The sequence below is a fragment of the Hyperolius riggenbachi genome, chromosome 10 (assembly GCF_040937935.1).
Source record: "Hyperolius riggenbachi isolate aHypRig1 chromosome 10, aHypRig1.pri, whole genome shotgun sequence".
Lineage (NCBI taxonomy): Eukaryota > Metazoa > Chordata > Amphibia > Anura > Hyperoliidae > Hyperolius > Hyperolius riggenbachi.
In genome coordinates, this window is record NC_090655.1 from 292,947,905 (window position 1) to 293,074,160 (window position 126,256).

The window sequence follows — 126,256 nt, forward strand, 5'->3', positions numbered from 1 at the left end:
GTAGGGGGGAGTTTGTGTTACTGGCCTGTAATAAGCTGATAATGGTCACTGTACATTACTGTACACAGATAGGTCACAGTAGGTGGTGACTTAGTGTTACCGGCCTGTAATAAGCTGATAATGGTCACTGTACATTACTGTACACAGATTGGTCACAGTAGGGGTGACTTAGTGTTACCAGCCTCTAATAAGCTGATAATGGTCACTGTACATTACTGTACACAGATTGGTCACAGTAGGGGTGACTTAGTGTTACCAGCCTCTAATAAGCTGATAATGGTCACTGTACATTACTGTACACAGATTGGTCACAGTAGGGGTGACTTAGTGTTACTGGCCTGTAATAAGCTGATAATGGTCACTGTACATTACTGTACACAGATTGGTCACAGTAGGGGTGACTTAGTGTTACCGGCCTGCAATAAGCTGATAATGGTCACTGTACATTACTGTACACAGATTGGTCACAGTAGGGGTGACTTAGTGTTACTGGCCTGTAATAAGCTGATAATGGTCACTGTACATTACTGTACACAGATTGGTCACAGTAGGGGTGACTTAGTGTTACTGTCCTGTAATAAGCTGATAATGGTCACTGTACATTACTGTACACAGATTGGTCACTGTAGGGCTTAGTGTTACTGGCCTGTAATAAGCTGATAATGGTCACTGTACATTACTGTACACAGATTGGCCACAGTAGGGGGTGACTTAGTGTTACTGGCCTGTAATAAGCTGATAATGGTCACTGTACATTACTGTACACAGATTGGTCACAGTAGGGGTGACTTAGTGTTACCGGCCTGCAATAAGCTGATAATGGTCACTGTACATTACTGTACACGGATTGGTCACAGTAGGAATTACTTAGTGTTACTGCCATGTAATAAGCTGATAATGGTCATCGTACATTATTGTACACAGATTGGTCACAGTAGGGGTGACTTAGTGTTACCGGCCTGTAATAAGCTGATAATGATTACTGTACACAGATTGGTCACAGTAGGGGGTGACTTATTGTTACCGGCCTGTAATCAACTGATAATGGTCACTGTACATTACTGTACACGGATTGGTCACAGTAGGAGTTACTTAGTGTTACTGGCCTGTAATAAGCTGATTAATGGTCAATGTACATTACTGTACACAGATTGGTCACAGTAGGAGCTACTTAGTGTTACTGGCATGTAATAAGCTGATAATGGTCACTGTACATTACTGTACACGGATTGGTCACAGTAGGAGTTACTTAGTGTTACTGGCCTGTAATAAGCTGATTAATGGTCAATGTACATTACTGTACACAGATTGGTCACAGTAGGAGCTACTTAGTGTTACTGGCATGTAATAAGCTGATAATGGTCATTGTACATTACTGTACACAGATTGGTCACAGTAGGAGTTACTTAGTGTTACTGGCATGTAATAAGCTGATAATGGTCACTGTACATTACTGTACACAGATTGGTCACAGTAGGGGTGACTTAGTGTTACTGGCCTGTAATAAGCTGATAATGGTCACTTTACATTACTGTACACAGATTGGTCACAGTAGATGATAATTGCATCTCTAGGAGGACTTATCAAGTTATCTTCCTATATAAGACTTCATAACAGAGTATAATCTTATTTCTCAGCATCAACATGGGTTTACTAAAGACAGGTCCTGTTTGACTAACATGCTCAGCTTTTATGAGGTAGTGAATGCTAATATGGATATTGGGAATGCTGTAGATGTGATATACTTGAACTTTGCAAAGGCCTTCGACACTGTTCCCCACAAAAGTCTGGTGCAAAAGTTGAGGATGCAAGGACTGGGGAAGAGTCTGTGTTCATGGATAGGGAACTGGCTAATGGACAGAAAACAAAGAGTTGTGGTCAATGGATCGTACTCAAAATGGGAGACTGTTAGCAGTGGGGTACCACAGGGGTCTGTACTGGGTCCAGTGCTCTTCAATTTATTTATTAATGACCTAGTAGATGCAGTAGTGAGCAATGTTGCTATTTTTGCAGATGATACAAAATTGTGCAGAATAATCAACTCTCAGGAAGATAGTGTCATATTGCAACAGGATCTGGATAGGATGGCTATATGGGCACATAAATGGCAGATGAAATTCAATGTTGACAAATGTAAAGTCATGCATTTTGGTCGTACCAATGGTCTAGCACCATACAAAATAAATGGGAGACAGTTGGGGACATCAAACTTGGAGAAGGACTTAGGAGTACTCATCGACAACAAGATATGGGTCAGTAGTGCTAGTATGTGATTGTTTACAATATTATAGATAAAATGTATGGATTTTAGAAGAGGAAATTAGGAATGTTGGATGGAGAAAGTCCAGTTGGATAGATTCAGGCTGGTTTCACACTGCCGAGCTGTGGTTGTAGTGCAGTGCGATCAAATGCACGCAACGCACTGCAACACCAAGAACAAATCCTATGGCGATCCCAGTGCGCGGTAATCTCTATCCTGGCTGCAGGCCAAGGAAGAAGTCAGAATTTGAATTGCGCAGAAGTGTATACACATCCGAGCATGCGCACTGTAACGAGAACGGGAAAATGATTAAAAAAAAACTGCACCGCCATACATGACTTCCAGTCGCTGCGCAGGCTGCACACCAACCAACGTGTGGATGTTCTAAGATTCCCTGAGCGGCACATTGAGGACTTCCGGTGCGTTGCACAACCCAAGTATGAAATACCCCATAGACTTACATTGGTGTAGCATTACCATGACCAGACAAGAGAAGCAGATTGCACATAGACTCCTCCTTGCAGGGAGGACACGCCCCTCCGTTTCCCTACTAGCAGAGAACACTAGACTGGACTTCTCTCGCTTTCTTTGCTAGAATAAAAAAGAGGAGAAATCCGGGCACCAGATATGTTGCAATTGCTCAATTCACTTTATTTCATCCCGCAGAGCAAACAGACACAGCAATAGTGTGGCGGTCTAACAAGAGTTTCGCGAGCCCCGGTTGCTTCCTCAGAGGCCAACAACACACTAAAAAATGGTACAATACATACAAATGCAGATAATGATTCATTGAAAGCAGGAGGAGGGACTTACAGCTCCCGCCCCCGGCCCATTACCGAGCGTGCGTTCCATTCACACCGCTCCAAGCTACACATAGGAGAAAAGGGAGACGCCCCTTCCAGGGCTGGTCCTAACGGAGTTACCTCCAATCGCCATCGCGGCCGATTTGGCCAGTGATGTCAGCCCATTCTCATGGGCTTCCTGTTGGGCTATGTGAGTGGGGCGGGACTTGTGCTTCAGCCTGGTTAATCGCCATGGCAATATAGCGCTTTTGCGGAAATCCTTTCCTCCTGTAAGAGTAAAAAGGAAAAACACAATTAAAAGCAATAATTTACAAAATAAACACTATAAAAACAAAGAGCGAAACATATCCTAGCCCGAGTATACGGTTACTGTCCTAGCCTGAGTATACGGTTACTGTCCTAGCCCGAGTGTACGGTTACTATACTAGCCCGAGTGTACAGTTACTATCCTAGCCCGAGTGTACGGTTACTATCCTAGCCCGAGTGTACGGTTACTATCCTAGCCCTAGTATACGGTTATTATCCTAGCCTGAGTATACGGTTACTATCCTAGCCCGAGTATACGGTTACTATCCTAGCCCGAGTGTACGGTTACTATCCTAGCCCGAGTGTACGGTTACTATCCTAGCCCGAGTGTACGGTTACTATCCTAGCCCGAGTGTACGGTTACTATCCTAGCCCGAGTGTACGGTTACTGTCCTAGCCCGAGTACACGGTTACTATCCCAGCCCGAGTATACGGTTACTATCCTAGCCCGAGTATACGGTTACTATCCTAGCCCGAGTGTACGGTTACTATCCTAGCCCGAGTGTACGGTTACTATCCTAGCCCGAGTGTACGGTTACTATTCTAGCCCGAGTATACGGTTACTGTCCTAGCCCGAGTATACGGTTACTGTCCTAGCCCGAGTGTACGGTTACTATCCTAGCCCGAGTGTACGGTTACTATCCTAGCCCGAGTATACGGTTACTGTCCTAGCCCGAGTGTACGGTTACTGTCCTAGCCCGAGTGTACGGTTACTATCCTAGCCCGAGTGTACGGTTACTATTCTAGCCCGAGTATACGGTTACTATCCTAGCCCGAGTGTACAACTATCCTAGCCCGAGTATATGATTACTATCCTAGCCCGAGTGTACGGTTACTATCCTAGCCTGAGTGTACGGTTACTATCCTAGCCCGAGTGTACGGTTACTATCCTAGCCCGAGTGTACGGTTACTATCCTAGCCCGAGTGTACGGTTACTATCCTAGCCTGAGTGTACGGCTACTATCCTAGCCCGAGTATACGGTTACTATCCTAGCCTGAGTGTACGGTTACTGTCCTAGCCCGAGTATACGGCTACTGTCCTAGCCCGAGTATACGGTTACTATCCTAGCCCGAGTGTACGGTTACTATCCTAGCCCGAGTGTACGGTTACTATCCTAGCCCGAGTGTACGGTTACTGTCCTAGCCCGAGTATACGGTTACTGTCCTAGCCTGAGTGTACGGTTACTGTCCTAGCCCGAGTGTACGGTTACTATCCTAGCCCGAGTGTACGGTTACTATCCTAGCCCGAGTGTACGGTTACTATCCTAGCCCGAGTGTACGGTTACTATCCTAGCCCGAGTGTACGGCTACTATCCTAGCCCGAGTGTACGGTTACTATCCTAGCCTGAGTGTACGGTTACTATCCTAGCCCGAGTGTACGGTTACTATCCTAGCCCGAGTATACGGTTACTATCCTAGCCCGAGTGTACGGTTACTATCCTAGCCCGAGTGTACGGTTACTATCCTAGCCCGAGTGTACAGTTACTATCCTAGCCCGAGTATACGGTTACTATCCCAGCCCGAGTGTACGGTTACTATCCTAGCCCGAGTGTACGGTTACTATCCTAGCCCGAGTGTACGGTTACTGTCCTATCCCGAGTGTACGGTTACTATCCTAGCCCGAGTGTACGGTTACTATCCTAGCCCGAGTATACGGTTACTATCCTAGCCTGAGTATACGGTTACTATCCTACCCCGAGTATACGGTTACTATCCTAGCCCGAGTATACGGTTACTATCCTAGCCCGAGTATACGGTTACTATCCTAGCCCGAGTGTACGGTTACTATCCTAGCTCGAGTGTACGGTTACTATCCTAGCCCGAGTGTACGGTTACTATCCTAGCCCGAGTGTACGGTTACTATCCTAGCCCGAGTGTACGGTTACTATCCTAGCCCGAGTGTACGGTTACTATCCTAGCCCGAGTGTACGGTTACTATCCTAGCCCGAGTGTACGGTTACTATCCTAGCCCGAGTGTACGGTTACTATCCTAGCCCGAGTGTACGGTTACTATCCTAGCCCGAGTGTCCGGTACTATCCTAGCCCGAGTGTACGGTCACTATCCTAGCCCGAGTATACGGTTACTATCCTAGCCCGAGTATACGGTTACTATCCTACCCCGAGTATACGGTTACTATCCTAGCCCGAGGTATACGGTTACTATCCTAGCCCGAGTATACGGTTACTATCCTAGCCCGAGTGTACGGTTACTATCCTAGCCCGAGTGTACGGTTACTATCCTAGCCCGAGTGTACAGTTACTATCCTAGCCCGAGTGTACGGTTACTATCCTAGCCCGAGTGTACGGTTACTATCCTAGCCCGAGTGTACGGTTACTATCCTAGCCCGAGTGTACGGTTACTATCCTAGCCCGAGTATACGGTTACTATCCTAGCCCGAGTGTACGGTTACTATCCTAGCCCGAGTGCACGGTTACTATCCTAGCCCGAGTGCACGGTTACTATCCTAGCCCGAGTGCACGGTTACTATCCTAGCCCGAGTGTACGGTTACTATCCTAGCCCGAGTGCACGGTTACTATCCTAGCCCGAGTGCACGGTTACTATCCTAGCCCGAGTATACGGTTACTATCCTACCCCGAGTGTACGGTTACTATCCTAGCCCGAGTATACGGTTACTATCCTAGCCCGAGTGTACGGTTACTATCCTAGCCCGAGTGTACGGTTACTATCCTAGCCCGAGTGTACGGTTACTATCCTAGCCCGAGTGTACGGTTACTATCCTAGCCCGAGTGTACGGTTACTATCCTAGCCCGAGTGTACGGTTACTATCCTAGCCCGAGTGTACGGTTACTATCCTAGCCCGAGTGTACGGTTACTATCCTAGCCCGAGTGTACGGTTACTATCCTAGCCCGAGTGTACGGTTACTATCCTAGCCCGAGTGTACGGTTACTATCCTAGCCCGAGTGTACGGTTACTATCCTAGCCCGAGTGTACGGTTCCTATCCTAGCCCGAGTGTACGGTTACTATCCTAGCCCGAGTGTACGGTTACTATCCTAGCCCGAGTATACGGTTACTATCCTAGCCCGAGTTTACGGTTACTATCCTAGCCTGAGTATATGGTTACTATCCTAGCCCAAGTTTATGGTTACTATCCTAGCCCGAGTATACGGTTACTGTCCTAGCCCGAGTGTACGGTTACTATCCTAGCCCGAGTTTACGGTTACTATCCTAGCCTGAGTATATGGTTACTATCCTAGCCCAAGTTTATGGTTACTATCCTAATCTATAGACCCTGAAAGGTCCATAGAGGGAAAGCACTGGCCATACTGGCGTAGGCATAAATACAAAAAATGGAAGGAGGAACACAGTACCTGGCACCAAATGCAGCAGGGCAGACACACCAGAGTTGGGAATCAGAGCGTGCATGTCCCAAATGCAGTCGTAATCCAATGTAGTAGAGGACAAAAGAGGAGGCACCGCTTCCTTAAAATCCCTTTTTTCCGGTGGGGAAAATAGCAGGTACATAGCAGTGGGGGTATCAGATGCCTGACAGCTGTTTCGCTGGCTTAAACCAGCTTCTTCAGAGGCAGATTGTACAAAAGACATTGTTACAAACACTCCTTAAGTACATAGGTACAGGTTGTTGCCAACTCCCACTTCCCTTCCACAGGTAAAGAACCTTATTGGATAGTGGACGACGTAGATCACCTCCCTGCCTCTCTATAGGTAGTCTTCCGGCATACAGCCAATAGCTGTTAACAGCCGTGACTTACCCAGAGGGCTTTTAGTCATTGGCAATCATGTCGACCAATAGAACAGGAGTGGGAGGAAGCCTCAACCTGTCGTCTGTCCGGAAGGCAGCGAGTCTGTGCACCGCACGCTGGAGCGCATCCATTGCGGAAGAACTTCCGCATTGGGCGGCAGCAGCCTACCTCATAGAGTCACATGGGAGGCTCTAGCCAATAGGCGAGCAGCGGGTCTCCCCGCATCCAAGTCCCACAGCTCTAACTGGTCATTGGCTCAGCCTACCCTGCCTGGGGCACGCCTCCTGCAAAAAGTAAACACTACTCGCCGTCTTCATGCCGGACAGTACTAAATGTATTAAAAACAATAAAGACAATTAAAAATAGCTCCCGGATGGATACTCAATAGGAATAGCTAGTTAGGAAGCAGTAACAAAAGAACACGACTTAGTAAACATCTCTGGTTGTCTGTCCTATGTAGAAAGAACCACATCTACACAGGATACAGTACACTACATGATTAGATCTACAGTGTAGAAAATCTTTAATAGTGAGTATTGTTCCACCTAACTGTACACTGGGTCCCGATTTAAACTGGTGACAATGATTACAGTTACCACATCTGTGGTTCCCAATAGGAACGCATCTCTGCAGCCAACTTGAAGACTTTGCTCTCCTAAATTCACTTCTGGTAACCGTGTCGCCAATCGTTTTCGCCCGTCGAAACGAAATTAGGGGTTTGGTTTGGGCATAAGTCCCAAGGAGAGAATCTCCCTGAAGAATATGTCAATGTCTCAGAATGGCCGATCTGATTTGGTCGGCCATCGGAGTAAAGTCGAACACGCATGTAAGGGGTTGAATGGTATCACGTTCTTTTTGGGTGTTTTTTCGGGGCTTACGTTGTAACAAATTTGTTCTTTCCAACTTATCGGCCCGGCGAAAAGCTCTGTTAAGCTCAATCATGCTATACCCCCGATTGGCCATACGTGCCGTTAATTCCCGACTCTGTTGGAGGAAGTCCTCCCTCCTGGAGTTGTTCCTCTTGAGTCTCACGTATTGGCCATAGGGGATAGCCTTGATTGTATGCGTTGGATGATAGCTGGTATTAGAGAGCAAAGTGTTGGTCGCAGTCGATTTCCTATGGCCTTTTTTACAAAATTTGGCCCTCCTTCACAAAGAGTTACAGATCCTAAAACTGTAGTTTATCACCTCCCAACACTCCTGTAAATTGCATATTGAATTCATTGTTATTAAGGAACACTAAAAATTGGTCAAACTCGGAATCACTACCGTTCCAAATCAACAGAACATCATCCACGTAACGATACCAGCATCCTATGAGGGCTTTATAGGGGTTTTTTTCTGTCAAAACCACTTTGCTCTCCCACCCCCAGAGGAATAAATCAGAAAATGTTGGTGCTACTGGGGTTCCCATGGCAACTCCCGAGTTTTGTTGATGCCAGGTATCGTTGAATAGGAAGGCATTGTGAGAAATCACAAAATATAAGCACTCGCAAATAAATTTGACCCAGATTTGGTCTTTACCTTTTTTCTTCCAAAAATTCACCAACGATCCTGGTACCCAAACGTTGTGGGATCCTTGTATAAAGATTGACTACATCAATTGATGCCAGCCTGGCATGCTCCCCAAGGTTCACGTCCCCCAGCCTGTTCAGGACGTCCAAGGTGTCAGCCAGGTGGGTGGTGACGTGTTTCAGGAATGGCCTGAGTTTGAAGTCCAAAAATTTGGACAAAGGTTCTGTGAGTGACCCCCTGGCTGACACAATCGGACGACCGGTGGACAGACCGGATCCTTGTGAACCTTGGGGAGGAAATACCAGACAGGCTTAGTTGGAAACTCTGGCAACAACCCCTCTGTGACGCCGTCGATATGACATATCGAATGCGTCATGGAGTTACCAACGCTAGTTCTTCGCAAACCACCCAAACTGACAGTTTTTTGGGTTTAAATACACTTTTTTTTTTTCCCTTCACCAAAGGGCTGGAGAAATCTTTTCATGGCCAGTTAATTAGCCTGCTGTTGAAAAGATTCTCTGCCAGCACAGGGGACCCCCTGAGGTGTTTATGACCTCATCCATCAGGTGAAGGGTAGATATGAGTTGACAGAAGCTCATAAATGTTAGCTCCTCCAGACTGCTAGGAACCGATCACAGCAGGGGGTTCTCTCAGGATTACCTCAGCTGAAGGATCAAGGAGATTCCATCTCCCAGCTGACCTTTCTGTGATCTCACAAATATGAAATCCATCTTTTGCCATAAAGATGGCTTTCCAAATAGGCAACGGCCTTAAGAACCCGCTTATTCTGAAATTCGGAACCAACCACACGATTGGATGTTTCTGAATTCAAGGTAAGCCCTGCCAAAGCAGAGATATACATTTTGGGGTCACCGTTAACTCTAAACCCCCCAAGTTTGGTATCAACGTTCTTGATAAATTCTGACAAACCTAAAAATGTTATTAGATTTAACACAACTTGTACGGTTTGCAGATGAGCACACTTATCATGATTCAGGTAAAATTTTGTCTCTCTGAGAGGGGCAGAGATCTCCTATTCCAAAGAGGTGTGTGATCCACGCCCCCTAACCCCTCCTTGCTGGAGTAGGGGCTATAACCAGACAGAGCCCAGAAAGCTCTGTGTCCTTTACCTTCAATCTGATGCCAAGTAACATCCTGGCAGCCCGCAAGGACGCGGGCAAACCCTCCCTCTTGGAACTTCCTAACAAAGGCCTGTTGGCCGCATGGCAACCGCCATTTTGGACATTACGCCAAAGACTTGCGATTGCCGCATGGACTACCAATAACGGTATTTGAACTGTATATTAAGACATTCTGTTCTCTTTTCCTCTCTTCTCTCTGTCAATCAATCTGTTCTAAAATAAGCTGTGTATATGTAGTTTAGAAATAAACTAACGATTTTATCGTTCAGTTGTGTGCCTTTTCTGGTCACCTGATTGCTGCTATAACGAATCTGCCCTCTGAAGAGTCAGTCATACTACCGCATTGTTTTATGATTTGCTTATAAATTGTTGATTTGCTAGCTAGGTTGTAAATAACCGTTTCTTCCTTCTAGGATTAGCTAGTACCAGATTTCCTGTGCGAAATCGATAACTTCGTTTCTCGATTATAAATACAATTCGAGATTGCATCATATAGGGACCCAGTAACCTTTCTTTAACGTCACATTGCTCACAGTCTTTAAGCCGTCGGAAGTGACTATTCCCCGAACGGTGACTTGAGCGTGTTGAACGTGATTGGGCTGGCTACCGTATTATGATAGCGGGAGTCTCTTTCCTCCCTGAACTTGAGAGAGTGGTGGCAGTTTACTTTATTTACCCGATTTCCAGCGCGAAATCGATATTTTTTTGTTTACCGATTGTACATACAATCAGAATTGTACATGTATGGGCACCTCCAACCAATCTTAACCGTTTACTACGCACACAGTGAAGTTGCCTCCAGCAGTCTCTAGTGCATGAGACCTGCATGGCAACAGTGGCCTAGTAATACGGGATTGGTGGAGGCTTGTCCCATTACATATTGTCGGCAGCTGCGCGACCAATCTTTATTGTCAGTCTGTTCACCGTACTTCCTGTGTATGCTAACGGGAGCAGATTAGACGGGATTGGCACGCTCTGTCGCCTTTTCTTCTTACCTCTGACGATCCAACAACCGGTCTCGTTGTCCGTCTGCTCACCGTACTTCCTGCGTACGCTAACGGGAGCAGATCTCGACGGGATCGCGGGGCTGGATTGTCACATTGGTTGGCAGTGGTGGTGATAGCACACCCCAAAACCAGGCATAGCCAGCTTTTGGGAAATCAGAGCGCAAAGATCTGACAAACTCAGTCTTTGCAACCAGAACAATAAGACAGTGGTCGCTAAGTATCCTGTCTTGCAGAACCGAAGTTCTGGGCACAAAACGGTACACATTGATAGCGAATAGATTGGTCTACATTTCCTAACTTTTTCTTTGCTATATCCTACTCTTTCTTGTACTCTTCTCTTCTGAATGTCTGATTCAGTTCAGTTTCACCAGAATTGGTCAGTTCCTGACTTGCAAGCCCTCTGCAAATTGCACGGCATTGCTGCTTGCAGCACAAACAAGGCTGAGCTGGTGGCATAACCCCAGAGATGGAATCCTTGTCGCCACCTTGCTTAATGCCTCCATACACCGCAGTCCTGATACCCCCGGAGTGGTTGGCAAACCTGACCGGCGAGGATCTGCGCATGTACCAGGAGTTCCGAGAACGGATGCTCCAGCGTGAAGCAGAGCACCAAGAGCGACTGCGCCAGTGGGATCTCCAGGACAAAGAGCTACGGCTCCAGCGTGAATTGGAGTTGGCCCAGCTAACCCAATCAAATCAGCACTCTTCACTATGTGTTACGGTGGAGAGATGCGAACCTCTACCCGTGACCCCCACAGCTAAACTTCCTGCCATGGAAGAGGGCACGGAACGAGACTTTCCTGTGCGCACCTCTGAGAGGGCGTACCATCAGGTTCCTGTACCTGACAGCCAGAGAACCCTGGTGCTGGACAGTCACAGAACACTGTCCCAAGACTTGGAAGGAGGTAAGCCTACTGCATTCGCTCCTCCTGGTCCGGCGAGCTTTGTGCCACCGAGACCTGCAGCTGCTGCTATTGCTGCACCCCAGTCTGACACACCTGCCATTCGCACGTGTAATATTTGTGGCTCGACCGGCCACATAAAGTTCTTCTGTCCCAAGAGGAAGAGAACGACCGTCCCTAGCCCGAAGATGGCTAGCAACCCTGATCCGTCACCTGCATCACCCTCTGCACAGCCTGTCAGCATGTCAGAGATGCTCTACGGTTCCGGAAATCGTCACAGTGCTCCAGTGGACGACCAGATCATCTTTTGCTCCAGTGCTCCAGAAGCAGATGTTTCCTTGGTCTGTTCCGACCTTGCCACAGAGGAAGATATTCTCCCACAAAAGCTCCTCACCCTGACTGAAGTCAGGCCCAACCACCACAACCCTGTTATCCCAGGTCCCGAGAAGGCCGGATGGGGGGTGGGTTTTCCAGAGCGGGCTGTTGCTGAGTTTTCCTCTCCTCCTGTGCTTGGCACTGATCTAGGCACGCTTGTGTGCCCTTCGGAATTTTCTGCTGATATGCAGGAGTTCCCAGCAGGACTCCCTGACCACCAGGTACTGTACAAGCCTATGGGAAAACAGGGAGATGTCAACCCCTTACCTGCTATTGCTACTGTACCTAACGCCACTGGGCGGGAGGTACCCTCAGATTTATATGTACAAGCAACTGACTGTCTTTTATCTTTTTCTGCACCTGTTATTACTAATGAAATTGCATGTGTCAGTGATAATTGTGATAGAAACGCTGTACATTCTTTGGCCATTACATGCTCTATGGCCAGCCGCATGAACTCAGAGCTGACAGCAGGGATCCCCTCTGACAATTCTGACTTTCAGGCGGGTGACACTCATGCTAAAAATGACATATCATGTTATGCAAATGCTTTTGATAATGTTGTGCATGGTTGTGAGAGTACGCTGGGTGACGCCTTCAGTGTCACCGGTAGTCCGGACTCAGGACTATCTGGAGGAGTCTTGACTTCCCCTGATATCTCTGACCCCCGGACCAATGTCGATATTGACGTGATTTTGATTTACCCAAAAGGTGATGTTTACTGTGGTGGGCCTGTGCAGACAGACACACACAGTACTGTTGGTAACCTGAGCTCAGAGCCTGCAGGCATTCCTGTCAGCTCTGACCCCAGAGAGTTTGATTTTCAGCAGCTGACCTCAGATCACACTAGGCAGCTGGCTGAGACTTGTAGTCCCACATCCGTGAGGATACTACAGAGCGACTCCAACCTGCGTGCGCTTAGTGGCCAGACCGCTAAGCCGCCAGCAGTGGAAGCTCCACTACAGGTGTACAGGGAGAATGGTAACTACTCCAGTGAACCCATTCCCCATGTAACTGACACCCCAGGTGAAAGCACGGTCCATGTGGATCTGTTAGAAGCCCAGTCAGATAGAACGCAGTTAGTTCTGGGAGAGCACGGCCAATTAGAACAGGAAGACACAGGTCCCCTGCCAGGCTTGATAGCTCCCACACGAGAATTGGCGGATGATGTGAAAGTCACCCCCCACCGCTCGTACTCCCCGAAGGCCTCGCTGAAGCGCACTGCGCCCCCCCAGCGAAATCTTCGCAGCAACCCTGGGCAGGATACAGCAGTTCACAGAAGGGACCCGGGGACTCACGAGCCCTTATGGCAGATCCCCTACAGCGCCTCTCCGGAGGTGCAAGCCAAAGTAAAGATGAAGTATGAGGAGATGTTACAGATGGCTGTCCTCCGCAAATCCTCTAGCTCACAGACCACTAGGTTCTGTGAGGCCTATAGGATGCCGGACGACATCCCAAGAACCGTTGCGTATCCCATGACTCCCCTCGGTGATCTGTTGGATTGGCTGGCATCCGCCAACTACCTAACGATCATCGATCGGAGCTACGGATACTGGCAGATTCCAACCGTGCCCGAGGCACGCCTGGAATCCACATTCGCCCTGGCCTTGGACTTAAACGCCTTGATGCGGATGTCTTTTGGTAGGAGGAATGCCCCAGCCACCTTCCAACAGGCCTGGAACGACCTGTTGAAGGGCAAGCCCGGTTGTACAGTCACATACCCGGATGACATCCCTGTGTTCCCCCCGACTTGGGAGCAACACTGCGATCACTCGTCCCTGGTACTAGGACAGCTGTCAGCTGACAATCTGACCGTTGAACCAGACGCATATCAGATTGTCATGACAGAGGTACAGGCCTCTCTGGGAACAGCGGGATACTACAGGACGTTTGCGAAGCCCTGTAGCCTCCTGGCTAAACCACTGACCAACACAAAAAGGGCAACCCCCAAGGTCATGTGGAACCCAGGCTTCCCCGCTGTACTGAGCCCAAGTAACAAGTTGGTATTGCTTCAGTCAAGGTCCTGCTAACCGCTCCTTCCCCAATCTTGAAAAGGGGGGAGATGTGACGCAGTCGATATGACATATCGAATGCGTCATGGAGTTACCAACGCTAGTTCTTCGCAAACCACCGAAACTGACAGATTTTTGGGTTTAAATACACTTTTTTTTTTCCCCTTCACCAAAGGGCTGGAGAAATCTTTTCATGGCCAGTTAATTAGCCTGCTGTTGAAAAGATTCTCTGCCAGCAAAGGGGACCCCCTGAGGTGTTTATGACCTCATCCATCAGGTGAAGGGTAGATATCAGTTGACAGAAGCTCATAAATGTTAGCTCCTCCAGACTGCTAGGAACCGATCACAGCAGGGGGTTCTCTCAGGATTACCTCAGCTGAAGGATCAAGGAGATTCCATCTCCCAGCTGACCTTTCTGTGATCTCACAAATATGAAATCCATCTTTTGCCATAAAGATGGCTTTCCAAATAGGCAACGGCCTTAAGAACCCGCTTATTCTGAAATTCGGAACCAACCACACGATTGGATGTTTCTGAATTCAAGGTAAGCCCTGCCAAAGCAGAGATATACATTTTGGGGTCACCGTTCACTCTAAACCCCCCAAGTTTGGTATCAACGTTCTTGATAAATTCTGACAAACCTAAAAATGTTATTAGATTTAACACAACTTGTACGGTTTGCAGATGAGCACACTTATCATGATTCAGGTAAAATTTTGTCTCTCTGAGAGGGGCAGAGATCTCCTATTCCAAAGAGGTGTGTGATCCACGCCCCCTAACCCCTCCTTGCTGGAGTGGGGGCTATAACCAGACAGAGCCCAGAAAGCTCTGTGTCCTTTACCTTCAATCTGATGCCTAGTAACATCCTGGCAGCCCGCAAGGATGCGGGCAAACCCTCCCTCTTGGAACTTCCTAACAAAGGCCTGTTGGCCGCATGGCAACCGCCATTTTGGGACTTTCGCCAAAGACTTGCGATTGCCGCATGGACTACCAATAACGGTATTTGAACTGTATATTAAGACATTCTGTTCTCTTTTCCTCTCTTCTCTCTGTCAATCAATCTGTTCTAAAATAAGCTGTGTGTATGTAGTTTAGAAATAAACTAACGATTTTATCGTTCAGTCTTGTGCCTGTTCTGGTCATCTGATTGCTGCTATAACGAATCTGCCCTCTGAAGAGTCAGTCATACTACCGCATTGTTTTATGATTTGCTTATAAATTGTTGATTTGCTAGCTAGGTTGTAAATAACCGTTTCTTCCTTCTAGGATTAGCTAGTACCAGATTTCCTGTGCGAAATCGATAACTTCGTTTCTCGATTATAAATACAATTCGAGATTGCATCATATAGGGACCCAGTAACCTTTCTTTAACGTCACATTGCTCACAGTCTTTAAGCCTTCGGAAGTGACTATTCCCCGAACGGTGACTTGAGCGTGTTGAACGTGATTGGGCTGGCTACCGTATTATGATAGCGGGAGTCTCTTTCCTCCCTGAACTTGAGAGAGTGGTGGCAGTTTACTTTATTTACCCGATTTCCAGCGCGAAATCGATATTTTTTTTGTTTACCGATTGTACATACAATCAGAATTGTACATGTATGGGCACCTCCAACCAATCTTAACCGTTTACTACGCACACAGTGAATTTGCCTCCAGCTGTCTCTAGTGCATGAGACCTGCATGGCAACAGTGGCCTAGTAATACGGGATTGGTGAATGTTTGTCCCATTACATATTGTCGGCAGCTGCGCGACCAATCTTTATTGTCAGTCTGTTCACCGTACTTCCTGCGTATGCTAACGGGAGCAGATTAGACGGGATTGGCACGCTCTGTCGCCCTTTTCTTCTTACCTCTGACGATCCAGCAACCGGTCTCGTTGTCCGTCTGCACCCGTACTTCCTGCGTACGCTAACGGGAGCAGATCTCGACGGGATCGCGGGGCTGGATTGTCACACCCTCCCCCGTTTTTTTGCTGATGAAACCACTTTCCACCCCTCTCCTAAGTAGGGACTGCAGGGCGGTACTGAAACGAGAGGTGGGATCCTGCTTCAATCTTATATAAAAATGATCGGGACCCTCCAACTGTCTCAATGCTTCTTTAAGATAGTATTCGGTTGACATGATAACAAGGTTGCCCCCCTTATCTGCTTTTTTCAAAACGATATGTTCGTTGTTTTTCAGCCAATCTAAAGCTTACCTTTCACTTTCAGTAATATTAGGTGTGCCTTTGGGATAAATGAGTGCTTGCATGTCTGCCAGAACTCGATGGTTGAAAATGTCTACTGCTGAACCTGGCGTGGTAGCAAAATCTTTCACTGATTTGCATGGACGGAAGTCCTCTTTATTAACTTCAGAAGTGACTCCTGAGTTCAGACCAGTTTCGCTCTCTTCCAATAATGCTTGTAAATTAAACAGAGCCTCCATATCTGTGGCGGTATTGAGACTAGGGGCTATGTAACCCAAATTACTAATGGTGTTGAATTTGTTCACCTTCCTCTCAATAGGGTCTTGTATAGACTCCTTTAACCGCCACATCGTGATATTCAACTTGCGTATAGTCTTGTACCAATCGACCTCAAATCTGAAAAAAATCAAACTTGGCAGTGACTGAAAAATTGAAACCTTTCTGCAGGACTGTCATACAACCTTCAGGCAACTCAACAGCGGCCAGATTTATCAACTGTAGTTCACTTTCAGCATTAAAGGATAATTGATCCTCTATCTCCTTTTGCGATAGCCCCTCCCATGTGTCCCCCTCCCCCATGACACTCTCCTTGTCCTGACTCGTTTGGGAGGGGGTTCGTCGCCGTCCTCCCCTGCGGATTCTGTGTCTAAAGGGACCTCGGCACATTCTTGTTTTTTAATTATCGGCTTGGGGCTGGGTTTAGGTTTTGGCTTTCTTTTTGGGCTACCCTCGTCTGGGCTTGAATTGGAACCAGAGTCGGTGGTCCAGTAATCTTTAGGCTCTTTAGGATTTCTCCGTTTATTTCTAGATCGCCTTACTGGTTGGCCCCAATCAAAGATCTTTCCCTCTTTAAAATCCTGCTGGTCTCTCCTGAATTTGCGAAGCTTGCGTTCCTTAATTTCGTCCTGAATAGGGGTCAAGCGATTCTCAATTTTATCTTCCAATTTCTGCAATTGGGCTCCAGATGACAATTTCAAATATTCCTCCTTTTTAGTAGTAAGATCTTTCACTGTATTATGATACTCAAGCTCAGTGCGTTTCAGAACGATCGCCTGAAGACGTAAGGAATGGCCTAGATGTTCCTCCTCCCACTTTTTAACAAACTCTTTGTCGGTTCTGTACTCGCTGGCTTCTCTAAAATTCCTAAAACCACGGGAAGCTATGTTTTCATCATCATACCTCTTTAAGGAAGCTACTGTCCAAAAAAGTTTAGTTTCCTTTTCTGACAGCCGATTAATGTCTTGTTCAAGTACCTTTACCCCCACTGCTTTACTGGCTTCTGTACCACTTGCTGGATCTGTGAAAAAGGTTACCCAGTCTGATCTTCCTGCTTTAAACTTTGTGATGCTGTAGCCAGCTTCCGCTTCAACTTCCCCAATCACTTGATGGGCCTCAGCATCTAGTTCAAGCATTTGTGCACAGTCAATAAACATCAATCATAAAATGGAAGGAGGAACACAGTACCTGGCACCAAATGCAGCAGGGCAGACACACCAGAGATTTGAAAAAAGCAGATAAGGGGGGCAACCTTGTTATCATGTCAACCGAATACTATCTCAAAGAAGCATTGAGACAGTTGGAGGGTCCCGATCATTTTTATATAAGATTGAAGCAGGATCCCACCTCTCGTTTCAGTACCGCCCTGCAGTCCCTACTTAGGAGAGGGGTGGAAAGTGGTTTCATCAGCAAAAAAACGGGGGAGGGGTTGTTGCCAGAGTTTCCAACTAAGCCTGTCTGGTATTTCCTCCCCAAGGTTCACAAGGATCCGGTCTGTCCACCGGTCGTCCGATTGTGTCAGCCAGGGGGTCACTCACAGAACCTGTGTCCAAATTTTTGGACTTCAAACTCAGGCCATTCCTGAAACACGTCACCACCCACCTGGCTGACACCTTGGACGTCCTGAACAGGCTGGGGGACGTGAACCTTGGGGAGCATGCCAGGCTGGCATCAATTGATGTAGTCAATCTTTATACAAGGATCCCACAACGTTTGGGTACCAGGATCGTTGGTGAATTTTTGGAAGAAAAAGGTAAAGACCAAATCTGGGTCAAATTTATTTGCGAGTGCTTATATTTTGTGATTTCTCACTATGCCTTCCTATTCAACGATACCTGGTATCAACAAAACTCGGGAGTTGCCATGGGAACCCCAGTAGCACCAACATTTTCTGATTTATTCCTCTGGGGGTGGGAGAGCAAAGTGGTTTTGACAGAAAAAACCCCTATAAAGCCCTCATAGGATGCTGGTATCGTTACGTGGATGATGTTCTGTTGATTTGGAACGGTAGTGATTCCGAGTTTGACCAATTTTTAGTGTTCCTTAATAACAATGAATTCAATATGCAATTTACAGGAGTGTTGGGAGGTGATAAACTACAGTTTTAGGATCTGTAACTCTTTGTGAAGGAGGGCCAGATTTTGTCAAAAGGCCATAGGAAATCGACTGCGACCAACACTTTGCTCTCTAATACCAGCTATCATCCAACGCATACAATCAAGGCTATCCCCTATGGCCAATACGTGAGACTCAAGAGGAACAACTCCAGGAGGGAGGACTTCCTGGAACAGAGTCGGGAATTAACGGCACGTATGGCCAATCGGGGGTATAGCATGATTGAGCTTAACAGAGCTTTTCGCCGGGCCGATAAGTTGGAAAGAACAAATTTGTTACAACGTAAGCCCCGAAAAAACACCCAAAAAGAACGTGATACCATTCAACCCCTTACATGCGTGTTCGACTTTACTCCGATGGCCGACCAAATCAGATCGGCCATTCTGAGACATTGACATATTCTTCAGAGAGATTCTCTCCTTGGGACTTATGCCCAAACCAAACCCCTAATTTCGTTTCGACGGGCGAAAACGATTGGCGACACGGTTACCAGAAGTGAATTTAGGAGAGCAAAGTCTTCAAGTTGGCTGCAGAGATGCGTTCCTATTGGGAACCACAGATGTGGTAACTGTAATCATTGTCACCAGTTTAAATCGGGACGCAGTGTACAGTTAGGTGGAACAATACTCACTATTAAAGATTTTCTACACTGTAGATCTAATCATGTAGTGTACTGTATCCTGTGTAGATGTGGTTCTTTCTACATAGGACAGACAACCAGAGCACTGTGTATCCGATTCCAGGAACATGTTAATTCCATAAAAACAGGGGTAGGTGCGGGCAGATTGATCAAACATGTAAGAGAATGTCATGATGGCAATGCAACTTGTCTGCAATTTTTGGGCATCTGGACAGTTCCTCCACCTCGTAGAGGAGATAATCGTGAAATTATGCTTTTACAGCAAGAAGCTAGAATTATCTCATTGACAAAAGCCTGTGGTCCTTTAGGTCTAAATGATAGAAATGAGTTGCATTGTTTCCTAAGTCCATATTGAATTCCCCTCGCTGTATCCAGTTATGACCCATGCAAAGGTGTTAACTCTATAGTGAAAAACAATGAGATGTTTACTAAGTCGTGTTCTTTTGTTACTGCTTCCTAACTAGCTATTCCTATTGAGTATCCATCCGGGAGCTATTTTTAATTGTCTTTATTGTTTTTAATACATTTAGTACTGTCCGGCATGAAGACGGCGAGTAGTGTTTACTTTTTGCAGGAGGCGTGCCCCAGGCAGGGTAGGCTGAGCCAATGACCAGTTAGAGCTGTGGGACTTGGATGCGGGGAGACCCGCTGCTCGCCTATTGGCTAGAGCCTCCCATGTGACTCTATGAGGTAGGCTGCTGCCGCCCAATGCGGAAGTTCTTCCGCAATGGATGCGCTCCAGCGTGCGGTGCACAGACTCGCTGCCTTCCGGACAGACGACAGGTTGAGGCTTCCTCCCACTCCTGTTCTATTGGTCGACATGATTGCCAATGACTAAAAGCCCTCTGGGTAAGTCACGGCTGTTAACAGCTATTGGCTGTATGCCGGAAGACTACCTATAGAGAGGCAGGGAGGTGATCTACGTCGTCCACTATCCAATAAGGTTCTTTACCTGTGGAAGGGAAGTGGGAGTTGGCAACAACCTGTACCTATGTACTTAAGGAGTGTTTGTAACAATGTCTTTTGTACAATCTGCCTCTGAAGAAGCTGGTTTAAGCCAGCGAAACAGCTGTCAGGCATCTGATACCCCCACTGCTATGTACCTGCTATTTTCCCCACCGGAAAAAAGGGATTTTAAGGAAGCGGTGCCTCCTCTTTTGTCCTCTACTACATTGGAGTAGGCATAAATACATAGGAAGGAACACATAAATGAGCATAAATGATTCTTGGCTAGGATGTTGGTAGCTCTGGGATTTAAAGATGACCTTATATTTTCCTTGTCCGATCTGTGTGACATATTACATGTATAGAGAGAAATACTAACCTGACGTCTCTCTGCTTGCAGTGCACAATGACGACCTCCTCTCTGGCACGCATCTCAGATCACCCGCAGACTGTACAATGGGGATTCGTGTCATCGTGTGGGACTTCTCAGGAGGGGATCCTGTTACTCCAGATTCTGACCCGGACTCCCCGCATTCCTCCGATCCAGAGAAGAATCGCCATGCCAAGCCCCCCTCCGGGCTTCCACGGAATAAAGTGTTATCCTGTGCCGAGTGTGGGAAATGCTTCAATTCCCCATCAAGTCTTTGCCGACATAGAGTGTTCCACACCGGCAGGAAGCCCCATTCCTGTCCCGAGTGTGGGAAATGCTTTATACATAAGTCAGAAGTTGCCACCCATCTACGGTATCACACGGGGGACAAACCCCACTGCTGCCCCGAGTGTAGCAGACGTTTTGTGCATCGATCTGAACTTGTGGCCCATCAGAGATCTCACACAGGTGATAAACCATATTGCTGTCCCCAGTGTGGGAAATTGTTTGTCTACAAATCACAACTCATCATACATCACAGATCCCACACGGGGGAGAAGCCGTTCTCCTGTCCCGAGTGTGGGAAATGTTTTGGACGTAAATCCTACCTTGTCGAGCATCAGCGATCGCACACTGGGGAGAAGCCGTATTTGTGCCCTGAGTGTGGGAAATGTTTCACGTGTAAATCGCAGCTGGCTGTACACCAGCGATCTCACACCGGAGAGAAGCCGTATTCCTGTCCTGAGTGCAGGATGTCATTCGTCTACAAGTTTCAGCTCGCCAGACATCAGAGCTCTCACACCGGAGAGAATCCCTATTCCTGCTCAGAGTGTGGGAAATGCTTCGGAGCTAAATCCCAGCTTGTCCTCCATCAAAGATCTCACAATGTGGAGAAGCCGTATTCCTGTGCTGAGTGTGGGAAATGCTTCATGTATCAGTCACAGCTCGCCGTCCATCAGAGAATTCACTCAGACAACAAACCATATTCCTGTGCTGAGTGTGGGAAGAGTTTTGGGCAGAAAGCCCAGCTTGCTGTCCATCAGAGAATCCACACAGGAGAGAAGCCATTTTCCTGTCCAGAGTGTGGGAAATGTTTCAGACAGATTTCACACCTCACTGTACATCAGGTCTCTCACAAGGACGGGAAGATATATTAGCTTTCTGAGGTTGAGACATGTTTAAAGGTGAAGCCTCTGCTTGATCCAGCATTTACCGATCTACGTAGAAGTTTGGACTTGGTCATTAGTGAAAAATAAAATTCTGGAAACACATAGATGCTAATGATGTGATCAGAGGGTGGGAATCACTGCTCCGAGGAGTCCAGATAGAAATGCTGCACTGTGCACTCAGAGGGCGGGAAATGCTGCACTGTGGAGTCAGAGGGTGGGAAATGCTTCACTGCGGATTCAGAATCGATTGTCGAGTAGAAACATCAGTGGTTAGCTGGATTATTGTCCTGAATGAAGAGCTCTAATTTACTAGGCTGTCACCTGACTCATCACATGCATTTGCTCCTCCCCTTTCAGACTGTCCCAGGAGGTAGCACATTATACCTGGTGTGTAATAAGGGTTCTAATCAGAGGCTAGATAAGATGTTACACCTGTGTGGTTGGAATTGATTCTGCAATAAATCTATCTATTTTAACCCTGAGAAGCATCTTTAGTACTGTTACCCCAACAAGTTTCACAGTTGGTACAATCCCCACATTATCAACACTGTATCAGTCTTGGCAATATCCATTTATGTACAGCGATTTATATTGTACTATTTAGAAGATCTGTTATTTTGCGCTCCAATAACGCTCATTCCATACTTCTACCAATTGTTTTTCAGCACCGCTTATCTTCCACAAGGCTAATCCTTCACACCACAGCCCCAATACAGGCAATTCCCTTACTTGGTCTGTCACTCTAACAGTGACTGGGGCATCTGTTTCTGTATTGCCACTACAACACACACCATACAATCATTTTCCTTTATTTTTTGAGCTACAAATGTAATTACATTTTGGGATTATTTTTCGATGGTATCATCCTGATTCAAAAATGTCTTGCTTTTACTGATGGCTTGCACAGTACAATACTCTACAGCTTCGATTGGGAGTATCAAAGAACTCTCATCAGTCTTACAGAAAATGGAATGGTCTAGGAAAGATTGTTAGTTTCTTGATTTATAGACCCTGGTAATTTTTATTTTTTTTTTTGGGGGGGGGGGGGGGGGGGTTGGGGGGCGTCAATAATTTTTTTTTTTTAATTGGGAGAATAGATTGTTATCCTTAAATCAGACAAAATTAATAATAATAATAATAATTATATAGTCACCTTTATGCTGGGATTGGGTTCCATCCTGCCTTATCCTTCCCTTCAGCATACATAGGTGCATGCGTTCCTTACATAGGAGCGTGCCTTCCTTACATAGGAGCGTGCCTTCCTTACATAGGAGCGTGCCTTCCTTACATAGGAGAGTGCCTTCCTTAGATAGGAGCGTGCCTTCCTTACATAGGAGCGAGCCTTCCTTACATAGGAGCGTGCCTTCCTTAGATAGGAGCGTGCCTTCCTTACATAGGAGCGAGCCTTCCTTACATAGGAGCGTGCCTTCCTTAGATAGGAGCGTGCCTTCCTTAGATAGGAGCGTGCCTTCCTTACATAGGAGCGTGCCTTCCTTACATAGGAGCGTGCCTTCCTTACATAGGAGCGTGCCTTCCTTACATAGGAGCCTGCCTTCCTTACATAGGAGCGGGCCTTCCTTACACTCCTATGTAAGGAAGGCACGCTCCTATCTAGGGAAGGCACGCTCCTTTGTAAGGAAGGCACGCTCCTATGTAAGGAAGGCACACTCCCATGTAAGGAAAGCATGCTCTTATGTAAGGAAGGCAGGCTACTAAGGAAGGCAGGCTCCTATGTAAGGAAGGCAGGCTCCTATGTAAGGAAGGCACGCTCCTATGTAAGGAAAGCACGCTCCTATGTAAGGAAGACACATCCCTTAGGAAGACAGGCTCCTATGTAAGGAAGGCACGTTCCTGAGGAAGGCAGGCTCCTATGTAAGGAAGGCACGCTCCTATGTAAGGAAGGCACACTCCTAAGGAAGGCACGCTCCTATCTAAGAAAGGCATGCTCCTATGTAAGGAAGCTAGGCTCCTATGTAAGGAAGCTAGGCTCCTATGTAAGGAAGCTAGGCTCCTATGTAAGGAAGGCAGGCTCCTATGTAAGGAAGGCAGGCTCCTATGTAAGGAAGGCAGGCTCCTATGTAAGGAAAGCACGCTCCTAAGGAAGGCACGCTCGTATGTAAGGAAGGCACGCTCCTATGTAAGGAAGGCACGCTCCTATATAAGTAAGGCAGGCTCCTATCTAAGGAAGGCAGGCTCCTATGTAAGGAAGGCAGGCTCCTGTGTAAGGAAGGCACGCTCCTATGTAAGGAAAGCAGGCTCCTATGTAAGGAAGGCAGGCTCCTATGTAAGGAAGGCAGGCTCCTATGTAAGGAAGGCAGGCTCCTATGTAAGGAAGGCACGCTCCTGTGTAAGGAAGGCAGGCTCCTGTGTAAGGAAAGCTCGCTCCTATGTAAGGAAGGCACGCTCCTATGTAAGGAAGGCACGCTCCTATGTAAGGAAGACACGCTCCTGTGTAAGGAAGGCTCGCTCCTATGTAAGGAAGGCACGCTCCTATGTAAGGAAGACACGCTCCTGTGTAAGGAAGGCTCGCTCCTATGTAAGGAAGGCACGCTCCTATGTAAGGAAGGCAGGCTCCTATGTAAGGAAGTCACGCTCCTATGTAAGGAAGGCACGCTCCTATGTAAGGAAGGCACGCTCCTATGTAAGGAAGGCTCGCTCCTATGTAAGGAAGGCACGCTCCTATGTAAGGAAGGCACGCTCCTATGTAAGGAAGCTAGGCTCCTATGTAAGGAAGCTAGGCTCCTATGTAAGGAAGGCATGCTCCTATGTAAGGAAGGCAGGCTCCTATGTAAGGAAGGCACGCTACTATGTAAGGAAAGCACGCTCCTAAGGAAGGCACACTCGTATGTAAGGAAGGCAGGCTCCTATGTAAGGAAGACAGGCTCCTATGTAAAGAAGGCACGCTCCTATGTAAGGAAGGCACGCTCCTATATAAGTAAGGCAGGCTCCTATCTAAGGAAGGCAGGCTCCTATGTAAGGAAGGCAGGCTCCTGTGTAAGGAATGCACGCTCCTATGTAAGGAAGGCACGCTCCTATGTAAGGAAGGCAGGCTCCTATGTAAGGAAGGCACGCTCCTATATAAGTAAGGCAGGCTCCTATCTAAGGAAGGCAGGCTCCTATGTAAGGAAGGCACGCTCCTATGTAAGGAAGGCACGCTCCTATGTAAGGAAGGCACGCTCCTATGTAAGGAAGGCAGGCTCCTATGTAAGGAAGGCACGCTACTATGTAAGGAAAGCACGCTCCTAAGGAAGGCACACTCGTATGTAAGGAAGGCAGGCTCGTATGTAAGGAAGGCAGGCTCCTATGTAAGGAAGGCAGGCTCCTATGTAAAGAAGGCACGCTCCTATGTAAGGAAGGCACGCTCCTATATAAGTAAGGCACGCTCCTATGTAAGGAAGGCAGGCTCCTATGTAAGGAAGGCACGCTCCTATGTAAGGAAGGCACGCTCCTATGTAAGGAAGGCACGCTCCTATATAAGTAAGGCAGGCTCCTATCTAAGGAAGGCAGGCTCCTATGTAAGGAAGGCAGGCTCCTGTGTAAGGAAGGCACGCTCCTATGTAAGGAAGGCACGCTCCTGTGTAAGGAAGGCACGCTCCTATTAAAGGAAGGCAGGCTCCTATGTAAGGAAGGCACGCTCCTATGTAAGGAAGGCACGCTCCTATGTAAGGAAGGCACGCTCCTATGTAAGGAAGGCAGGCACGCTCCTATGTAAGGAAGGCACGCTCCTATGTAAGGAAGGCTCGCTCCTATGTAAGGAAGGCACGCTCCTATGTAAGGAAGGCTTGCTCCTATGTAAGGAAGGCACGCTCCTATGTAAGGAAGGCAGGCTCCTATGTAAGGAAGGCAGGCTCCTATGTAAGGAAGGCACGCTCCTATGTAAGGTGTGAGAAAACGTGGAAAAGCCGCCGCATGTGCTCAGAACAAGGCGGCTGATTCCGCGTCCAACGCGGCGGTTTGCACGCATAGGCCTACATCTGTCAGTATGGCCGAACGCGGAGAAACCGCCGCATGCCCTGATAGCGGTGCGGCTGGTTCCGCGTGCAGCGCGGCGGGTGGTACACAACATATGTCTGGTGTGGCTGGGACTGATAGTCCACACAGGTTCAGAAGGACGCGCGCGCGCGCGCTGAGGCAGAACTTTTATGACAACCAGAAGGGAATCAGCTGACAATCCAACCAGTTCCCATTGGTCCAGCACTTAGGGGAGGCGCTGGAGAGCGCTGTGCTATATATACTGGGTGCTGGTCATTCTCTGGTTGTCTGCCGTTGCGATCACTACGTGGAAGCACTCAGACCTTTTGTCAGAATCTGTATTTACCATTCTGTTATACTTCAGACTAGTTCCAGGGTGTTGATGATCACGGAGCTCATACCCAAGACTAGGGATTTGTGTTACCATTCTGTTATACTTCAGACTAGTTCCAGGGTGTTGATGATCACGGAGCTCATACCCAAGACTAGGGATTTGTGTTACCATCCTGTTATATGTCAGACTAGTTCCAGGGTGTTGATGATCACGGAGCTCACACCCAAGACTAGGGATTTGTGTTACCATCCTGTTATATGTCAGACTAGTTCCAGGGTGTTGATGATCACGGAACTCACACCCAAGACTAGGGATTTGTGTTACCATCCTGTTATATATCAGACTAGTTCCAGGGTGTTGCTGATCACGGAGCTCACACCCAAGACTAGGCATTGTATATTATCTGTTATGACCTTCTGCTTTCCTGACCAATCTTCTGATCACTGATTTGGTACTTCGCTAATCTGATACTCTGTTGCCAAACCCTGCGTGTTTTAGGATTACCGAATCAGCCTCCTGTCTTTGTACTTTATCTAACTGTGTGTTGCCGACCTGGCTTGCCCGACCTCGAGAGCTATCTCCCCAGTTTAGAGATAGTTCCCAGTTCAGTCAGTGACATCCACCCATTGGTGTCACTCACTCTCTGGTCCTTCCTACTCCCAGCCTGACTCCTCCCCCCGGGAGATTCTCCAGTGTTCTCCCCAGAAATATTTTCCATCCGGGTGGGGAAGTAAGGTTACGCAGGGTGCTGCTGGGTCAGAAAGTAAGGAAACGCTGAAAGGAGAGTGAGGATCACACTGGCTGGGGAGAGGTCAGCATCACACTGAGTGCTACTGGGTGGGACGATAACTTGTTCAAGAAACAAAAATCGCATTGCGAATGCTCACAAAATGCTGTATGCAGTGCATTTGTGATTTTCATACAAATCGCAACTGTAGTGTGAATGCCACCATAGGGCAACTTTGTCATAGCGATTCTCTGTTCGCTGGCATTCAGCAAAGCTCTAAGATTTCCCTGAAAAGCACCTGTGTGAATGGGGCCTTAGTGCCATAGCCCCATCATCACATATATGACCTGACATTCACCACTCCCTGCATGCAATGTATGTTACTCCTGCTGCTGCACACACTAGTTGCAGAGGAGTGCTGACTTAAAGCTGATCACACTGGCAGGCGACATGAGTGGTGAGAACTCCAGCGAAGACTTTGCAAAAGCCATGCTAGTTTAAAGGGGAACTGAAGTGAGAATATGGAGGCTGCCATATTTATTTCCTTTTAAACAATACACATTGCATGGCAGCCCTGCTGATCTACTTGGCTGCAGTAGTGTCTCAATCAGACAAGAAACAGGCATGCAGCTAATCTTGTCAGATCTAACAAAAATGTCAAACACCTGATCTGCTACATGCTTGTTCAGGGGCTATGGCTAAATGTATTATAGGCAGAGGCTCAGCGAGGCTGCCAGGTAAATAAAGATGGCAGGCTCCTTATACCTCTCACTACAGTTGTTCTGTACAGCACAGTAATTTGTGAACATACAAGTATTCTGTCTGAACTCAATGGATGTATGTCTTTCTCAACCTAAATAACTAACTGCTGAGACAAAAAAAAAGGCTAAACTTGATGTAAAACGCTGAACTAAACTTTGTGCCATTAATTTGCCCATACTGAAAGCTGGATATCACAGTGATGGAACTGAACAATTTGGGGTTAATAGCTAGAAAACCACGTGTCAGTTTGTGATAAAGTGCAGAGACAGGAGGCAGAGTGAAGGCTGTACCAGGTTCTTTTAATTTACAGCCCCTGTAAACCACTTATCTCTCTAGCTGAATGCTCAGACTAATAGAAACATGTTGATATGTTAATATGCTGTTGCCACACTTCTTTAATGTCTCCAGACATTCTTGCGAACTGAAGGACCTGGGGAAGGGGGCATTGTACATGCTGCTCTGACAGGGAGAGGAAGAGAAGAGCGTCTGTAGTAGTCAGCGGGAGTGACTCACCAAAAGATAACCAATCAAACCGCACATTCTTTTCAGTGTGGACTCCAGCTGAAAGTTCCCGCGGTCTGCCTGTTCCTCTCTCTGCTATGAGATTTCCCCGCCCTTCCACGCTGCTGATAGGAAGGAAAGAGCTGAGGAGGAGGGCGGAGATGGTGTGCTTGCATTCCAAGGCTAAAACAATGAATGACACGCACACCTTGTAGATTCAATGCAAAAAAGTGTATATTAAAGTAGCTGAGCAAATCACTCAGCAAAGTGTACAAAGATCTGTACAATGCAAACATATAAACATAACGTATACAGCCAGAATCATGACTCATGTACATATATAAACAGCATAACACACATGGTATAGCTAAAGCTATATGTGGTACAACAAGCAGCAAGAAATGCCTGAGTCCACAGATACTGGATGTAAGAAAGTTCAAAGAACAGGGAGCCAGAGTGTAACAAATGCATATAAACAATCACAGTGACTGGAGGAGACACCGCTATATTACCCAGACGGCGCGGCGTTTCGGAATAAAGTTCCTTTATCAATGGGGCTTAGCAAGAGGCAAACTTAAGTTGTTCAGCAATGCGGCAGTGGCATATGTAACATGATTGATTTGGCTTCATGATCTTCAGAAACCTGCTGGATTTCATGTATGGTTGCACTAACTCACTGGCTCCAGCCTGCTGATCACCTGACATCTAACTGCTAAACAGTAACCAGCACAACTGCCATCTATGCATTTCCTATTTACCTGCATCAGTGTTTTACTTCAGCTAACATCTGGAAATATGCCTGAAGAAGGGGACTAGATCCCAGAAAGCTTGCATCATTTAACTCTATCAGTTAGCAATTAAAAGGTATTATTTCTTACAAAATGTTGTTTTTTTCTACCTATACACTTTTCTGAGTGATTTGCTCAGCTACTTTAATATACACTTTTTTGCATTGAATCTACAAGGTGTGCGTGTCATTCATTGTTTTATACTTGGGTATATCTTTAAAGACGCAGCACCCATTTCTGTAAAATATTGTTGCTAAATGTCAGCTATTTTTGGGTGTGCATCCTCACATTTGTCTCTCTTTATCTTGCATTCCAAGCCGTCATGTCTACAGTGCAGAGGAAAGAATTTATGAAGCAGGCAGCAGCCAATCACAGCAGCCGGGCGGGAACAGAGATCAGGTGGGCGCTCCGCCCGGGTAATAGGCTCTGGGGAGAACACTGTTCTCAGGCTACTGGAAGATTCTGGTTCTCTAGTGCAGTATTCCTTACTGCCTTTGTACCTGTTCTCCAGGTGCTTTCCTCAAAGTACTACTGTTGCACCTAACACTCATATCACTCAGATGTCCAGAGGTTAGTGATATATCTGTATTATCGGTGATTCTGCATATCATCAATAATCAGGTATATATCTGTATTTTTGGTGATACTGCAGATCACCAATAATCAGATTCTCTCTGTGTTACACCGATCGTTACAGAACGGCAGACCAAATACAAATGGACGCACTTATCAGCCGTCTGGGCACACTTACCACTACGGTGGAAAATATCAACCAAGTGCTGGGTAACCATCAGACCCTGATTAATACCCTGTCTGGGTCCATACAAACCCTACAGACGGCTGTGGATGAAGTGCGATCTCCTCCTAGCACAGACATACGTATGCCTGTACCTGAAAAATGTTCTGGTCACAGATCTGACTTCCGAAATTTTAGAAGTAGAGTGTTATCATACTTTAAATTAAGACCTAATTCTTCAGGAACCATGGCCCAAAGGGTTACGTTCATTAAGACTTTGTTATCAGGCGATTCTCAGACCTGGGCGTACAGTCTCCCCATCGGTCACCCAGCCCTAACCTCTGTAGAGGAATTCTTTAAAGCTATGGCTATAATTTACGATGACCCGGACATTGCCTCGACTTCTGAGCGGAAGCTCAAACTTTTACGTCAAGGCAAGAGTCCGGTTGAAGATTATGCTGCTGAATTTAGGAGATGGTCAGTATCGGCCAGGTGGGACACATTTGCCCTTCTAGATTGTTTTCTGTCAGGGCTGTCAGACGAGGTCTCTGATCTTATGTTAAGCCAGCCCGAACCTAAGTCCATCGATGAGGCCATTTCATCGGCCATCAGGATAGATCGCCGGTTGCGCTATCAGAGGCAGACCCGGGGTAAAAACCACGTGAGAATGGTGTCTCACACTGCGCCCCCAGTGATTCCATCTCTACCCGCTTCACCTCCACCTGAACCAATGCAGATTGGTCGGTCAAAGTTATCTCAAGTGGAGCGGAGACGCAGGATATCAGAGCAACTCTGTCTTTATTGTGCAGAGGGGGGTCATAGAGTGCGGAATTTCCCTAAGAAGTTGGGAAACGCTACTGCCTCGGTGTAGTCGGGGGTAATACCCTAGGCGTACAATCTTTACCCCTACATGATAAACGTTTGCTTCCTCCCTGTACTATTTCGTGGGAAGAGAGGTCTGAGGTCACTGAGGCCTTCATTGACTCGGGCTCAGCGGCTAATTTTATGGATTACGAATTTGCAAAAGAGTTGGGTATTCCGGTCACACCGATAAACCCGCAGATTCAGGTTACTGCAGTAGATGATTCCCCTCTGCAGGGTAACAGTCCTCTGTCACAGACTCCAGAAGTGGGAGTCACTATCGGGGTGTTGCATAGAGAAAATGTACATTTTTTCGTGTTACAAATGACGACCTCCACGATCATTCTTGGCATGCCTTGGTTACAACTTCACTCACCTCAGATCAATTGGGCTACTGGTCAGCTAACGAGCTGGTCTTCCCAATGTTTTCATCATTGTTTAGTGAGGGTGACCTTGGGTAAGACCAAGATTCACGTGGAGGGATTGCCAGATCAGTATTCTGAGTTTGCAGACGTGTTTTGTCCTAAGTCAGCCGATAAGCTCCCTCCACACCGCCCTTTCGATTGTCCTATTGATCTCCGGTCTGGTTGTATGCCCCCTAGAGGTCATCTCTACAATTTATCTGGGCCTGAGAAGTTGGCCATGCAGGAATACATCCGTGAAAACTTAGCTAAAGGGTTCATTCACCCTTCCCGGTCGCCTGCTGGGGCAGGTTTCTTTTTCGTAAAGAAAAAAGACGGAGTGCATTGATTATCGGGGCCTGAATAAAATCACAGTAAAAAATCGCTATCCATTACCTTTGATAGACAATTTGTTTACTCAGGTCACCAATGCTAAGGTTTTCTCAAAATTGGATTTGCGGGGTGCATACAACCTGGTGCGGATCAGAGAGGGCGATGAATGGAAGACGGCCTTTAACACACCCGATGGGCATTACGAGTACCTGGTGATGCCCTTCGGGTTGTGTAACGCCCCGGCCGTCTTTCAGGAGCTCATTAATGAGGTGTTCAGAGAGGTTTTGGGCAAATTTTTCCTGGCATATTTGGATGATATACTAATTTTCTCAGCCAACCTCTCAGAGCATAGGGATCATGTCAGGTTTGTGTTGCGCAAGCTAAGACAAAACATGTTATATGCCAAGTTGGAGAAATGCATTTTTGAGGTAACATCTGTCGCCTTTCTGGGGTACATATTTTCAACCTCGGCCTTTCTATGGATCCTGCTAAAGTCTCTGCTGTTTTGGAATGGCCTCAGCCAGTGGGACTGAAGGCTCTCCAGAGATTCTTAGGGTTCGCTAACTACTATAGAAGGTTCATAAAGGGGTACTCCACAGTCATAGCACCCTTCACCAGCCTCACTAAGAAAGGGGCAGATACTAACCACTGGTCCCCCGAAGCTCATGCTGCTTTCTCCACCCTGAAGGAATTGTTTTGTACTGCACCCATTTTGAGACACGTTGACATCTCCTATCCCTTTATTGTGGAGGTGGACGCCTCAGAGGTTGGGGTAGGGGCTGTGCTGTCTTAGCGTTCTGGGTTGCAGGGAAGGTTACACCCGTGTGCCTATTTCTCTCGTAGATTTTCACCCGCAGAGAAAAACTACGATATAGGCAACAGGGAGCTCCTGGCCATTAAATTGGCCTTTGAAAAAGGGCGTCATTGGCTAGAAGGAGCAGAACATACGATTACAGTTTACACTGATCACAAAAATCTGGAATACATCGAGGGGGCTAAGAGATTGAGTCCCTGACAGGCTCGGTGGTCACTGTTTTTCTCGAGATTCAGATTTATAATTACGTATACCCCAGGTAGTAAAAACATTAAAGCAGATGCTTTATCCAGATGTTTTGAGCCAGAGACAGCACAGCCCTCAGACCCAGGGACTATTCTCCCACAGAGAGTAGTGTTGGCAGCCACAGAGACCTGGAGGAATTGGACTGAAACTTTAAGTTCCTTCCAGCAGGACGTCCCTGAAGGAAAGCCTGAAGGGGTGATGTTTGTACCATTGCCGTTTCGTCTCCAGATATTGCAGATGTTCCACTCCCACAAAAATGCTGGACATCCTGGTGCCACCAGAACACAGGACCTTGTTGCTAGGTGTGCATGGTGGCCTTCATTGGCAACTGACTGCAAGAAGTATGTGAGAGAATGTGCAGTGTGTGTAAGAAGTAAACCCTCCCGTCAGGCACCTGTGGGAACATTGCAGCCTTTACCCACCCCAAGTGAACCATGGACCCATTTGTCCATGGATTTTGTGGGTGAACTCCCGAGGTCTGAGGGCATGTCGGTCATTTGGGTGGTAGTCGACAGATTCAGTAAAATGGCCCATTTCGTGCCCCTGAAAGGACTCCCCTCGGCCCAGGAGTTGGCCGATCTCTTCATCCTGCATATCTTCCGGCTACATGGCATTCCGGAAAATATAGTGTCAGATCGGGGAGTCCAATTTGTTTCTAAATTTTGGAGGGCAATCTGTCATCAGTTGGGCATGGAACTGTCATTTTACGTCGGGCTACCACCCACAGACCAATGGCCAGATCGAGAGAATTAATCAATCTCTGGAACAGTTTCTAAGGTGTTATGTTGTGGATGCACAGACTGATTGGGTCAAGTTCTTGCCATTTGCAGAATTTGCACACAATAATTTGAAAAGCTCATCTTCTGGATTCTCTCCATTCCAGGTGGTAACAGGAAGGTTGCCTAGGTTCTCCCCATTGCCAGTAGCTTCTACTCCGTTTCCAGCCTTGGAGGCTTGTCAAAAATCATTTAAAGACATTTGGGGAATTGTGAAAAGAATCTAGAGAAGGCTTTTCAGAGTCAGAAAGGACAAGCTGACAAGAAACGTTCCATAGAGTGGAAGTTCCGGCCAGGAGACTTGGTCTGGGTGTCCACTCGTCATTTGACTTTAAAACAGCCTTCGCCCAAGCTAGGACCCAGATTTGTGGGCCCTTTCCCGGTAACCAGGAAAATCAACAATGTTACTTATTCCATTGATCTTCCTGCCAGCATGCGTGGTGTGAGATCGTTCCATGTGTCCCTGCTTAAGCCAGCAGTGCATGTAGATTCCACTCCTCCTTCCCCTGTGATGGTGGATGACCAACCTGAGTATGAAGTGGAAAAGATATTAGACTCACGTATTGTACAGAACCTCGGTACAGTATTTGGTTCACTGGAAGGGTTATGGCATTGAGGAAAGAACATGGGTACCTGATTGCCGCATGCATGCGGATGAATTAAAGAGGGAGTTCCACGCCCTACATCCTGAGAAGCCGGGTAGGAGCAGTCCGGAGTCCACTCCTCAGGGGGAGGGGGGGTACTGTGAGAACGCGGAAAAGCCGCCGCATGTGCTCAGAACAAGGCGGCTGATTCCGCGTCCAACGCGGCGGTTTGCACACGTAGGCCTACATCTGTCAGTATGGCCGAACGCGGAGAAACCGCCGCATGCCCTGATAGCGGTGCGGCTGGTTCCGCGTGCAGCGTGGCAGGTGGTACACAACATATGTCTGGTGTGGCTGGGACTGATAGTCCACACAGGTTCAGAAAGACGCGCGCGCTGAGGCAGAACTTTTATGACAACCAGAAGGGAATCAGCTGACCAAGCTGGTCAGCTGACAATCCAACCAGTTCCCATTGGTCCAGCACTTAGGGGAGGCGCTGGAGAGCGCTGTGCTATATATACTGAGTGCTGGTCATTCTCTGGTTGTCTGCCGTTGCGATCACTACGTGGAAGCACTCAGACCTTTTGTCAGAATCTGTATTTACCATTCTGTTATACTTCAGACTAGTTCCAGGGTGTTGATGATCACGGAGCTCATACCCAAGACTAGGGATTTGTGTTACCATTCTGTTATACTTCAGACTAGTTCCAGGGTGTTGATGATCACGGAGCTCACACCCAAGACTAGGGATTTGTGTTACCATCCTGTTATATGTCAGACTAGTTCCAGGGTGTTGATGATCACGGAGCTCATACCCAAGACTAGGGATTTGTGTTACCATTCTGTTATACTTCAGACTAGTTCCAGGGTGTTGATGATCAAGGAGCTCACACCCAAGACTAGGACTTGTACTATCATTCTGTTATACTTCAGACTAGTTCCAGGGTGTTGCTGATCACGGAGCTCACACCCAAGACTAGGCATTGTATATTATCTGTTATGACCTTCTGCTTTCCTGACCAATCTTCTGATCACTGATTTGGTACTTCGCTAATCTGATACTCTGTTGCCAAACCCTGCATGTTTTAGGATTACTGAATCAGCCTCCTGTCTTTGTACCTTATCTGACTGTGTGTTGCCGACCTGGCTTGCCCGACCTCAAGAGCTTTCTCCCCTGTTTAGAGATAGTTCCCAGATCAGTCAGTGACATCCACCCATTGGTGTCACTCACTCTCTGGTCCTTTCTTCTCCCAGCCTGACTCCTCCCCCTGGGAGATTCTCAGGCTACTGGAAGGTCCTGGTTCTCTAGTGCAGTATTCCTTACTGCCTTTGTACCTGCTCTCCAGGTGCTTTCCTCAAAGTATTACTGTTGCACCTAACACTCATATCACTCAGGTGTCCAGAGGTTAGTGATATATCTGTATTATCGGTGATTCTGCAGATCATCAATAATCAGGTATATATCTGTATTCTTGGTGATACTGCAGATCACCAATAATCAGATTCTCTCTGTGTTACACCGATCGTTACATAAGGAAGGCACGCTCCTATGTAAGGAAGGCACGCTCCTATGTAAGGAAGGCACGCTCCTATGTAAGTAAGACACGCTCCTATGTAAGGAAGGGACGCTCCTATCTAGGGAAGGCACACTCCTTTGTAAGGAAGACATGTTCCTTGGGAAGGCAGGCTCCTATGTAAGGAAGGCACGCTCCTATGTAAGGAAGGCACGCTCCTATGTAAGGAAGGCACGCTCCTATGTATGGAAGGCACTCTCCTATGTAAAGAAGGCAGGCTCCTATGTAAGGAAGGCACGCCCCTATGTAAGGAAGGCAGGCTCCTATGTAAGGAAGGCAGGCTCCTATGTAAGGAAGGCAGGCTCCTATGTAAGGAAGGCACGCTCCTATGTAAGGAAGGCACGCTCCTATGTAAGGAAGGCAGGCTCCTATGTAAGGAAGGCAGGCTCTCATGTAAGGAAGGCACTCTCCTATGTAAGGAAGGCACTCTCCTATGTAAGGAAGGCTCGCTCCTATGTAAGGAAGGCACGCTCCTATGTAAGGAAGGCAGGCTCCTATGTAAGGAAGGCACGCTCCTATGTAAGGAAGGCACTCTCCTGTGTAAGGAAGGCACTCTCCTGTGTAAGGAAGGCACGCTCCTATGTAAGGAAGGCACGCTCCTATGTAAGGAAGGCACTCTCCTATGTAAGTAAGACACGCTCCTATGTAAGGAAGGCACGCTCCTATGTAAGGAAGGCAGGCTCCTATGTAAGGAAGCCACTCTCCTATGTAAGGAAGGCAGGCTCCTATGTAAGGAAGGCACGCTCCTATGTAAGGAAGGCACGCTCCTATGTAAGGAAGGCAGGCTCCTATGTAAGGAAGGCAGGCTCCTATGTAAGGAAGGCAGGCTCCTATGTAAGGAAGGCACGCTCCTATGTAAGGAAGCCACTCTCCTATGTAAGGAAGGCACGCTCCTATGTAAGGAAGGCACTCTCCTATGTAAGGAAGGCACGCTCCTATGTAAGGAAGGCACTCTCCTATGTAAGGAAGGCAGGCTCCTATGTAAGGAAGGCACGCTCCTATGTAAGGAAGGCAGGCTCCTATGTAAGGAAGGCACGCTCCTATGTAAGGAAGGCACGCTCCTGTGTAAGGAAGGCACGCGCCTGTGTAAGGAAGGCACGCTCCTGTGTAAGGAAGGCACTCTCCTGTGTAAGGAAGGCACGCTCCTATGTAAGGAAGGCACGCTCCTATGTAAGGAAGGCTCGCTCCTATGTAAGGAAGGCACGCTCCTATGTAAGGAAGGCAGGCTCCTATGTAAGGAAGGCAGGCTCCTGTGTAAGGAAGGCAGGCTCCTGTGTAAGGAAGGCACGTTCCTGTGTAAGGAAGGCACGCTCCTGTGTAAGGAAGGCACGCTCCTGTGTAAGGAAGGCACGCTCCTGTGTAAGGAAGGCACTCTCCTATGTAAGGAAGGCACGCTCCTATGTAAGGAAGGCAGGCTCCTATGTAAGGAAGGCAGGCTCCTATGTAAGGAAGGCACGCTCCTATGTGAGGAAGGCAGGCTCCTGTGTAAGGAAGGCAGGCTCCTGTGTAAGGAAGGCACGCTCCTATGTAAGGAAGGCACTCTCCTATGTAAGTAAGACACGCTCCTGTGTAAGGAAGGCACTCTCCTGTGTAAGGAAGCCACTCTCCTATGTAAGGAAGGCACGCTCCTATGTAAGGAAGGCAGGCTCCTATGTAAGGAAGCCACTCTCCTATGTAAGGAAGGCAGGCTCCTATGTAAGGAAGGCACGCTCCTATGTAAGGAAGGCACGCTCCTATGTAAGGAAGGCAGGCTCCTATGTAAGGAAGGCAGGCTCCTATGTAAGGAAGGCACGCTCCTATGTAAGGAAGCCACTCTCCTATGTAAGGAAGGCACTCTCCTATGTAAGGAAGGCACACTCCTATGTAAGGAAGGCACTCTCCTATGTAAGGAAGGCACTCTCCTATGTAAGGAAGGCACGCTCCTATGTAAGGAAGGCAGGCTCCTATGTAAGGAAGGCAGGCTCCTATGTAAGGAAGGCACGCTCCTATGTAAGGAAGGCAGGCTCCTATGTAAGGAAGGCAGGCTTCTATGTAAGGAAGGCAGGCTTCTATGTAAGGAAGGCACACTCCTATGTAAGGAAGGCACGCTCCTATGTAAGGAAGGCACGCTCCTGTGTAAGGAAGGCACTCTCCTGTGTAAGGAAGGCACTCTCCTGTGTAAGGAAGGCACGCTCCTGTGTAAGGAAGGCACGCTCCTGTGTAAGGAAGGCACGCTCCTGTGTAAGGAAGGCACGCTCCTGTGTAAGGAAGGCACGCTCCTGTGTAAGGAAGGCACGCTCCTGTGTAAGGAAGGCACGCTCCTGTGTAAGGAAGGCACGCTCCTATGTAAGGAAGGCACGCTCCTATGTAAGGAAAAAAATTCATATATCCAGGCACATCGCCTCTAGTTAGGACATTAAATAAATTATTAAGGAAAGGGAGGTGCTGAAGGGGGTGTGGCTAAAAAACAGCAAAAATCTATTAACCCTTCGCACTCTCGCCTGCAAATGTTCAAACAAATGCATTCACAGATTCACTCATCCAGGCATAACTGTTATCCCTACAGCTAAATTACAAGCCGGGGTCTTATTTCACAGGAGAATGCATTCTTATGCTTAGTCACCTATACTGCGCAGAAGTACCCAGGTAAATGTAGGTGTCCTAACTCTGGCCCTGCAACATGCATAGTGCAGACATGCAAACATTCATTGCATCAAACCTATCAATGGATTAGGAGCACACATCCTGACGTCCTCTCCTGGGACAGATAGTGCATCTTACCAATTAGGGTTTAATTCAGTGCACTCCCTCCTTCCCCTGTATGTTTGTCAGCATGCACACAGCTTATGCTGGTGTATGTGCATGGTGCACATGGATACATTACGTTAGCTCCCTTGTGCGATTGGTAAGATGCACTATCTGTCCCAAGCGAGGACGTCAGGATGTGTGCTCCTAATCCATTAATAGGTTTGATGCAATGAATGTGTGTGCATCAAACACAAAAACACATTTGTCCAGGACTTTTCATATTTGTTAAATGCCATGAATACTATTAATAGTCACAGTGTCCCCAGCAGTGTGCTGCAGCTTCACAGTGTCCTAAGCAGTGTGCTGCAGCTTCACAGTGTCCCCAGCAGTGTGCTGCAGCTTCACAGTGTCCCCAGCAGTGTGCTGCAGCTTCACAGTGTCCCCAGCAGTGTGCTGCAGCTTCACAGTGTCCCCAGCAGTGTGCTGCAGCTTCACAGTGTCCCCAGCAGTGTGCTGCAGCTTCACAGTGTCCCCAGCAGTGTGCTGCAGCATCACAGTGTCCCCAGCAGTGTGCTGCAGCATCACAGTGTCCCCAGCAGTGTGCTGCATCTTCACAGTGTCCCCAGCAGTGTGCTGCAGCATCACAGTGTCCCCAGCAGTGTGCTGCAGCATCACAGTGTCCCCAGCAGTGTGCTGCAGCATCACAGTGTCCCCAGCAGTGTGCTGCAGCATCACAGTGTCCCCAGCAGTGTGCTGCAGCATCACAGTGTCCCCAGCAGTGTGCTGCAGCTTCACAGGGTCCCCAGCAGTGTGCTGCAGCTTCACAGGGTCCCCAGCAGTGTGCTGCATCTTCACAGTGTCAATACATTAAACATTTATGTCAGCAATAACAATTGATTATACCATGAAAGTTCACAATATGCAGTCATACCACACATAACACAGCACACAAGTCACACTACGCAGTATCCACATGTTACATTGCCTACAGTGATATACAGTCAGTAAAAGTTATGGTTGCTTAGCATTGTAAATATGACCAACACAATTGAATTACTACTTTTAAAAAAATGAAAAGATACACATGGCCCAAAAACAGCTGAAATGTAAAGGACACATAGAAACAAATACCACTTCCTTGCCCAGTCTCAAACTATTCTGAAGCAGGTGCTGATGAGCCATGTTTATATAGGCCAAAAACAGCTGACAAATGTTAAGGAGTAGCACCGAATCAAAATGCTTGCATCATTCAAACTTCTACGTGTTCAAAGTATAGTATAGTTCCAGTGCGCATAGCGCTCTATGCAGTTGTAAAGCATATTTCCAGCGTGCGCTGTGCGTGTGTAATGAGCGTCGTCTATTCCACCATGCGCTGTGCAGTTGTAAAGCGTATTCCCAGCGCGCGCTGTGCGTGTGTAATGAGCGCCGTCTATTCCACCATGCGCTGTGCAGTTGTAAAGCGTATTCCCAGCGCGCGCTGTGCGTGTGTAATGAGCGCTGTCTACTCCACCGTGCGCTGTGCAGTTGTAAAGCGTATTCCCAGCGCGCGCTGTGCGTGTGTAATGAGCGCCATCTATTCCACCATGCGCTGTGCAGTTGTAAAGCGTATTCCCAGCGCGCGCTGTGCGTGTGTAATGAGCGCCGTCTATTCCACCATGCGCTGTGCAGTTGTAAAGCGTATTCCCAGCGCGCGCTGTGCGTGTGTAATGAGCGCCGTCTATTCCACCATGCGCTGTGCAGTTGTAAAGCGTATTCCCAGCGCGCGCTGTGCGTGTGTAATGAGCGCTGTCTACTCCACCGTGCGCTGTGCAGTTTGTACACACATTATAAAACAGTGCTGTTTAGTGAATCAACCCCATAGTGCGGGGATAATGTCCTGTACAGTGATTGGACCCGCAGGGGCTCAGGGCAGGACGAGTGGAGCACTCATCATTGCCAATTAGCAGGCATAAGTTTGTAGCGCTCGCTATGCTACTCTGAAAAGGCACGCTAACTCTGATAAGGCATGCTATTTGTTATAATGAAACAACCCCAATGAATTTGGATTGCTAGTTTTACCACATCCTTTAGTATGAGAGCCAAATGTTTTTGAATACTATGAACAGATCGTGCAGGGAACTTCACATGTTACATGGACATGATAAAATTAGCCAATCAGGATTGCATAGGTGTATGCCAACAAATGAAAATTGGACAAGCACCATCTTTAAACCGTAAATGTGTCACTCTAAAAATAACAAATTGCCCTGGACTGTGTAGAATGGCGACAATGTGCAATAGTAGACCCCAAAGAAACGCAGAACCTCAAAAACACCGCACCAGACCGGAACTTCATGAAATATACAAAATCATCTTTACTGAACAACTGTGAATATAATTAAAAACAATTACTAAGCGTTGAGCTGATGAGGCGGGGTAATAATATCACATGATCACAATAGAATAGAAGTAATAATTATGACAGATGATCCAGTAGGAACCAATACAATGCAAATGATGAAAGCAGTGTGTAATAATAATTGGGCAATCAGTAAGGAACCCAGAATATAAAGTGTAAATGCAGTATATGTGTGTAGTACTGTGGTGGCCTGATGGTACCTTGTCCTCTTCTCCTGGTAAGAACCTTCTTGTGGGACTTCTCACTTTTCAATCAGTTACTTCTTCTTGTCCTCATTTCCTCAATTTTCCACTTACTTTCCACACCTATTTGGTTGCATTTCTCCCCCCCCCCCCCCCTTTGCACTGGTGGTTGACTTACACTTATCTTCATATAGCACGGAATTCTGTCTGGGCGACCTCATTCCCACTAGGCCTGGCAGATCTCATCTTCCTTCAGCCTCTATACCCCCATCTAATACTAGAGATGGCCCGAACGATTCGCCCACGAACGTTTCCAGGCGAATTTTGGGTGGTTCGCGTTCGCCAGCGAACATTAGGGACAACTTTGACCCTCTACACCACAGTCAGCAGGCACATTGTCACCAATCACACTACACTACACTCCTGGAGCCCCCCCCCCCCCCCCCCTTATAAAAGGCAAGGTTCTCCAGCCGTTTTACTCACTCGTCTGCCTACAGTAATTAGTGAAGGGACAGCTGCTGACAGACGCTGCTAGGGAAAGCTTAGTTAGGCTCTAGTAGGCTTGTTAGCTTGCTCCTGGCTGATTGTTATTCCTTATATTGCACCTCACAATAGCTCCCTCCTTCCCTCCTGAGGGCCAATCGGCGGCCATAGCCCCTTAAGAGAAAGTGTCATTAGGGCCTTGCTGTAACATAGATTGTAGTGTAACTATTTCAACTAATGTACCCTTCTTAAACTTGAAGATTGTATACATAGCCCTGTAAGAGAAAGTGTAATAAGGGCCCTGCTGTAACATAGATATTACGGTAGCTAAGACTACTCCTGGGCCTTTCTTGTAGTTGAAGAGATGAGTGAACTGTGAGACCACACTTTAAAAAAAAAAAAAAAGTCTTAAGCCAATGTGTTGTAAGACACAAGTAAGCTTTAGGTTAGCAGGAATAGTTGCATGGCCACCTAGCTTTTCATCCTTCCCAGGCCAGCTAGGCTGACTTCAGCATGTAGTGTTGGTGGTACAGTGGTGAGCATAGCTGCCCTCCAAGCCGTTGACCTGGGTTTGATTCCTGGCCAATGTATGTGAGCGTGCTTTTTACATCCTACAAATCCCTGGAAGACAAGATCCTCCTCCGGGGGAGGAGGAAGGAAGAATTACACTCCCTGATTGATGTATACACATGCAAGATGTTGTAAAGTAGTTTAGGCCTGCAATTTAGCATGCAATGTGATTTCTGCCTCTAAAACGCTGCTTTGCGTCATATCCAGATTTTTCCCCGGGACTTTTGGCGTGTATCCCACTCCGCCATGCCCCCCTCCAGGTGTTAGACCCCTTGAAACATCTTTTCCATCACTTTTGTGGCCAGCATAAATGTTTCTAGTTTTGAAAGTTCGCATCCCCATTGAAGTCTATTGCGGTTCGCGAAAGGTTGCGCGAACAGAACCTTTTGCGGAAGTTCGCGGAACCTAAAATCGGAGGTTCGGGCCATCTCTATCTAAAACCACGCTCTTCACCTGTACGCCAAGCCCCCGCGTGAATGGGAGACCAGTACGCCTACCTGACTACGGTTACCCCGCAGGACATCAGCTTGCAAGGTATAGAGAATGAGGCCGGGAAGACAAGAGTACCACCAGAGCCCACTAAGCAAGACAAATGTGGCTGTCTGATATCAGGTAGCAGTGTGGGATGCACTTGTGGAGGAGATTACACAGATCACAGCAGGATTAGTAGACTAGAGACAAAGAGCAAAATTGCTCAGAGGGACCGCAGCTCTGAGCTTCTGATAACCGACACAATGGTTGCTCAGAGCAACCGCAGCTCTTAGCCTCTGTTGGCCGCCACACTGAATACGACTAGGAAATACAGTACAAACAGACAGAAAGAAATGTTTGCCAATCTAATCTAATTTTTTCACGTTTGGTTAGCTGTAGATCCACTTATCGAACGGTTTGTGAGAGCCATTAAACAGAAATCGTCCATTAAGACTAAATTGGTGGCCCCTTGGGAGTTGAATTTGGTTTTAAACATGCTGACAGGAAATCAGTTTGAACCCTCACAAGACATTCCATTGAAAGACCTTTCCTGGAAGATGTGTTTCTTAATTACAATCACGTCCGCTAGTCGAGTGGGAGAGATACCGGCGTTATCTATTTATCCTCCTTACATGAACATTCCAGAACAGAAAGTGTTTTTTAGGCTTCCTCCAGAATTTACGCCAAAAGTGCGATCTTCATTTCACGTTGAACAGGAAATTGTCCTGCTGTCTTCTTCTTTCTCAAAAATCCATCATGTAGGACCAAATAGACCAAATAGTAGTCCATAATTACTTACCGCTAATGTAAAGTAAGAAAGAATATACATAAATATTGATTGACAAGGTAATCGCAACTGCACCGAAGGTCTGCGTGGTGTGACGTGCTTCTAAGCCTCTCTGCAGTTTCCGATATAGAGAGAGAGAGAGAGAGAGAGAGAGAGAGAGAGAGAGAGAGAGAGAGAGAGAGAGAGAGAGAGAGAGAGAGAGAGAGAGAGAGAGAGAGAGAGAGAGAGATATACAAATAGAGATAGATATAGATATTTATGAGGAGTACTGACTGATCCTGATACAATGAATGGGCATTACATGCCTCTCACAGAGTTTGGCAGGGAAATGACCCTGAAGGGTTAACCTGGAGCATTTCTCATAACAATACAAGCTGCAATACACACATTGGCCACAGGGATATCTGTGGAACGCATAGACAGGAAGTAGAGAGAGCCACTGACATTTGCTTCCGGGTTACAGGTAAAGTGGGAGGAAGTAGAAGGCAGACATTGTTGGAACTGGCAGGAGGAGGTAACAATGTATCTAATTTAATATACTCTGATATTTGTTTATTTTCTTCTTCTCCATATAAAGTGTCTATGTATATTGTAATAATAGTGATATAAGACATCTGTGTGCGCTGTAATTGTAATAATAGTGATATAAGACATCTATATGTGCTGTAATTGTAATAATAGTGATATAACACATCTATATGTGCTGTAATTGTAATAATAGTGATATAACACATCTATATGTGCTGTAATTGTAATAATAGTGATATAACACATCTATATGGGCTGTAATTGTAATAATAGTGATATAAGACATCTATATGTGCTGTAATTGTAATAATAGTGATATAACACATCTATATGTGCTGTAATTGTAGTAATAGTGATATAACACATCTATATGTGCTGTAATTGTAATAATAGTGATATAACACATCTATATGTGCTGTAATTGTAATAATAGTGATATAACACATCTATATGTGCTGTAATTGTAATAATAGTGATATAACACATCTATATGTGCTGTAATTGTAATAATAGTGATATAACACATCTATCTGTGCTGTAATTGTAATAATAGTGATATAACACATCTATATGTGCTGTAATTGTAATAATAGTGATATACACATCGATATGTGATGTAATTGTAATACTAGTGATATAACACATCTGTATGTGCTGTAATTGTAATAATAGTGATATAACACATCTATATGTGCTGTAATTGTATTAATAGTGATATAACACATCTATATGTGTTATACAACCTCCTTCAATGAGTCCTCATCCACCCCAACCATCTCTCGGTGGGAGTCCCCCAAGGCTCGGTCCTTGGCCCCCTACTGTTCACCCTATACACATCCTCCATTGGCAAGGTTATCTCCTCCATGGGTTTTAAAGGGAACCATAGATGAAGGAGAAAAATAAGTTATACATACCTGGGGCTTCCTCCAGCCCCATACTTGCTGATCGATCCCACACCGCTGTCTTCCTCTGCCTGGATCTACGAGAACCGACTCCCCGCTGTTCCGTCAGTCGGAGCCAGTCTAAGCGTAAGGGAAGTGCGCTGTTTGCGTATCTCTGCAGCAGTGTATGGAGAGATACGTAGAGGGCGCACTTCTCCTGCGTAGCCTGGCTCTGATGACGTCAGTGACGGGAGCCAGTTCTCGTAGATGCAGACAGCGGAGGACGGCGGCGTGGGATCGATCAGGAGGAAGCCCCAAGTATGTATAACATCTTTTTCTTTTTTTTTGCCATCTCTGGTTCCCTTTAACTATCATCTGTATGCAGATGACCCCGATATCTACCTCCACACCCCTGACATATCCACCACTACCATGGACAAGGTCTCCTTCTGCCTATGAGCCATCTCCTCCTGGATGTCCGCTAGGTTCCTGAAACTAAATCTAGACAAAACGGAATTTATGATCTTCCCACCCCGGCCATCCCTGAACCTCCCAGATGTGCAGGTCACTGTTAACCACACTACCATTCGCCCTACTTCTCAAGACCGCTGTCTGGTTGTCACCCTGGTCTCCGCACTCTCCTTCACTTCCCACATCCAAAACCTCACAAAGTCCTGCAACTTCCACCTTCGTAACATCTGTAAGATTCGCCCATTCCTGACCTCTGCCACCACCAAACTCATCATCCATGCCCTCATAATTTCCCACCTCAACTACTGCAATGCCCTTCTGTCTGGTCTCCCTATGACCCAAACAGCCCCACTGCAGTCCATCATGAATGCGGCAGCCAGAATTATCCACTGCTCCCATCGCTCCACCATGGCGGATCCCCTCCTAGAATCCCTCCACTGACTTCCTATCCAGTCCAGAATCAGATTCAAGATATTGTGTCTGACCTACAAATCCGTCCACAAAACCTGTCCAACCTACATTTCCGATCTTACTCAGAGGTACACACCAAGCCGCTCACTCCGCTCCTCCAATGAACTTCGCCTAACCGCCCCCCGCATCACCCAGTCCCATGCACGCCTCCAGGACTTCTCAAGAGCTGCTCCAACACTATGGAACTCCCTACCTCCACCCATTAGGGCAGCCCCCTCCTTCAACATCTTCAAGAAAGCCCTCAAAACTCACCTTTTCACTCTGGCCTACCACCCCCCACTACTGCTCTAAACCCGCAGCTGAACTCTGGTCCCATACCTTTCGTGTCCCTACCCCTCCCTCTAGATTGTAAGCCTTTGGGCAGGGTTAGGCAGGGTCCTCCTCCTTTTGTGTCCTACCTGTTCATGTACCTCCATTACTGTGCACCCGTGCTATAGATCTGAGTGAGCTCGACTTGCCTAATCTCCATGCTCCCATCCAGTGACTGACTAAGCATTACCTTGTACTCATACTGTGCTGCGTGATCTCCATGCTCCATCCAGTGACTAAGCATTACCTTGTACTCATACTGTGCTGTGTGATCTCCATGCTCCATCCAGTGACTAAGCATTACCTTGTACTCATACTGTGCTGTGTGATCTCCATGCTCCATCCAGTGACTAAGCATTACCTTGTACTCATACTGTGCTGTGTGATCTCCATGCTCCCATCCAGGGACTAAGCATTACCTTGTACTCATACTGTGCAGTGTGATCTCCATGCTCCATCCAGTGACTAAGCATTACCTTGTACTCATACTGTGCTGTGTGATCTCCATGCTCCCATCCAGGGACTAAGCATTACCTTGTACTCATACTGTGCTGTGTGATCTCCATGCTCCCCTCCAGTGACTAAGCATTACCTTGTACTCATACTGTGCTGTGTGATCTCCATGCTCCATCCAGTGACTAAGCATTACCTTGTACTAATACTGTGCTGCATGATCTGGTCTTTCTTGTATTCCTGTATTGTCTTATTGCTGTTTGTCACCCCTAAATATTGTTGGTAACCCTAACTAATGTCCAGCGCTGTGTAATATGTTGATGCTTTATAAATACTATAAATAAATTAATATATGTGCTGTAATTGTAATAATAGTTATATAAGACATATATATAAGCTGTAATTGTAATAATAGTGATATAACACATCTATATAAGCTGTAATTGTAATAATAGTGATATAACACATCTATATGTGCTGTAATTGTAATAATAGTGATATAACACATCTATATGTGCTGTAATTGTTATAATAGTGATATAACACATCTATATAAGCTGTAATTGTAATAATAATGATATAACACATCTATATGTGCTGTAATTGTAATAATAGTGATATAACACATCTATATGTGCTGTAATTGGCAGTGTTCTCCCCAGAAATTTTTTCCAGCCGGGTGGCATGAAAAAGTAGCCGGGTGGCGTGCGAGGGGGGAATGCAACTCTGCTTACAGAATAAAAAGAGGATGAGGAGGCAAACCGATGTACCTGCTAAGTACACACAATGCAATTTCCGGACAGATTTACTGTCAGTTCGACAATTTTCAACATGCCTGATCTGATTTCCGATTTTCTGTTCACTTCTATAGGAAATCGTGCAGAAATCAGATAGGACATGTTGGGAATAATCGATCTGACAGTAGATCTGTCAGAAAATTGCATTGTGTGTACCTAGCAGATTGTTTCAGATTAAGGTGCTCAGGTTCCTTTTTAAGCAGACCTGAACAGACAACCTCCTCTCTGCTCTAAAAGATGCACAACAGCATAACCTTTAAAGGACAACTGTAGTGAGAAGAATATGGAGACTGCCATATTTATTTCTTCTTAAACAATACCAGTTGCCTGGCAGCCCTGCTGATCTATTTGGCTGCAGTAGTGTCTGAATCACACCAGAAACAAGCATGCAGCTAATCTTGTCAGATCTGTCAATATGATCAGAAACATCTGATATGCTGCATGCTTGTTCAGAGGCTAGGGTAAAAGTATTAGAGGCAGGGGATCAGCAGGACAGCCAGGCAACTGGCATTGCTTATAAGTAAATAATTATGGCAGCTTCCATATCAGTTTCACTTCAGTTGTCCTTTAAAGAAAAACATTTATTACAGCTGATACAAATGCTGCAATAAATCTGCAGTGTGTCCACTTCCTGCTTTCTTGGAAGCAGAGATGTTAACATTCAGGGCTTTTCAAATGTGCTTATCTGCAGTCATGTGACACAGAAAGAGATCAAATTAGACAGGCTAAACTGTGTAAATACAGGGTGCATTTCTCTGTTTTCCTTCTGTCCTGTGCAAGAGTTCAGCTCCACTAAATTTCCCCAGTGTGCAGGGGGAGGGGCAGCACTACAGATACAAAGCTGGGGCCAGCGAGAAACACACACAGCAGGAGACAAGTGCACAGGGGGCTGCCTACAGACAGCCTGTCATTCAACATGCTCTGCATAGCTGTGTCTCCTCTGCTCACCCCCCTCTCCCCCCCCCCAAAGTAAATAAACATGCAGAGGTGTGAAGGGGCATCACTTCTCCTGATCTCCGGGTCTCCCTCCAGCCGGATTAAACGAGCAGCTGCCGTTTTCAACTACTCAGGCATGTTGTTTACCTGCAGTCTGGAGGAGAAGGAGAGACTACGTGAGCCGCTCTGAGGCTGTCCCGGAAACTCACGTGGCTCTCATCTCACTCCTGGAAGCTGCTGCTGTGTGGGCGTTTTTTTTGCTTTACTGCTCTCTCCGGTTTCATTAACGAGAGTGAGAGGCACCGTAATAAAACAGATCCTATCACTTGGAGAGCAGTAGGAAGAATCGGAGCAGGAGTCCCGCCCCTTACAACCCACCTAGCCACTCCCTCCCTGTCTCACCAGAACACTTGAGCTGACAGGCAGAGGAGCGCTCCTTCAGTGTACAGCATCAGCCTTTGCTATTGTGCGAGGCTGGCGCTGACTGAAAGCAGGCAATGGAGCGTTCCTAAGTGAAGTTTACTAGAAGCCCCAGGCGAGCACATGACAACAGGCGGGTGGGGCTTCAAATCAGCCGGGCGGCCCGCCCACCTAATTAGCCCTGGGGAGAACACTGAATTGGAATAGTGGTGGTATAAGACACCACTATGCGCTTTGAGTCCCACGGGAGAAAAGTGCTTTACAAATGTTATTTGTTGTTGTTGTTGTTGATAAGACACCTATATGTGCTGTAATTGTAATAATAGTGATATAACACATCTATATGTGCTGTAATTGTAATAATAGTGATATAACACATCTATATAAGCTGTAATTGTAATAATATAAGTACAGAGGGGCTGCAGCACACAACAGGAAAACAGTGACAGGGGCTCTTGGTTACGCTTTAACGCGCTTAAGCTCACCAACTGCGCCAAAGTGTCCCCAATCTGGTGAGTCCTACTCTACCATGCAAAATGCCAGTTTTTATAAGCAGTCTAGTGGGAACTAAACCAAAAACCCTAAAATGTCAACTAGATGGGAAAAAAGGAAATTAAAAACACCTCACCCTTCACCTAGCTACCAAACGAACTCTCTTAACATGTGCAAAGCACTCATTTATATACTTAACTGTGCTAGAGGTGGGCGTGGTCATGCAGGCTCACAGGGGGAAAATTATATGTGCTGCTCACCCCTTGGTAATTGCAATAATAGTGATATAACACATCTATATAAGCTGTAATTGTAATAATAGTGATATAACACATCTATATAAGCTGTAATTGTAATAATAGTGATATAACACATCTATATGTGCTGTAATTGGAATAATAGTGATATAACACATCTATATGTGCTGTAATTGGAATAATAGTGATATAACACATCTATATGTGCTGTAATTGGAATAATAGTGATATAACACATCTATATGTGCTGTAATTGGAATAATAGTGATATAACACATCTATATGTGCTGTAATTGGAATAATAGTGATATAACACATCTATATGTGCTGTAATTGGAATAATAGTGATATAACACATCTATATGTGCTGTAATTGGAATAATAGTGATATAACACATCTATATGTGCTGTAATTGTAATAATAGTGATATAACACATCTATATGTGCTGTAATTGGAATAATAGTGATATAACACATCTATATGTGCTGTAATTGGAATAATAGTGATATAACACATCTATATGTGCTGTAATTCTAATAATAGTGATATAACACATCTATATGTGGTGTAATTGTAATAATAGTGATATAACACATCTATATGTGCTGTAATTGTAATAATAGTGATATAACACATCTATATGTGCTGTAATTGTAATAATAGTGATATAACACATCTATATGTGCTGTAATTGTAATAATAGTGATATAACACATCTATATGTGGTGTAATTGTAATAATAGTGATATAACACATCTATATGTGCTGTAATTGTAATAATAGTGATATAACACATCTATATGTGGTGTAATTGGAATAATAGTGATATAACACATCTATATGTGCTGTAATTGGAATAATAGTGATATAACACATCTATATGTGGTGTAATTCTAATAATAGTGATATAACACATCTATATGTGCTGTAATTGGAATAATAGTGATATAACACATCTATATGTGGTGTAATTGTAATAATAGTGATATAACACATCTATATGTGGTGTAATTGGAATAGTGGTCGTATAAGACACCTATATGTGCTGTAATTGTAATAATAGTGATATGACTTTAAATCCCTCCTCACACGTGTTGCTGACTGCCTGCCTGCTATATCCTCTTTCATGTCCTCTCGCTTTTTAGAACTCAGTGGGGTTGTTTCACTAAAGTTAGCGCCGTGTAACAGTGAGAGTTATCAGCTGTTATGTGCGTTATAAAACTGAAGTGCCTTAATTAAGGTCCTTGCACGCTATGTGTGCTACCGGCAGCGTAGCATGTATAATCGGGGATTGGGCACTCTGTGCACGCTATGCTGCTGAATTGCAGAATAGCAAACGCTAATTGCTAACACGGCTCCACTCCTCCCACCCTCCTCACCAGCGGGTCCAGTCACAGGACCTGATCCCCACACTCTGATTGGCCCAATAGGCTGCCTGTCAAGTGACAGCCTATTACACGCGTAGCGTGCAAGGACACTAAGTAAGGCACTTAAGTTTTATAGTGTGCCTAACTGCTGATAACCCTCGCTGTTACACCGCGCTAACTTTATTGAATCAACCCCAATATGAATAAAACAGAACTAATCAGCTTTCCACTGTCTCTGTCCACCTCTCTGCCTGATATAACAATAATTGTTGATAACATCCCTATAAACAGTTCCCAAAGCACGGTGCTTAAAGAGAACCAGAGACGAAGCACCCTCATGTATTTTACCATATATATCAATGGGAACATGACAGTAAACACCTACTCTTTGTTTCATCTTACACTGCTCAGTCTCCTTGTTATCAGCTCTGATAAATCTCCAACTGAGCATTCATTCTAGCTTGGCCCCGGAATGATTATAGCGGAGTCAGTCTTCTGTGATGTCTTTTCAAGCCCAAGCCTGCCCCCTCCTGACTCTGCTTTCCTGCTATGAGAATACATAGCAGAAAATCAGAGCCACAAGGGGGCAGACTTGAGCTTGAAAAGACATCACAGAAGACTGACTCACCTATAATCACTCCGGGGCAAAGCTAGATAAATGCTCAGTCGTAGATTTTATCAGAGCTGATAACATGAAGACTGAGCAGTGAAAGATGAAACAAAGAGCAGAGTAGGTGTTTACTGTCATGTTATCATTGATATATATGGTAAAATACATGAGGGTGCTTCGTCTCTGGTTCTATTTAAGGGTAATATTTGATTCTTCTCTCTCATTTATTCCTCATATTAACTCTCTAACCAGCTCCTGTCATCTCCAACTTGAAAACATATCCCACATCTGACGTTTTCTCACTCCGGACTCTACTAAAATGTTAGTAGTACATGCTCTTATTATAACTAGCTTGGATTATTGTAATATATTGCTTGGTGGACTACCAACGACTGGCACCGCTCCAATCTGTACTGAACTCAGCTGCTCGACTCATTAATCTCTCCTCTCGCTCTTCCTCTGCTGCTCCTCTCTGCCAAGCTCTTCACTGGCTGCCAAATAACCAGAGGATCCAGTGCAAACTCCTAACCCTAATCTACAAAGCTCTCCACAATCTCTCTCCTCTGTACATCTCCTCACTACTTTCCAGATACCAACCCAACCGCAATCTCAGATCGGCACATGATCTTCTTAGGCCATTCCCCTTAAACCTCTCAAGTTTTACTCCTTACTAGATAACCTAAACATGCACTGCCTGTATGTATACCGCATACACCCCCCTTTTCCCCTACCTCCTTTCCCCCCCCATTCCTTTAGATTGTAAGCTTGCAAGGACAGAGCTCTCTCACCCTTTTGTGACTTGGAATTAGTTACTCATTTCATAGCTTGCACTCTGTTATACATTATATTCATCATGTTACATCTGTCAGTGTAATCACCAGTTCTGTATCTTGTATCAGTGTTTATATTTGATGTATATCATTGTCTGTATCATTATGTATCCCTTGTTTGTTTTCCTACTTTGTACAGCGCCACGGAATATGTTGGAGCTTTATAAATTAATAATAATACATCTATATGTGCTGTCATTGTAATAACAGAGATATAACACATCTATATAAGCATCTATCCTCTATAATAATCCTCTACTCTCGCTGCGTCCAGCAGCTGTCCCTGTTATTTTGTTACTGCACATGTGCGCAGTAACGAACAGCTGGACGGGACCAGGGAGCGAGGTGGGTGGGCGGGCTGTTGCGTGCACGCAGCAAGTGCATGCGCGCGCATGTGCAGTGACTGGCGGCGGTAGAGCCTGTTTTTAAATGGGCTTGGGTCTACTAGTATAAGCATAAAAGCGATATAACACATCTATGAAATAATAGTGGCCTAAGACTTCTATATGTGCTGTACTTGTAATAATCTTGATATAACACATCTATATGTGCTGTAATTGTAATAGTAGTAATATAACATATCTATATCTAGTGTAATAATAGAGGATATAACACACCTACAGTATATCTAATGTAGTAATAGAGGATATAACACATATTTAAGGTGTATATAAGGTGGGGGGAAAGGCTGCGCATCCCTAAACACATGTTGCAATTGAATGGTTAATCGCACAGGCATACACCGCCTCTGTTAGACTGAAAAATGCATGCCCTGCATCCAAGACAAGTGCCAACATTTATTAAACGAGGAGGAACTTTAGCTTCCAATATGGTTTGCATGCAAAGTATATTATACTAGACACTTGCGCCACGGTGAGGCAAACCTCAGGGCAAATGACCTAACCTAAATGTAAAACCTTGGGAGCAGCTAAGCAGAAAAAAATGTGTAACTAACAACATCCTCACTCTATCATTTCTGTACAGGTGAGAGCGACCTCTGGTGATCACATGACCACTTCAGTAATGATGGAGGCGGAGCCTGGTCACATGGCCGAGAGGATACTAAACCTCACACTGGAGATCATCTGCCTGATGACGGGAGAGGTGAGGATGACTGTCACATTGGGGAATACTTTTATTCCTTTTTATTAAAACCTATGGAAAGCCCTGGAGGATTATGGGAATATCTCCTAATGTGATTGTTTTGTTTTTATGCAGAGTTTGCCGGCTGCAAAGTTTGGTGATCATGTGACCATTACTGTGCCCCCTCCTCAATGCCTTAGTCTGGAGGGACACAATGACAAGAAGATACTAGAGGTTATCAAGGAGATGATGGAGCTGCTGACAGGAGAGGTGAGCAGTGCTGGGAATTATGGGATATTAACCAGTAACACAAGGGGCGTGTCTGGGTGGTGAGAGGTGCTGGGAATTATGGGACATTATCCAGTAACACAAGGGGCGTGTCTGGGTGGTGAGAGGTGCTGGGAATTATGGGAGATTATCCAGTAACACAAGGGGCGTGTCTGGGTGGTGAGAGGTGCTGGGAATTATGGGACATTATCCAGTAACACAAGGGACGTGTCTAGGTGGTGAGAGGTGCTGGGAATTATGGGACATTATTCAGTAACACAAGGGGCATGTCTGGGTGGTGAGAGGTGCTGGGAATTATGGGATATTATCCAGTAACACAAGTGGTGTCTGACAAAATATAGGTAGAAGGCTGCGCATCCCTGACCCAATACTGTACAATTGAATGGTTAATCGCTGTGGCGCACACCGCCTCCCCTGGACTAAAATGTACGCCCGCATCCAAACAATGCAATACTGGTTTATGGAGAAATTTTAGCTTCCATCATAGTTTTGCATGCAAAAATATAATATACTGGACATCTGCACCAACGTTGAGGTAAATCTCCAGAGCAGATGTCCTAACACTAAACTAACCTAAGTTAAAAGCAAATGTCTTTACCCTGGCAGCAGCTACGCTAAAATGTGTAACTTACATTCAATACAGACAGCAGGAAACAAAGCAAGCGCTCACCAATATGGGCTGCAACTGAATGACTCATCACCTCATATGCACCGCTTAAATAGCTCAAATACACACTCAGCAATCAGACAGATGCAAAACATATGCAAAACTAAACTAAATACTTACCATGCAAAACAGGATAGCACAATGGGTGCTGCTAGCCTGGTAGTTACAGAACTGTGGATACAAAATATAGGTAAAAGGCTGCGCATCCCTGACCCAATACTGTACATTCAGATGCGGCTCATATTGGTGAGCGCTTGCTTTGTTTTCTGCTGTCTGTATTGAATGTAAGTTACACATTTTAGCATAGCAGCTGCCAGGGTAAAGACATTTACTTTTAATTTAGGTCAGTTTAGTGTTAGGACATCTGCTCTGGAGATTTACCTCAACGTTGGTGCAGATGTCCAGTATATCTATATTTTTGCATTCAAAACTATGATGGAAGCTAAAATTTCTCCATAGACCAGTATTGCATTGTTTGGATGCGGGCGTACATTTTAGTCCAGGGGGGGCGGTGTGCGCCACAGCGATTAACCATTCAATTGTACAGTATTGGGTCAGGGATGCGCAGCCTTCTACCTATATTTTGTTTCCACAGTTCTGTAACTACCAGGCTAGCAGCACCCATTGTGCTATCCTGTTTTGCATGGTAAGTATTTAGTTTAGTTTTGCATATGTTTTGCATCTGTCTGATTGCTGAGTGTGTATTTGAGCTATTTAAGCGGTGCATATGAGGTGATGAGTCATTCAGTTGCAGCCCATATTGGTGAGCGCTTGCTTTGTTTGCTACAAGTGGTGTCTGGGTGGTGAGCAGGGAATTATGGGACATTATCCAGTAACACAAGTGGCGTGTCTGGATGGTGAGCATCGAATTATGGGACATTATCCAGTAACACAAGGGGCGTGTCTGGGTGCTGAGAGGTGCTGGGAATTATGGGGTATTATCCAGTAATACAAGGGGCGTGTCTGAGTGGTGAGCAGGGAATTATGGGATATTATCCAGTAACACAAGGGGCGTATCTGGGTGGTGAGAGGTGCTGGGAATTATGGGAGATTATACAGTTACACAAGGGGCGTGTCTGGGTGGTGAGAGGTGCTGGGAATTATAGGATATTATCCAGTAACACAAGGGACATGTCTGGGTGGTGAGAGGTGCTGGGAATTATGGGAGATTATCCAGTAACACAAGGGGCGTGTCTGGGTGGTGAGAGGTGCTGGGAATTATAGGATATTATCCAGTAACACAAGGGGCGTGTCTGGGTGGTGAGAGGTGCTGGGAATTATGGGACATTATCCAGTAACACAAGGGGCGTTTCTGGGTGCTGTGAGGTGCTGGGAATTATGGGATATTATCCAGTAATACAAGGGGCGTGTCTGGGTGGTGAGCAGGGAATTATGGGATATTATCCAGTAACACAAGGGGCGTGTCTGGGTGGTGAGAGGTGCTGGGAATTATAGGATATTATCCACTAACACAAGGGGCGTGTCTGGGTGGTGAGAGGTGCTGGGAATTATGGGATATTATCCAGTAACACAAGGGGCGTGTCTGGGTGGTGAGAGGTGCTGGGAATTATGGGATATTATCCAGTAACACAAGGGGCTTGTCTGGGTGGTGAGAGGTGCTAGGAATTATGGGATATTATCCAGTAACACAAGGGGCGTGTCTGAGTGGTGAGCAGGGAATTATGGGATATTATCCAGTAACACAAGGGGCGTATCTGGGTGGTGAGAGGTGCTGGGAATTATGGGAGATTATACAGTTACACAAGGGGCGTGTCTGGGTGGTGAGAGGTGCTGGGAATTATAGGATATTATCCAGTAACACAAGGGACATGTCTGGGTGGTGAGAGGTGCTGGGAATTATGGGAGATTATCCAGTAACACAAGGGGCGTGTCTGGGTGGTGAGAGGTGCTGGGAATTATAGGATATTATCCAGTAACACAAGGGGCGTGTCTGGGTGGTGAGAGGTGCTGGGAATTATGGGACATTATCCAGTAACACAAGGGGCGTTTCTGGGTGCTGTGAGGTGCTGGGAATTATGGGATATTATCCAGTAATACAAGGGGCGTGTCTGGGTGGTGAGCAGGGAATTATGGGATATTATCCAGTAACACAAGGGGCGTGTCTGGGTGGTGAGAGGTGCTGGGAATTATAGGATATTATCCACTAACACAAGGGGCGTGTCTGGGTGGTGAGAGGTGCTGGGAATTATGGGATATTATCCAGTAACACAAGGGGCGTGTCTGGGTGGTGAGAGGTGCTGGGAATTATGGGATATTATCCAGTAACACAAGGGGCTTGTCTGGGTGGTGAGAGGTGCTAGGAATTATGGGATATTATCCAGTAACACAAGGGGCGTGTCTGGGTGGTGAGAGGTGCTGGGAATTATGGGATATTATCAAGTAACACAAGGGACATGTCTGGGTGGTGAGAGGTGCTGGGAATTATGGGACATTATCCAGTAACACAAGGGGCGGGTCTGGGTGGTGAGAAGTGCTGGGAATTATGGGACATTATCCACTAACACAAGGGGCCTGTCTGGGTGGTGAGAGGTGCTGGGAATTATGGGACATTATGCACTAACAAAAGCGGTGTGTCTGGGTGGTGAGAGGTGCTGGGAATTATGGGACATTATCCAGTAACACAAGGGGCGTGACTGGGTGGTGAGCAGTGCTGGGAATTATGGGACATTATCTAGTAACACAAGGGGCGTGTCTGGGTGGTGAGCCGGGAATTATGGGACATTATCCAGTAACACAAGGGGTATGTCTGGGTGGTGAGCCGGGAATTATGGGATATTATCCAGTAACACAAGCGGCGTGTCTGGGTGGTGAGCAGGGAATTATGGGACATTATCCAGTAACACAAGGGGCGTGTCTGGGTGGAGAGAGGTGCTGGGAATTATGGGATATTATCCACTAACACAAGGGGCCTGTCTGGGTGGTGAGAGGTGCTGGGAATTATGGGATATTATCCACTAACAAAAGGGGTGTGTCTGGGTGGTGAGAGGTGCTGGGAATTATGGGACATTTTCCAGTAACACAAGGGGCGTGTCTGGGTGGTGAGAGGTGCTGGGAATTATGGGACATTATCCAGTAACACCCAGGGGGCGTGACTGGGTGGTGAGCAGTGCTGGGAATTATGGGATATTATCCAGTAACACAAAGGGCGTGTCTGGGTGGTGAGAGGTGCTGGGAATTATGGGATATTATCCTGTAACACAAGCGGTGTGTCTGGGTGGTGAGCAGGGAATTATGGGACATTATCCAGTAACACAAGTGGCGTGTCTGGGTGGTGAGCAGGGAATTATGGGACATTATCCAGTAACACAAGTGGCGTGTCTGGAAACGCAATGCGGGTAAATATTTCACCAGAAAAGAAACGCAATGCGGGCAAACATTTCACCAGAAAAGAAACGCAATGCGGGCAAACATTTCACCAGAAAAGAAACGCAATGCGGGCAAACATTTCACCAGAAAAGAAACGCAATGCGGGCAAACATTTCACCAGAAAAGAAACGCAATGTGTGCAAACATTTCACCTGGAAAAAAAAAACGCAATGCGGGAAAACATTTCACCAGGAAAGAAACGCAATGCGGGCAAACATTTCACCTGGAAAAAAAAACGCAATGCGGGAAAACATTTCACCAGGAAAGAAACGCAATGTGTGCAAACATTTCACCTGGAAAAAAAAAACGCAATGCGGGAAAACATTTCACCAGGAAAGAAACGCAATGCGGGCAAACATTTCACCTGGAAAAGAAACGCAATGCGGGCAAACATTTCACCAGAAAAGAAACGCAATGCGGGCAAACATTTCACCTGGAAAAGAAACGCAGTGCGGGCAAACATTTTACCTGGAAAAGAAAGCATTTACTCACCTGGCAGAAATCTCCGGCCTCTGGCGCGCTGCTCCCGGGACCATCTTCCTCCTGCTCGTCTCCCGCGCTGACAGGGCTACAGCAAGATGGCGCCCGAAGCCCTGTACTGGAGACACAAATAGTCTCCAGTACAGGGCTCCGGCAGCCATCTTGTCGTAGCCCTGCTCGCCTGCCGGTGTCGGAACACAGTTAGGCTGGTAGCGGGGCTGCGGGCAATGAACTGGCACGGAGTCTATAGATGCCGCTGCCAGTTCATAAGGATAGAGTGGCCAGAGTCCCGAGGCCGGGACGTCCCGCTGCTGAAAGCGGGACGTTTCCCGGGACCTCATGCAGCCTGGGACAGCGGCCCCCGAATCCGGGACACGTCCCAGGCAATCCGGGACGTCTGGTCACTCTACATTATCCAGTAACACAAGGGGTGTGTCTGGGTGGTGAGAGGTGCTGGGAATTATGGGACATTATCCAGTAACACAAGGGGCGTGTCTGGGTGGTGAGAGGAGCTGGGAATTATGGGATATTATCCAGTAACACAAGGGGCGTGTCTGGGTGGTGAGAGGAGCTGGGAATTATGGGACATTATCCAGTAACACAAGGGGCGTGTCTGGGTGGTGAGCAGTGCTGGGAATTATGGGATATTATCCAGTAACACAAGGGGTGTGTCTGGGTGGTGAGAGGTGCTGGGAATTATGGGACATTATCCAGTAACACAAGGGGCGTGTCTGGGTGGTGAGAGGTGCTGGGAATTATGGGACATTATCCAGTAACACAAGGGGCGTGTCTGGGTGGTGAGAGATGCTGGGAATTATGGGACATTATCCAGTAACATAAGGGGCGTGTCTGGGTGGTGAGAGGTGCTGGGAATTATGGGATATTATCCAGTAACACAAGGGGTGTGTCTGGGTGGTGAGAGGTGCTGGGAATTATGGGATATTATCCAGTAACACAAGGGGCGTGTCTGGGTGGTGAGAGGTGCTAGGAATTATGGGATATTATCCAGTAACACAAGGGGCGTGTCTGGGTGGTGAGAGGTGCTGGGAATTATGGGATATTATCAAGTAACACAAGGGACATGTCTGGGTGGTGAGAGGTGCTGGGAATTATGGGACATTATCCAGTAACACAAGGGGCGGGTCTGGGTGGTGAGAAGTGCTGGGAATTATGGGACATTATCCACTAACACAAGGGGCCTGTCTGGGTGGTGAGAGGTGCTGGGAATTATGGGACATTATGCACTAACAAAAGCGGTGTGTCTGGGTGGTGAGAGGTGCTGGGAATTATGGGACATTATCCAGTAACACAAGGGGTGTGACTGGGTGGTGAGCAGTGCTGGGAATTATGGGACATTATCTAGTAACACAAGGGGCGTGTCTGGGTGGTGAGCCGGGAATTATGGGACATTATCCAGTAACACAAGGGGTATGTCTGGGTGGTGAGCCGGGAATTATGGGATATTATCCAGTAACACAAGCGGCGTGTCTGGGTGGTGAGCAGGGAATTATGGGACATTATCCAGTAACACAAGGGGCGTGTCTGGGTGGAGAGAGGTGCTGGGAATTATGGGATATTATCCACTAACACAAGGGGCCTGTCTGGGTGGTGAGAGGTGCTGGGAATTATGGGATATTATCCACTAACAAAAGGGGTGTGTCTGGGTGGTGAGAGGTGCTGGGAATTATGGGACATTTTCCAGTAACACAAGGGGCGTGTCTGGGTGGTGAGAGGTGCTGGGAATTATGGGACATTATCCAGTAACACCCAGGGGGCGTGACTGGGTGGTGAGCAGTGCTGGGAATTATGGGATATTATCCAGTAACACAAAGGGCGTGTCTGGGTGGTGAGAGGTGCTGGGAATTATGGGATATTATCCTGTAACACAAGCGGTGTGTCTGGGTGGTGAGCAGGGAATTATGGGACATTATCCAGTAACACAAGTGGCGTGTCTGGGTGGTGAGCAGGGAATTATGGGACATTATCCAGTAACACAAGTGGCGTGTCTGGAAACGCAATGCGGGTAAATATTTCACCAGAAAAGAAACGCAATGCGGGCAAACATTTCACCAGAAAAGAAACGCAATGCGGGCAAACATTTCACCAGAAAAGAAACGCAATGCGGGCAAACATTTCACCAGAAAAGAAACGCAATGCGGGCAAACATTTCACCAGAAAAGAAACGCAATGTGTGCAAACATTTCACCTGGAAAAAAAAACGCAATGCGGGAAAACATTTCACCAGGAAAGAAACGCAATGCGGGCAAACATTTCACCTGGAAAAAAAAACGCAATGCGGGAAAACATTTCACCAGGAAAGAAACGCAATGTGTGCAAACATTTCACCTGGAAAAAAAAACGCAATGCGGGAAAACATTTCACCAGGAAAGAAACGCAATGCGGGCAAACATTTCACCTGGAAAAGAAACGCAATGCGGGCAAACATTTCACCAGAAAAGAAACGCAATGCGGGCAAACATTTCACCTGGAAAAGAAACGCAGTGCGGGCAAACATTTTACCTGGAAAAGAAAGCATTTACTCACCTGGCAGAAATCTCCGGCCTCTGGCGCGCTGCTCCCGGGACCATCTTCCTCCTGCTCGTCTCCCGCGCTGACAGGGCTACAGCAAGATGGCGCCCGAAGCCCTGTACTGGAGACACAAATAGTCTCCAGTACAGGGCTCCGGCAGCCATCTTGTCGTAGCCCTGCTCGCCTGCCGGTGTCGGAACACAGTTAGGCTGGTAGCGGGGCTGCGGGCATTGAACTGGCACGGAGTCTATAGATGCCGCTGCCAGTTCATAAGGATAGAGTGGCCAGAGTCCCGAGGCCGGGACGTCCCACTGCTGAAAGCGGGACGTTTCCCGGGACCTCATGCAGCCTGGGACAGCGGCCCCCGAATCCGGGACACGTCCCAGGCAATCCGGGACGTCTGGTCACTCTACATTATCCAGTAACACAAGGGGTGTGTCTGGGTGGTGAGCAGTGCTGGGAATTATGGGATATTATCCAGTAACACAAGGGGTGTGTCTGGGTGGTGAGAGGTGCTGGGAATTATGGGACATTATCCAGTAACACAAGGGGCGTGTCTGGGTGGTGAGAGGTGCTGGGAATTATGGGACATTATCCAGTAACACAAGGGGCGTGTCTGGGTGGTGAGAGATGCTGGGAATTATGGGACATTATCCAGTAACATAAGGGGCGTGTCTGGGTGGTGAGAGGTGCTGGGAATTATGGGATATTATCCAGTAACACAAGGGGTGTGTCTGGGTGGTGAGAGGTGCTGGGAATTATGGGATATTATCCAGTAACACAAGGGGCGTGTCTGGGTGGTGAGAGGTGCTAGGAATTATGGGATATTATCCAGTAACACAAGGGGCGTGTCTGGGTGGTGAGAGGTGCTGGGAATTATGGGATATTATCAAGTAACACAAGGGACATGTCTGGGTGGTGAGAGGTGCTGGGAATTATGGGACATTATCCAGTAACACAAGGGGCGGGTCTGGGTGGTGAGAAGTGCTGGGAATTATGGGACATTATCCACTAACACAAGGGGCCTGTCTGGGTGGTGAGAGGTGCTGGGAATTATGGGACATTATGCACTAACAAAAGCGGTGTGTCTGGGTGGTGAGAGGTGCTGGGAATTATGGGACATTATCCAGTAACACAAGGGGCGTGACTGGGTGGTGAGCAGTGCTGGGAATTATGGGACATTATCTAGTAACACAAGGGGCGTGTCTGGGTGGTGAGCCGGGAATTATGGGACATTATCCAGTAACACAAGGGGTATGTCTGGGTGGTGAGCCGGGAATTATGGGATATTATCCAGTAACACAAGCGGCGTGTCTGGGTGGTGAGCAGGGAATTATGGGACATTATCCAGTAACACAAGGGGCGTGTCTGGGTGGAGAGAGGTGCTGGGAATTATGGGATATTATCCACTAACACAAGGGGCCTGTCTGGGTGGTGAGAGGTGCTGGGAATTATGGGATATTATCCACTAACAAAAGGGGTGTGTCTGGGTGGTGAGAGGTGCTGGGAATTATGGGACATTTTCCAGTAACACAAGGGGCGTGTCTGGGTGGTGAGAGGTGCTGGGAATTATGGGACATTATCCAGTAACACCCAGGGGGCGTGACTGGGTGGTGAGCAGTGCTGGGAATTATGGGATATTATCCAGTAACACAAAGGGCGTGTCTGGGTGGTGAGAGGTGCTGGGAATTATGGGATATTATCCTGTAACACAAGCGGTGTGTCTGGGTGGTGAGCAGGGAATTATGGGACATTATCCAGTAACACAAGTGGCGTGTCTGGGTGGTGAGCAGGGAATTATGGGACATTATCCAGTAACACAAGTGGCGTGTCTGGAAACGCAATGCGGGTAAATATTTCACCAGAAAAGAAACGCAATGCGGGCAAACATTTCACCAGAAAAGAAACGCAATGCGGGCAAACATTTCACCAGAAAAGAAACGCAATGCGGGCAAACATTTCACCAGAAAAGAAACGCAATGCGGGCAAACATTTCACCAGAAAAGAAACGCAATGCGGGAAAACATTTCACCAGAAAAGAAACGCAATGTGTGCAAACATTTCACCTGGAAAAAACAACGCAATGCGGGAAAACATTTCACCAGGAAAGAAACGCAATGTGGGCAAACATTTCACCTGGAAAAAAAAACGCAATGCGGGAAAACATTTCACCAGGAAAGAAACGCAATGTGTGCAAACATTTCACCTGGAAAAAAAAACGCAATGCGGGAAAACATTTCACCAGGAAAGAAACGCAATGCGGGCAAACATTTCACCTGGAAAAGAAACGCAATGCGGGCAAACATTTCACCAGAAAAGAAACGCAATGCGGGCAAACATTTCACCTGGAAAAGAAACGCAGTGCGGGCAAACATTTTACCTGGAAAAGAAAGCATTTACTCACCTGGCAGAAATCTCCGGCCTCTGGCGCGCTGCTCCCGGGACCATCTTCCTCCTGCTCGTCTCCCGCGCTGACAGGGCTACAGCAAGATGGCGCCCGAAGCCCTGTACTGGAGACACAAATAGTCTCCAGTACAGGGCTCCGGCAGCCATCTTGTCGTAGCCCTGCTCGCCTGCCGGTGTCGGAACACAGTTAGGCTGGTAGCGGGGCTGCGGGCAATGAACTGGCACGGAGTCTATAGATGCCGCTGCCAGTTCATAAGGATAGAGTGGCCAGAGTCCCGAGGCCGGGACGTCCCGCTGCTGAAAGCGGGACGTTTCCCGGGACCTCATGCAGCCTGGGACAGCGGCCCCCGAATCCGGGACACGTCCCAGGCAATCCGGGACGTCTGGTCACTCTACATTATCCAGTAACACAAGGGGTGTGTCTGGGTGGTGAGAGGTGCTGGGAATTATGGGACATTATCCAGTAACACAAGGGGCGTGTCTGGGTGGTGAGAGGAGCTGGGAATTATGGGATATTATCCAGTAACACAAGGGGCGTGTCTGGGTGGTGAGAGGAGCTGGGAATTATGGGACATTATCCAGTAACACAAGGGGCGTGTCTGGGTGGTGAGCAGTGCTGGGAATTATGGGATATTATCCAGTAACACAAGGGGTGTGTCTGGGTGGTGAGAGGTGCTGGGAATTATGGGACATTATCCAGTAACACAAGGGGCGTGTCTGGGTGGTGAGAGGTGCTGGGAATTATGGGACATTATCCAGTAACACAAGGGGCGTGTCTGGGTGGTGAGAGATGCTGGGAATTATGGGACATTATCCAGTAACATAAGGGGCGTGTCTGGGTGGTGAGAGGTGCTGGGAATTATGGGATATTATCCAGTAACACAAGGGGTGTGTCTGGGTGGTGAGAGGTGCTGGGAATTATGGGACATTATCCAGTAACACAAGGGGCGTGTCTGGGTGGTGAGAGGTGCTGGGAATTATGGGACATTATCCAGTAACACAAGGGGCGTGTCTGGGTGGTGAGAGATGCTGGGAATTATGGGACATTATCCAGTAACATAAGGGGCGTGTCTGGGTGGTGAGAGGTGCTGGGAATTATGGGATATTATCCAGTAACACAAGGGGTGTGTCTGGGTGGTGAGAGGTGCTGGGAATTATGGGATATTATCCAGTAACACAAGGGGCGTGTCTGGGTGGTGAGAGGTGCTAGGAATTATGGGATATTATCCAGTAACACAAGGGGCGTGTCTGGGTGGTGAGAGGTGCTGGGAATTATGGGATATTATCAAGTAACACAAGGGACATGTCTGGGTGGTGAGAGGTGCTGGGAATTATGGGACATTATCCAGTAACACAAGGGGCGGGTCTGGGTGGTGAGAAGTGCTGGGAATTATGGGACATTATCCACTAACACAAGGGGCCTGTCTGGGTGGTGAGAGGTGCTGGGAATTATGGGACATTATGCACTAACAAAAGCAGTGTGTCTGGGTGGTGAGAGGTGCTGGGAATTATGGGACATTATCCAGTAACACAAGGGGCGTGACTGGGTGGTGAGCAGTGCTGGGAATTATGGGACATTATCTAGTGACACAAGGGGCGTGTCTGGGTGGTGAGCCGGGAATTATGGGACATTATCCAGTAACACAAGGGGTATGTCTGGGTGGTGAGACGGGAATTATGGGATATTATCCAGTAACACAAGCGGCGTGTCTGGGTGGTGAGCAGGGAATTATGGGACATTATCCAGTAACACAAGGGGCGTGTCTGGGTGGAGAGAGGTGCTGGGAATTATGGGATATTATCCACTAACACAAGGGGCCTGTCTGGGTGGTGAGAGGTGCTGGGAATTATGGGATATTATCCACTAACAAAAGGGGTGTGTCTGGGTGGTGAGAGGTGCTGGGAATTATGGGACATTTTCCAGTAACACAAGGGGCGTGTCTGGGTGGTGAGAGGTGCTGGGAATTATGGGACATTATCCAGTAACACCCAGGGGGCGTGACTGGGTGGTGAGCAGTGCTGGGAATTATGGGATATTATCCAGTAACACAAAGGGCGTGTCTGGGTGGTGAGAGGTGCTGGGAATTATGGGATATTATCCTGTAACACAAGCGGTGTGTCTGGGTGGTGAGCAGGGAATTATGGGACATTATCCAGTAACACAAGTGGCGTGTCTGGGTGGTGAGCAGGGAATTATGGGACATTATCCAGTAACACAAGTGGCGTGTCTGGAAACGCAATGCGGGTAAATATTTCACCAGAAAAGAAACGCAATGCGGGCAAACATTTCACCAGAAAAGAAACGCAATGCGGGCAAACATTTCACCAGAAAAGAAACGCAATGCGGGCAAACATTTCACCAGAAAAGAAACGCAATGTGTGCAAACATTTCACCTGGAAAAAAAAACGCAATGCGGGAAAACATTTCACCAGGAAAGAAACGCAATGCGGGCAAACATTTCACCTGGAAAAAAAAACGCAATGCGGGAAAACATTTCACCAGGAAAGAAACGCAATGTGTGCAAACATTTCACCTGGAAAAAAAAACGCAATGCGGGAAAACATTTCACCAGGAAAGAAACGCAATGCGGGCAAACATTTCACCTGGAAAAGAAACGCAATGCGGGCAAACATTTCACCAGAAAAGAAACGCAATGCGGGCAAACATTTCACCTGGAAAAGAAACGCAGTGCGGGCAAACATTTTACCTGGAAAAGAAAGCATTTACTCACCTGGCAGAAATCTCCGGCCTCTGGCGCGCTGCTCCCGGGACCATCTTCCTCCTGCTCGTCTCCCGCGCTGACAGGGCTACAGCAAGATGGCGCCCGAAGCCCTGTACTGGAGACACAAATAGTCTCCAGTACAGGGCTCCGGCAGCCATCTTGTCGTAGCCCTGCTCGCCTGCCGGTGTCGGAACACAGTTAGGCTGGTAGCGGGGCTGCGGGCAATGAACTGGCACGGAGTCTATAGATGCCGCTGCCAGTTCATAAGGATAGAGTGGCCAGAGTCCCGAGGCCGGGACGTCCCGCTGCTGAAAGCGGGACGTTTCCCGGGACCTCATGCAGCCTGGGACAGCGGCCCCCGAATCCGGGACACGTCCCAGGCAATCCGGGACGTCTGGTCACTCTACATTATCCAGTAACACAAGGGGTGTGTCTGGGTGGTGAGAGGTGCTGGGAATTATGGGATATTATCCAGTAACACAAGGGGCGTGTCTGGGTGGTGAGAGGAGCTGGGAATTATGGGACATTATCCAGTAACACAAGGGGCGTGTCTGGGTGGTGAGCAGTGCTGGGAATTATGGGATATTATCCAGTAACACAAGGGGTGTGTCTGGGTGGTGAGAGGTGCTGGGAATTATGGGACATTATCCAGTAACACAAGGGGCGTGTCTGGGTGGTGAGAGGTGCTGGGAATTATGGGACATTATCCAGTAACACAAGGGGCGTGTCTGGGTGGTGAGAGATGCTGGGAATTATGGGACATTATCCAGTAACATAAGGGGCGTGTCTGGGTGGTGAGAGGTGCTGGGAATTATGGGATATTATCCAGTAACACAAGGGGTGTGTCTGGGTGGTGAGAGGTGCTGGGAATTATGGGATATTATCCAGGAACACAAGGGGCGTGTCTGGGTGGTGAGAGGTGCTAGGAATTATGGGATATTATCCAGTAACACAAGGGGCGTGTCTGGGTGGTGAGAGGTGCTGGGAATTATGGGATATTATCAAGTAACACAAGGGACATGTCTGGGTGGTGAGAGGTGCTGGGAATTATGGGACATTATCCACTAACAAAAGTGGTGTGTCTGGGTGGTGAGAGGTGCTGGGAATTATGGGACATTATCCAGTAACACAAGGGGCGTGACTGGGTGGTGAGCAGTGCTGGGAATTATGGGACATTATCTAGTAACACAAGGGGCGTGTCTGGATGGTGAGCCGGGAATTATGGGACATTATCCAGTAACACAAGGGGTATGTCTGGGTGGTGAGCCGGGAATTATGGGATATTATCCAGTAACACAAGCGGCGTGTCTGGGTGGTGAGCAGGGAATTATGGGACATTATCCAGTAACACAAGGGGCGTGTCTGGGTGGAGAGAGGTGCTGGGAATTATGGGATATTATCCACTAACACAAGGGGCCTGTCTGGGTGTTGAGAGGTGCTGGGAATTATGGGATATTATCCACTAACAAAAGGGGTGTGTCTGGGTGGTGAGAGGTGCTGGGAATTATGGGACATTTTCCAGTAACACAAGGGGCGTGTCTGGGTGGTGAGAGGTGCTGGGAATTATGGGACATTATCCAGTAACACCCAGGGGGCGTGACTGGGTGGTGAGCAGTGCTGGGAATTATGGGATATTATCCAGTAACACAAAGGGCGTGTCTGGGTGGTGAGAGGTGCTGGGAATTATGGGATATTATCCTGTAACACAAGCGGTGTGTCTGGGTGGTGAGCAGGGAATTATGGGACATTATCCAGTAACACAAGTGGCGTGTCTGGGTGGTGAGCAGGGAATTATGGGACATTATCCAGTAACACAAGTGGCGTGTCTGGAAACGCAATGCGGGTAAATATTTCACCAGAAAAGAAACGCAATGCGGGCAAACATTTCACCAGAAAAGAAACGCAATGCGGGCAAACATTTCACCAGAAAAGAAACGCAATGCGGGCAAACATTTCACCAGAAAAGAAACGCAATGCGGGCAAACATTTCACCAGAAAAGAAACGCAATGCGGGCAAACATTTCACCAGAAAAGAAACGCAATGTGTGCAAACATTTCACCTGGAAAAAAAAACGCAATGCGGGAAAACATTTCACCAGGAAAGAAACGCAATGCGGGCAAACATTTCACCTGGAAAAAAAAACGCAATGCGGGAAAACATTTCACCAGGAAAGAAACGCAATGTGTGCAAACATTTCACCTGGAAAAAAAAACGCAATGCGGGAAAACATTTCACCAGGAAAGAAACGCAATGCGGGCAAACATTTCACCTGGAAAAAAAAACGCAATGCGGGAAAACATTTCACCAGGAAAGAAACGCAATGTGTGCAAACATTTCACCTGGAAAAAAAAACGCAATGCGGGAAAACATTTCACCAGGAAAGAAACGCAATGCGGGCAAACATTTCACCTGGAAAAGAAACGCAATGCGGGCAAACATTTCACCAGAAAAGAAACGCAATGCGGGCAAACATTTCACCTGGAAAAGAAACGCAGTGCGGGCAAACATTTTACCTGGAAAAGAAAGCATTTACTCACCTGGCAGAAATCTCCGGCCTCTGGCGCGCTGCTCCCGGGACCATCTTCCTCCTGCTCGTCTCCCGCGCTGACAGGGCTACAGCAAGATGGCGCCCGAAGCCCTGTACTGGAGACACAAATAGTCTCCAGTACAGGGCTCCGGCAGCCATCTTGTCGTAGCCCTGCTCGCCTGCCGGTGTCGGAACACAGTTAGGCTGGTAGCGGGGCTGCGGGCAATGAACTGGCACGGAGTCTATAGATGCCGCTGCCAGTTCATAAGGATAGAGTGGCCAGAGTCCCGAGGCCGGGACGTCCCGCTGCTGAAAGCGGGACGTTTCCCGGGACCTCATGCAGCCTGGGACAGCGGCCCCCGAATCCGGGACACGTCCCAGGCAATCCGGGACGTCTGGTCACTCTACATTATCCAGTAACACAAGGGGTGTGTCTGGGTGGTGAGAGGTGCTGGGAATTATGGGACATTATCCAGTAACACAAGGGGCGTGTCTGGGTGGTGAGAGGAGCTGGGAATTATGGGATATTATCCAGTAACACAAGGGGCGTGTCTGGGTGGTGAGAGGAGCTGGGAATTATGGGACATTATCCAGTAACACAAGGGGCGTGTCTGGGTGGTGAGCAGTGCTGGGAATTATGGGATATTATCCAGTAACACAAGGGGTGTGTCTGGGTGGTGAGAGGTGCTGGGAATTATGGGACATTATCCAGTAACACAAGGGGCGTGTCTGGGTGGTGAGAGGTGCTGGGAATTATGGGACATTATCCAGTAACACAAGGGGTGTGTCTGGGTGGTGAGAGGTGCTGGGAATTATGGGATATTATCCAGTAACACAAGGGGTGTGTCTGGGTGGTGAGAGGTGCTGGGAATTATGGGACATTATCCAGTAACACAAGGGGCGTGTCTGGGTGGTGAGAGGTGCTGGGAATTATGGGACATTATCCAGTAACACAAGGGGCGTGTCTGGGTGGTGAGCAGGGAATTATGGGACATTATCCAGTAACACAAGGGTCGTGTCTGAGTGGTGAGCAGGGAATTATGGGATATTATCCAGTAACACAAGGGGCGTTTCTGGGTGGTGAGAGGTGCTGGGAATTATGGGACATTATCCAGTAACACAAGGGGCGTGCCTGGGTGGTGAGAGGTGCTGGGAATTATGGGACATTATCCAGTAACACAAGGGGCGTTTCTGGGTGGTGACTGTACCATTGTGTGTTTCAGGTTCCTATAAGGTGTGAGGATGTCACCATCTATTTCTCCATGGAGGAGTGGAAGTATTTAAAACGACACCAGGACCTCTACAAGGATGTCATGATGGAGAGTCAGCCGCCCCTCACATCACCGGGTAAGAGGAGACTTTCATTTCTTGTACAGGAGAGAGCAGTACTTGGGGTCCACCTAGATCCCCCATCATCTGATAATCACATCGACACAATGTATTCAGTCAGTGTGTGTGTTTCCTACAGATGTATCCAGTAACCGGAACCCACCAGAGAGATGTACAGGTCCACTTTATTCCCAGGATTGTCCACCTAGATCCCCCATCATCTGATAATCACATAGAGACAATGTATTCAGTCAGTGTGTGTGTTTCCTGCAGATGTATCCAGTAACAGAAACCCACCAGAGAGATGTACAGGTCCTCTTTATTCCCAGGATTGTCCACCTAGATCCCCCATCATCTGATAATCACATAGAGACAACGTATTCAGTCAGTGTGTGTGTTTCCTGCAGATGTATCCAGTAACAGAAACCCACCAGAGAGATGTACAGGTCCACTTTATTCCCAGGATTGCCCACCTAGATCCTCATCATCTGATAATCACATAGAGACAACGTATTCAGTCAGTGTGTGTGTTTCCTACAGATGTATCCAGTAACAGGAACCCACCAGAGAGATGTACAGGTCCACTTTATTCCCAGGATTGCCCACCTAGATCCTCATCATCTGATAATCACATAGAGACAACGTATTCAGTCAGTGTGTGTGTTTCCTGCAGATGTATCCAGTAACAGAAACCCACCAGAGAGATGTACAGGTCCTCTTTATTCCCAGGATTGCCCACCTAGATCCCCCATCATCTGATAATCACATCGACACAATGTATTCAGTCAGTGTGTGTGTTTCCTACAGATGTATCCAGTAACAGAAACCCACCAGAGAGATGTACAGGTCCTCTTTATTCCCAGGATTGCCCACCTAGATCCCCCATCATCTGATAATCACATCGACACAATGTATTCAGTCAGTGTGTGTGTTTCCTGCAGATGTATCCAGTAACAGAAACCCACCAGAGAGATATACAGGTCCTCTTTATTCCCAGGATTGCCCACCTAGATCTCCCATCATCTGATAATCACATAGAGACAATGTATTCATTCAGTGTGTGTGTTTCCTGCAGATGTATCCAGTAACAGATCCCCACCAGAGAGGAGTACAGGTCCTCTTTATTCCCAGGATTGTCCACCTAGATCCCCCATCATCTGATAATCACATAGAGACAATGTATTCAGTCAGTGTGTGTGTTTCCTGCAGATGTATCCAGTAACAGAAACCCACCAGAGAGATGTACAGGTCCTCTTTATTCCCAGGATTGCCCACCTAGATCCCCCATCATCTGATAATCACATAGAGACAATGTATTCAGTCAGTGTGTGTGTTTCCTACAGATGGATCCAGTAACAGAAACCCACCAGAGAGATGTACAGGTCCTCTTTATTCCCAGGATTCCCACCTAGATCCCCCATCATCTGATAATCACATAGAGACAATGTATTCAGTCAGTGTGTGTGTTTCCTGCAGATGTATCCAGTAACAGAAACCCACCAGAGAGATGTACAGGTCCTCTTTATTCCCAGGATTGCCCACCTAGATCCCCCATCATCTGATAATCACATCGACACAATGTATTCAGTCAGTGTGTGTGTTTCCTACAGATGTATCCAGTAACAGAAACCCACCAGAGAGATGTACAGGTCCTCTTTATTCCCAGGATTGCCCACCTAGATCCCCCATCATCTGATAATCACATAGAGACAATGTATTCAGTCAGTGTGTGTGTTTCCTGCAGATGTATCCAGTAACAGAAACCCACCAGAGAGATGTACAGGTCCTCTTTATTCCCAGGATTGCCCACCTAGATCCCCCATCATCTGATAATCACATAGAGACAATGTATTCAGTCAGTGTGTGTGTTTCCTACAGATGGATCCAGTAACAGAAACCCACCAGAGAGATGTACAGGTCCTCTTTATTCCCAGGACTGTCCACCTAGATCCCCCATCATCTGATAATCACATAGAGACAATGTATTCAGTCAGTGTGTGTGTTTCCTGCAGATGTATCCAGTAACAGAAACCCACCAGAGAGATGTACAGGTCCTCTTTATTCCCAGGATTGTCCACCTAGATCCCCCATCATCTGATAATCACATAGAGACAATGTATTCAGTCAGTGTGTGTGTGTTTCCTGCAGATGTATCCAGTAACAGAAACCCACCAGAGAGATGTACAGGTCCTCTTTATTCCCAGGATTGTCCACCTAGATCCCCCATCATCTGATAATCACATAGAGACAATGTATTCAGTCAGTGTGTGTGTTTCCTACAGATGTATCCAGTAACAGAAACCCACCAGAGAGATATATAGGTCCTCTTTATTCCCAGGATTGCCCACCTAGATCCCCCATCATCTGATAATCACATAGAGACAATGTAATCAGTCAGTGTGTGTTTCCTACAGATGTATCCAGTAACAGAAACCCACCAGAGAGATGTACAGGTCCTCTTTATTCCCAGGACTGTCCACCTAGATCCCCCATCATCTGATAATCACATAGAGACAATGTATTCAGTCAGTGTGTGTGTTTCCTGCAGATGTATCCAGTAACAGAAACCCACCAGAGAGATGTACAGGTCCTCTTTATTCCCGGGATTGTCCACCTAGATCCCCCATCATCTGATAATCACATAGAGACAATGTATTCAGTCAGTGTGTGTGTTTCCTACAGATGTCTCCAGTAACAGAGACCCACCAGAGAGATGTACAGGTCCTCTTTATTCCCAGGATTGCCCACCTAGATCCCCCATCATATGATAATCACATAGAGACAATGTATTCAGTCAGTGTGTGTGTTTCCTACAGATGTATCCAGTAACAGAAACCCACCAGAGAGATATATAGGTCCTCTTTATTCCCAGGATTGCCCACCTAGATCCCCCATCATCTGATAATCACATAGAGACAATGTATTCAGTCAGTGTGTGTGTTTCCTGCAGATGTATCCAGTAACAGAAACCCACCAGAGAGATGTACAGGTCCTCTTTATTCCCAGGATTGCCCACCTAGATCCCCCATCATCTGATAATCACATAGAGACAATGTATTCAGTCAGTGTGTGTGTTTCCTACAGATGGATCCAGTAACAGAAACCCACCAGAGAGATGTACAGGTCCTCTTTATTCCCAGGACTGTCCACCTAGATCCCCCATCATCTGATAATCACATAGAGACAATGTATTCAGTCAGTGTGTGTGTTTCCTGCAGATGTATCCAGTAACAGAAACCCACCAGAGAGATGTACAGGTCCTCTTTATTCCCAGGATTGTCCACCTAGATCCCCCATCATCTGATAATCACATAGAGACAATGTATTCAGTCAGTGTGTGTGTGTTTCCTGCAGATGTATCCAGTAACAGAAACCCACCAGAGAGATGTACAGGTCCTCTTTATTCCCAGGATTGTCCACCTAGATCCCCCATCATCTGATAATCACATAGAGACAATGTATTCAGTCAGTGTGTGTGTTTCCTACAGATGTATCCAGTAACAGAAACCCACCAGAGAGATATATAGGTCCTCTTTATTCCCAGGATTGCCCACCTAGATCCCCCATCATCTGATAATCACATAGAGACAATGTAATCAGTCAGTGTGTGTTTCCTACAGATGTATCCAGTAACAGAAACCCACCAGAGAGATGTACAGGTCCTCTTTATTCCCAGGACTGTCCACCTAGATCCCCCATCATCTGATAATCACATAGAGACAATGTATTCAGTCAGTGTGTGTGTTTCCTGCAGATGTATCCAGTAACAGAAACCCACCAGAGAGATGTACAGGTCCTCTTTATTCCCGGGATTGTCCACCTAGATCCCCCATCATCTGATAATCACATAGAGACAATGTATTCAGTCAGTGTGTGTGTTTCCTACAGATGTCTCCAGTAACAGAGACCCACCAGAGAGATGTACAGGTCCTCTTTATTCCCAGGATTGCCCACCTAGATCCCCCATCATATGATAATCACATAGAGACAATGTATTCAGTCAGTGTGTGTGTGTTTCCTATAGATGTATCCAGTAACAGAAGCCCACCAGAGAGATGTCCCAGTCTTCCCAGGTGTCAGGACTCTGCACGGGATCAGCTTTGCTATGAGGTAAACCATCTCTCCACATTCCACAATACTGAATACAGATCAGTTGTCTTTATTTTTGTTTTAGTATTGTTTGTTTTTGACGTGATGTTTGGTGTTGGTGGTTCAGGATGAAGATGCAGCTGCTGAACCAGAGGAGGCAGAGAAGGACGGTGAGAGGCCCCATAGAGATCAGGAAATGCCTCCAGAGATCGGCACGGGTGAGTAATAAATGTACAATATAGCTATAAATACAACAGTCACTCTTCTCTCAACAGATAGTGAGGGCTTCCAAAACCTTCTAGATCAGGGATGTCAGACCCAAATACAAAGTGGGCTGAAATGGAACACTGGGACCAAGTCACGGGCTAACCTCGATGTCTAGTAGACCCCTCCTCCCATACAGTTCCCTGGTGTCTAGTAGACCCCTCCCCCATACAGTTCCCTGGTGTCTAGGGCCCCCTCCCTCCCTTCCTCGTACAGTTCTCTGGTGTCTAGTGGCCCCATCCCTCCCCCATACAGTTCCCTGGTGTCTAGTGGTCTTCCCTCCCTCCCCTTTACAGTTCCCTGGTGTCTAATGGCCCCCTCCCTCCCCCATACAGTTCTCTGGTGTCTAGTGGTCTTCCCTACCTCCCCTATACAGTTCCCTGGTGTCTATTGGCCCTCCCCTATACATTTCTTTGGTTTCTAGTGGTCTTCCCTCCCTCCCCTATACAGTTCCCTGGTATCTAGTGCCCCTTCCCTCACCTATACAGTTCCCCTGTGTCTAGTGCCCCCATCCCTCCCCATTATAGTTCCCTGGTGTCTAGTGGCCCTCCTCTCTTGTCTTTACAGTTCCCTGATGTCTAGTGCACTCCTCCCTCCCCTATACAGTTCCCTGGTGTCTAGTGGCTCCCCTTCCTACCCTATACAGTTCCCTGGTGTCTAGTGGCCCCCTCACGTGGTTGAATGGTCTGGTAACTAGTTAGCCTGAGCACTTGTCTGTTCATAGTAGCGCACCTGCAGCCCCGGATATCTAAGGGTAAGGACATCACAGACCTGTTAGTGCTCGATCTCATGTGGCTGAGTGGACTGGTAACTAGTTAGCCTGAACACTGGTCTGTTCAGTGTAGCACATGTGCAGCCCAGGATATCTAAGGGCATCACAGACCTGTTAGTGCTCGATCTCACGTGGCTGAGTGGTCTGGTAACTAGTTAGCCTGAGCACAGGTCTGTTCAGTGTAGCGCATGTGCAGCCCGGGACATCTAAGGACATCACAGACCTGTTAGTGCTCGATCTCACGTGGCTGAGTGGTCTGGTAACTAGTTAGCCTGAGCACTGGTCTGTTCAGTGTAGCGCATGTGCAGCCCGGGACATCTAAGGGCATCACAGACCTGTTAGTGCTCGATCTCACGTGGCTGTGTGGCCTGGTAACTAGTTAGCCTGAGCACTGGTCTGTTCAGTGTAGCGCATGTGCAGCCCAGGACATCTAAGGACATCACAGACCTGTTAGTGCTCGATCTCACGTGGCTGAGTGGCCTGGTAACTAGTTAGCCTGAGCACTGGTCTGTTCAGTGTAGCGCATGTGTAGCCCGGGATATCTAAGGACATCACAGACCTGTTAGTGCTCGATCTCACGTGGCTGAGTGGTCTGGTAACTAGTTAGCCTGAGCACTGGTCTGTTCAGTGTAGCACATGTGCAGCCCAGGATATCTAAGGGCATCACAGACCTGTTAGTGCTCGATCTCACGTGGCTGAGTGGTCTGGTAACTAGTTAGCCTGAGCACTGGTCTGTTCAGTGTAATGCATGTGCAGCCCCGGGACATCTAAGGGCATCACAGACCTGTTTGTGCTCGATCTCACGTGGCTGAGTGGTCTGGTAACTAGTTAGCCTGAGCACTGGTCTGTTCAGTGTAGCGCATGTGTAGCCCGGGATATCTAAGGACATCACAGACCTGTCAGTGCTCGATCTCACGTGGCTGAGTGGCCTGGTAACTAGTTAGCCTGAGCACTGGTCTGTTCAGTGTAGCACATGTGCAGCCCGGGACAACTAAGGACATCACAGAGCTGTTAGTGCTTGATCTCACGTGGCTGAGTGGCCTGGTAACTAGTTAGCCTGAGCACTGGTCTGTTCAGTGTAGCGCATGTGCAGCCCTGGACGTCTAAGGGCATCACAGACCTGTTAGTGCTCGATCTCACGTGGCTGAGTGGTCTGGTAACTAGTTACCCTGAGCACTGGTCTGTTCAGTGTAGCGCATGTGCAGCCCGGGACATCTAAGGGCATCACAGACCTGTTAGTGCTTGATCTCACGTGGCTGAGTGGCCTGGTAACTAGTTAGCCTGAGCACTGGTCTGTTCAGTGTAGCGCATGTGTAGCCCGGGATATCTAAGGACATCACAGACCTGTTAGTGCTCGATCTCACGTGGCTGAGTGGCCTGGTAACTAGTTAGCCTGAGCACTGGTCTGTTCAGTGTAATGCATGTGCAGCCCCGGGACATCTAAGGGCATCACAGACCTGTTAGTGCTCGATCTCACGTGGCTGAGTGGACTGGTAACTAGTTAGCCTGAGCACTGGTCTGTTCATTGTAGTGCATGTGCAGCCCGGGATATCTAAGGGCATCACAGACCTGTTAGTGCTCGATCTCATGTGGCTGAGTGGACTGGTAACTAGTTAGCCTGAACACTGGTCTGTTCAGTGTAGCACATGTGCAGCCCAGGATATCTAAGGGCATCACAGACCTGTTAGTGCTCGATCTCACGTGGCTGAGTGGTCTGGTAACTAGTTAGCCTGAGCACTGGTCTGTTCAGTGTAGCGCATGTGCAGCCCGGGAAATCTAAGGACATCACAGACCTGTTAGTGCTCGATCTCACGTGGCTGAGTGGTCTGGTAACTAGTTAGCCTGAGCAGTGGTCTGTTCAGTGTAGCGCATGTGCAGCCCGGGACATCTAAGGGCATCACAGACCTGTTAGTGCTCGATCTCACGTGGCTGTGTGGCCTGGTAACTAGTTAGCCTGAGCACTGGTCTGTTCAGTGTAGCGCATGTGCAGCCCAGGACATCTAAGGACATCACAGACCTGTTAGTGCTCGATCTCACGTGGCTGAGTGGCCTGGTAACTAGTTAGCCGGAGCACTGGTCTGTTCAGTGTAGCACATGTGCAGCCCGGGACATCTAAGGGCATCACAGACCTGTTAGTGCTCGATCTCACATGGCTGAGTGGTCTGGTAACTAGTTAGCCTGAGCACTGGTCTGTTCAGTGTAGCACATGTGCAGCCCGGGACATCTAAGGACATCACAGACCTGTTAGTGCTCGATCTCACGTGACTGAGTGGCCTGGTAACTAGTTAGTCTGAGCACTGGTCTGTTCAGTGTAGCACATGTGCAGCCCAGGACATCTAAGGGCATCACAGACCTGTTAGTGCTCGATCTCACGTGGCTGAGTGGTCTGGTAACTAGTTAGCCTGAGCACTGGTCTGTTCAGTGTAGCGCACCTGCAGCCCGGGACATCTAAGGACATCACAGACCTGTTAGTGCTCGATCTCACGTGGCTGAGTGGCCTGGTAACTAGTTAGCCTGAGCACTGGTCTGTTCAGTGTAGCGCACCTGCAGCCCGGGACATCTAAGGACATCACAGACCTGTTAGTGCTCGATCTCACATGGCTGAGTGGTCTGGTAACTAGTTAGCCTGAGCACTGGTCTGTTCAGTGTAGTGCATGTGCAGCCCGGGTTATCTAAGGACATCACAGACCTGTTAGTGCTCGATCTCACGTGGCTGAGTGGACTGGTAACTAGTTACCCTAAGCACTGGTCTGTTCAGTGTAGCGCATGTGCAGCCCGGGACATCTAAGGGCATCCCAGACCTGTTAGTGCTCGATCTCACGTACTGAGTGGTCTGGTAACTAGTTACCCTGAGCACTGGTCTGTTCAGTGTAGCGCATGTGCAGCCCGGGACATCTAAGGGCATCACAGACCTGTTAGTGCTCGATCTCACGAGGCTGAGTGGTCTGGTAACTAGTTAGCCTGAGCACTGGTCTGTTCAGTTTAGCGCAGCGCATGTGCAGCCCGGGACATCTAAGGGCATCACAGACCTGTTAGTGCTCGATCTCACGTGGCTGAGTGGTCTGGTAACTAGTTAGCCTGAGCACTGGTCTGTTCAGTGTAGCGCACCTGCAGCCCGGGACAACTAAGGGCATCACAGACCTGTTAGTGCTCGATCTCACGTGGCTGAGTGGCCTGGTAACTAGTTAGCCTGAGCACTGGTCTGTTCAGTGTAGCGCATGTGCAGCCCGGGACATCTAAGGGCATCACAGACCTGTCAGTGCTCGATCTCACGTGGCTGAGTGGCCTGGTAACTAGTTAGCCTGAGCACTGGTCTGTTCAGTGTAGCACATGTGCAGCCCGGGACATCTAAGGACATCACAGACCTGTTAGTGCTCGATCTCACGTGGCTGAGTGGTCTGGTAACTAGTTAGCCTGAGCACTGGTCTGTTCAGTGTAGCACATGTGCAGCCCGGGACATCTAAGGGCATCACAGACCTGTTAGTGCTCGATCTCACATGGCTGAGTGGTCTGGTAACTAGTTAGCCTGAGCACTGGTCTATTCAGTGTAGCACATGTGCAGCCCGGGACATCTAAGGACATCACAGACCTGTTAGTGCTCGATCTCACGTGGCTGAGTGGCCTGGTAACTAGTTAGCCTGAGCACTGGTCTGTTCAGTGTAGCACATGTGCAGCCCAGGACATCTAAGGGCATCACAGACCTGTTAGTGCTCGATCTCACGTGGCTGAGTGGTCTGGTAACTAGTTAGCCTGAGCACTGGTCTGTTCAGTGTAGCGCACCTGCAGCCCGGGACATCTAAGGACATCACAGACCTGTTAGTGCTCGATCTCACGTGGCTGAGTGGCCTGGTAACTAGTTAGCCTGAGCACTGGTCTGTTCAGTGTAGCGCATGTGCAGCCCCGGATATCTAAGGGTAAGCACATCACAGAGCTGTTAGTGCTCGATCTCACATGGCTGAGTGGTCTGGTAACTAGTTAGCCTGAGCACTGGTCTGTTCAGTGTAGTGCATGTGCAGCCCGGGTTATCTAAGGACATGACAGACCTGTTAGTGCTCGATCTCACGTGGCTGAGTGGACTGGTAACTAGTTACCCTGAGCACTGGTCTGTTCAGTGTAGCGCATGTGCAGCCCGGGACATCTAAGGGCATCCCAGACCTGTTAGTGCTCGATCTCACGTGGCTGAGTGGTCTGGTAACTAGTTACCCTGAGCACTGGTCTGTTCAGTGTAGCGCATGTGCAGCCCTGGACATCTAAGGGCATCACAGACCTGTTAGTGCTCGATCTCACGTGGCTGAGTGGCCTGGTAACTAGTTAGCCTGAGCACTGGTCTGTTCAGTGTAGCACATGTGCAGCCCGGGACATCTAAGGGCATCACAGACCTGTTAGTGCTCGATCTCACGAGGCTGAGTGGTCTGGTAACTAGTTAGCCTGAGCACTGGTCTGTTCAGTGTAGCGCATGTGCAGCCCCGGACAACTAAGGGCATCACAGACCTGTTAGTGCTCGATCTCACGTGGCTGAGTGGCCTGGTAACTAGTTAGCCTGAGCACTGGTCTGTTCAGTGTAGCGCATGTGCAGCCCTGGACATCTAAGGGCATCACAGACCTGTTAGTGCTCGATCTCACGTGGCTGAGTGGCCTGGTAACTAGTTAGCCTGAGCACTGGTCTGTTCAGTGTAGCACATGTGCAGCCCGGGACATCTAAGGGCATCACAGACCTGTCAGTGCTCGATCTCACGTGGCTGAGTGGCCTGGTAACTAGTTAGCCTGAGCACTGGTCTGTTCAGTGTAGCACATGTGCAGCCCGGGACATCTAAGGACATCACAAACCTGTTAGTGCTCGATCTCACGTGGCTGAGTGGTCTGGTAACTAGTTAGCCTGGGGGAGTCTCGGTCATTATCGGACATTCTGTGCAGCTGGAGGGACATGACACACAAGTGACGGCAGCCACCACACAGCAGTCAGTATCACAGTGTGTCATTCATTCCTACTGATATAATGGCATTTATGCATTAAAAAAGACTCTGCGTAAAATACGTAATTTTTTGCAGAACCTTTCCCCCTTGATCCCCTCCGCCATGCCACTGTCCGGGTTTGGGGACACTTTGTTTACCTTTTGTAAAGAAATGGTGTCTACAGAGGTGTCCAGAAGGCTCCAGAAAAGGGTATAGAAGACAAGGGGCAGTGAGAGCCCAATATGGTGTATAGGCAAGTGGGAAGATTAGACTGGTTCCCACTCAGGGTTAAGAAGTCGCTCTCTGTAGATCAGAGGAAGGAAGAACGGGGTAAAACAACACTCCACCAAGGGTGGACTATATACAATAGTAGAACAGAGGCGCCAGCAGAATAGAAGTAGATAAAAATAGGAGAGGCAGTGGTGGACTTACCTATTCCCAAGGGCACAAGAAGCTAAAACGTAGTGACATTTAAAACATAGGAATGTATTCAAATACTCCACAAAACTTGCAACATGTTTCGCAGGCATGACCCCGCTTCATCAGGCAATAAGATGGAGCATACAGCTAATAACCTGCAGGTCCGTGTAAAGCGAGTCTTTACACGGACCTGGACGCTAATAGCTGTATGCTCCTTCTTATTGCCTCTCCTATTTTTAAGATTATTATCTACTTTTATTCTGCTGGCGCCTCTGTTCTACTACTGAAGGCTGCAGAAGGTCACCTGCCATTACAGGCAATGGGGATCGGTGCAAACTATTGATTCGATAACATTTTAGGATGTGTTCGCAAATGGAAAATTAGGCTGTTCGGCCATCACTAGTCATATGTGTCTTCAAAATGACTATTGCAGTGTCCCTAGCTGGTGCACTATAAGTAACACAGCACCTAAAAACTAAGAAGCAGTTACACTGCACAATAGACAGATTATCTAGTCAGAGGAGTCCTCAGAAGGACTTTTTGAGGTCCCTAGACGGTGCAGCAGGATGAGCAGAGCAGCTACACAGCACAATATCACAATACAGCCTCTCTAGCACTGTCCCTGTATCAGCAGCAGCTCCTCCCCCTACACTGCACAATAGACAGATTATCTAGTCAGAGGAGTCCTCAGAAGGACTTTTTGGGGTCCCTAGACGGTGCAGCAGGATGAGCAGAGCAGCTACACAGCACAATATCACAATACAGCCTCTCTAGCACTGTCCCTGTATCAGCAGCAGCTCCTCCCCCTACACTGACTGCTACACAGCACAATATCACACTACAGCCTCTCTAGCACTGTCCCTGTATCAGCAGCAGCAGCTCCTCCCCCTACACAGCACAATATCACAATACAGCCTCTCTAGCACTGTCCTTGTATCAGCAGCAGCTCCTCCCCCTACACTGACTGCTACACAGCACAATATCACACTACAGCCTCTCTAGCACCGTCCCTGTATCAGCAGCAGCTCCTCCCCCTACACTCAGAATCAGAATCAAGTTTATTGGCCAAGTGTAGGGGTTGCACCTGGAATTATTTTTGGCACAGGCAGGCTCGAGTCATACACAAGACAAGTAATACAGATATACAGATATACATTTACCATAAACAGATATACAATTATACAGTATTAGTACAGGAGGGCAGTAGCGTAGTTGAATAGCTCTAGGATAGTTAAGGGGATGTACCATGGGCGGGCTACTTCCCGGGTGTAAGCGCTGGAGCTAGGGAGTGCGCTTGGGGGGGACCGTTGAGGAGGTCGATGGCTTGTGGAAAGAAGGTGTTTCTGTGTCTAGTGGTCCTGGTGGGTAAGGACCTGTAGCGGCGGCCTAAGGGGAGGAGACTGAAGTAGCAGTTGCCAGGGTGGGTGGGGTCACCAGCTATCCTAGCGGCCCTTGAGCGTAGTCTGGACGAGTAGAGAAAGTTGAGTGGTGGGAGGGGAGTACCGATGATCCTTTCGGCAGACTTTATGACTCTTTGTAGCCTGTACCTGTCGCTCACAGAGGCCCCTGCATACCACACGATGATGGAAGAGCCAATTATTGACTCAATGGCAGCAGTGTAGAAGCAGGTCATAATGTCTTGCGACATTCCAAACTTTTTCAGCTGTCGTAGGAAAAACAGCCGTTGTTGCGCTTTCTTCTGTACCATTGTGACGTTTGCCTCCCACCTTAGATTGCTGGATATGGTGGTGCCTAGGAAACGTGCGTGCGGGACCGTGGCCACCTCCGTGCCTTCAATGAGGACCGGGGGGAGTTCGGGACGGCCTTTTCTGAAATCAATGATCACTGACTGCTACACAGCACAATATCACAATACAGCCTCTCTAGCACTGTCCCTGTATCAGCAGCAGCTCCTCCCCCTACACTGACTGCTACACAGCACTATATCACACTACAGCCTCTCTAGCACTGTCCCTGTATCAGCAGCAGCAGCTCCTCCCCCTACACAGCACAATATCACAATACAGCCTCTCTAGCACTGTCCATGTATCAGCAGCAGCTCCTCCCCCTACACAGCACAATATCAAAATACAGCCTCTCTAACACTGTCCCTGTATCAGCAGCAGCAGCTCCTCCCCCTACACAGCACAATATCACAATACAGCCTCTCTAGCACTGTCCCTGTATCAGCAGCAGCAGCTCCTCCTCCTACATTGACTAAGGCATGCTGTAAAATAGCCAACAGGGTTGTGCCTTTTATAGGTGGGTGCAGGGCCGAATTTACCATAAGGCACTGTGGGCACGTGCCTAGAGGCGCCCTATTGGTCAAGGACGGCATGCCAAATGCCCCTCTTCATTCTGATTAAAAAGCGAGATTGCGATCAATGACTCCCCCGCTCGCCCTGCCCACTTACATGAGGAAACCGTGGCCGCTTTATCATCCGCCCACACAGTGAGCGACAGTCAGCCAGGCGAATGTGTCCCAGTCTCTCCGCCCCCCGCTGTATTTGTTTATGTCTGTACGCAGCACTACCTTCTCAGAAGCAGTAGCTGCGTGCACGGGGGGGGGGGGGGGGGGGGGCACGCAGCTAGGAAGTGAACCACGTGGGCGGGCATCATTTCCCAATTCCATTTGCCTGAACGCTGGAGGTCAGAGACAAGTGAGTGCAAAGGTAGAAAGAAAGCTCTGCTCCCCTCTCCTGTTCACATAGAGCGGCAGTGTCACACAATCCCAGATGTCCTTCAGGAGCAAAATGAGTAATGATAACTTTTGATTAAGACTTTGATTTTTTAGTAACAAATATGCAGCTTTCCTTTACCTAACCTGCTCCTATGAAGTTACTGCAGCCGGAGTGCTATACAATAGTGCAGAAGATTTGATCTTAGGTATGCACTGTGAGTCTGCAGCCAGACTTTCTGCTCTGAACTCTGGCTCACACTTGCAGAAGCAGCTCATTAGCCATGCGTGGTGCTCCCTTTCCTGCTGTAGCATATATTTGCTCTGACAGAGCACTTGATTGCTGTGCTAGAAGGAGAGGGTAAGCAGCACCCAGCAGCAGCACCTCCCTTCCTCCTGAACTGTGACATGCTCTCCACTAGAGAGTAGGCATGTGGCAGCAACCATAGCCACATAGGATAAAAGTAACTGTGTGTGTATACAGTGTGGGTGGCTTTCAGTGTCTGTGGGTGGGTGTACCATGTGTCTGTGGGTTCAGTGTAGGTGGCTACAGTGTCTGTGGGTGTACTCTGTGTCTGTAGGTTCAGTGTAGGTGGCTACAGTGTCTGTGGGTGTACCATGTGTCTGTGGGTTCAGAGTGAGTGGCTACAGTGTCTGTGGGTGTACTCTGTGTCTGTAGGTTCAGTGTAGGTGGCTACAGTGTCTGTGGGTGTACTCTGTGTCTGTGGGTTCAGAGTGAGTGGCTACAGTGTCTGTGAGTGTACTCTGTGTCTGTAGGTTCAGTGTAGGTGGCTACAGTGTCTGTGGGTGTACTCTGTGTCTGTAGGTTCAGTGTAGGTGGCTACAGTGTCTGTGGGTGTACTCTGTGTCTGTAGGTTCAGTGTAGGTGGCTACAGTGTTTGTGGGTGTACTCTGTGTCTGTAGGTTCAGTGTAGGTGGCTACAGTGTCTGTGGGTGTACTCTGTGTCTGTAGGTTCAGTGTAGGTGGCTACAGTGTCTGTGGGTGTACTCTGTGTCTGTGGGTTCAGAGTGAGTGGCTACAGTGTCTGTAAGTGTACTCTGTGTCTGTAGGTTCAGTGTAGGTGGCTACAGTGTCTTTGGGTGTACTCTGTGTCTGTAGGTTCAGTGTAGGTGGCTACAGTGTCTGTGGGTGTACTCTGTGTCTGTAGGTTCAGTGTAGGTGGCTACAGTGTTTGTGGGTGTACTCTGTGTCTGTAGGTTCAGTGTAGGTGGCTACAGTGTCTGTGGGTGTACTCTGTGTCTGTAGGTTCAGTGTAGGTGGCTACAGTGTCTGTGAGTGTACTCTGTGTCTGTAGGTTCAGTGTAGGTGGCTACAGTGTCTGTGAGTGTACTCTGTGCCTGTAGGTTCAGTGTAGGTGGCTACAGTGTCTGTGAGTGCACTCTGTGTCTGTGGGTTCAGAGTGAGTGGCTACAGTGTCTGTGAGTGTACTCTGTGTCTGTAGGTTCAGTGTAGGTGGCTACAGTGTCTGTGGGTGTACTCTGTGTCTGTAGGTTCAGTGTAGGTGGCTACAGTGTCTGTGGGTGTACTCTGTGCCTGTAGGTTCAGTGTAGGTGGCTACAGTGTCTGTGGGTGTACTCTGTGTCTGTAGCTTCAGTGTAGGTGGCTACAGTGTCTGTGAGTGTACTCTGTGCCTGTAGGTTCAGTGTAGGTGGCTACAGTGTCTGTGAGTGCACTCTGTGTCTGTGGGTTCAGAGTGAGTGGCTACAGTGTCTGTGAGTGTACTCTGTGTCTGTAGGTTCAGTGTAGGTGGCTACAGTGTCTGTGGGTGTACTCTGTGTCTGTAGGTTCAGTGTAGGTGGCTACAGTGTTTGTGGGTGTACTCTGTGTCTGTAGGTTCAGTGTAGGTGGCTACAGTGTCTGTGGGTGTACTCTGTGTCTGTAGGTTCAGTGTAGGTGGCTACAGTGTCTGTGAGTGTACTCTGTGTCTGTAGGTTCAGTGTAGGTGGCTACAGTGTCTGTGAGTGTACTCTGTGCCTGTAGGTTCAGTGTAGGTGGCTACAGTGTCTGTGAGTGCACTCTGTGTCTGTGGGTTCAGAGTGAGTGGCTACAGTGTCTGTGAGTGTACTCTGTGTCTGTAGGTTCAGTGTAGGTGGCTACAGTGTCTGTGGGTGTACTCTGTGTCTGTAGGTTCAGTGTAGGTGGCTACAGTGTCTGTGGGTGTACTCTGTGCCTGTAGGTTCAGTGTAGGTGGCTACAGTGTCTGTGGGTGTACTCTGTGTCTGTAGCTTCAGTGTAGGTGGCTACAGTGTCTGTAAGTGTACTCTGTGTCTGTAGGTTCAGTGTAGGTGGCTACAATGTCTGTGGGTGTACTCTGTGTCTGTAGGTTCAGTGTAGGTGGCTACAGTGTCTGTGGGTGTACTCTGTGTCTGTAGGTTCAGTGTAGGTGGCTACAGTGTCTGTGAGTGTACTCTGTGTCTGTAGGTTCAGTGTAGGTGGCTACAGTGTCTGTGGGTGTACTCTGTGTCTGTAGGTTCAGTGTAGGTGGCTACAGTGTCTGTGGGTGTACTCTGTGTCTGTAGGTTCAGTGTAGGTGGCTACAGTGTCTGTGGGTGTACTCTGTGTCTGTAGGTTCAGTGTAGGTGGCTACAGTGTCTGTGAGTGTACTCTGTGTCTGTGGGTTCAGTGGAGGTGGCTACAGTGTCTGTGAGTGTACTCTGTGCCTGTAGGTTCAGTGTAGGTGGCTACAGTGTCTGTGAGTGTACTCTGTGTCTGTAGGTTCAGTGTAGGTGGCTACAGTGTCTGTGAGTGTACTCTATGCCTGTAGGTTCAGTGTAGGTGGCTACAGTGTCTGTGAGTGTACTCTGTGTCTGTGGGTTCAGTGTAGGTGGCTACAGTGTCTGTGGGTGTACTCTGTGTCTGTGGGTTCAGTGTAGGTGGCTACAGTGTCTGTGGGTGTACTCTGTGTCTGTAGGTTCAGTGTAGGTGGCTACAGTGTCTGTGAGTGTACTCTGTGTATGTGGGTTCAGTGTAGGTGGCTACAGTGTCTGTAAATGTCTGTAGGTTCAGTGTAGGTGGCTACAGTGTCTGTGAGTGTACTCTGTGTCTGTAGGTTCAGTGTAGGTGGCTACAATGTCTGTGGGTGTACTCTGTGTCTGTAGGTTCAGTGTAGGTGGCTACAGTGTTTGTGGGTGTACTCTGTGTCTGTAGGTTCAGTGTAGGTGGCTACAGTGTCTGTGGGTGTACTCTGTGTCTGTAGGTTCAGTGTAGGTGGCTACAGTGTCTGTGGGTGTACTCTGTGTCTGTGGGTTCAGAGTGAGTGGCTACAGTGTCTGTAAGTGTACTCTGTGTCTGTAGGTTCAGTGTAGGTGGCTACAGTGTCTTTGGGTGTACTCTGTGTCTGTAGGTTCAGTGTAGGTGGCTACAGTGTCTGTGGGTGTACTCTGTGTCTGTAGGTTCAGTGTAGGTGGCTACAGTGTTTGTGGGTGTACTCTGTGTCTGTAGGTTCAGTGTAGGTGGCTACAGTGTCTGTGGGTGTACTCTGTGTCTGTAGGTTCAGTGTAGGTGGCTACAGTGTCTGTGAGTGTACTCTGTGTCTGTAGGTTCAGTGTAGGTGGCTACAGTGTCTGTGAGTGTACTCTGTGCCTGTAGGTTCAGTGTAGGTGGCTACAGTGTCTGTGAGTGCACTCTGTGTCTGTGGGTTCAGAGTGAGTGGCTACAGTGTCTGTGAGTGTACTCTGTGTCTGTAGGTTCAGTGTAGGTGGCTACAGTGTCTGTGGGTGTACTCTGTGTCTGTAGGTTCAGTGTAGGTGGCTACAGTGTCTGTGGGTGTACTCTGTGCCTGTAGGTTCAGTGTAGGTGGCTACAGTGTCTGTGGGTGTACTCTGTGTCTGTAGCTTCAGTGTAGGTGGCTACAGTGTCTGTAAGTGTACTCTGTGTCTGTAGGTTCAGTGTAGGTGGCTACAATGTCTGTGGGTGTACTCTGTGTCTGTAGGTTCAGTGTAGGTGGCTACAGTGTCTGTGGGTGTACTCTGTGTCTGTAGGTTCAGTGTAGGTGGCTACAGTGTCTGTGAGTGTACTCTGTGTCTGTAGGTTCAGTGTAGGTGGCTACAGTGTCTGTGGGTGTACTCTGTGTCTGTAGGTTCAGTGTAGGTGGCTACAGTGTCTGTGGGTGTACTCTGTGTCTGTAGGTTCAGTGTAGGTGGCTACAGTGTCTGTGGGTGTACTCTGTGTCTGTAGGTTCAGTGTAGGTGGCTACAGTGTCTGTGAGTGTACTCTGTGTCTGTGGGTTCAGTGGAGGTGGCTACAGTGTCTGTGAGTGTACTCTGTGCCTGTAGGTTCAGTGTAGGTGGCTACAGTGTCTGTGAGTGTACTCTTTGTCTGTAGGTTCAGTGTAGGTGGCTACAGTGTCTGTGAGTGTACTCTATGCCTGTAGGTTCAGTGTAGGTGGCTACAGTGTCTGTGAGTGTACTCTGTGTCTGTGGGTTCAGTGTAGGTGGCTACAGTGTCTGTGGGTGTACTCTGTGTCTGTGGGTTCAGTGTAGGTGGCTACAGTGTCTGTGGGTGTACTCTGTGTCTGTAGGTTCAGTGTAGGTGGCTACAGTGTCTGTGAGTGTACTCTGTGTATGTGGGTTCAGTGTAGGTGGCTACAGTGTCTGTGAGTGTCTGTAGGTTCAGTGTAGGTGGCTACAGTGTCTGTGAGTGTACTCTGTGTCTGTAGGTTCAGTGTAGGTGGCTACAGTGTCTGTGAGTGTACTCTGTGTCTGTGGGTTCAGTATAGGTGGCTACAGTGTCTGTGAGTGTACTCTGTGTCTGTGGGTTCAGTGTAGGTGGCTACAGTGTCTGTGGGTGTACTCTGTGTCTGTAGGTTCAGGGTAGGTGGCTACAGTGTCTGTGGGTGTACTCTGTGTCTGTAGGTTCAGTGTAGGTGGCTACAGTGTCTGTGAGTGTACTCTGTGTCTGTAGGTTCAGTGTAGGTGGCTATAGTGTCTGTGAGTGTACTCTGTGTCTGTAGGTTCAGTGTAGGTGGCTACAGTGTCTGTGGGTGTACTCTGTGTCTGTAGGTTCAGTGTAGGTGGCTACAGTGTCTGTGAGTGTACTCTGTGTCTGTAGGTTCAGTGTAGGTGGCTACAATGTCTGTGGGTGTACTCTGTGTCTGTAGGTTCAGTGTAGGTGGCTACAGTGTCTGTGAGTGAACTCTGTGTCTGTGGGTTCAGTGGAGGTGGCTACAGTGTCTGTGAGTGTACTCTGTGCCTGTAGGTTCAGTGTAGGTGGCTACAGTGTCTGTGAGTGTACTCTGTGTCTGTAGGTTCAGTGTAGGTGGCTACAGTGTCTGTGAGTGTACTCTGTGTCTGTGGGTTCAGTGTAGGTGGCTACAGTGTCTGTGAGTGTACTCTGTGTCTGTAGGTTCAGTGTAGGTGGCTACAGTGTCTGTGAGTGTACTCTGTGTCTGTGGGTTCAGTGTAGGTGGCTACAGTGTCTGTGGGTGTACTCTGTGTCTGTGGGTTCAGTGTAGGTGGCTACAGTGTCTGTGGGTGTACTCTGTGTCTGTAGGTTCAGTGTAGGTGGCTACAGTGTCTGTGAGTGTCTGTAGGTTCAGTGTAGGTGGCTACAGTGTCTGTGAGTGTACTCTGTGTCTGTAGGTTCAGTGTAGGTGGCTACAGTGTCTGTGAGTGTACTCTGTGTCTGTGGGTTCAGTGTAGGTGGCTACAGTGTCTGTGAGTGTACTCTGTGTCTGTGGGTTCAGTGTAGGTGGCTACAGTGTCTGTGGGTGTACTCTGTGTATGTAGGTTCAGGGTAGGTGGCTACAGTGTCTGTGGGTGTACTCTGTGTCTGTAGGTTCAGTGTAGGTGGCTACAGTGTCTGTGAGTGTACTCTGTGTCTGTAGGTTCAGTGTAGGTGGCTACAGTGTCTGTGAGTGTACTCTGTGTCTGTAGGTTCAGTGTAGGTGGCTACAGTGTCTGTGAGTGTACTCTGTGTCTGTAGGTTCATTGTAGGTGGCTACAGTGTCTGTGGGTGTACTCTGTGTCTGTAGGTTCAGTGTAGGTGGCTACAGTGTCTGTGGGTGTACTCTGTGTCTGTAGGTTCAGTGTAGGTGGCTACAGTGTCTGTGAGTGTACTCTGTGTCTGTAGGTTCAATGTAGGTGGCTACAGTGTCTGTGGGTGTACTCTGTGTCTGTGGGTTGAGTGTGGGTGGCTACAGTGTCTGTGGGTGTACTCTGTGTCTGTAGGTTCAGTGTAGGTGGCTACAGTGTCTGTGGGTGTACTCTGTGTCTGTAGGTTCAGTGTAGGTGGCTACAGTGTCTGTGAGTGTACTCTGTGTCTGTAGGTTCAGTGTAGGTGGCTACAATGTCTGTGGGTGTACTCTGTGTCTGTAGGTTCAGTGTAGGTGGCTACAGTGTCTGTGAGTGAACTCTGTGTCTGTGGGTTCAGTGGAGGTGGCTACAGTGTCTGTGAGTGTACTCTGTGCCTGTAGGTTCAGTGTAGGTGGCTACAGTGTCTGTGAGTGTACTCTGTGTCTGTAGGTTCAGTGTAGGTGGCTACAGTGTCTGTGAGTGTACTCTGTGTCTGTAGGTTCAGTGTAGGTGGCTACAGTGTCTGTGAGTGTACTCTGTGTCTGTGGGTTCAGTGTAGGTGGCTACAGTGTCTGTGAGTGTACTCTGTGTCTGTAGGTTCAGTGTAGGTGGCTACAGTGTCTGTGAGTGTACTCTGTGTCTGTGGGTTCAGTGTAGGTGGCTACAGTGTCTGTGGGTGTACTCTGTGTCTGTGGGTTCAGTGTAGGTGGCTACAGTGTCTGTGGGTGTACTCTGTGTCTGTAGGTTCAGTGTAGGTGGCTACAGTGTCTGTGAGTGTCTGTAGGTTCAGTGTAGGTGGCTACAGTGTCTGTGAGTGTACTCTGTGTCTGTAGGTTCAGTGTAGGTGGCTACAGTGTCTGTGAGTGTACTCTGTGTCTGTGGGTTCAGTGTAGGTGGCTACAGTGTCTGTGAGTGTACTCTGTGTCTGTGGGTTCAGTGTAGGTGGCTACAGTGTCTGTGGGTGTACTCTGTGTATGTAGGTTCAGGGTAGGTGGCTACAGTGTCTGTGGGTGTACTCTGTGTCTGTAGGTTCAGTGTAGGTGGCTACAGTGTCTGTGAGTGTACTCTGTGTCTGTAGGTTCAGTGTAGGTGGCTACAGTGTCTGTGAGTGTACTCTGTGTCTGTAGGTTCAGTGTAGGTGGCTACAGTGTCTGTGAGTGTACTCTGTGTCTGTAGGTTCATTGTAGGTGGCTACAGTGTCTGTGGGTGTACTCTGTGTCTGTAGGTTCAGTGTAGGTGGCTACAGTGTCTGTGGGTGTACTCTGTGTCTGTAGGTTCAGTGTAGGTGGCTACAGTGTCTGTGAGTGTACTCTGTGTCTGTAGGTTCAATGTAGGTGGCTACAGTGTCTGTGGGTGTACTCTGTGTCTGTGGGTTGAGTGTGGGTGGCTACAGTGTCTGTGGGTGTACTCTGTGTCTGTAGGTTCAGTGTAGGTGGCTACAGTGTCTGTGGGTGTACTCTGTGTCTGTAGGTTCAGTGTAGGTGGCTACAGTGTCTGTGGGTGTACTCTGTGTCTGTAGGTTCAGTGTAGGTGGCTACAGTGTCTGTGAGTGTACTCTATGTCTGTAGGTTCAGTGTAGGTGGCTACAGTGTCTGTGAGTGTACTCTGTGTCTGTAGGTTCAGTGTAGGTGGCTACAGTGTCTGTGAGTGTACTCTGTGTCTGTAGGTTCAGTGTAGGTGGCTACAGTGTCTGTGAGTGTACTCTGTGTCTGTAGGTTCAGTGTAGGTGGCTACAGTGGTTGTGGGTGTACTCTGTGTCTGTATGTTCAGTGTAGGTGGCTACAGTGTCTGTGGGTGTACTCTGTGTCTGTAGGTTCAGTGTAGGTGGCTACAGTGTCTGTGAGTGTACTCTGTGTCTGTAGGTTCAGTGTAGGTGGCTACAGTGTCTGTGAGTGTACTCTGTGTCTGTAGGTTCAGTGTAGGTGGCTACAGTGTCTGTGAGTGTACTCTGTGTCTGTAGGTTCAGTGTAGGTGGCTACAGTGTCTGTGGGTGTACTCTGTGTCTGTATGTTCAGTGTAGGTGGCTACAGTGTCTGTGGGTGTACTCTGTGTCTGTAGGTTCAGTGTAGGTGGCTACAGTGTCTGTGAGTGTACTCTGTGTCTGTAGGTTCAGTGTAGGTGGCTACAGTGTCTGTGGGTGTACTCTGTGTCTGTAGGTTCAGTGTAGGTGGCTACAGTGTCTGTGGGTGTACTCTGTGTCTGTAGGTTCAGTGTAGGTGGCTACAGTGTCTGTGGGTGTACTCTGTGTCTGTAGGTTCAGGGTAGGTGGCTACAGTGTCTGTGGGTGTACTCTGTGTCTGTGGGTTCAGTGTAGGTGGCTACAGTGTCTGTGGGTGTACTCTGTGTCTGTAGGTTCAGTGTAGGTGGCTACAGTGTCTGTGGGTGTACTCTGTGTCTGTAGGTTCAGGGTATGTGACTACAGTGTCTGTGGGTGTACTCTGTGTCTCTGGGTTCAGTGTAGGTGGCTACAGTGTCTGTGAGTGTACTCTGTGTCTGTATGTTCAGGGTAGGTGGCTACAGTGTCTGTGGGTGTACTCTGTGTCTGTAGGTTCAGTGTAGGTGGCTACAGTGTCTGTGGGTGTACTTTGTGTCTGTAGGTTCAGTGTAGGTGGCTACAGTGTCTGTGAGTGTACTCTGTGTCTGTAGGTTCAGTGTAGGTGGCTACAGTGTCTGTGAGTGTACTCTGTGTCTGTAGGTTCAGGGTAGGTGGCTACAGTGTCTGTGGGTGTACTCTGTGTCTGTAGGTTCAGGGTAGGTGGCTACAGTGTCTGTGGGAAGCGAGTTGAAAGCAGAGTTCTGCAAGGATGCACTGCATAACTGCAGTGAGTGACTGGGGTGACACAAGAGAAGACACTGTAGAGGGATGGAGAGCTGCCTGGTGGTGGTGGCTGCATCGTGGACTCTGGGGGATAAGGTAAGAGTGTGAGCTGCTACATGCAAACTGACAGTGAGGGACTTTGAAATGTTTCATCAGGACAGGTGTAGGTGAAAATAACTATAACCCTTCAAGGCAGCGCATTTCCCCCAACCAAACTGAGTGAATCTGCCTTGTGCTTGTGTTGATATCTTGCTGTGCAGCTTTAACCTCTTGCCGACCGCGTTACGCCAATAAGCGTGACCGCGGCGGCAGCCCCAGGACCGCCTTACGCCAATTGGCGTAAAGTCCTGGGGCTCTGTTTTGCAGGAGATCGTGCGCAGGCTGCGCCGCGCATCTCATGCTCGGAGGGCGGAGCTCCGCCCCGCCTTCAGTCTCCGAACGGCTATAGCCGCTCGGGAGACTGTTAGACGGCGTGATTGCCGTGTATTTACAAGATGCAGCACTACGATCAGCAGCAGCGCTGCACTGGGGACAGCTGTGTGACACGGCTGTCCCCCTGGGGGACAAGAGAGCGATCGGCTCTCATAGGCAGAAGCCTATGACAGCCGATCGCCATAATTGGCTGGCTGTGGGGAAGGAAGAAATTTAAAGACACGGGTTTTTTAAAAACAAAACAATAATATTTATTACAAAAAAAATAAACATGGGGGAGCGACCAGACCCCACCAACAGAGAGCTCTGTTGCTGGGGAGAAAAGGGGGGGGGGGGAATCACTTGTGTGCTGTGTTGTGCGGCCCTGTAGCTTGGCCTTAAAGCTGCAGTGGCCAATTTAGCTAAAAATGGCCTGGTCACTAGGGGGGTTTAGCACTGCAGTCCTCAAGTGGTTAAAGGGCCCTGACCCTCCTTTAACAGACAGGAACAAAGGCATGTGACTGGCACCTACGTGGAAAAAACTGTTGCCACCATTCTTTGTTGCCACCATTAAAGACACATAATTACTGATATACGGACACCTCTGGAGAGGTGCCGTTTCCATCTGGGCCCCTTCCTGTTGCTTCAGTGTCTCTTCATCAGATTGTCTCTCATTGGTGGCAGCAGTGACTCTGAACAGTTGCACAGGCCCACAGAAAGCACATTGGTGCATATGAAAGCTTGCTTTCTGTGGACCTTTCTGGTAGAGATACCATGCAGGCCCAGTTCAGATGCTTGCACTCTGGTACACTGGAGATGTGTCACTTATAAGCTCATGTATGCCCGGTGCACCAACGCACAAGCATACAGCTGAGTGACTGGATTCCACTTGCTCAAAATATGGAGAGGGATAGCACGGAACAGAGGGGGCCCAGGAGGTCCCCTCATAGGTTTTCCTTTTAAAAAATGGTCTCTGTTCAGGTACCATTTACATGTATTTTGTATTAGAATTAAAATAAACCTTGAAAACAAAGCCTCTTATTGCCCTGTGCGTGTTCCATACCTACTGTGTGGATTTCTGAATGCAATCTTTTTGGGATAGTGGTCCTTTAAGGAAGTTTGCTGTAGTTTGGAAATTGTGTCAATCATTTCTCTCTTGTCACTGCTGTCTTATTCATGCTGGCTCTTCTGCCTTCATTCTGATCTGTTTATATTGTTAGTTGATATTTTAGTGTCCTTAAAGTGTCCGAAAGTCACTTCAGTATTGCTACTTACCTGTTTAGAGGGAAGGCTCTGGATCTCATAGTGGCCAATAGTTCTGGCCATTTCATTGCTTTCCTCCATTAAAGCTATTCAACCCAGATAGGTTGAATAGCTCTTTTGCTCCCTGACAACTGCCAAAAATGAGCCCATCTGTATTAGGCATGCAGGAGTCTGGCCCTTGCTTGTCCAGTAGGCTTGTGTTGGCCTTCTGTAGCTGTGAGGAAAGCTTTGGGTGCCAAAGAATCGTCCATGTCAAATACCTTCAACAGAGGACATCGCTAGAATGGCTGGGCCTATAAAGCTATGGGTACACTATAAATAGGTTCCAAAGCCTTACCAAAACCTGATGTGTACTTTCTCACTTCAGGTTTTTCTTTAAAGATGAACTCCAATTACAAATGGCAGATTGTACTCAATTATTCAAGATACACATTTTTACCTTAATTATCTGGGTTTCAGCTCCAAATATGCTTCTCAGCTCTCCGTATATCTAGATATTGGTGTAAACCTTACCCCACCAGTGATGTTTAACCTTCTCTAATAAAGCACCCTGGGAGTTCAACTGATTGAACTGAAAAAAAAAAGAGACCGGTAATTGGGGGTGTGGCCTGTACTGAGGGGCAGAGTTTAAGGCGCCAGAACCTCTGTGCCTACAAGCTCCTGAGGTGTAAATCCGGCCCTGGGTGGGGGAGTGGCCCGGGTGGTGATTGGCTTGGATTGGCTGACTGCAGGGTGAAGGGTAAAGAAATGGCCCTATGGGATTGTATAGGGCGTGCGTGAATGCAGCATACTGTTCGTCACCGAGGGGAGCTGGCGAATGGTTGATATTTGTTGATATTTGCCGGGAACTGTATGCCTGCTACCAACATTACTTCTACAGGAGATGTGAGCAGTCATCGCACTCCTCTGCTTTGTGCTGGTGTCTTCCATTATGTATTATTATATTTCTTTCCCCAGCAGAAGGACCTGACATGAAAAACATCTCAGAAGACCATGCCGTTACTGACGTAGATGAAGACACCACTCCTGCTTCTGCAGTGAGGACTCCCTTGTTGCCGAATGTCCACCAAACACCTGAAGCCTCTGAGGAGGCCTCTGAGGATAAATCATATAATGCTGACACAAGCATACAATCAGAGCTTCCCAGTATGGATGGATTTCTGGAACCCTGTGATCTTATAGAAGCCCTTCCCCATAAATCAGAAACTGTTACAGCAAACATTCATCCTGAAATTTACAACGCAGATGGGTCATCGGATCCTTCTCACTATGGCTTCCCGGAATTTCCCTCCAATACGTCGAGCGGTGTCAGTCAGACGTCCGCACACAGAAGCCGTAGGATATATCAGTGTCCAGACTGTGGCAAATGCTTCAACCACAGCGGCAACCTCATTGTACATCGCAGAATTCACACAGGAGAGAAGCCCTATCAGTGTCATGACTGTGGAAAAGCCTTCGCTCACCGATCAAACCTGGTCCAGCATCAGACCATTCACAGAGCACAGACCATTCAGCAATCTGCTGTGTGGAGGAATGGTCTATCTACATCTCTAGACATTGGGAGACGTCAGAAACCTTGTGACGTATTTTCATGATATCTTTATTTCTTCTGTCTGTGAAGCTGTCCTCCTCTGCACTGCCATTGTCTTCTTCTTTTCCTCTTTATCTTTGCTGTCCCTCTTTTCTGGAAAGCTCTCCTCCTCCTCCTCCTCTTCATGGTCATTATCCTCTTCTCACCTCTGTGTAGCTCTTCTCCTCTTTATTGCAACTGTCCTCTTCCTCTCACCTCTGTGTAGCTCTTCTCCTTCTCTTCACTGTCACTATCAGAGCCGCAACAGTTTGCGCCATACATTATAGATGCGGTGCATCCAAAAACAACCACCCTCAGTATAGGTAGCCAGGTATAGTTTCCCCCAGTATGGGTAGCCAGTATAGCTGCACCCAGTATAGGTTAGCTAGGTAGGTGCCCCTAGTATAGGTATCCAGTATAGTTGCCCCCAGGCCCAGTATAGGTTGCCAGTATAGTTGCCCCAGTATAGGTAGCCAGGTAGGTGCCCCCAGTATAAGTAGCCAGTATAGTTTCCCCCTAGTATAGGCTAGCCAGGTAGGTGCCCCCAGTATAGGTAGCCAGTATAGTTGCCTCCAGTATAGGTAGTCAGGTGCCCCAGTATAGGTAGCCAGTATAGTTGCCTCCAGTATAGGTAGTCAGATAGGTGTGCCAGTATCGTTGCCCCAGTATAGGTAGCCAGGTAAGTCACCCCAGTAGAGGTAGCCAGTATAGTTGCCTCCAGTATAGGTAGTCAGATAGGTGTGCCAGTATAGTTGCCCCACTATAGGTAGCCAGGTAGGTGCCCCCAGTATAAGTAGCCAGTATAGTTTCCCCTAGTATAGGCTAGCCAGGTAGGTGCCCCGAGTATAGGTAGCCAGTATTGTTGCCCCCAGGCCCAGTATAGGTTGCCAGTTTAGTTGCCACAATTATAGGTTAGCCAGGTAGGTGTCCCAGTATAGGTAGCCAGTATTGTTGCCCCAGTATAGGTAGCCAGGTAAGTGCCCCCAGTATAGGTAGCCGGTATAGGTACCTCCAGTATAGGTAGTCAGATAGGTGTGCCAGTATCGTTGCCCCAGTATAGGTAGTCAGGTAGGTGCCCCAGTATAGGTAGCCAGTATAGTTGCCTCCAGTATAGGTAGTCAGATAGGTGTGCCAGTATCGTTGCCCCAGTATAGGTAGCCAGGTAGGTGCCCCCAGTATAAGTAGCCAGTATAGTTTCCCCTAGTATAGGCTAGCCAGGTAGGTGCCCCGAGTATAGGTAGCCAGTATTGTTGCCCCCAGGCCCAGTATAGGTTGCCAGTTTAGTTGCCACAATTATAGGTTAGCCAGGTAGGTGTCCCAGTATAGGTAGCCAGTATTGTTGCCCCAGTATAGGTAGCCAGGTAGGTGCCCCCAGTATAGGTAGCCGGTATAGGTGCCTCCAGTATAGGTAGCCAGTATAGGTACCTCCAGTATAGGTAGCCAGTATTGTTGCCCCAGTATAGGTAGCCAGGTAGGTGCCCCCAGTATAGGTAGCCGGTATAGGTGCCTCCAGTATAGGTAGCCAGTATTGTTGCCCCAGTATAGGTAGCCAGTATTGTTGCCCCAGTATAGGTAGCCAGGTAGGTGCCCCCAGTATAGGTAGCCAGCATAGGTACCTCCAGTATAGGTAGCCAGTATTGTTACCCCAGTATAGGTAGCCAGGTAGGTGCCCCCAGTATAGGTAGCCGGTATAGGTGCCTCCAGTATAGGTAGCCAGTATTGTTGCCCCAGTATAGGTAGCCAGTATTGTTGCCCCAGTATAGGTAGCCAGGTAGGTGCCCCCAGTATAGGTAGCCGGTATAGGTACCTCCAGTATAGGTAGCCAGTATTGTTGCCCCAGTATAGGTAGCCAGTATAGGTGCCTCCAGTATAGGTAGCCGGTATAGGTGCCTCCAGTATAGGTAGCCAGTATTGTTGCCCCAGTATAGGTAGCCAGGTAGGTGCCCCCAGTATAGGTAGCCGGTATAGGTGCCTCCAGTATAGGTAGCCAGTATTGTTGCCCCAGTATAGGTAGCCAGTATAGGTGCCTCCAGTATAGGTAGCCAGTATAGGTGCCTCCAGTATAGGTAGCCGGTATAGGTGCCTCCAGTATAGGTAGCCAGTATTGTTGCCCCAGTATAGGTAGCCAGGTAGGTGCCCCCAGTATAGGTAGCCAGTATAGGTGCCTTCAGTATATGTAGCCAGTATTCTTGCCCCAGTATAGGTAGCCAGTATTGTTGCCCCAGTATAGGTAGCCAGGTAGGTGCCCACAGTATAGGTAGCCGGTATAGGTACCTCCAGTATAGGTAGCCAGTATTGTTGCCCCAGTATAGGTAGCCAGTATTGTTGCCCCAGTATAGGTAGCCAGTATTGTTGCCCCAGTATAGGTAGCCAGGTAGGTGCCCCCAGTATAGGTAGCAGGTATAGGTACCTCAAGTATAGGTAGCCAGTATTGTTGCCCCAGTATAGGTAGCCGGTATAGGTGCCTCCAGTATAGGTAGCCGGTATAGGTGCCTCCAGTATAGGTAGCCAGTATTGTTGCCCCAGTATAGGTAGCCGGTATAGGTGCCTCCAGTATAGGTAGCCGGTATAGGTGCCTCCAGTATAGGTAGCCAGTATTTTTGCCCCAGTATAGGTAGCCAGGTAGGTGCCCCCAGTATAGGAAGCCGGTATAGGTGCCTCCAGTATAGGTAGCCAGGTAGGTGTCCCAGTATAGATAGCCAGTATTGTTGCCCCAGTATAGGTAGCCAGTATTGTTGCCCCAGTATAGGTAGCCAGTTAGGTGCCCCCAGTATAGGTAGCAGGTATAGGTACCTCCAGTATAGGTAGCCAGTATTGTTGCCCCAGTATAGGTAGCCAGTATAGGTGCCTCCAGTATAGGTAGCCGATATAGGTGCCTCCAGTATAGGTAGCCAGTATTGTTGCCCCAGTATAGGTAGCCAGGTAGGTGCCCCCAGTATAGGAAGCCGGTATAGGTGCCTCCAGTATAGGTAGCCAGGTAGGTGTCCCAGTATAGGTAGCCAGTATTGTTGCCCCAGTATAGGTAGCCAGTATTGTTGCCCCAGTATAGGTAGCCAGGTAGGTGCCCCCAGTATAGGTAGCCGGTATAGGTGCCTCCAGTATAGGTAGCCAGTATTGTTGCCCCAGTATAGGTAGCCAGGTAGGTGCCCCCAGTATAGGTAGCCGGTATAGGTGCCTCCAGTATAGGTAGCCAGGTAGGTGTCCCAGTATAGGTATCCGGTATAGGTGCCTCCAGTATAGGTAGCCAGGTAGGTGTCCCAGTATAGGTAGCCGGTATAGGTGCCTCCAGTATAGGTAGCCAGGTAGGTGCCCCCAGTATAGGTAGCCGGTATAGGTGCCTCCAGTATAGGTAGCCAGGTAGGTGTCCCAGTATAGGTAGCCGGTATAGGTGCCTCCAGTATAGGTAGCCAGTATTGTTGCCCCAGTATAGGTAGCCAGGTAGGTGCCCACAGTATAGGTAGCCGGTATAGGTACCTCCAGTATAGGTAGCCAGTATTGTTGCCCCAGTATAGGTAGCCAGTATTGTTGCCCCAGTATAGGTAGCCAGTATTGTAGCCCCAGTATAGGTAGCCAGGTAGGTGCCCCCAGTATAGGTAGCAGGTATAGGTACCTCAAGTATAGGTAGCCAGTATTGTTGCCCCAGTATAGGTAGCCGGTATAGGTGCCTCCAGTATAGGTAGCCGGTATAGGTGCCTCCAGTATAGGTAGCCGGTATAGGTGCCTCCAGTATAGGTAGCCGGTATAGGTGCCTCCAGTATAGGTAGCCGGTATAGGTGCCTCCAGTATAGGTAGCCAGTATTTTTGCCCCAGTATAGGTAGCCAGGTAGGTGCCCCCAGTATAGGAAGCCGGTATAGGTGCCTCCAGTATAGGTAGCCAGGTAGGTGTCCCAGTATAGATAGCCAGTATTGTTGCCCCAGTATAGGTAGCCAGTATTGTTGCCCCAGTATAGGTAGCCAGGTAGGTGCCCCCAGTATAGGTAGCAGGTATAGGTACCTCCAGTATAGGTAGCCAGTATTGTTGCCCCAGTATAGGTAGCCAGTATAGGTGCCTCCAGTATAGGTAGCCGATATAGGTGCCTCCAGTATAGGTAGCCAGTATTGTTGCCCCAGTATAGGTAGCCAGGTAGGTGCCCCCAGTATAGGAAGCCGGTATAGGTGCCTCCAGTATAGGTAGCCAGGTAGGTGTCCCAGTATAGGTAGCCAGTATTGTTGCCCCAGTATAGGTAGCCAGTATTGTTGCCCCAGTATAGGTAGCCAGGTAGGTGCCCCCAGTATAGGTAGCCGGTATAGGTGCCTCCAGTATAGGTAGCCAGTATTGTTGCCCCAGTATAGGTAGCCAGGTAGGTGCCCCCAGTATAGGTAGCCGGTATAGGTGCCTCCAGTATAGGTAGCCAGGTAGGCGTCCCAGTATAGGTATCCGGTATAGGTGCCTCCAGTATAGGTAGCCAGGTAGGTGTCCCAGTATAGGTAGCCGGTATAGGTGCCTCCAGTATAGGTAGCCAGGTAGGTGCCCCCAGTATAGGTAGCCGGTATAGGTGCCTCCAGTATAGGTAGCCAGGTAGGTGTCCCAGTATAGGTAGCCGGTATAGGTGCCTCCAGTATAGGTAGCCAGGTAGGTGTCCCAGTATAGGTAGCCGGTATAGGTGCCTCCAGTATAGGTAGCCAGGTAGGTGTCCCAATATAGGTAGCCAGTATTGTTGCCTCAGTATAGGTAGCCAGTATTGTTGCCCCAGTATAGGTAGCCAGGTAGGTGCCCCCAGTATAGGTAGCCGGTATAGGTGCCTCCAGTATAGGTAGCCGGTATAGGTAACACCAGTATAGGTAGCCAGTATTGTTGCCCCAGTATAGGTAGCCAGGTAGGTGCCCCCAGTATAGGTAGCCGGTATAGGTGCCTCCAGTATAGGTAGCCAGTATTGTTGCCCCAGTATAGGTAGCCAGTATTGTTGCCCCAGTATAGGTAGCCAGGTAGGTGCCCCCAGTATAGGTAGCCGGTATAGGTACCTCCAGTATAGGTAGCCAGTATTGTTGCCCCAGTATAGGTAGCCAGTATAGGTGCCTCCAGTATAGGTAGCCGGTATAGGTGCCTCCAGTATAGGTAGCCAGTATTGTTGCCCCAGTATAGGTAGCCAGGTAGGTGCCCCCAGTATAGGTAGCCGGTATAGGTGCCTCCAGTATAGGTAGCCAGTATTGTTGCCCCAGTATAGGTAGCCAGTATAGGTGCCTCCAGTATAGGTAGCCAGTATAGGTGCCTCCAGTATAGGTAGCCGTATAGGTGCCTCCAGTATAGGTAGCCAGTATTGTTGCCCCAGTATAGGTAGCCAGGTAGGTGCCCCCAGTATAGGTAGCCGGTATAGGTGCCTTCAGTATAGGTAGCCAGTATTCTTGCCCCAGTATAGGTAGCCAGTATTGTTGCCCCAGTATAGGTAGCCAGGTAGGTGCCCACAGTATAGGTAGCCGGTATAGGTACCTCCAGTATAGGTAGCCAGTATTGTTGCCCCAGTATAGGTAGCCAGTATTGTCTCCCCAGTATAGGTAGCCAGTATTGTTGCCCCAGTATAGGTAGCCAGGTAGGTGCCCCCAGTATAGGTAGCAGGTATAGGTACCTCAAGTATAGGTAGCCAGTATTGTTGCCCCAGTATAGGTAGCCGGTATAGGTGCCTCCAGTATAGGTAGCCGGTATAGGTGCCTCCAGTATAGGTAGCCAGTATTGTTGCCCCAGTATAGGTAGCCAGTATTGTTGCCCCAGTATAGGTAGCCAGGTAGGTGCCCCCAGTATAGGTAGCCGGTATAGGTACCTCCAGTATAGGTAGCCAGTATTGTTGCCCCAGTATAGGTAGCCAGTATAGGTGCCTCCAGTATAGGTAGCCGGTATAGGTGCCTCCAGTATAGGTAGCCAGTATTGTTGCCCCAGTATAGGTAGCCAGGTAGGTGCCCCCAGTATAGGTAGCCGGTATAGGTGCCTCCAGTATAGGTAGCCAGTATTGTTGCCCCAGTATAGGTAGCCAGTATAGGTGCCTCCAGTATAGGTAGCCAGTATAGGTGCCTCCAGTATAGGTAGCCGGTATAGGTGCCTCCAGTATAGGTAGCCAGTATTGTTGCCCCAGTATAGGTAGCCAGGTAGGTGCCCCCAGTATAGGTAGCCAGTATAGGTGCCTTCAGTATATGTAGCCAGTATTCTTGCCCCAGTATAGGTAGCCAGTATTGTTGCCCCAGTATAGGTAGCCAGGTAGGTGCCCACAGTATAGGTAGCCGGTATAGGTACCTCCAGTATAGGTAGCCAGTATTGTTGCCCCAGTATAGGTAGCCAGTATTGTTGCCCCAGTATAGGTAGCCAGTATTGTTGCCCCAGTATAGGTAGCCAGGTAGGTGCCCCCAGTATAGGTAGCAGGTATAGGTACCTCAAGTATAGGTAGCCAGTATTGTTGCCCCAGTATAGGTAGCCGGTATAGGTGCCTCCAGTATAGGTAGCCGGTATAGGTGCCTCCAGTATAGGTAGCCAGTATTGTTGCCCCAGTATAGGTAGCCGGTATAGGTGCCTCCAGTATAGGTAGCCGGTATAGGTGCCTCCAGTATAGGTAGCCAGTATTTTTGCCCCAGTATAGGTAGCCAGGTAGGTGCCCCCAGTATAGGAAGCCGGTATAGGTGCCTCCAGTATAGGTAGCCAGGTAGGTGTCCCAGTATAGATAGCCAGTATTGTTGCCCCAGTATAGGTAGCCAGTATTGTTGCCCCAGTATAGGTAGCCAGTTAGGTGCCCCCAGTATAGGTAGCAGGTATAGGTACCTCCAGTATAGGTAGCCAGTATTGTTGCCCCAGTATAGGTAGCCAGTATAGGTGCCTCCAGTGTAGGTAGCCGATATAGGTGCCTCCAGTATAGGTAGCCAGTATTGTTGCCCCAGTATAGGTAGCCAGGTAGGTGCCCCCAGTATAGGAAGCCGGTATAGGTGCCTCCAGTATAGGTAGCCAGGTAGGTGTCCCAGTATAGGTAGCCAGTATTGTTGCCCCAGTATAGGTAGCCAGTATTGTTGCCCCAGTATAGGTAGCCAGGTAGGTGCCCCCAGTATAGGTAGCCGGTATAGGTGCCTCCAGTATAGGTAGCCAGTATTGTTGCCCCAGTATAGGTAGCCAGGTAGGTGCCCCCAGTATAGGTAGCCGGTATAGGTGCCTCCAGTATAGGTAGCCAGGTAGGTGTCCCAGTATAGGTATCCGGTATAGGTGCCTCCAGTATAGGTAGCCAGGTAGGTGTCCCAGTATAGGTAGCCGGTATAGGTGCCTCCAGTATAGGTAGCCAGGTAGGTGCCCCCAGTATAGGTAGCCGGTATAGGTGCCTCCAGTATAGGTAGCCAGGTAGGTGTCCCAGTATAGGTAGCCGGTATAGGTGCCTCCAGTATAGGTAGCCAGTATTGTTGCCCCAGTATAGGTAGCCAGGTAGGTGCCAACAGTATAGGTAGCCGGTATAGGTACCTCCAGTATAGGTAGCCAGTATTGTTGCTCCAGTATAGGTAGCCAGTATTGTTGCCCCAGTATAGGTAGCCAGTATTGTTGCCCCAGTATAGGTAGCCAGGTAGGTGCCCCCAGTATAGGTAGCAGGTATAGGTACCTCAAGTATAGGTAGCCAGTATTGTTGCCCCAGTATAGGTAGCCAGGTAGGTGCCCCCAGTATAGGTAGCCGGTATAGGTGCCTCCAGTATAGGTAGCCGGTATAGGTGCCTCCAGTATAGGTAGCCAGTATTTTTGCCCCAGTATAGGTAGCCAGGTAGGTGCCCCCAGTATAGGAAGCCGGTATAGGTGCCTCCAGTATAGGTAGCCAGGTAGGTGTCCCAGTATAGATAGCCAGTATTGTTGCCCCAGTATAGGTAGCCAGTATTGTTGCCCCAGTATAGGTAGCCAGTTAGGTGCCCCCAGTATAGGTAGCAGGTATAGGTACCTCCAGTATAGGTAGCCAGTATTGTTGCCCCAGTATAGGTAGCCAGTATAGGTGCCTCCAGTATAGGTAGCCGATATAGGTGCCTCCAGTATAGGTAGCCAGTATTGTTGCCCCAGTATAGGTAGCCAGGTAGGTGCCCCCAGTATAGGAAGCCGGTATAGGTGCCTCCAGTATAGGTAGCCAGGTAGGTGTCCCAGTATAGGTAGCCAGTATTGTTGCCCCAGTATAGGTAGCCAGTATTGTTGCCCCAGTATAGGTAGCCAGGTAGGTGCCCCCAGTATAGGTAGCCGGTATAGGTGCCTCCAGTATAGGTAGCCAGTATTGTTGCCCCAGTATAGGTAGCCAGGTAGGTGCCCCCAGTATAGGTAGCCGGTATAGGTGCCTCCAGTATAGGTAGCCAGGTAGGTGTCCCAGTATAGGTATCCGGTATAGGTGCCTCCAGTATAGGTAGCCAGGTAGGTGTCCCAGTATAGGTAGCCGGTATAGGTGCCTCCAGTATAGGTAGCCAGGTAGGTGCCCCCAGTATAGGTAGCCGGTATAGGTGCCTCCAGTATAGGTAGCCAGGTAGGTGTCCCAGTATAGGTAGCCGGTATAGGTGCCTCCAGTATAGGTAGCCAGTATTGTTGCCCCAGTATAGGTAGCCAGGTAGGTGCCCACAGTATAGGTAGCCGGTATAGGTACCTCCAGTATAGGTAGCCAGTATTGTTGCCCCAGTATAGGTAGCCAGTATTGTTGCCCCAGTATAGGTAGCCAGTATTGTTGCCCCAGTATAGGTAGCCAGGTAGGTGCCCCCAGTATAGGTAGCAGGTATAGGTACCTCAAGTATAGGTAGCCAGTATTGTTGCCCCAGTATAGGTAGCCGGTATAGGTGCCTCCAGTATAGGTAGCCGGTATAGGTGCCTCCAGTATAGGTAGCCAGTATTGTTGCTCCAGTATAGGTAGCCGGTATAGGTGCCTCCAGTATAGGTAGCCGGTATAGATGCCTCCAGTATAGGTAGCCAGTATTTTTGCCCCAGTATAGGTAGCCAGGTAGGTGCCCCCAGTATAGGAAGCCGGTATAGGTGCCTCCAGTATAGGTAGCCAGGTAGGTGTCCCAGTATAGATAGCCAGTATTGTTGCCCCAGTATAGGTAGCCAGTATTGTTGCCCCAGTATAGGTAGCCAGGTAGGTGCCCCCAGTATAGGTAGCAGGTATAGGTACCTCCAGTATAGGTAGCCAGTATTGTTGCCCCAGTATAGGTAGCCAGTATAGGTGCCTCCAGTATAGGTAGCCGATATAGGTGCCTCCAGTATAGGTAGCCAGTATTGTTGCCCCAGTATAGGTAGCCAGGTAGGTGCCCCCAGTATAGGAAGCCGGTATAGGTGCCTCCAGTATAGGTAGCCAGGTAGGTGTCCCAGTATAGGTAGCCAGTATTGTTGCCCCAGTATAGGTAGCCAGTATTGTTGCCCCAGTATAGGTAGCCAGTATTGTTGCCCCAGTATAGGTAGCCAGGTAGGTGCCCCCAGTATAGGTAGCCGGTATAGGTGCCTCCAGTATAGGTAGCCAGTATTGTTGCCCCAGTATAGGTAGCCAGGTAGGTGCCCCCAGTATAGGTAGCCGGTATAGGTGCCTCCAGTATAGGTAGCCAGGTAGGTGTCCCAGTATAGGTATCCGGTATAGGTGCCTCCAGTATAGGTAGCCAGGTAGGTGTCCCAGTATAGGTAGCCGGTATAGGTGCCTCCAGTATAGGTAGCCAGGTAGGTGCCCCCAGTATAGGTAGCCGGTATAGGTGCCTCCAGTATAGGTAGCCAGGTAGGTGTCCCAGTATAGGTAGCCGGTATAGGTGCCTCCAGTATAGGTAGCCAGGTAGGTGTCCCAGTATAGGTAGCCGGTATAGGTGCCTCCAGTATAGGTAGCCAGGTAGGTGTCCCAATATAGGTAGCCAGTATTGTTGCCTCAGTATAGGTAGCCAGTATTGTTGCCCCAGTATAGGTAGCCAGGTAGGTGCCCCCAGTATAGGTAGCCGGTATAGGTGCCTCCAGTATAGGTAGCCGGTATAGGTAACACCAGTATAGGTAGCCAGTATTGTTGCCCCAGTATAGGTAGCCAGGTAGGTGCCCCCAGTATAGGTAGCCGGTATAGGTGCCTCCAGTATAGGTAGCCAGTATTGTTGCCCCAGTATAGGTAGCCAGTATTGTTGCCCCAGTATAGGTAGCCAGGTAGGTGCCCCCAGTATAGGTAGCCGGTATAGGTACCTCCAGTATAGGTAGCCAGTATTGTTGCCCCAGTATAGGTAGCCAGTATAGGTGCCTCCAGTATAGGTAGCCGGTATAGGTGCCTCCAGTATAGGTAGCCAGTATTGTTGCCCCAGTATAGGTAGCCAGGTAGGTGCCCCCAGTATAGGTAGCCGGTATAGGTGCCTCCAGTATAGGTAGCCAGTATTGTTGCCCCAGTATAGGTAGCCAGTATAGGTGCCTCCAGTATAGGTAGCCAGTATAGGTGCCTCCAGTATAGGTAGCCGTATAGGTGCCTCCAGTATAGGTAGCCAGTATTGTTGCCCCAGTATAGGTAGCCAGGTAGGTGCCCCCAGTATAGGTAGCCGGTATAGGTGCCTTCAGTATAGGTAGCCAGTATTCTTGCCCCAGTATAGGTAGCCAGTATTGTTGCCCCAGTATAGGTAGCCAGGTAGGTGCCCACAGTATAGGTAGCCGGTATAGGTACCTCCAGTATAGGTAGCCAGTATTGTTGCCCCAGTATAGGTAGCCAGTATTGTCTCCCCAGTATAGGTAGCCAGTATTGTTGCCCCAGTATAGGTAGCCAGGTAGGTGCCCCCAGTATAGGTAGCAGGTATAGGTACCTCAAGTATAGGTAGCCAGTATTGTTGCCCCAGTATAGGTAGCCGGTATAGGTGCCTCCAGTATAGGTAGCCGGTATAGGTGCCTCCAGTATAGGTAGCCAGTATTGTTGCCCCAGTATAGGTAGCCAGTATTGTTGCCCCAGTATAGGTAGCCAGGTAGGTGCCCCCAGTATAGGTAGCCGGTATAGGTACCTCCAGTATAGGTAGCCAGTATTGTTGCCCCAGTATAGGTAGCCAGTATAGGTGCCTCCAGTATAGGTAGCCGGTATAGGTGCCTCCAGTATAGGTAGCCAGTATTGTTGCCCCAGTATAGGTAGCCAGGTAGGTGCCCCCAGTATAGGTAGCTGGTATAGGTGCCTCCAGTATAGGTAGCCAGTATTGTTGCCCCAGTATAGGTAGCCAGTATAGGTGCCTCCAGTATAGGTAGCCAGTATAGGTGCCTCCAGTATAGGTAGCCGGTATAGGTGCCTCCAGTATAGGTAGCCAGTATTGTTGCCCCAGTATAGGTAGCCAGGTAGGTGCCCCCAGTATAGGTAGCCAGTATAGGTGCCTTCAGTATATGTAGCCAGTATTCTTGCCCCAGTATAGGTAGCCAGTATTGTTGCCCCAGTATAGGTAGCCAGGTAGGTGCCCACAGTATAGGTAGCCGGTATAGGTACCTCCAGTATAGGTAGCCAGTATTGTTGCCCCAGTATAGGTAGCCAGTATTGTTGCCCCAGTATAGGTAGCCAGTATTGTTGCCCCAGTATAGGTAGCCAGGTAGGTGCCCCCAGTATAGGTAGCAGGTATAGGTACCTCAAGTATAGGTAGCCAGTATTGTTGCCCCAGTATAGGTAGCCGGTATAGGTGCCTCCAGTATAGGTAGCCGGTATAGGTGCCTCCAGTATAGGTAGCCAGTATTGTTGCCCCAGTATAGGTAGCCGGTATAGGTGCCTCCAGTATAGGTAGCCGGTATAGGTGCCTCCAGTATAGGTAGCCAGTATTTTTGCCCCAGTATAGGTAGCCAGGTAGGTGCCCCCAGTATAGGAAGCCGGTATAGGTGCCTCCAGTATAGGTAGCCAGGTAGGTGTCCCAGTATAGATAGCCAGTATTGTTGCCCCAGTATAGGTAGCCAGTATTGTTGCCCCAGTATAGGTAGCCAGTTAGGTGCCCCCAGTATAGGTAGCAGGTATAGGTACCTCCAGTATAGGTAGCCAGTATTGTTGCCCCAGTATAGGTAGCCAGTATAGGTGCCTCCAGTATAGGTAGCCGATATAGGTGCCTCCAGTATAGGTAGCCAGTATTGTTGCCCCAGTATAGGTAGCCAGGTAGGTGCCCCCAGTATAGGAAGCCGGTATAGGTGCCTCCAGTATAGGTAGCCAGGTAGGTGTCCCAGTATAGGTAGCCAGTATTGTTGCCCCAGTATAGGTAGCCAGTATTGTTGCCCCAGTATAGGTAGCCAGGTAGGTGCCCCCAGTATAGGTAGCCGGTATAGGTGCCTCCAGTATAGGTAGCCAGTATTGTTGCCCCAGTATAGGTAGCCAGGTAGGTGCCCCCAGTATAGGTAGCCGGTATAGGTGCCTCCAGTATAGGTAGCCAGGTAGGTGTCCCAGTATAGGTATCCGGTATAGGTGCCTCCAGTATAGGTAGCCAGGTAGGTGTCCCAGTATAGGTAGCCGGTATAGGTGCCTCCAGTATAGGTAGCCAGGTAGGTGCCCCCAGTATAGGTAGCCGGTATAGGTGCCTCCAGTATAGGTAGCCAGGTAGGTGTCCCAGTATAGGTAGCCGGTATAGTTGCCTCCAGTATAGGTAGCCAGTATTGTTGCCCCAGTATAGGTAGCCAGGTAGGTGCCCACAGTATAGGTAGCCGGTATAGGTACCTCCAGTATAGGTAGCCAGTATTGTTGCCCCAGTATAGGTAGCCAGTATTGTTGCCCCAGTATAGGTAGCCAGTATTGTTGCCCCAGTATAGGTAGCCAGGTAGGTGCCCCCAGTATAGGTAGCAGGTATAGGTACCTCAAATATAGGTAGCCAGTATTGTTGCCCCAGTATAGGTAGCCGGTATAGGTGCCTCCAGTATAGGTAGCCGGTATAGGTGCCTCCAGTATAGGTAGCCAGTATTGTTGCTCCAGTATAGGTAGCCGGTATAGGTGCCTCCAGTATAGGTAGCCGGTATAGGTGCCTCCAGTATAGGTAGCCAGTATTTTTGCCCCAGTATAGGTAGCCAGGTAGGTGCCCCCAGTATAGGAAGCCGGTATAGGTGCCTCCAGTATAGGTAGCCAGGTAGGTGTCCCAGTATAGATAGCCAGTATTGTTGCCCCAGTATAGGTAGCCAGTATTGTTGCCCCAGTATAGGTAGCCAGGTAGGTGCCCCCAGTATAGGTAGCAGGTATAGGTACCTCCAGTATAGGTAGCCAGTATTGTTGCCCCAGTATAGGTAGCCAGTATAGGTGCCTCCAGTATAGGTAGCCGATATAGGTGCCTCCAGTATAGGTAGCCAGTATTGTTGCCCCAGTATAGGTAGCCAGGTAGGTGCCCCCAGTATAGGAAGCCGGTATAGGTGCCTCCAGTATAGGTAGCCAGGTAGGTGTCCCAGTATAGGTAGCCAGTATTGTTGCCCCAGTATAGGTAGCCAGTATTGTTGCCCCAGTATAGGTAGCCAGGTAGGTGCCCCCAGTATAGGTAGCCGGTATAGGTGCCTCCAGTATAGGTAGCCAGTATTGTTGCCCCAGTATAGGTAGCCAGGTAGGTGCCCCCAGTATAGGTAGCCGGTATAGGTGCCTCCAGTATAGGTAGCCAGGTAGGTGTCCCAGTATAGGTATCCGGTATAGGTGCCTCCAGTATAGGTAGCCAGGTAGGTGTCCCAGTATAGGTAGCCGGTATAGGTGCCTCCAGTATAGGTAGCCAGGTAGGTGCCCCCAGTATAGGTAGCCGGTATAGGTGCCTCCAGTATAGGTAGCCAGGTAGGTGTCCCAGTATAGGTAGCCGGTATAGGTGCCTCCAGTATAGGTAGCCAGGTAGGTGTCCCAGTATAGGTAGCCGGTATAGGTGCCTCCAGTATAGGTAGCCAGGTAGGTGTCCCAATATAGGTAGCCAGTATTGTTGCCTCAGTATAGGTAGCCAGTATTGTTGCCCCAGTATAGGTAGCCAGGTAGGTGCCCCCAGTATAGGTAGCCGGTATAGGTGCCTCCAGTATAGGTAGCCGGTATAGGTAACACCAGTATAGGTAGCCAGTATTGTTGCCCCAGTATAGGTAGCCAGGTAGGTGCCCCCAGTATAGGTAGCCGGTATAGGTGCCTCCAGTATAGGTAGCCAGTATTGTTGCCCCAGTATAGGTAGCCAGTATTGTTGCCCCAGTATAGGTAGCCAGGTAGGTGCCCCCAGTATAGGTAGCCGGTATAGGTACCTCCAGTATAGGTAGCCAGTATTGTTGCCCCAGTATAGGTAGCCAGTATAGGTGCCTCCAGTATAGGTAGCCGGTATAGGTGCCTCCAGTATAGGTAGCCAGTATTGTTGCCCCAGTATAGGTAGCCAGGTAGGTGCCCCCAGTATAGGTAGCCGGTATAGGTGCCTCCAGTATAGGTAGCCAGTATTGTTGCCCCAGTATAGGTAGCCAGTATAGGTGCCTCCAGTATAGGTAGCCAGTATAGGTGCCTCCAGTATAGGTAGCCGTATAGGTGCCTCCAGTATAGGTAGCCAGTATTGTTGCCCCAGTATAGGTAGCCAGGTAGGTGCCCCCAGTATAGGTAGCCGGTATAGGTGCCTTCAGTATAGGTAGCCAGTATTCTTGCCCCAGTATAGGTAGCCAGTATTGTTGCCCCAGTATAGGTAGCCAGGTAGGTGCCCACAGTATAGGTAGCCGGTATAGGTAGCCAGTATTGTTGCCCCAGTATAGGTAGCCAGTATTGTCTCCCCAGTATAGGTAGCCAGTATTGTTGCCCCAGTATAGGTAGCCAGGTAGGTGCCCCCAGTATAGGTAGCAGGTATAGGTACCTCAAGTATAGGTAGCCAGTATTGTTGCCCCAGTATAGGTAGCCGGTATAGGTGCCTCCAGTATAGGTAGCCGGTATAGGTGCCTCCAGTATAGGTAGCCAGTATTGTTGCCCCAGTATAGGTAGCCGGTATAGGTGCCTCCAGTATAGGTAGCCAGTATTTTTGCCCCAGTATAGGTAGCCAGGTAGGTGCCCCCAGTATAGGTAGCCGGTATAGGTGCCTCCAGTATAGGTAGCCAGGTAGGTGTCCCAGTATAGGTAGCCGGTATAGGTGCCTCCAGTATAGGTAGCCAGGTAGGTGTCCCAGTATAGGTAGCCGGTATAGGTGCCTCCAGTATAGGTAGCCAGGTAGGTGTCCCAATATAGGTAGCCAGTATTGTTGCCTCAGTATAGGTAGCCAGTATTGTTGCCCCAGTATAGGTAGCCAGGTAGGTGCCCCCAGTATAGGTAGCCGGTATAGGTGCCTCCAGTATAGGTAGCCGGTATAGGTAACACCAGTATAGGTAGCCAGTATTGTTGCCCCAGTATAGGTAGCCAGGTAGGTGCCCCCAGTATAGGTAGCCGGTATAGGTGCCTCCAGTATAGGTAGCCAGTATTGTTGCCCCAGTATAGGTAGCCAGTATTGTTGCCCCAGTATAGGTAGCCAGGTAGGTGCCCCCAGTATAGGTAGCCGGTATAGGTACCTCCAGTATAGGTAGCCAGTATTGTTGCCCCAGTATAGGTAGCCAGTATAGGTGCCTCCAGTATAGGTAGCCGGTATAGGTGCCTCCAGTATAGGTAGCCAGTATTGTTGCCCCAGTATAGGTAGCCAGGTAGGTGCCCCCAGTATAGGTAGCCGGTATAGGTGCCTCCAGTATAGGTAGCCAGTATTGTTGCCCCAGTATAGGTAGCCAGTATAGGTGCCTCCAGTATAGGTAGCCAGTATAGGTGCCTCCAGTATAGGTAGCCGTATAGGTGCCTCCAGTATAGGTAGCCAGTATTGTTGCCCCAGTATAGGTAGCCAGGTAGGTGCCCCCAGTATAGGTAGCCGGTATAGGTGCCTTCAGTATAGGTAGCCAGTATTCTTGCCCCAGTATAGGTAGCCAGTATTGTTGCCCCAGTATAGGTAGCCAGGTTGGTGCCCACAGTATAGGTAGCCGGTATAGGTACCTCTAGTATAGGTAGCCAGTATTGTTGCCCCAGTATAGGTAGCCAGTATTGTTGCCCCAGTATAGGTAGCCAGTATTGTTGCCCCAGTATAGGTAGCCAGGTAGGTGCCCCCAGTATAGGTAGCAGGTATAGGTACCTCAAGTATAGGTAGCCAGTATTGTTGCCCCAGTATAGGTAGCCGGTATAGGTGCCTCCAGTATAGGTAGCCGGTATAGGTGCCTCCAGTATAGGTAGCCAGTATTGTTGCCCCAGTATAGGTAGCCGGTATAGGTGCCTCCAGTATAGGTAGCCGGTATAGGTGCCTCCAGTATAGGTAGCCAGTATTTTTGCCCCAGTATAGGTAGCCAGGTAGGTGCCCCCAGTATAGGTAGCCGGTATAGGTGCCTCCAGTATAGGTAGCCAGGTAGGTGTCCCAGTATAGGTAGCCGGTATAGGTGCCTCCAGTATAGGTAGCCAGGTAGGTGTCCCAGTATAGGTAGCCGGTATAGGTGCCTCCAGTATAGGTAGCCAGGTAGGTGTCCCAATATAGGTAGCCAGTATTGTTGCCTCAGTATAGGTAGCCAGTATTGTTGCCCCAGTATAGGTAGCCAGGTAGGTGCCCCCAGTATAGGTAGCCGGTATAGGTGCCTCCAGTATAGGTAGCCGGTATAGGTAACACCAGTATAGGTAGCCAGTATTGTTGCCCCAGTATAGGTAGCCAGGTAGGTGCCCCCAGTATAGGTAGCCGGTATAGGTGCCTCCAGTATAGGTAGCCAGTATTGTTGCCCCAGTATAGGTAGCCAGTATTGTTGCCCCAGTATAGGTAGCCAGTATTGTTGCCCCAGTATAGGTAGCCAGGTAGGTGCCCCCAGTATAGGTAGCCGGTATAGGTACCTCCAGTATAGGTAGCCAGTATTGTTGCCCCAGTATAGGTAGCCAGTATAGGTGCCTCCAGTATAGGTAGCCGGTATAGGTGCCTCCAGTATAGGTAGCCAGTATTGTTGCCCCAGTATAGGTAGCCAGGTAGGTGCCCCCAGTATAGGTAGCCGGTATAGGTGCCTCCAGTATAGGTAGCCAGTATTGTTGCCCCAGTATAGGTAGCCAGTATAGGTGCCTCCAGTATAGGTAGCCAGTATAGGTGCCTCCAGTATAGGTAGCCGTATAGGTGCCTCCAGTATAGGTAGCCAGTATTGTTGCCCCAGTATAGGTAGCCAGGTAGGTGCCCCCAGTATAGGTAGCCGGTATAGGTGCCTTCAGTATAGGTAGCCAGTATTCTTGCCCCAGTATAGGTAGCCAGTATTGTTGCCCCAGTATAGGTAGCCAGGTAGGTGCCCACAGTATAGGTAGCCGGTATAGGTACCTCCAGTATAGGTAGCCAGTATTGTTGCCCCAGTATAGGTAGCCAGTATTGTTGCCCCAGTATAGGTAGCCAGTATTGTTGCCCCAGTATAGGTAGCCAGGTAGGTGCCCCCAGTATAGGTAGCCGGTATAGGTGCCTCCAGTATAGGTAGCCAGTATTTTTGCCCCAGTATAGGTAGCCAGGTAGGTGCCTCCAGTATAGGTAGCCGGTATAGGTACCTCAAGTATAGGTAGCCAGTATTGTTGCCCCAGTATAGGTAGCCGGTATAGGTGCCTCCAGTATAGGTAGCCGGTATAGGTGCCTCCAGTATAGGTAGCCAGTATTGTTGCCCCAGTATAGGTAGCCGGTATAGGTGCCTCCAGTATAGGTAGCCGATATAGGTGCCTCCAGTATAGGTAGCCAGTATTGCTGCCCCAGTATAGGTAGCCAGGTAGGTGCCCCCAGTATAGGAAGCCGGTATAGGTGCCTCCAGTATAGGTAGCCAGGTAGGTGTCCCAGTATAGGTAGCCAGTATTGTTGCCCCAGTATAGGTAGCCAGTATTGTTGCCCCAGTATAGGTAGCCAGGTAGGTGCCCCCAGTATAGGTAGCCGGTATAGGTGCCTCCAGTATAGGTAGCCAGTATTGTTGCCCCAGTATAGGTAGCCAGGTAGGTGCCCCCAGTATAGGTAGCCGGTATAGGTGCCTCCAGTATAGGTAGCCAGGTAGGTGTCCCAGTATAGGTATCTGGTATAGGTGCCTCCAGTATAGGTAGCCAGGTAGGTGTCCCAGTATAGGTAGCCGGTATAGGTGCCTCCAGTATAGGTAGCCAGGTAGGTGCCCCCAGTATAGGTAGCCGGTATAGGTGCCTTTCAGTATAGGTAGCCAGGTAGGTGTCCCAGTATAGGTAGCCGGTATAGGTGCCTCCAGTATAGGTAGCCAGGTAGGTGTCCCAGTATAGGTAGCCGGTATAGGTGCCTCCAGTATAGGTAGCCAGGTAGGTGTCCCAATATAGGTAGCCAGTATTGTTGCCTCAGTATAGGTAGCCAGTATTGTTGCCCCAGTATAGGTAGCCAGGTAGGTGCCCCCAGTATAGGTAGCCGGTATAGGTGCCTCCAGTATAGGTAGCCGGTATAGGTAACGCCAGTATAGGTAGCCAGTATTGTTGCCCCAGTATAGGTAGCCAGGTAGGTGCCCCCAGTATAGGTAGCCAGGTAGGTGCCCCCAGTATAGGTAGCCAGGTAGGTGTCCCAGTATAGGTAGCCAGTATTGTTGCCCCAGTATAGGTAGCCAGGTAGGTGCCCCCAGTATAGGTAGCCGGTATAGGTGCCCCCAGTATAGGTAGCCGGTATAGGTAACTCCAGTATATGTAGCCAGTATTGTTGCCCCAGTATAGGTAGCCAGGTAGGTGCCCCCAGTATAGGTAGCCAGGTAGGTGCCCCCAGTATAGGTAGCCAGGTAGGTGTCCCAGTATAGGTAGCCAGTATTGTTGCCCCAGTATAGGTAGCCAGTATTGTTGCCCCAATATAGGTAGCCAGGTAGGTGCCCCCAGTATAGGTAGCCAGTATAGTTGCCTCCAGTATAGGTAGTCAGATAGATGTGCCAGTATAGTTGCCCCAGTATAGGTAGCCAGGTAGGTGCCCCCAGTATAAGTAGCCAGTATAGTTTCCCCTAGTATAGGCTAGCCAGGTAGGTGCCCCGAGTATTGGTAGCCAGTATTGTTGCCCCAAGGCCCAGTATAGGTTGCCAGTTTAGTTGCCACAACTATAGGTTAGCCAGGTAGGTGCCCCCAGTATAGATAGCCGGTATAGGTGCCTCCAGTATAGGTAGCCAGGTAGGTGTCCCAGTATAGGTAGCCAGTATTGTTGCCCCAGTATAGGTAGCCAGGTAGGTGCCCCTGTAATATTTTTGTCTCACCATCTGTGTCACTCCTCTCCCTAATTCATACATCTTTCTTCTCTTTTCTGGGTCTCTTTTCTCCTCTTCTCTGGGTTCCTTTTCATTCTGCCAGTCTCCCCCTTCTCTGGATCAATTTCCCCTTAATCACTGTTTTCCACTTTTCTGGGTGAATATTTTCATGTTCCTATTCTGTGCATAGCTTGTTTCCTCCAACTTTGTTTAAAACTTTCTATCACTCGGCTTCTCCTTGTATTTCTGCTCCCTTTATCACTCCTTTCCACCATTGTGTTTTTTCATCCTCACCTTCTCCTCAGTTTGTTTCTAGTCTTCCATGCTATTACTAACCACTCCGTGTGCTGTTTTCTCTCACTCTGTACTAACAAATATCTGCTTTTCTTCAGCAGATGGACAGCTCAGCAGGAACACCTCACAGTGGCATTCCATTCTGTCTCCAGACTGTGATATTAAAGAGGAGGACCTCATGCAGGATTTTGCAGATGGGAACCACATCACTCCAGATATCCATCAAGGTCTTCACGGTGCAGATACAACACCAGACTTTGCTAGTCCTGAGGAGTATTCTCCCGATATGTCATGTTTTGATACCTCAGGGGCCCACCCAGGAGTTCAAGGTGTGGACCCAACCCTGGATCTGTCTAATGCTAAAGATTACTGTGCAGATATTTCAACTATTCAGACTTCAAATATCCAAACGGGAGTTTGTTGTGTTGATAGGACACCAGATTACTCTATCTCCAATAAATCACATTCTTCTTCTTCTTCAGATTTCCATCTTCAGAGTGTGAGTGGATCAGTAGATCAAAGTAATCTCTTGGAATCTTCTCATTTCAAAGCAGATAGTGTTACCCAGGAAATACGTCTTTGCAACATGGACAGGTTATTGTCATCCTTGCCTTGTAAGTCTGAGCCGATCACCCTCAATACTCATACGGGCCTTTACAATGACTACAGTCCACCCGATCCCGCTAACCAGATGGACATTTCTCACAATAAGCCACACAGTGTTGTACAGAACTCAGCCCAGAAAACCCGGAGAGTGTATCAGTGTCCCGATTGTGGCAAATGCTTCAAGCAGAGTGGCAACCTCATTGTACATCGCAGAATTCACACAGGAGAAAAGCCCTATCAGTGTCCCCATTGTGGAAAAGCCTTTGCACACCGATCAAACCTCGTCCAGCATCAGACTGTCCACAGAGACCAGGCTTTGCCACCATCCGCCGTGTACGGGAATGGACCTTCTCCAATATTACAAATCAGGAGGCATCAGAGAACGCGTGACATATTTTCATGTTCGCTCTCTTCCTCCTCTCAGTACCATTCTCTTCTTTATCTTCATGCTTATCTCTCCGATAACTGTTATTTTTATCTGACTCCTTATGTATTCTTTCTTCATCTTTATGTCTCTCCTTCTGCTCTTTGCTTTTTTTTTTTTTTTTTTTAGTCCTTCCTTTTCTTCTTCTCTTTGTGTATGTCCTTCTCATCTGCTTCCCCATGTCTCTTCTCCTGCTCTTATTCCTCTGTTTATATGTCCTTCTCACCTGCATCCTCCCTGGATATTCCCTTTGTGTATGTCCTTCTCACCTGCATCCTCCCTGGATCTTCTGCGCATCCTATTCCCTTTGTGTATGTCCTTCTCATCTGCTTCCTCCATGTCTCATCTGCTGCTCTTCTGCTCTTTGTATCTCCTTCTCATCTGCTTCCTACATGTATCTTCTCCTGCTCCTAATATCTTTGTATGTCTTCCTTATCTGCTTCCTCCATGTCTCATCTGCTGCTCTTATTCCTCTCTTTGCATGTCCTTCTCATCTGCTTCCTCCATGTCTCATCTGCTGCTCTTCTTCCTCTCTTTGTATGTCTTCCTCATCTGCCTCCTCCATGTCTCATCTCCTGCTCCTAATATCTTTGTATGTCTTCCTCATCTGCTTCCTCCATGTCGCATCTGCTGCTCTTCTTCTTCTCTTTGTATGCCCTTCTCATCTGCTTCCTCCATGTCTCATCTGCTGCTCTTCTTCTTCTCTTTGTATGTCTTCCTCATCTGCTTCCTCCATGTCTCATCTGCTGCTCTCATTCCTCTCTTTGTATGCCCTTCTCATCTGCTTCCTCCATGTCTCATCTGCTGCTCTTCTTCCTCTCTTTGTATGTCCTTCTCATCTGCTTCCTCCATGTCTCATCTGCTGCTGCTCTTCTTCTCTTTGTATGCCCTTCTCATCTGCTTCCTCCATGTCTCATCTGCTGCTCTTCTTCCTCTCTTTGCATGTCTTCCTCATCTGCTTCCTCCATGTCTCATCTGCTACTCTTCTTCCTCTCTTTGTATGTCTTCCTCACCTGCTTCCTCCATGTCTCATCTGCTGCTCATCTTCTTCTCTTTGTATGCCCTTCTCATCTGCTTCCTCCATGTCTCATCTGCTGCTCTTCTTCTTCTCTTTGTATGTCCTTCTCATCTGCTTCCTCCATGTCTCATCTGCTGCTCTTCTTCTTATCTTTGTATGTCTTCCTCATCTGCTTCCTCCATGTCTCATCTGCTGCTCTTCTTCTCTTTGTATGTCTTCCTCATCTGCTTCCTCCATGTCTCATCTGCTGCTCTTCTTCTTATCTTTGTATGTCTTCCTCATCTGCTTCCTCCATGTCTCATCTGCTGCTCTTCTTCTCTTTGTATGTCTTCCTCATCTGCTTCCTCCATGTCTCATCTGCTGCTCTTCTTCTTCTCTTTGTATGTCTTCCTCATCTGTTTCCTCCATGTCTCATCTGCTGCTCTTCTTCTTCTCTTTGTATGTCTTCCTCATCTGCTTCCTCCATGTCTCATCTGCTGCTCTTCTTCTTCTCTTTGTATGTCTTCCTCACCTGCTTCCTCCATGTCTCATCTGCTGCTCCTCTTCTTCTCTTTGTATGTCTTTCTCATCTGCTTCCTCCATGTCTCATCTGCTGCTCTTCTTCTTCTCTTTGTATGTCTTCCTCATCTGCTTCCTCCATGTCTCATCTGCTGCTCTTCTTCTTCTCTTTGTATGCCCTTCTCATCTGCTTTCTCCATGTCTCATCTGCTGCTCTTCTTCTTCTCTTTGTATGTCTTCCTCATCTGCTTCCTCCATGTCTCATCTGCTGCTCTTCTTCTTCTCTTTGTATGTCTTCCTCATCTGTTTCCTCCATGTCTCATCTGCTGCTCCTCTTCTTCTCTTTGTATGTCTTCCTCATCTGCTTCCTCCATGTCTCATCTGCTGCTCTTCTTCCTCTCTTTGTATGTCTTCCTCATCTGCTTCCTCCATGTCTCATCTGCTGCTCTTCTTCTTCTTCTCTTTGTATGTCTTCCTCACCTGCTTCCTCCATGTCTCATCTGCTGCTCTTCTACTTCTCTTTGTATGTCTTCCTCATCTGCTTCCCCCGTGTATCTTCTGCTGCTCTTCTTCTTCTCTTTGTATGTCCTTCTCATCTGCTTCCTCCATGTCTCATCTGCTGCTCCTCTTCTTCTCTTTGTATGTCTCCGTCATCTGCTTCCTCCATGTCTCATCTGCTGCTCTTCTTCTTCTCTTTGTATGTCTTCCTCATCTGCTTCCTCCATGTCTCATCTGCTGCTCTTCTTCTTCTCTTTGTATGTCTTCCTCATCTGCTTCCTCCATGTCGCATCTGTTGCTCTTCTTCTTCTCTTTGTATGTCTTCCTCATCTGCTTCCTCCATGTCTCATCTGCTGCTCTTCTTCTTCTCTTTGTATGTCTTCCTCATCTGCTTCCTCCATGTCTCATCTGCTGCTCTTCTTCTTCTCTTTGTATGTCTTCCTCATCTGCTTCCTCCATGTCTCATCTGCTTCTCTTCTTCTTCTCTTTGTATGTCTTCCTCATCTGCTTCCTCCATGTCTCATCTGCTGCTCTTCTACTTCTCTTTGTATGTCTCCCTCATCTGCTTCCCCCATGTCTCATCTGCTGCTCTTCTTCTTCTCTTTGTATGTCCTTCTCACCTGCTTCCCCCATGTATCTTCTGCTGCTCTTCTTCTTCTCTTTGTTTGTCCTTCTCATCTGCTTACCCCGTGTATCTTCTGCTGCTCTTCTTCTTCTCTTTGTATGTCCTTCTCATCTGCTTCCCCCGTGTATCATCTGCTGCTCTTCTTCTTCTCTTTGTATGTCCTTCTCATCTGCTTCCCCATGTCTCATCTCCTGCTCTTCTTCTTCTCTTTGTTTGCTTCTCTTTGTATGTCCTTCTCATCTGCTTCCCCATGTCTCATCTCCTGCTCTTCTTCTCTTTGTACGCTTCTCTTTGTATGTCCTTCTCATCTGCTTCCCCCGTGTATCTTCTGCTGCTCTTCTTCTTCTCTTTGTATGTCTTCCTCATCTGCTTCCTCCATGTCTCATCTGCTGCTCTTCTTCTCTTTGTATGTCCTTCTCATCTGCTTCCACCGTGTATCTTCTCCTGCTCCTAATCTCTTTGTATGTTCTCATCTGCTTTCCCATGTATCTTCTGCTCTTCTTCCTCTTCTCTTTGTATGTCCTCATCTGCTTCCCCCGTGTATCTTCTCCTGCTCCTAATCTCTTTGTATGTTCTCATCTGCTTTCCCATGTATCTTCTGCTCTTCTTCCTCTTCTCTTTGTATGTCCTCATCTGCTTCCCCCGTGTATCTTCTCCTGCTCCTAATCTCTTTGTATGTCCTCATCTGCTTCCCCCATGTATCTTCTCCTGCTCCTAATCTCTTTGTCTGTCCTCATCTGTTTCCCCCATGTATCTTCTGCTCTTCTTCCTCTTATCTTTGTCTGTCCTCATCTGTTTCCCCCATGTATCTCCTGCTGCTCTTCTTCCTCTCTGTGTATGTACGTCCTCATCTGTTTCCCCATGTATCTCCTGCTGCTCTTCTTCCTCTCTGTGTATGTACGTCCTCATCTGCTTCCCCCATGCATCTTCTGCTGCTCTTCTTCTTCTCTTTGTATGCTTCCTCTTTCTCTATTGCTCTCCTAATTTTTTTCTGTCTTCTCCTTCTTCTGCTTTTTCTCTTTCCTTCTTTCCTTTTAGAACTTGTCTTTTCTTTTCTCCTTTTTTTTGTCTCTTAACAACTTTTCTCGGTTGCTTTCTCATCTTTTTCATGTCACCCATTTTCCTCTATTACCTCCTTTTTTGTGTGCATCTTTCTCCTCTGTGTCAGCCTACCTTCCCCCTCCTATTCCCCTCTCCTCCTCCTCTTGTTTCTCTTCTCCTCCCGTCTCCTTCACATAGCTTCTCCAGTCTGTTTCCCTTCTCCCCTCTCAGTGTCTCTCTCCTCTTTTCTGCCTTTAATGCCTTTATATTCTGTCCTTAACTAATGTACCAATATATATGTGTTTTTCCTTACAGATGGACACACCACCAGAAAAACCTCAGAATGGTGTCTCATGCTATCTCCAGATAGTAAAACCGAAGATGGTGTCCATAAAGGTTCTCCAGGAAGATGTCACGTTACCCCGAGTAATCTTAGATCATCTGATTCCAGGAATCCTGAGGAAAATGCTCACAGGAAAACACCTGCTGCTACCTCAGAAATATGTCCAGGTTATCGCAGTGCAGAACGATCTCCTGATCTCTCTACACCTGACGAAGCTCCTGCCAATAAATGTCAAGCTGGTACTATGGATAACCAATCAGGACACTGTAGGGAGAAGAGATCACCTGACCTCTCTAACCCTGAGAAATCTCTCTATAGTAATCCACAATCTGGTATCTCCAAAACTGAACCCCAAATCCAGAGTACGGATATAATACCAGATATTTCTAATTTTGAGGACCCTCTTCACAACCAGTCACATTCTGGTACCTCAAAAAGTCTCCTCACAGCTCAAAGAACTCTAGATATTTATTGTTTTGAGGAACCTCTGTCCAGCAAACTACATTCCAGTATATTAAAGACATACACAGAGATTCAGATGACTGATAGAGCACAAGATCCTGTGAACCAATCACATTTCCATACCTCTAATCTCTGTCCAGGAGGTCAATGTGCTGATAGTACTCTGGGGCCTTGTAGTTTCAATGAACTTTCTCACAGTAATTCACATTCTGCTTCGTCAAACCTCCATCCAGAAGATCAAAACACTAATAGCACACCAGCTCTGACTTCTCCAGAAAACCTTCCTTCTAATAATTCATACTCCGGTTCATCAGATATCCAACCAAGCGATCGGCATGCTGGTAGAACAGAAGACTCCTCTAGTCCTGAGAAATCTTCTCTTGTTAAAGCTAGGACCTCAAAAATCCCCTTCAAGTTGATGAAGCCCTTTCTTTTTAAATCACAAAAACTCCATCCACTGAATAGACCACCAGATAGCAGCAAATGTACAGAATCGTATGGCAAACAATCGTCTAGTACATCTGTGGTCGCTGTGGACTTAAAACCAAGATTGTTCAGCTCTGATCTCCATAATTCAGAGGAATCCTCAAACAATGTTTCTCCAGAATTTCATCCGGGATTTCACAGTATAGATAAATTACTAGACCCCTCCGATCTGATGAAATCGTCTCACTTAAAACAGGCACTTCACAGTGTGAATGAATCATCAACTCCTTCTGTACCAATGCAACTTCCTAATGATAAACCACGTGTCGTTAAGCAGAGTTCAGCACAAGTGAGTCGTAGACTATACCAGTGTCCTGATTGCGGAAAGAGCTTCAAGCAGAGTGGTAACCTTAATGTGCATCGGAGGATTCACACAGGAGAGAAACCTTATCAGTGTCCTGAGTGTGGAAAAGCCTTCGCTCACCGGTCAAACCTAGTCCAACATCAGACAATTCACGTGGGAAAGTCCACCCAGTGGACCAACGGTTTATCTTCAACACAGAGACATGGAGGGCATCAGATGCCGCATGATGTGTTTTCAAGTTTGGATTGCGGGAAGACTTTTAGACAAATGTCTGGTCTGGTCACACATGAGACAGTCCACACAGGCGAGAAACCTTTTACTTGCTTGAGATGTGGGAGAGGTTTCAAGCAAAGGTCAGCTCTCATCGCCCATAACATAATACACACAAGCGAGAAGCCATTTCCTTGTTCAGAGTGTGGAAAAAGCTTCAAACAGAAGTTAGCGCTAAGCATACACCTGAAGAGCCACACCGGCCAACGGCCTTTTACGTGTTCTGAGTGTGGGAAAGGTTTTAGAGACAGTTCAGCACTTGTTCGGCACTGCCGGATGCACACAGTTGAGAAACCATATTCCTGCCGTGAGTGTGGCAAACGTTTTGCCAACGAAGCCGGTCTTCTTTCTCATCAGCAGACTCACACAAAGGAAAAAACCTACTCCTGTTCAGACTGCGGGAAGGATTTTTCCTCAGAGTCTTCCTTGGCTGAGCATCAGTCCATCCACACAGAGGAGAAGCTCTTCCCATGTGTAGAGTGTGGCGAATCCTTCAAATGCAAGACCGATCTCCTCCAACACAGGAAGATGCACGAGACGGAGACACCATTCATGTGCCCCGAATGTGGAAAAGGCTTTAAGAGGAAATCAATTCTAGCCCAGCACCTGGAAAGTCACACTGGGGTGAAATCGATTTCCTGTTTGCTGTGTGGCCAAAGTTTTTCTCAGAATTTCCACCTGATCTTGCATGAGAAGATTCACCACTCGCAACTGCCAGGGTAAAAGTGTTTTAGGAGCTTAACTGTGGGAAGTGTTTTATCTTGAGGACATGTACAATAAAGTGTTCTACCTATCTGTATTTCTGTGTTGGCATTACAAACTCCGGCAAAACAGAATGGCTTTCAAAGTGTTTATTCAGCTAGTTACAGTTGCCTCCACTAGGTGCATCCGAGAAGCTAAAGCATGCTCAGCTATAGGCTGTGTGTGGTTGGATCAATGCACCCTCCATTTCTACTGCCTAGCCCTAACCTTGTCTCATAATGTACCCTCCATTTCTACTGCCTAGCCCTAACCTTGTCTCATAATGTACCCTTCATCTCTACTGCCTAGCCCTAACCTTGTCTCATAATGCACCCTCCATTTCTACTGCCTTGCCCTAAACTTGTCTCATAATGTACCCTCCATTTCTACTGCCTAGCCCTAACCTTGTCTCATAATGTACCCTTCATCTCTACTGCCTAGCCCTAACCTTGTCTCATAATGCACCCTCCATTTCTACTGCCTTGCCCTAAACTTGTCTCATAATGTACCCTCCATTTCTACTGCCTAGCCCTAACCTTGTCTCATAATGTACCCTCCATTTCTACTGCCTAGCCCTAACCTTGTCTCATATCGTACCCTCCATTTCTACTGCCTAGCCCTAACCTTGTCTCTTAATGCACCCTCCATTTCTACTGCCTAGCCCTAAACTTGTCTCATAATGCACCCTACATTTCTACCATCTAGCCCTAACCTTGTCTCATAATGTACCCTTCATTTCTACTGCCTAGCCCTAACCTTGTCTCATAATGCACCCTCCATTTCTACTGCCTAGCCCTAACCTTGTCTCATAATGTACCCTCCATTTCTACTGCCTAGCCCTAACCTTGTCTCATAATGCACCCTCCATTTCTACTGCCTAGCCCTAACCTTGTCTCATAATGTACCCTTCATCTCTACTGCCTAGCCCTAACCTTGTCTCATAATGTACCCTCCATTTCTACTGCCTAGCCCTAACCTTGTCTCATAATGTACCCTCCATTACTACTGCCTAGCCCTAACCTTGTCTCATATCGTACCCTCCATTTCTACTGCCTAGCCCTAACCTTGTCTCATAATGTACCCTCCATTTCTACTGCCTAGCCCTAAACTTGTCTCATAATGTACCCTCCATTTCTACTGCCTAGCCCTAACCTTGTCTCATAATGTACCCTCCATTTCTACTGCCTAGCCCTAACCTTGTCTCATAATGTACCCTCCATTTCTACTGCCTAGCCCTAACCTTGTCTCATAATGTACCCTCCATTTCTACTGCCTAGCCCTAACCTTGTCTCATAATGTACCCTCCATTTCTACTGCCTAGCCCTAACCTTGTCTCATAATGTACCCTCCATTTCTACTGCCTAGCCCTAACCTTGTCTCATAATGTACCCTCCATTTCTACTGCCTAGCCCTAAACTTGTCTCATAATGTACCCTCCATTTCTACTGCCTAGCCCTAACCTTGTCTCATAATGCACCCTCCATTTCTACTGCCTAGCCCTAACCTTGTCTAATAATGTACCCTTCATCTCTACTGCCTAGCCCTAACCTTGTCTCATAATGCACCCTCCATCTCTACTGCCTAGCCCTAACCTTGTCTCATAATGCACCCTCCATCTCTACTGCCTAGCCCTAACATTGTCTCATAATGCACCCTCCATTTCTACTGCCTAGCCCTAACCTTGTCTCATAATGTACCCTCCATTTCTACTGCCTAGCCCTAACCTTGTCTCATAATGTACCCTCCATTTCTACTGCCTAGCCCTAACCTTGTCTCATAATGTACCCTCCATTTCTACTGCCTAGCCCTAACCTTGTCTCATAATGTACCCTCCATTTCTACTGCCTAGCCCTAAACTTGTCTCATAATGTACCCTCCATTTCTACTGCCTAGCCCTAACCTTGTCTCATAATGCACCCTCCATTTCTACTGCCTAGCCCTAACCTTGTCTCATAATGTACCCTTCATCTCTACTGCCTAGCCCTAACCTTGTCTCATAATGCACCCTCCATCTCTACTGCCTAGCCCTAACCTTGTCTCATAATGCACCCTCCATCTCTACTGCCTAGCCCTAACATTGTCTCATAATGCACCCTCCATTTCTACTGCCTAGCCCTAACCTTGTCTCATAATGCACCCTCCATCTCTACTGCCTAGCCCTAACCTTGTCTCATAATGAACCCTCCATTTCTACTGCCTAGCCCTAACCTTGTCTCATATCGTACCCTACATTTCTACTGCCTAGCCCTAACCTTGTCTCATAATGCACCCTCCATTACGACTGTCTAGCCCTAACCTTGTCTCATAATGCACCCTCCATTTCTGCTGCCTAGCCCTAACCTTGTCTCATAATGCACCCTTCATTTTTACTGCCTAGCCCTAACCTTGTTTCATAATGCACCCTCCATTTCTACTGCCTAGCCCTAACCTTGTCTCATAATGCACCCTCCATTTCTACTGCCTAGCTCTAACCTTGTCTCATAATGCACCCTCCATTTCTACTGCCTAGCCCTAACCTTGTCTCATATCGTACCCTCTATTTCTACTGCCTAGCCCTAACCTTGTCTCATATTGCACCCTCCATTTCTACTGCCTAGCCCTAACCTTGTCTCATAATACACCCTCCATTTCTACTGCCTAGCCCTAACCTTGTCTCATAATGTACCCTCCATCTCTACTGCCTAGCCCTAACCTTGTCTCATAATGTACCCTCCATTTCTACTGCCTAGCCCTAACTATGTCTCATATTGTACCCTCCATTTCTACTGCCTAGCCCTAACCTTGTCTCATAATACACCCTCCATTTCTACTGCCTAGCCCTAACCTTGTCTCATAATGTACCCTCCATTTCTACTGCCTAGCCCTAACCTTGTCTCATAATGTACCCTCCATCTCTACTGCCTAGCCCTAACCATGTCTCATAATGTACCCTCCATTTCTACTGCCTAGCCCTAACTTTGTCTCATAATGTACCCTCCATTTTTACTGCCTAGCCCTAACCTCGTCTCATAATGCACCCTCCATTTCTACTGCCTAGCCCTAACCTTGTCTCATAATGCACCCTCCATTTCTACTGCCTAGCCCTAACCTTGTCTCATATCGTACCCTCCATTTCTACTGCCTAGCCCTAACTTTGTCTCATAATGTACCCTCCATTTTTACTGCCTAGCCCTAACCTCGTCTCATAATGCACCCTCCATTTCTACTGCCTAGCCCTAACCTTGTCTCATAATGCACCCTCCATTTCTACTGCCTAGCCCTAACCTTGTCTCATATCGCACCCTCCATTTCTACTGCCTAGCCCTAACCTTGTCTCATAATACACCCTCCATTTCTACTGCCTTGCCCTAACCTTGTCTCATAATGTACCCTCCATCTCTACTGCCTAGCCCTAACCTTGTCTCATAATGTACCCTCCATTTCTACTGCCTAGCCCTAACCATGTCTCATAATGTACCCTCCATTTCTACTGCCTAGCCCTAACCTTGTCTCATAATACACCCTCCATTTCTACTGCCTAGCCCTAACCTTGTCTCATAATGTACCCTCCATTTCTACTGCCTAGCCCTAACCTTGTCTCATAATGTACCCTCCATTTCTACTGCCTAGCCCTAACCTTGTCTCATAATGTACCCTCCATTTCTACTGCCTAGCCCTAACCTTGTCTCATAATGTACCCTCCATTTCTACTGCCTAGCCCTAACCTTCTCTCATAATCCACCCTCTATTTCTACTGCCTAGCCCTAACCTTGTCTCATAATGTACCCTCCATCTCTACTGCCTAGCCCTAACCATGTCTCATAATGTACCCTCCATTTCTACTGCCTAGCCCTAACTTTGTCTCATAATGTACCCTCCATTTTTACTGCCTAGCCCTAACCTTGTCTCATAATGCACCCTCCATTTCTACTGCCTAGCCCTAACTTTGCCTCATAATGTACCCTCCATTTTTACTGCCTAGCCCTAACCTCGTCTCATAATGCACCCTCCATTTCTACTGCCTAGCCCTAACCTTGTCTCATAATGCACCCTCCATTTCTACTGCCTAGCCCTAAACTTGTCTCATATCGTACCCTCCATTTCTACTGCCTAGCCCTAACCTTGTCTCATATCGCACCCTCCATTTCTACTGCCTAGCCCTAACCTTGTCTCATAATGTACCCTCCATCTCTACTGCCTAGCCCTAACCTTGTCTCATAATGCACCCTCCATTTCTACTGCCTAGCCCTAACCTTGTCTCATAATACACCCTCCATTTCTACTGCCTAGCCCTAACCTTGTCTCATAATGTACCCTCCATCTCTACTGCCTAGCCCTAACCTTGTCTCATAATGTACCCTCCATTTCTACTGCCTAGCCCTAACCACACTGTACACACACACACACACACACACACACACACACTGTATATACACACACACACACTGTATATACACACACTGTACACACACACACACTGTACACACACTGTACACACACTGTACACACACACACACACACTGTACACACACACACACACACTTCATGCACACACAGTGGAGAGGCGGGGGATGTGGCAGGCCAATTCCGGTGAGATTTCATGCTGAAATTGATCAGGAATCGTCCTGCAGTGTACGGGCAGCCGACAGATCTCTCTCTCTTTTTTTTTCACAAAAAATTTTTATTACATTTTTTAATACAAAACAGATAAACATAACAGATATAAAGTGCGTTTTTAACAACATCGCAGTTGACACAAAAATAGTGCATAGTACAATAAGGTCTGCAAAAGCAGAAGATTTACGCATAGTCAAATATATGGTGCCAGCAGCTCTAAGGCATCATTGCAGTCAACATTTAGCTAACCGGAAGTTCCAGTGGCCTATATGCGCAAGACTACTTGTACCATACAGCAAATCAGGCAGTCTGAGCATCTATACAGTAGAGATGTTGCAAACCTCCAATTTTCGGTTCGCGAACCCCTTCACGGAAGGTTCGGTTCGCGGAAAAGTTTGCGAACCGCAATAGACTTCAATGGGGAGGCGAACTTTGAAAAATAGAAAAAACTATGCTGGCCACAAAAGTGATGGAAAAGATGTTTCAAGGGGTCTAACACCTGGAGGGGGGCATGGCGGAGTGGGATACACGCCAAAAGTCCCGGTGAAAAATCTGGATGTGACGCAAAGCAGCGTTTTAAGGGCAGAAATCACATTGAATGCTAAATTGCAGGCCTAAAGTGCTTTCAAACATCTTGCATGTGTATACATCAATCA

At 48.0% G+C, this 126,256-nt stretch overlaps 2 protein-coding genes across 2 annotated transcripts in view; both read left to right on the forward strand.

Annotated features, from left to right (window-relative positions):
• The window catches only part of LOC137535607 (oocyte zinc finger protein XlCOF22-like), a 30,555-nt gene extending 8,322 nt beyond the window's left edge, over positions 1 to 22,233 (forward strand). Inside the window, exon 6 of the mRNA XM_068257463.1 lies at positions 20,610 to 22,233. Within this exon, the coding sequence (XP_068113564.1) occupies positions 20,610 to 21,736 (1,127 nt within the window). The 3' untranslated portion in view covers positions 21,737 to 22,233. The remainder of the gene's footprint in view (positions 1 to 20,609) is intronic.
• Positions 22,234 to 43,242: 21,009 nt separating this feature from the next.
• Positions 43,243 to 121,062, forward strand: LOC137535597 (zinc finger protein 850-like). The gene is made up of 9 exons (XM_068257444.1): positions 43,243 to 43,289; positions 52,584 to 52,703; positions 52,818 to 52,952; positions 68,914 to 69,037; positions 73,044 to 73,129; positions 73,236 to 73,326; positions 93,677 to 94,297; positions 113,787 to 114,680; positions 118,714 to 121,062. The coding sequence occupies exons 2-9, from the start codon at positions 52,608 to 52,610 to the stop codon at positions 120,984 to 120,986; spliced, it is 4,320 nt and encodes a 1,439-aa protein (XP_068113545.1). The 5' UTR covers positions 43,243 to 43,289; positions 52,584 to 52,607; the 3' UTR covers positions 120,987 to 121,062.
• The last annotated feature ends 5,194 nt before the right edge of the window (positions 121,063 to 126,256 follow it).

Bases quoted from the DNA above. Each gene is read 5' to 3' on its own strand.
- LOC137535597 (XM_068257444.1), top strand. From the start codon at position 52,608: ATGACCACTTCAGTAATGATGGAGGCGGAGCCTGGTCACATGGCCGAG. The intron at 52,953-68,913 runs GTGAGCAGTGCT...TGTGTGTTTCAG, and splicing joins TGGAGCTGCTGACAGGAGAG to GTTCCTATAAGGTGTGAGGA. The intron at 94,298-113,786 runs GTGACGTATTTT...GCTTTTCTTCAG, and splicing joins TGGGAGACGTCAGAAACCTT to CAGATGGACAGCTCAGCAGG.